This window comes from Ranitomeya imitator, chromosome 9, assembly GCF_032444005.1.
Source record: "Ranitomeya imitator isolate aRanImi1 chromosome 9, aRanImi1.pri, whole genome shotgun sequence".
Lineage (NCBI taxonomy): Eukaryota > Metazoa > Chordata > Amphibia > Anura > Dendrobatidae > Ranitomeya > Ranitomeya imitator.
In genome coordinates, this window is record NC_091290.1 from 35204063 (window position 1) to 35338964 (window position 134902).

The 134902-nt window shown below is 44.2% G+C and overlaps 1 protein-coding gene and 1 long non-coding RNA gene across 2 annotated transcripts; both read left to right on the top strand.

Moving 5' to 3' along the window:
• Positions 1-34766: 34766 nt before the first annotated feature.
• Positions 34767-99755, top strand: AHNAK (AHNAK nucleoprotein). Its single transcript, XM_069738876.1, has 5 exons — positions 34767-34855; positions 67380-67457; positions 72909-73059; positions 80738-80925; positions 81598-99755. The coding sequence occupies exons 3-5, from the start codon at positions 72909-72911 to the stop codon at positions 98860-98862; spliced, it is 17604 nt and encodes a 5867-aa protein (XP_069594977.1). The 5' UTR covers positions 34767-34855; positions 67380-67457; the 3' UTR covers positions 98863-99755.
• Positions 99756-116415: 16660 nt separating this feature from the next.
• Positions 116416-128043, top strand: LOC138649323 (uncharacterized). Its single transcript, XR_011315289.1, has 3 exons — positions 116416-116535; positions 125528-125623; positions 127453-128043. It is a non-coding gene; the product is annotated as an uncharacterized lncRNA (long non-coding RNA).
• Positions 128044-134902: the final 6859 nt, after the last annotated feature.

Consider the following 134902-nt stretch of genomic DNA (forward strand, 5'->3'; position numbering starts at 1 on the left):
AAAATTTAATCCACGTTGCTCATACTATAACATTCATCAGTTTTTATGCCCCAAAAATCCCAGGGTTTAAGTGTGTGCTGACCGACACAAAAAGAGGACTTAGAAATCCTCCAAAAAATTGAAAAAAGTCACAGAGAAAAAAGCAGAGATGTTTATTACCTGCTGAAGCCTCCAACCAAATGCACTGGCAGGGTGACACGAGTGTGAAGAGGAGTGGAGCAGCGCTGGAAACGGGAGAAGACGGCGATCAGCAAGTATACTGTACGAACACACTTACACTATAGTGCACACATTTACACAGGCTTAGCTGATAAAAAGAAGTATTAGACATACTTTTTTCAAGGAGGAGGCTCATTTTTAGTATGCCCATGTGTCCCAAAAGGACATCCATAGAGGGGTTGTCTTCATGGGAAAAAAACGCTTTAGGAACCTTATATAAGATCATAAGTTCTAGATTTTTTTGGAGGAACGCTCTCTGTATATTATCAGCTGTGATAATATTTAAATTATTTCTTTGATATGCTTTTTAATGGTAAAGAGGGAAATCGGAAAAACCATGGGTTCAAAAGATTTCCTAAAGGTTCCAGTTTAGATCCAATGTAAAGAATATATTAGGGAATTACACAAACAGCTGTAGCCTGGGACAAACTATGACATCAAGAGTCTCTGGAATCCTAAAGATGATGTCATTTTTTTCCCGACGCAAAGACGGTAAATTCGATTTGATTAGATTTGACCCTATGGTCAGCAGGATGAAATTGTAGCTGTCGGTAAATGAGAAAACAGTGCACATACTGCTTTATCCCAGTGTTATCCCATCTATAATTATCCGTAACCCAAATTGGCAAAACGTGAAGCAGGTTACTGTGACCCAAAGCTGAAATGATATAACAGTGTTTATTGCAGATACTAGGGAGGGGAGGAAACGCTACACATATTATGCAACTTCTATTTCCCATTTTGGAAAAGTAAAAAACAAAAAATTAGAGGAACTCCATTTTCAACAACTACATTTTTTCCTCCATTAAGGAGAAAAGTATTAAAATGCATTTACAGTGACCATAGGTAATTCTTCACCTTTCTCTGCCTTGCTAATATCAGTGCCTGGATATAAGATCGTCATTGCAATATGCTGAAAAAAAGAAAGGACAGCACCTCCAAAAATCATACAAAGGTCTAATGTCGCCAGCAAAAATATACATAACTGAACATGAGGTTCTTAGTTTAACATTCTGATCAGACAGTATGAAGCCCACTGCCACGTCACGGCGAACCTCGTAGTGGGTCCCTACCGCCGCAACAGAGTGGAGCCGCGTGCCGACCACCGCCACAGCGGCAATGCACAGGCAGGGCAGACGGCCCGGTGTCTTCAGACCGCACCGCGCCACCAGCACAAAACCACAGCAACAATGGCCAACACACAGCACCAGCCCCAAATGAAAGGAGTCCCCATCGCCCCAACGGAGTCTTTTACAGTCTTCTCCAAGGGGACATGGTTCACAGGGTAATAATAGAAAGCAGCCTACAGACGCGCCCCAGAGGATCCTGAGAGCTACGCCCCCTTAGAAAAGACCATTAAAAACTAGCAGTGAGTAAAAAGACTCATATCATTATGAACATTATAGCAGATTTAAAAAAAAAAAAAAAAAACTTTGGAAAACTTATGAGCTAGCAGAAAAATCTGTAATAGGGTCCCCTACTGAACTTTCCGGTTTCCTGCCCTTTCTGCCTTTTCTCCGCCTGCTGCCTGTCTCTAGGTCACTAATGTTTCAGTCACCTGTCAGTCAGAGACATGGAAAAGAGAGAGAAGCAGGAGAGCTGCAAGTGCATTGTCCCGCCCATTGCACTTGCAGCTCATTAGCATACAATTTCAACTATTTCTCTAAAACAGTAAGACAGATTGCTACAAGAATGGTAAGGATGTACTCAGCATTAAAGAGCCTGTATATACGCCATTAGTTTGGGGTATGAAATCCTGACGACAGATTGTCTTTAAGCTTTTGTCAGACCGATAGGACAGATCCTTTGTAAAATTTCCATAGCAGATATTCAGCATCAAAATTTGAGGAGGCAAAATCCAAAACAAATCTTGTGGATTTTGTTGTAGAAAATGCTGCTGATTTATTCCAGATTTCACCCTTGAAATCTGCGGCAAAAATCTGCAGCATAAAGTCCACATAAAGTCTACGAGGCTGGCCAATTTCTGCTGCAAATGTTCTCCTCACCATGTGCATAATATGTTGTAAAATCTCATCCCCAATGCTCTAGGGCTGTCCCTTGTGCACATAACCTAAACATGTCCAGTCCGGTACTGCCAATGCCAGTAGACCGCTCGACTACTATGGGTCCTGTGAGCTGAGGAAGCAGCCCAGAACCAAACTGCCTCTTTGTTTGCCTGGCATCCACCCATCTCTCCCTTCTCCTGTCATTCTCCATATATGTACGACAGATGTGGCGAACGCTGGACTCTGTTCCCTGCCCGGCGGGTCACAGATGATTTCTACGGCAGATAAGCACCGGTAACTGCTGCGACTGGAGCCAGCTCTGATCGCTGCAGTTTAATCCCTTAGCTGCCGTGGTGAACAGCCACCATGGCATCTAAGTGGTTAGATGAGGGAGAGAGTCTTCGGTCACCATCAGGGCCGGACTGGCCATCTGGCAATTCTGGCAAATGCCAGATGGGCTGGTCCAGTCGCGGGTCGCATCGTCTCCTATGCTGTTAACAGTATTAGCGTCCTCAGGGGGCAGTTGAAATGGAGCATCAGGGATTGGAACGACATGGGCCTATGTGCTTTTAATTACCAGGGCTTAATTTCACTCCCAGTCCATTCCTGGTCACCGTCTATAGGTCTCCTTAACAAGATTGTGGGAATTTATTGACAGCTAGAGGCCCATGGAGGGAAGTTCCAATTCAGACCTTCGCTATGGGATCTCCTAAATTTCTATGTATGCCCCCGGCTTGTAGGGTATATCTTCAAAGTAGGCAAACCTTGGCTGTGTATTATTAAAGTGCCTTCTTATCAAAAAATTGCCTCGTCTGTCAATAACTATAGAGCCCCATGACCAACCACATGACATGACTCAACGATGATGACGGACGATAAGGCTGGGCGGTCATCTGACTACTTCGTGTTCTACCGATCACTCCCAAAATAATGTCCTAACTCCATCTTTATTATAGCTACTTAGAGGCACCGCAGCAATGTATTAAGACGCCGGGAATAAATCATTAGGTCACCGTGACCCGGGCTCGCTTCACATCTACGTTCCTGAAGAGGGATTTGCCTGGTGCCATTGGATGACTGGGGATGCCCTCAGAATAGGAGATCCGAAATGTGTCATAACATGTTGTTCCTGCAAAACGTTTGTGACTAGGCACATGACGGAGGTCGAATTAGGAAGAAATTGTTCTGGACGGAGCTAGGCCTGACCGGCGGCCGCAGGGTTGGCGGTGTGCAGAGATCACACGCTGAGGCCTGACTCATGTACACACAGCGTGTTACCGGGTAACATCATAACACCATCCCCCAGCTGTGGGACAAGAGGTTCCCCATCATGATGTATCATAGAGGACTGGGGATTCCTGAGCGCACACACATATACAGACGCACACACCCTCTGTGCAGCTGGTAACCATGGACACCGCTCAAAATACAGCAAAATACTTCCTGGCTAAACAGGGATACAAAAGCAAAAATTAAAAAAAAGGGCTAAAGATGACACTAACAAGCTCAGATACCTGGTAACATAGCAACACTGTCACCAGATCAAAGCGCTTTCTCCGCTTTATAGTGAATGTAAGCAAACAGCTGCAGCGTTCTCTCACCGCTCACAACTGTAGAAAGTTCTTTATCTGGTTCAGCACGCAGGAAGCCGAGGATGGCTTCTGTTTCCTCCCTAGCATTCGTGCGCTCTCTGCTTAGTTCCACGTGAAATATTCTGTGGGTACTGTATCTGATGATTAGATTGTAAAATGTGTCTCATGACAGTGTCACGTTATAGCCAACTCCTCCGGGTAACACAACATTGCTGCTCAGGGTATTGAAACATCCATATTTGTACTGGCACTATAGAGGTATTAAAGGGCTTGTCCAGGACTTTAGCATTGATGGCCTATTCTTAGGATAGGTCATCAATGTCTTATTGGTGCTCTTCCTGCCGATCTGCTGTCCCGGCGTCGGCAGCAGATGGAACTGCACTGGTGTCAACGGAATAGGCAACCAGATAGTGCACATCCACCACCTGTTGATTTGAACAGAGGGGGGGGATATGTAGTACCGGGCAGCTGCCACTATACATTCGACAGAGTTGTGCAGCTTCGCCACTGAGCAGTCCGACTGCCGCCAACATCAGGAACAGCTGGTCGATTGGGATGTTGGGTGTCGCACCTTCACCGATCAGACATTGATGACCTATCCTACTTTCTTAAGGATATGCCATCAATGTTATAGTCTTGGAAAATCACTTTAATACTGGTGGTACTTCATGGGGGCATGGTAGGGAGGTATCAGTGAGTATTATTACTGGTTTAGAGCGTGTAATATCTGCTCTGCCCCAAGAGCTGGCAACCTAAACTACACCACTGCTTGGATCAGTGGGACAATGTTGCATCAATCGTACATTCACATTTTAAACTGAAGCCATGATGCAGATATGACCAAATCCTAGGCGGTCGGGCTGGACTGAGCGGTGGGTGACAAATAATTTGGGCAATCTGTTCAATTGCACAGGGGCACAGAAGGTAAGGGGGCCACTTCTATCTCCAAAGAAGGTGGAATTGTGCATTTTAGACGCTATTAGGCTGCAATTCCCCCTAATCGTTCTGTGTCCAGCACTGGGGTGATCGGTGTGGAAGCAGAGAGCACAGGAAACATTCTTCCATTTGTATAATTTATAGACCCTAATAATAGACCCTAAAATAAATATTAAAATCCCCCAAAACAAAAACAGACCCCAGATAAGAACCCAAAATCAAATATGGACCTCAGACCAGACCTCTCCGTAAACAAACCCCATATAGGACCCACACTTATTAGGACCCCCAATTCTTACTATCCCTTTATAAAGACCCCACACTAGACCCTTGATAATGCAATACACAACATGTTCCTTATTACCCATCCTCTACTTCCACAGAGGCCCAACCACAGCAATGTAGAGTGTGTGGTGCACTATAACCTAAACTATTGTAGAAAAGTATAAACTTTATATTTCGGTAAACAAAAGCACACATATATTACAGAAAATATTATAATAAAGAATATATCTACAAGGAGGGGAAAATCACGGCTACGATGGACCAAGCCTTTTGTATTTTTAGGATTGTCCATTGTAGACATGTTTGTTCCTTCTTGTAGATATAATTTGGATCCTAATTTAATCTTTATTATATATGTATTATAATTCAGTTCCACTTGCATAAAACAGTTTGGACAAATAAACCTGGAACCCCATTTCTGGGTCCCCCAAAATCATCGATACCATAAATATTGTTGTATATTGTTCTCTTTGTCGCAGTGGAAATTTTCCCATTTGACCATTTTTTAATGTAGAGAAGTAGGAAAATGTTCAAAGCAGCAGAGTAGTGTTTATTCATGACCTCTTTGGATTCGTCCCACTAAAAAAGGGTCCTGATGACAGTATACGTAGGGGGGTAACACAGAGCAATATACTGACTGCCCAAAATAAGGAAAGACCACCACTTGAAGAAGTGTTAGGTGTATTGGAGGACATAAAAAAAACACAAAAATTGAGCTTGACTTAAGTTGGTACACATGCAGCATATAAACGCATGTTCACATTGGCCACAAAACATATAAAACCTACAAGAGAAAAAGGAGCAAAAACCCTGCTGTAAATAAGTAAAAAGCAAAAAGTGCATTTAAATAACATAGAGTTTTTAGCAATACTGTTTTTGATCAATAATATCATAAAAGCTATCCCACCGCGTCAAGGTAACTCTGATCGGGACAGTCCTACACTGTCTAATATTAAAACCTTACCATGTGTCAATATTGACCTCAGTGTGAATAAGGGCAGACAACAGGACTGGGCCCAACCAGTAGAACACCATGCCTGGGGGAGCTTTATATACAATCTCCAGCTCAGGAAAGGGAGGCCACACCCCGGCTTGCACAGAATGCAATAATACAAAGAAAAAACACAAAAATTGAGCTTCATTTGAGTTGGTACACATGTAGCAAATAAACGCATGTTCACATTGGCCATAAAACATTATGCATTCTGTGCAAGCTGGGGTGTGGCCTCCCTTTCCTGAGCAGGAGATTGTATATAAAGCTCCCCCAGGCTGGTGTTCTACTGGTTGGGCCCAGTCCTGTTGTCTGCCCTAATTCACACTGAGGTCAACATTGACACATGGTAAGGTTTTAATATTAGACAGTGGAGGACCGTCTCGATCAGACTTACCTTGTCGTGGTGGGATGGCTTTTATGCTATTTTTGATCTAAATCAGTTTTACTAAAAACTGTTATTTAAATGCACTTTTTGCTTTTTACTTATTTGCAGCTGGGTTTTTGCTCATTTTTTGCTCTTTGTAGGTTCTATTGGAGGACATGTACAATCTCAGCCAGTAAGTCAACCTAGTGTTAGAATAGTATTAATGGAGAATGTGATGAAACTATTTGCTCCGAATTACTATATTATCCAATAACGAAGAGCAGCTATAGTACGTATAGATATTTCTGGACAAAGGTGCACAGAAACCTCGGGATGCGCTTATGTCATTGCTTACTGTGTAATTGCACTATCATACCTGTCTATAATAGAATCACCCAGTTATGTAATATAATCATAAGTAATGCTGTAGGCTGTAATGTAATGATGCGAATGTTGGTCATATAATGGGCTACTGTTTCAGCTAAAGCTCATACTGTAATTGCCATAATTTGTCCCGGTCATGAGAAAATCTATGTCATTAGCCATGTTAGGTAACCTCAACAACTCAAGGATGCAACATCACATGTCTGACATAGGAGAATAAGCAAACGGCTATTTGTAAGGGGGACCAAGAGACTGTATATATATACTGTATATATATATATATATATATATATATATATATATTAGCTATTGAACTGTTCTAGCATTTTTATTGGTGCATTTTTGTGCTGTGTTAAAGGGAACCTGTCACCAGGAATAACGCTGTTAACCTGCAGATATGGGGTTAATCTGCAGGTTAACGGCGCTACGATGCTGTCCGGCACCTCCCTCCATCATGAGCTGCACAGCTCCACCAATGGACTAGTGGCCGTGGCAGGGTACTGCACACGTGCTATTGAATTGAATAGGTGGTGGATGTGCAGCACCTGGCCGCCGTCACTATACAATCGACAGAGCTGTGGATAAGGATAAGCTCCGTAACAGAAGTTCCAGCCTCCACGGGGAATGGCTGATCGGCGGGAGTGCGGGGTTTTGTACCCCACTGATCACACATTGATGACCTATCCTAAGGATATGAATATCAATGACTAACAAGATATTCATACAGCACCAATAATATTTCCAGGCTAGGAACATACTAGTCCTATCAATCAAGTAATTTTTATAAGGGGTGGAGTACTCCGAAAACTTTATATACCAAAGAACAACTAATGGAGTGACCGAAAACCAACAAAATAAAATGAATTCGTTTTGAGAAAATATTAAAAACATCAAATATACGATTAAAAATGGTTTAAAAAATGAAGAACAGGATGAACTCCAAGAACCCATAGTACATCAGGGAAAAAGCGATTCATATCAAATTCATGGTAATAGCTATATGGACCCAACCTCCGAAAAGTCCATAAAGAATAAATGATGCACAAATCAGTATCTAATACATAGCTTACCTATGGTTTCCCTTCTGAGACTATTTCTGATTGTATACTGTATATAGTGTTTTTTTGTGAACCTTTCCGATACTCGTCCTGTGTAAACAGGTTGCTGATCACCCAATGAATGAGAAAATGCTTGTTCGTTGGGTGAAATTATAGCTTGTGCTGCTCAAAAAAATCGTTGTTCTCGGCAGCGCATCACCGATGTGAACAGGATGAGCAATGACAGTCTGTGCGCACTGAACAGTATATTACAGATGGTTCAGCACACATGGTTGACCTGTGTAAACAGCTATTAGATGACCACCCATCAGCAACAAGTAGCAGATCGGTGGTGGCTTAGTGCTCCGGTCAGTTCATGTATTCATGCTCTTACTCAGTGGTCCCCAACTCCAGGCCTCGAGGGCCGCCAACAGTGCAGGTTTTCAGGATTTCCTTAGTATTGCACAGGGGTTGGAATCATCACCTGTGCAGGTGATCACATTACCACCGATGCAATACTAAAGGTACCTTCACACTCAGCGACGCTGCAGCGATACCGACAACGATGTCGATTGCTGCAGCGTCGCTGTTTGGTCGCTGGAGAGCTGTCACACAGACAGCTCTCCAGCGACCAACGATGCCGGTAACCAGGGTAAACATCGGGTTACTAAGCGCAGGGCCGCGCTTAGTAACCCAATGTTTACCCTGGTTACCATCGTAAAAGTAAAAAAAACAAACACTACATACTTACCTACCGCTGTCTGTCCCCCGCTGTGCTTCTCTGCACTGACTGTGAGCACAGCGGCCGGAAAGCAGAGCGGTGACGTCACCGCTCTGCTTTCCGGCTGGCCGGCGCTCACAGCCAGTGCAGAGAAGCACAGCGGGGGACAGACAGCAGAAGGTAAGTATGTAGTGTTTGTTTTTTTAAACTTTTACGCTGGTAACCAGGGTAAATATCGGGTTACTAAGCGCGGCCCTGCGCTTAGTAACCCGATGTTTACCCTGGTTACCAGTGAAGACATCGCTGAATCGGCGTCACACACGCCGATTCAGCGATGTCTGCGGGAGAGCCAGCGACCAAATAAAGTTCTGGACTTTCTGCAGCGACCAACGACATCACAGCAGGATCCTGATCGCTGCTGCCTGTCAAACTGAACGATATCGCTAGCCAGGACGCTGCAACGTCACGGATCGCTAGCGATATCGTTCAGTGTGACGGTACCTTAAAGAAATCCTGAAAACCTGCCCTCGAGGCCTGGAGTTGGGGACCCCTGCGTCTTACTCATCCTCAATCTTACCATTATTGTTACAGTCTATAACTACTGGATTTTTTCCTTGTCTTTAGGTGTTTATTACCTTTAATGCGATGTCTCAAATATTTACTTTAATTGTATCATTGTTTGGTTTAAGTCTATATGACCCTTTAAGCTTCCTGTAAACAATCACCAGCCACACAACCTTGAAATAAATCGTTGTATCTTTCTGCTAAATCCTCTCATTTATCTCTAGGAGAGGAACAGCTGAGGGGTCGGTGGTGTCTGAGACCTTGGTAGGGCACATCAGGTGTCCGTAATGCCGCCACACTCAGAACCGATCCCAGGTCTAATAAGGCTGCCGTCACACCGTCAGTATTTGGTCAGTATTTTACATCAGTATTTGTAGCCAAAACCAGGAGTGGGTGATAAATACAGAAGTGGTGCATGTGTTTCTATTATACTTTTCCTCTAATTGTTCCACTCCTGGTTTTGGCTACAAATACTGATGTAAAATACTGACCGAATGCTGATAGTGTGACGGCAGCCTAACCCGAAATAACTGCTTCATAAGGATCTGTGATAGTGTAAGCTTCAAGAATCAGATCCACTGTCCAGCAGGGATTTGTGACAGTAATTCAGATACTATAATGAGGCCTCTTTATGGCTGCCTGACTGAGACCTTGAAGTATACCTGGTTCTTCCCTTGCCCCCCCCCCCTCCCCCCCTTAACAAGTCCAAACTACTTTTAGGGCATATACCAGTCTACAGTAATAAGTCAATGAACTGCCCGGATTCTCTTGCTCTGTACCTTGCCATCCTCTCACTTTGAGTGGGTTGCACCTCCTTGATCATATTCTGCCAGCACTATAGGTGCTGGAACTTTTTTTTATCTCATTACCAAGCATGTATGGGGCAGCACCGTGGCTCAGTGGTTATCACTGCAGTCTTGCAGCGCTGGAGTCCTGGGTTCAAATCCCACCAAGGACAACACCTGCAAGGAGATTGTATGTTCTCCCCGTGTTTGCGTGGGTTTCCTCCGGGTTCTCTGGTTTCCTCCCACATTCCAAAGACATACTGGTAGGGAATTTAGATTGTGAGCCCCATTGGGGACAGCGATGATAATGTGTGCGGAATATGTTGCCGCTATATAAAAATAAAGATTATTTATGTATGGGACCTGACATTAGCTGAAGGATTTCTCACCCTGGCACCTGAACAGAACTTTGCTCCTCCATCATCATATTCTGCCAGCACTATAAGAGCTGGAACTTCTTTTTTTTTTTTTTTTTAATCTCATTTCCAAGCATGCATAGGGGCCTGACATTATCTGAAGGATTTCTCACTCTAGTACCCGAACCAAACTTTGTACCAAAGTTCGCTCGAACCAGACGAACCGGGACATCCACGGGTCTGCTCATTCCTAGTCTCTACATTCACTCTCACAGAGCCGTATACATATCCATAGACTTACTAAGGAACCCGTACACTGCTCTGTGCATGCAGCTTATGTATGGGGGTCTCAGGACCTGGACCCCTACCAATGATCAAACTATGCAACCCTGTAATACAGTATATAGGAACTTTTTTTTTTTAAAGTTTACCAATAACCAGTGCAACAGTTTCAAAGAAAGAAATTGCCAAGTGGTTGGCACTTTGAAGTGGGGCAAAAAAACATACATTTTTAGTAAAGTGATTTTCAGATTGTCTCTTTGTCACATTACCTACATGGCTTAAGAAAAATGTTTACTACGCCAAGCTTCATTTCCACTTCCCATCTTTTTACAATGCCTTTTTGAAAACTACACAAACAATAGTGACCAAACCAGCACATAAAAAAACCATATGAAAATGCAGCCGAGAATATGCAAAGCGAAGAAGCCATTTCCCCCCTCGTAACCACTAGGCGCAGTTTCAAAACACTTTAAAAGTAAAAGCCGCCGCACGTGGTTCTCTGTACACATAGGAAATACAGGCACTTGTGGTGTTTGTAAACACACGACGTACAGATAAATCACAACTTCATGGTGACGGGGGCCAATATTATAGTCCTTTTTAATGGAGACATGTCTCTTGAAATAAATATGTCATTTTCTTTTCCTTGATGTAATTGCCACTGTTCTCTTGAATTTTCCACTGTTATTCTTTTGTTCCTACTCCTCTCCATACCCGAGATGTGGTCCCTTCTTTCCTACTTTTTTAGCCAACTGGGTGTGGCCCTCAACAATATGCCCACAGAGAAGGACTTTTATGGTTACGCCCACTTGTTAAAAAAAAAAACAGCAACAACAACTAGGTTTACATATAAGAAAGAGGGGGCTGTATCCCGTGAGAGGTGAGGGAACAAAAGAAAAACATCACTGGATTCAGGAGAACAGCGGGATTTATGACAGGTAGAAATGTACGTATTATGGCAAGTGATGGGTCTTCTTTAAGCTTCCAGTCCGACTACGCATGGAAAAGCCCCAAAAGTGTATTACTCATTTTAATCCAAAGTATCATATCTCCTCAATTTTTTTTAATCCAGTTTTCAAACCAATCTCGTAATAATTGCTGTTAAGCACATGGATCATGGACCCACTGGCCATGGACGGTGGAGAGCCTGGAGGGGCGTAACTAGTCAACCACCTGGGTTTTCACTAGAGCCCCAGATGGTGTGGTTAGACTTGGACCACAGGTGGACGCCAGGTGCTAGATCCCGGTACTGCGGTATCTGACCCAAAGGATCAGGACTAGTGATGAGCGAATATACTCGTTACTTTAGATTTCCCGAGCACGCTCGGGGGTCCTCCGAGTATTTTTTAGTGCTTGGAAATTTAGTTTTTATTGCCGCAGCTGAATGATTTACATGTGTTAGCCAGCATAAGTACATGTGGGGATTCCCTAGAAACCAGGCAACCCCCACATGTACTTATGCTGTACTTATGCTGGCTCAAAAAGCCCTCTCTTGACCCATCCTCTGTATCTAGCTATTGCCCTATATCACTTCTCCCCTATGCCTCAAAACTACTGGAACAACACGTCTACCTTGAACTGTCCTCCCATCTATCTTCCTGCTCCCTTTTCGACCGCTTACAATCAGGCTTCTGGTCACACCACTCCACTGAAACTGCCCTAAGGTCACCAATTACCTATTAACCGCCAAGAACAAACGACACTTCTCTATCCTCCTCCTCCTGGACCTGTCCTCTGCCTTTGACACAGTGGACCATTCCCTATTACTACAGACCCTCTCATCCCTTGGCATCACAGACTTGGCCCTATCCTGGATCTCGTCATACCTAACTGACCGGACATTCAGCATCTCCCACTCACACACCACCTCCTCTCCTCGCCCCCTATCTGTCGGAGTCCCGCAAGGTTCAGTCCTTGGGCCCCTGCTCTTCTCCATTTACACCTTTGGCCTGGGACAGCTCATAGAATCTCACGGTTTTCAGTATCACCTCTATGCTGATGACACACAGATCTACATCTCTGGACCAGATATCACCTCCCTACTAACCAGAATCCCTCAATGTCTGTCCACTATTTCATCCTTCTTCTCCACTAGATTTCTAAAACGTAATATGGACAAAACAGAATTCATCATCTTTCCCCCATTTCACGTGACCCCCCCAACGAACCTATCCATTACAGTAAATGGCTGCCCACTCTCCCCAGTCCCACAAGCTTGCTGTATCGGGGTAATCCTTGACACTGATCTCTCCTTCAAATCACATATCCAAGCCCTTTCCACTTCCTGCCGCCTTCAACTCAAAAATATTTCACGGATCCGTACATTCCTAAACCAAGAATCTGCAAAAACCCTAGTCCATGCCCTCATCATCTCCCGCCTTGACTACTGTAACCTCCTGCTCTGTGGCCTCCCCTCTAACACTCTCGCACCCCTCCAATCTATTCTAAACTCTGCTGCCCGACTAATCCACCTGTCCCCCCGCTATTCCCCGGCCTCTCCCCTCTGTCAATCCCTTCACTGGCTCCCCATTACCCAGAGACTCCAGTACAAAACCCACAATCCACAACCTGTGTCCTCCATACATCTGTGACCTTGTCTCCTGGTACTTTCCTGCACGCAAACTCCGATCCTCACAAGATCTCCTTCTCTACTCCCTTCTTATCTCCTCTTCCCACAATCGTATACAAGATTTCTCTCGCGTATCACCCCTACTCTGGAACCCTCTACCAAAACATATCAGACTCTCGCCTACCATCGAAACCTTCAAAAAGAACCTGAAGACCCACCTCTTCCGACAAGCCTACAACCTGCAGTAACCACCGATCGACCAAACCACTGCACGACCAGCTTTATCCTCACCTACTGTATCCTCACCCATCCCTTGTAGATTGTGAGCCCTCGCGGGCAGGGTCCTCTCTCCTCCTGTACCAGTTATGACTTGTATTGTTCAAGATTATTATACTTGTTTTTATTATGTATACCCCTCCTCACATGTAAAGCGCCATGGAATAAATGGCGCTATAATAAATAATAATAATCGCTCATCACTAATCAGGACAGTAGACACAGACTCAGAGTTCAAGGTGGGACCGGACATTGGTAGAACAGATATAGGGCTAGTTCAGACAGGACTGGGTAGTAAGCACAGGTGCTAGTTCAGGTACCGCTGGAATGGATTCAGGTTCAGGTACCACCAGAGCGATTTCAGGCAAAGGAACAACCGATGCGGTTTCAGGTACAGGTACCGCTGGTGTGGTTTCAGGTACAGGTACCGCTGGTGTGGTTTCAGGTACAGGTACCGCTGGTGCTGTTTCAGACACAGGTATTGCAAGTGCGGTTTCAGGTTTAGGTACAGCCAGAGCGATTTCAGGCAAAGGTTTAGATAGTGATCAGACCTGACAACGGGCTTGCAGCTAACAGACTGCCAAAACTCAGGCACCTGCCTATAGGTGGAGGTGCCTTAAGTGATAAATGGCTCAAAACTCTCGGCTAAGTACACATTAGGATAGTGTGCACTGTCTCTTTAAGGTGCCGATGGCACAGTTCCAACTTTTTGCATTCCTGATTTTATGGAGTCACATGATGTGACTGATAGTGTTAATTTAATTACCTCGCTATTATAGCGCCATTAATGTCTGCTGTAAGGCTCATCTGGTGAGCTGGATCCTCTAAGCCTCAGGTCCAGGTGGGCACAAGGCGTTCATGCAGCAAGCAGGAAGGCTCTTGGACAGTGAGGACTTGGCACCCTCAGAAATCTCAGGAGCAGCAGGATGGATAAAGTGTAACCCAGCAGGGATTAAAGTTAAAGTACAGTTTGTACAGAAGATGATGCACACCCAGCGTAGAAGTCTAGAGATTCAATGCCAAGATACAGGTGTGTGTATTAATGGGCCTTAAATAGGTCTAGGGAGAGGATCTATGCCGGGCAATTTGCAAAACCCGACGTGGAGCACAACAGAGGGCATCGGACCCAGGGGAAGGAAGTGGAGCCTGGTGTAATCGAGACAGGTGTGTAACATCTGCAGCGCTTTACAGACGTTATCCCCATTGTCCTCGTTAGGGTTCACAATCTAAATTCCCTATCTGTATGTCATGGGAATAGAAGAAAACTCACGAAAACACGGGGAGACCATACAAACTCCTTGCAGATATTGTCCTTGAACCTAGGACCCCAACACTGCAAGGCAACAGTGCTAACCACTGGGCCTTATAATATTAAAGGGAACCTGTTATCAAATGTACCATTACTAAAACAGAGTCATAATGTGCACGGTGGCTCAGTGGTTAGCAGCACTGCTGCTCCGCAGCTCTGGGGTCCTGTGTATGTGGGTACATGTATGCAGTGGCGTAGGAAGGGGGGTGCGGGGGGGGGGCGGTCCGCCCCGGGCGGCACAATGCGGGGGGCGGCCGGCGTTGCAGGAGGAGAAAGAAAAAAAAAAAAAGACGCCCCTTTAAATCTTCGGGCGGCGCCGTCCGCCTCCTCGACCAGGCTCCCTCCACCCCCGGGCCCCCGCCCCCCGCTCTAATACTGACCTCTCCTGGTTCCTGCGGCAGCTACAGCGTCCTCTGACTCTGCGACGTCTCAGAGCAGAGGGCGCGATGACGTCATCACTGTGCGCGCCGCTCAGCCTCTCTGTCCTGAGCGTCGCAGAGCCGGAGAAACGCTGACTGCACCGGACCTGCGCTAGGAACGGGAGAGGTGAGGATTTTACTTTTTTTTTTTTTTTCTTTATGTCTGACTCTGGGGGCAATGCTGGACACACGGGGGCAATGCTGGACACACTGGGGCAATACTGGAGACCATGGGGCAGATTGCTGGACACACCGGGGCAATACTGGAGACCATGGGGCAGATTGCTGGACACACCGGGGCAATACTGGAGACCATGGGGCAGATTGCTGGACACACCGGGGCAATACTGGAGACCATGGGGCAGATTGCTGGACACACCGGGGCAATACTGGAGACCATGGGGCAGATTGCTGGACACACTGGGGCAATACTGAAGACCATGGGGCAGAATGCTGGACACACTGGGGCAATACTGGAGACCATGGGGCAGAATGCTGGACACACCGGGGCGATACTGGAGACCATGGGGCAGATTGCTGGACACACTGGGGCAATACTGGAGGCCATGGGGCAGATTGCTGGACACACTGGGGCAATACTGAAGACCATGGGGCAGAATGCTGGACACACTGGGGCAATATTGGAGACCATGGGGCAGAATGCTGGACACACTGGGGCAATACAGGAGACTCTGGGGCAGATTTCTGGACACATTGAGGCAATGCTGGAGACCCTGGGGCAGACTTCTGGACACACTGGGGCAGATTTCTGGACATACTGGGGCAATACTGGAGACCATGGGGCAGAATGCTGGACACACTGGGGCAATACTGGAGACCATGAGGCAGAATGCTGGACACACCGGGGCGATACTGGAGACCATGGGGCAGATTGCTGGACACACTGGGGCAATACTGGAGACCATGGGGCAGATTGCTGGACACACTGGGGCAATACTGGAGGCCATGGGGCAGATTGCTGGACACACTGGGGCAATACTGAAGACCATGGGGCAGAATGCTGGACACACTGGGGCAATACTGGAGACCATGGGGCAGAATGCTGGACACACTGGGGCAATACAGGAGACCATGGGGCAGATTGCTGGACACACTGGGGCAATATTGGAGACCCTGGGGCAGATTTCTGGACACATTGAGGCAATGCTGGAGACCCTGGGGCAGACTTCTGGACACACTGGGGCAGATTTCTGGACATACTGGGGCAATGCTGGAGACCCTGGGGCAGATTTCTGGACACACTGGGGCAATGCTGGACACTGGGGTAATATGCTGGACACACTGGGGGTAATATGCTGGACACACTGGGGCAATTCTGGACACTGGGGGTAATATGCTGGACACACTGGGGGTAATATGCTGGACACACTGGGGCAATGCTGGACACTGGGGCAGATTGCTGGACACACTGGGGGCAGTGCTGGACATACTGGGGCAGATTTCTGGACACACTGGGGGTAATATGCTGGACACACTGGGGCAGATTGCTGGACACACTGGGGGCAGGACTTGAGGCATGGGCAGAATGTAGATATGGGGCATGATTGGAGACACGGGGCAGGATTGGATCATGGGGCAGGACGGATACGATGGAGGCTGGTGAGGCAGGATGGGGAGATCATATGGGGTAGAATGGATACTCATGAGGGCAGGATGCGAGAACATATGGCTGGAGCCAGGAATGAGGTAAACGGGGCCAGGATGGGGAATATTATTACCATAGGGGATAATTAAGGGATATTATTACTGCAGTGATGTATTTATTTTATTTTTCGAGTATACTGTTTTAAATGGGGGTCGGTCCTGTTACTGTGCAGAGTGACACTATATCACCTTTTTTTCTTCATGTGATGTAATGTAGAAGTTGTGAAAAATTAAGTAATGTGTTCTACAAGCGGAGCTCGAGATAACTGTGTTATTTCATGCAGAAACGAGTCCTGGCTGGAAGGAATGATGGCGGTCTGTGCTGGATGATAGATGAAAGACTTCACCTAGAGACGTCACTGGTGAGTCAGTGTTACCTATACACTGACACTATACACTGTATGCTATATACAGAGGTCCTGTGTACAATGTCACCAGTGATCACTGTATTATCTATACATTATATACAGAGTTCCTGTGTATAATACCACCAGTGATCTCTGTATTACCTCTACACAGACACTGCATACTAATTACAGATCTCCTGTGAATACTGGCACTTATGGTGATAGTATTGTGTTTTGTTTTTTTTATTACTGATCAGTATTGTAGTATTCAGTCACTATGTGGTGGTAATATGTGGTCTGGAAATGGTGTTGTGGTATTTGTCCCTTGTATGTAGTATTATTCGGTCACTATGTGGTCTGGTCATGGTGTGGTGGTATTAAGTCACAGGTTTGGCATGTGGGGGTGACACCATTAGGCCCAGTTTAAGTTCTACAAAACAGGAAAACCATTTTTGGTAACCTTTGTGTGTATTGAGCCGGGGGAGGGGGGGGGGGGGGGGAAGCGCCAAACTCGGGAACAGCCCCGGGCGGAAAAAGCTCTAGCTACGCCTCTGGGTCCTGGGTTAAAATCCCCCAAAGGACAACATCTGCAAGGAGTTTGTATGTTCTTCCCGTGTTTCTGTGGATTTCCTCCGGGTTCTCCAGTTTCCTCCCACATTCCAAAGACATACTGATAGGGAATTTACAGGGAGCACCAATGGGGACAGCGATGATAATGTGTGTAAAGCGCTGTGGAATTAATGGCGCTATATAAGTGAGTAAAATAAATAAAAAACAATAGTAATAACACTTTAAAAATATCCTTCTCTGAAATGGGTCATACATTACAAAGGCAGGGATAAAGTTATAAAATTGTATGAAGTCAAGCGGGCGGTGAAGAAGAGGTGTATGAATAAATGCCACTGAAGCTGCTATGTGGTGCCTGGACTACAGAGACAAGGACCGCCCACTTGACTCTTTACAGGTAGCACAAGCCACTCTATAACTCGATTTTTTCCCTTGTATTACAAAGTTACTACAGGTGTTTTTAGCATTGTCGTAGCAGTTTAGGGGCAGTATATCTGATGGGATTCCTCTGTTACTTACACCTGAAATAAACTTTAGACCCCAAAACTGAGTATAAGGTAAAGAATCACAGAAGCCATTTCTATCCGGCATTTCACAATTCTACGAGTGAACATCAGAAGCTGGGCGTGCGTTGGATTCGGAATCAGCGGACACGTGGCTCGTCGGCCCGCGCTTCTACACGTTCTGCCTTTGTTATTCCACACTTTGAATATTAAAATTAAAAACGGTCGGACTGGGTGTCGCTCTCCTCATACTATATATATATTTTTTTTAATTCTTTATTCTCCCATAATTCCTTGCCGCACAAGGAGCAGCTTCAGTTGGGGGCAGGATTGACTTGTGAATCTGTGTGTGAGGAGCCCGGGGGGCTTTACAGACCTGTAATTGTCATTGCGCAGAGAGAGCAAATATGAGCTCACTGCTCGGGATCTGACAATGCCGCTTTTGTGCACGTAGAAGAGGTTTTACAATCCTGAAGTGTAATGACATGACTACCCAGGTGTCTACAAACATTCGGGGATTCCCTTAAACCCTTTACATACAGACATATTGCTAATCTAGACTATACAGCTCCATGACCTATTTTATTCCCCAGCGTCCGAAAATGGGAGAATAGTGACAGGTCTAGTGAAAATGAATATTAACATTATTAACCAAGAAACAATTCCGTTCTATGGTTTCACACCTTTTTTTCCTGACCCCAGGGGCCACACACAAAAATACAGAGCAGTATAGCGCTGCCAAGGCTGTCCATAGTACTGAGACCCCCGATTAGAATTGGGCGGATCGATTCGCGGGACTCCAGGTCAATAGTCGCTGGCTTGTGATCTCTACCCCGGCGCGGCTTTTGATTAAAAAACCACCAAAAATATATACTCTAGAACCCTTTAAAGCTCAAAAAACCAAAGAAAAACAGGATTCATAAAAAATAACCTTTATTAATATATACTACTAAAAAACTCTAATCATTAAAACACAATAGCAGAAATGTGCCTATATGATCCTAGAACGACACTACGCTTTGTCCTACCTGGCAGCGGGGGTTGGCACCCTAAATTACGCTTGGCGCCCCCACTCCACGACGGCTCGCCCTCAGAATCCCTAGAGATCCCTACGATACAGGAAACCTGGAGCGACCTAATATATGCCTAACGGACAAACCCTACCTGACAGTGGAGGTTGGCACCCTACTTTGAAACGGTTGGCGCCCCCACTCAGCGTCGACTTACCCTAGGATCCCTCAAAAATCCCTACAATGAAGATAAAGATCAGAAAAAATGTCCCAATACACCCTGATAACCACGAAGAAAAATAAAAAATAAAAAATGTGAAACAAAAACATAAGGAAAATAACCCAACAAGATAATGTGATGTAATAGAGAGATCAGTATATCACAGATTGGGCTTCAATCTACAAAATCGGATATGCCCAGCTGATAAAGGGTATATCAGGATGCAGTAAATAAATCTCACATCATCAAAATAAGAAAAGATGATGAAAACTTATATGTATGCCGGGTATATTTATACATTAATTTATTATTCATCATTATTTATGATGTGTTATATCTTATTATTTATTTTTTTCTCTTTTCATTTTTTTATGTTCTGTCTCATGTCATCTTTTTTGTGTTAGTTTTTTGCTGTTATGGTACTTTTTTGTATCATCTATGTCTGTACCTTGTTCTCCTTTAGCCTTAATTTATACATCATTCTAGCCATAAAATTACATGTGACTTGGGTTTCTATTTATTATGTGCGTTACTGTGTACGTATGGTCTATTCCATGTTGAGGATTTTGTAGCGCACTAGCGCTCCACTTTTTAAGTGACTATTATGTCATGACCGAGGGACCTATGTCTTGGCATCTTGTTATTATGTCCGTGCGTCCTCTCTTTTTTCCTCCCTAACCACCATTATGCTATTGGGATAAGACCTTAGTCTGCTAGCGCGTGTCACATGATTTCCACTTTGGCGCATGCGTGTCTTATCTTTCTGGTGTGGAACGCATCTGTGCGCTCCATTGTTCCAGCGACCGCTACGTCATTTCTATGTGACCGCGCCTTGACGCATGCGCGATTCATTCTTCTGGTATGGAGTGCATTATTGCGTTCCAAGTCTCTAGCGACTGTCACGTCATCGCTATGTGACTACGGCTAGTAGGCGCGTCTGACACGCTGCTTTCATTTCCGGGAAGCCGGGTTTTTTAAATGGGCTTTGGGTGAGCCTTATCACAGCTTGGATTACACGTGCTGCTGACCCCTGATGAACCCCCTTGCAACAATGGGGGGGGAAACGCGTCGGGCATTGTTTTGGGGATAAGATTTTGATCGAGTGCTGCTTTTTTCATCTCCTTATCATCATCTCCTACGGCGTTACCCGGATTTCGGGATCTCGTGCCGCAGCTCACAGATGAGTATCTTTGATCTTACTGTGCTAATCATTGAATTACCATGCTGCTGTGACTATTGCTTCTGTACCCTTTATTTATTATGTATTGGGACATTTTTTCTGATCTTTATCTTCATTGTAGGGATTTTTGAGGGATCCTAGGGTAAGTCGACGCTGAGTGGGGGCGCCAACCGTTTCAAAGTAGGGTGCCAACCTCCACTGTCAGGTAGGGTTTGTCCGTTAGGCATATATTAGGTCGCTCCAGGTTTCCTGTATCGTAGGGATCTCTAGGGATTCTGAGGGCGAGCCGTCGTGGAGTGGGGGCGCCAAGCGTAATTTAGGGTGCCAACCCCCGCTGCCAGGTAGGACAAAGCGTAGTGTCGTTCTAGGATCATATAGGCACATTTCTGCTATTGTGTTTTAATGATTAGAGTTTTTTAGTAGTATATATTAATAAAGGTTATTTTTTATGAATCCTGTTTTTCTTTGTTTTTTTGCGGCTTTTGATTAGCCTGGTTGGCGCAGCATTTCCATTATGGCGTGATGCCCTAATGATGTCAATCAAAAGTTGCTCCGGGGCTACCAGAAGGTAAAAGATTCACGAGCCGCCAGCCCTGCGGCTACAGACTACTGACTGGAGTCCCACATCAATCTGCCCGATTCTACCCCCAATACATACTCGCCAATAACTTCATTGGGTAAATAATGACATTTAAAGAGGATCTGTCACTTGCCATAAATATGCCATTTCTTTACCCGGTGTAAATGCCGCTGTTCTCCTGAATCCGGCGTAGTTTTCCTTTCGTTTCTGCGCCTCTCCTGTCCTGAGATATGGCCTCCGCTTCCCTGCATATAAATCTATTCTTTTCAGCTAAGTGGGCGTAATCATCAACGCTTCTCTGAGCGTTTTCCTGTGGAGCACGCCCACTTGGCAAATAAGAGTAGATTTACCGTACTTAAAAAGAAGAAAAGGCCATATCTCAGCAACAAAGAGGAGCAGGAACAAAAGAAAAACAATGCCGGAATCAGGAATGACATATTTATGGCAAGTGACCGTATTTTACCAACCAAGATGTTGGTATGTACTGGAAACTTTTATACTGTAGACAGCACTGGCAGCATTCTGTCAGCGATGACAGCGGGTGACCAGCGACCAAAAAAAGGTCCTGATCATTCCCGCGACCAACGATCTCCCAGCAGGGGCCTGATCTTTGGTCGCTGTCACGCTTAACGATTTCGTTAACGATATCGTTGCTACGTCACAAAACGCAACGATATCGTTAACAATATCGTTATGTGTGACGGTACCTTAAGGCTGGACCAACCTTTGAGGCTCCCATGCACTATAGATAGCTGACAACAAAATTAACATATTGGCTACACTATCACAAGCGACTCCCCAGTACATAGAATCAGCCGGCTCCAGGCTTATCTCCGCACCAAACAAAATAATCAGACATTAGGACTCCAATGGCCAGATATCGCTCGCTCCCAAGGGCCAGGCTGCATATACAACCCCTGGCAAAAATTATCGTGGAATCACCGGCCTTGGAGGATGTTCATTCAGTTGTTTAATTTTGTAGACAAAAAGCAGATCACAGACATGGCACAAAACTAAAGTCTTTTCAAATGGCAACTTTCTGGCTTTAAGAAACACTAAAAGAAATCAAGAATAAAAAATGTGGTAGTCAGTAATGGTTACTTTTTTTAACCAAGCATAGGGGAAAAATTATGGAATCACTCAATTCTGAGGAAAAAATTATGGAATCACCCTGTAAATTTTCATACCCAAAAATAACCCCTGCATCAAATTAGATCTGCTCGTTAGTCTGCATCTGAAAAGGAGTGATCACACCTTGGAGAGCTGCTGCACCAAGTGGACTGACATGAATCATGGCTCCAACATGAGAGATGTCAATTGAAACAAAGGAGAGGATTATCAAACTCTTAAAAGAGGGTAAATCATCACACAATGTTGCAAAAGATGTTGGTTGTTCACAGTCAGCTGTGTGTAAAATCTGGACCAAATACACACAATATGGGAAGGTTGTTAAAGGCAAACATACTGGTAGACCAAGGAAGACACCAAAGCGTCAAGACCAGAAACTTAAAGCAATGTGTCTCCAAAACAGGAAATGCACAACAAAACAAATGAGGAACGAATGGGTGGAAACTGGAGTCAACGTCTGTGACCGAACTGTAAGAAACCGCATAAAGGAAATAGGATTTACGTACAGAAAAGCTAAACGAAAGCCATCATTAACACCTAAACAGAAAAACAAGGTTACAATGGGCTAAGGAAAAGCAATCGTGGACCGTGGATGACTGGATGAAAGTCATAATCAGTGATAAATCGCGAATCTGCATTGGACAAGGTGATGATGCTGGAACTTTTGTTTGGTACCGTTCCAATGAGATTTATAAAGATGACTGCCTGAAGAGAACATGCAAATTTCCTCAGTCATTGATGATATGAGGCTGCATGTCAGGTAAAGGCACTGGGGAGATGGCTGTCATTACATCTTCAACAAATGCACAAGTTTATGTTGATATTTTGGACACTTTTCTTATCCCATCACTTGAAAGGATGTTTGGGGATGATGAAATCATTTTTCAAGATGATAATGCATCCTGCCATAGAGCAAAAACTGTGAAAACATTCCCTGAAAAAAAGACACATAAGGTCAATGTCATGGCCTGCAAATAGTCCGGATCTCAATCCAACTGAAAATCTTTGGTGGAAGTTGAAGAAAATGGTCCCTGACAAGGCTCCAACCTGCAAAGCTGATCTGGCAACAGCAATCCGAGAAAGATTGATGAAGAGTCCTGTGTGACATTCATTAAGTCCAGGCCTCAGAGACTGCAAGCTGTTATAAAAGCCAGAGGTGGTGCAACAAAATACTAGTGATGTGTTGGAGTGTTTTTTTTGTTTGTTTGTTTTTTTCATGATTCCATAATTTTTTCCTCAGAATTAAGTAATTCCATAATTTTTTTCCCTATGCTTGTTTAAAAAAGTAACCATTACTGGCTACCACATTTTTTGTTCTTGATTTCTTTTAGTGTTTCTTAAAGCCAGAAAGTTGCCATTTGAAATGACTTTCGTTTTGTGCCATGTCTGTGATCTGCTTTTTTCTACAAAATTAAACAACTGAATGAACATCCTCCAAGGCCGGTGATTCCATAATTTTTTCCAGGGGTTGTATATGTTAGACTGATCCCGCAGATATCAAAGGGTTTGGCCGACTTTAGTCTCGTGTGTATGGGGGCACGGAGAGGCTCTCCCAACTTTCTGCAGCAGTTTCGTTCTCTGTGCCCTGCTGTCACGGAGATGGAATCCATGAATGCTGCAGCGCTGCTTACATACATTCCTGGCACAGCACATGCTGTTCTAAGGACACATTAAACAGCATTTGTATTTGTACTTTCCCCCTGATTTTTTTCCTGCAGCATGGACAGTGAAATAATAGACCGATTGTTGCGGGACAGAGAGTGGAGAGAGCCTTGTGAGTAGAGGTGGAGCAAGTCAGGAGGAGGCAATTTCACAGATCATGGAAATACCAAAAACAGATTTGTTTTATTAGTATCTTGTGCAAAAATTAAAAAAAAAGTGCCTAACCCCTTCCAAAAGGCTAAGCCAAACCCACATGGAAATCTATGGATCCAGAACCCACCCAGTCCCTTAAGTAATGTTTATCAAATGATACGTTCCTCTCCGAGACAGTGTTCTACAAGGTGTCGCGGCAGCCAGATTACTGTATCTTTTGGCTTTCTGATCTAGTTTGGTGTTTGGAGCAGCTGCTGTGTGATATTTTTGTATTTTTTTTTTTGACAAGGGGACTTTACTTTCCAGTGTGAACCCATCCAGATATAAAAGGAGGATCCTTCTGTGTGAGGAGCGACTAATGTCATGCGTCGTCCTGCTGAATGTACTAGTATGATCATATCTATGACACATTTTCATCAATTCATGCGTAAGATGAAAAAAAACAAAAAACATTTTTTATAAACTGCTTTTAATGGTGTTAAATAACAAAATAAATCTTACTCACCTTACCAATTGTTTGCTGCTCCGTTGCAAATGTTTTCTTGGTCCCTGACAATCTCTGTTCACCGGGCTTTAATGATGGCGTTTCGATCCTCGAAGCCTTCGGAACGGATGAGCAGCTCTTATTTGATGCGGAAATGTGGCGTTGGTGCAGCAGAGCAATCCTGCTGGAACAATGGAGGCAGATGTCGCAGAACTGAAGCAATGGCAATTAGAGGAGCCGAACTAGAATCAGAGCAATCCTGTTGGAACAATGGAGGCAGATGTGGCAGAACTGAAGCAATGGCAATTAGAGGAGCCAAACTAGAATCAGAGCAATCCTGTTGGAAGAATGGAGGCAGATGTGGCAGAACTGAAGCAATGGCAATTAGAGGAGCCAAACTAGAATCAGAGCAATCCTGTTGGAACAATGGAGGCAGATGTTGCAGAACTGAAGCAATGGCAACTAGAGGAGCCGAACTAGAATCAGAGCAATCCTGTTGGAACAATGGAGGCAGATGTGGAAGAACTGAAGCAATGGCAACTAGAGGAGCCGAACTAGAATCAGAGCAATCCTGTTGGAACAATGGAGGCAGATGTGGCAGAACTGAAGCAATGGCAACTAGAGGAGCCGAACTAGAATCAGAGCAATCCTGTTGGAACAATGGAGGCAGATGTGGCAGAACTGAAGCAATGGCAACTAGAAGAGCCGAACTAGAATCAGCAGAGTTGAAATGTGACCACTATATCCAATCATTGGCTGCAGCGGTGACCTCAGTGGTGTTGATACATCGATTTTCAGCCGTGCTATCTTTGGAGCCAAGTGAACAGAGAACATTAGGGCCCAAAAGAGGTGTTGTCACTGGAGCCGTAAGGGATAGGTAAGGTGATTGTATCTCCATTTTTTAAAAATCACAGGGTTGGACAGCCCCTTTAACATGACAATAATCAACACACTCAGCAATAAAAGGAACGGATGACCATTTCTTAATCAGCACGGAAAGGTGGCATTGGTGCAGCAGAGCAATCCTGTTGGAACAACGGAGGCAGATGTAGCAGAACCTAAGCAAAAGTAACTGGAAGAGCAAAACAGGAACCAGCAGAGTTATAATGTGACCACCATATCCAATCATTGGCCGCTGCAGTGACCTCAGTGGTGTTGATACATCGATTGCCAGTCGTGTTATCTTTGGAGCCTGGTGAACAGAGAACATTATGGGACAAAAAAGGTGGTGTCACAGGAGCGGTAAGGGATCTGTAAAGTAATTCTTATGTCATTTGTTAAAAAATTCACAGGATTGGACATCCCCTTTAACGTGAAAATAATCAATTCATTGACCATTAAAAGGGATGGCCTTGCACAAGAATATAATGCGGAGAACCCTTATTAGTGATGACACATAACTTCTCAGTGGCCTGACCAGTTCAGTCCAGACATTTGCAAATATAATGTCCTGATCTGTCCAAATATAGTTTGTAGAAGGAACACCCATTTCATTGTGGGATATACCCATTCACGCTGTTCAGAAATGATATTGTTATCACGTATGTTTACACAGGACTTTTCTACCATGGCATTCCAAAAGGCAAACATTGCAAACCAGAACTCCTATAACCAAGCAGCAGCTTACTTAATAAAGACTGAAATGAGTATGAAACAAGTATGTAGTGTCTTCTTTCATACATTATTATGTCAACTGGCATCTTATGAAGCACCCGGGTTAAAACATAATTTTAGGATCTAGAGTTATTTCCACAGAATGAATCCTTAGAGAGTCATCCTAGGGCTTCCATAAAGGTGAAGGCGAGCTCTTTGGTATATCTATATGTCTTCCATTTTATGCAAGGATATAGAGGTATACAAAGGTGTCATGCTCTTTATATTCTCCATAGGTAGGTCTGTATTCACCTCTATAAGTATCTCATCTCACCTCCTGCTGCCTCCCAAGTCCCTCTTCACATCAGGTTGTCGCTTTTGTGACCTCACTTTCTTGGGCCAGGCTCAGGCAGCATAATGCCACCTGAGTATTCAGGTAATTGGTGTCCACACCACCTTACCTAACTCCTGCCCCTACTATGATGACACTTCTAAGGTCCCCTGATGGTCTCTGTTCAGCTAGCTCCAGAGATGAAGCAGCTGGCAATCACTTATTGTAGCACTGGTGTCCACACCACGGAGGTCACTGCTGCAGTCAATGACTGGATAAAGTGGTCAAATCTCAGCTCTCCAAAAGAAGAAAATGTCCAGCTTCACCGAATCCGTGAAAAAAAGTTTTCTTTATTCACAAACTTAAACATGGAGGATACAAACTTCAGCACAAACCATATGGGTAAGAATCTCAACGCGTTTCTGGAGACTAAGCTCCCTTAATCATGACCATGACCATGATTAAGGGAGCTTAGTCTCCAGAAACACGTTGAGGTTCTTACCCATATGGTTTGTGCTGAAGTTTGTATCCTCCATGTTTAAGTTTGTGAATAAAGAAAACTTTTTTTCACTGATTCGGTGAAGCTAGACATTTTCTTCTTTTGGATTCTACACACCTGGACACAGTGGGTCCGTGCTCCCGAAACTCAGCTTATGCATCACGGGTGAGCTGGTTTATATTCCTTCTCTTCAAAATCTCAGCTCTGCCTCATTGGCTCCCATGGTTCCAGGTACACTACTACGGCCACATCTACCTCTGTTGTTCCAACTGGATTGCCCTGCTGCACCAAAACCATTTGTCTGTGCTGCAATAGAACTAGTTATGAAGAGGAGGTCTCCAGATGGTGATGGTTTGTAAGCAGCCCTGTACAGAAGGGCGGATCTGCATATACTGGCAGGTGACATAGGGAAAATAAATAACTATTGTAAGCTGGAGATATGATGATTCCAATAGTAAGACCAGGTACTTGAGGCTAGACAGCAGTAGTGTGGTAAGTGTGCACAATCGGGGTAAAATGGGAGCACTTGGATGTAAGTGTACTGTCTACATATGAGTAGGGCCAAGGTCTCAGTTTGCTTTCTGCGGGGAAGCTTACATCATTACATCGGTCATGGTGGGTTCTTAGTGTCACCACTGTTGGTGGGTTTGGTTGGAGGTGGAAACTGGATGTGGCTTGAGACCATCTCCTAGAGCAGAATGTGGCTCTCAAGGTAAAAAAAAAAGGTTGGTCTAATAGATAATCTGTGAAACATCTTCATAGCTCCAAAACAACTTCGAAAGAGGTTGTCTTCTTCTGGATCTATGGGTTCTACTGTTATACCAGAACAGTAGTGTTTTTTGTTCTATAATTGTTCTCTTGTTTCAACAAGACTGGGGAGTCCACTACTCCTCTGTGGGTCATTTGCATTGTAGCTGTTCCATCCTGCATGTCCACATGGATATTCCCTCTCTGAACCCTGCATATACAGGTACTATACAGATGATCAGGTTTTTAAATACACCAGATAGGGATTATGTACATTAGATAGGACTGCTCTATTATGGGTATACCTTGGCGATTGGTGGAGCAGCTTAACATACATTTTTTTGCAAAAAAACGTATTAACTAAATACCCTGTATTTTTTTTCATTTTTTGACTAGCACTTGCTTATTTGCTGTAACTTTTTTTTTAACAACAGAGTATTTTTGACCTCTCTGTGCGTTTTTGTGTCCTCTGCACATTTATGTAGAGATTTCTAGTAGTTGATGCTTTGGCTTTGTTGTTTTATCTGTTAAATCCCCTCCCCCATTGAATTTTGCTAAGACTAAGAAGATAGCAATGTGCAAGAAAGGTATGAAGCAAACGTTTAGAATGCCCAGAGGACAACAGTCAGAAAAAACCATCAAAACGTACAATTGTAACTGTATATGTTCCGTCAAATATCCCATTCTGGGATGATAGCCAAGTTTCTGAAAAGGTAGCTTGTAAAACAGCACAAACAAGTAGTGGTGTAGCAACTCTGTATTAGAAGAAGGCTCTATATTAGCCATTGAGAAAGTGGCCACTGAAAGTATGCTCATCTTAAAGGGGACCTGTCATGTTAAACATGCACTCCGATCAGTGGCCATGATGTAATGGAGCATGAGGAGCTGAGCCGAAATATACCGTATATAATTTTCTGCAAAAAGATTCAGCATAAACTGTATGTTAGTCATATAAACTAGTGCTTTTTGTATACTTAGGAGTCAAGTGGGCGGTCCTACTCAGTGATTGATAACCTTCTTTGAATCAGTGTGTATACAGAAATAGCTGTCATTCCAGGATAAGAATCACCCTCTTGAATTCTTGTCTTTTCCCCACAAAAAAAACCTAAATATTAGTCTGCAGAGATATTGTCAAAATTAATTCACAGTTGTTAGTTTAATGAATGCATTAAATCATGGTGGCATCAAGCTTGGTAACAGGCATTTTTTAAATGCTATAGTATTAGATCAGAGCTGAATGAGTGTGAAGAGGAGAAGAGAACTGCCTGAGGGCTTGAAAACCAAAATTTCTGAAAAATATCAATAATCTCAAGGTTACAAGTCCATCTCCAGAGATCTTGATGTTTCTTTGTCCACGGTGAGCAACATAATCAAGAAGTTTACAACCCATGGCACTGTAGCTAATCTCCCTGGACGTGGGCGGCAGACAAAAATTGATGAAAGGTTGCAACGCAGGATAGTCCGGATGGTGGATAAACAGTCCCAATCAAGTTCCAAAGAAACTCAAGCTGTCCTGCAGGCTAAGACAAAGATAGAGCTTTTTGGTAAAGCACATCATTCTCCTGTTACCGAAAGAAAAGAACACAGCACCTACAATCAAATATGGTGGAGGTTAAAAGATCTTTTGGGGTTGTTTTGCTGCCTCTGGCACTGGGTGCCTTGACTGCGTGCAAGGCATCAAGAAATCTGAAGATTATGAAAGGATTTTTGGTCACAATGTAGTGGCTAGTGTAAGAAAGCAGAGTTGGCGTCCTAGGTCATGGGTCTTCCAGCAGGACAATGACCCCAAACAGACTTCAAGAAGCACCAGAAATGAATGGAAATAAAGCGCTGGAGCGTTCTGAAGTGGCAGCAATGAGTTTACATATAAATCCCATTGGACACCTGTGGAGCAATGATAGAATTGCTGTTGTGAGAAGGCGCCTTCAAATATGAGAGACCTGGAGCAGTTTACAAAGAATAGTGCTCCAAAATTCCAGGTGAGAGGTGTAAGAAGATTGTTATAGGAAACGATTGATTGCAGTTATTTATGCCAAAGGGTGTGCAGCCAAATATTAAGTTGAGGGTGCCAACAGTTTTGTCCGGCCCATTTTGGGGGTTTTGTGTGAAATTCTGTCCAATTCGCTTTTTTTCTTTGCTTTTTTATGTTGATCAAATACACATAAAGGAAATAAACGTGTGTGTAACAAAATATGTGTAATTGGAATAATTTCAAGGGTGCCAACACTTTTGGCTATGACTGCATTTCTTCTGATTAGCTATGTCGCTTACCCCACGGTTACGACCACTAACACCTAACTAACTGTCACTATATGAGAGTTCATAACCATGCATACCTTAGCTACTGCAATGCCCTGCACATGGGGTAAGCGACAAAGCTAATCAGAAGAACTATACTACATTCCTAATTAGAGGTATTTGCTAATATTATTACATTATCTTGCAGATTGGGAATACCCCTTTAAAGTCTCAATTTTATCTTTAGCCCTGTATCAAGATACAATAAGCAAGACAGAGTGTCTTGTCCTTCACCCATCCCCAACCCTGACACCCAGCACAATGCCCCATCTAGTCTCTGCCTGGATCTGTTTTGATTAAATAGATCTTGTAGTCTTGATGATACTGGTGTACTTACCATGTAAATCCATGTCAGAATGGCTCAGTGCATTGTTAAATGCCATGGACACTACTCTAATACCTAAATAACAGTTTGCCTCTGCATTAAAGTATGTGTGATCTAATTTCGTGCCCCTTGTACAGACATTGCAGAGCTGGTTTCACAACTATTAACATCCCTTTATGTTTTCCTCCTCCATTATAAAAGTAGCAATGGTATCCAATGTGCCACCCACAGGATCCTTTTATTTGGCCAGGTCAGGCTTTAAGTAGATGCAGATTGGGCTGTGGGTCAAAGTCACCTAGTATGCTAATTTTTCAGTAAAGTGCAAATCTTATGTAAGTAAAAATAAAAACCCTGATTACTCTCGTTGGCGTTTTGTGGTACCCCCATTTAGTGAAACTTATCTTCTGCCCACCATAAATAATTATAGAGATGACCCCATTAAGAAAGGAACTGCTACATGAACCTGTTTTATTTTCCTGATAAAATGACAGACTCCATGATAGAAACCCAACGGATCCCATGATTTGGAATTTTTTAGCAATGAAGCTAAAATTAGGAAAATAGACTGGGGAAATTCCTCCTTGCACAAAGGCTGAGGTAGCGGTCCTGCTGCTGGGTTGTTGCCCTCCTATGGCCCCCTCCATGTCTCCTGGTGTACTGGCCTGTCTCCTGGTAGCACCTCCAGCCTCTGGACACTTCGCTGACAGACACAACAAGCCTTCTTGCCACAGCTCGCATTGATGTGCCATCCTGGATGAGCTGCACTACCTGAGCCACTTGTGTGGGTTGTAGAGTCCGTCTCATGCTACCACGAGTGTGAAAGCACAACCAACATTCAAAAGTGACCAAAACATCAGCCAGAAAGCATTGGTACTGAGATGCGGTCTGTGGTCCCCACCTGCAGAACCACTCCTCTATTAAGGGGGTCTTGATAATTGCCAATAATTTCCATCTGTTGTCTATTCCATTTGCACAACAGCATGTGAAATTGATTGTCAATCAGTGTTGCTTCCTAAGTGGACAGCTTGATTTCATAGCAGTTTGATTTACTTGGAGTTATATTCTGCTGTTTAAGTGTTCTCTTTATTTTTTTGAGCAGTATATAAAAGTGTGCATAGTCAGGGATAACAGCAGGACACAGAGGACATTAGTGTACCCATTGGCAATGCCCTGCCGTCTTTTCATTATAGGTACACGGTGCTGTGAATGCTCTGATTGCCTCAAACAGTCCAATCCATATGAAAACACCAGCATGTTTCCGAACCTTGAAACAGGTAAAAGCGGTGAGTGACCGGAGATGAAACGCGCACAGCAATATCATTTTGACATTGCTGTGCATTATGTTCATTTTATGGGGCGCTTTTCCTGTGCTTTTTCAGGAGTATTCCCAGCCGAATCGGCCTGAAAAAGACATATTGCACACATAGCGTTTCCTGAGACAGTTTCCACTGGAAAAACTTGTGGTTTTTGAATGTCCCAGAAAATTCTGTCTCCTCGAAAACTGATCCACAGTTGTGAAGAAGGCCGAATACAGATTGCTATGTAATTATTGCAGTAGATCCATAAAAAACAGCTGCCATGTGGATAGTGCCTGTAGTATGACATCCGTTTGTGATATGCACTCATTGAGTTTTATGAGCGTATGATCTAAAAAATAGATTAGAATAGTGTATGATTTTTACGCATGCGCCATCTGTCTGTGTTAGAGCATGTTAGCCCATTCACTTGCATTTATCCCTGTGCTGTCCGTTTTTACAGCATAAAGACTGAAAATAAGTTCATCTGAACAAGCATTAAAGGGGTTGTCCATGCTTGGGCTCCAAGTCTGGAGTTATTCTCTGTGACTGAAGGCTTGCGAATCCTCGACGCGCAGTTTGCTGTCAGGATTATTTGGTGGCAGCGTAGAGAGCTGCCGGGCGTGTGATTGCAAAAATACGATTTACAGACATGCGGTCACATACCGACTAGACTTGCACGACAAGTGAATTAAATAAAGCCAGATACGTCAAATCAGAATCATGTGACCCCATTCTCAGTGTCGGCATCACATAATCCTGACAGTGCGCACTGTGTGCACTATGGGGATTCACAAGTCTGCAGTCACACAGGGTGACTGCAGACTTGAGCCCCAAGCATGGACAACCCCTTTAAAGGCTACAATACACAATAAAGGTGGCCAAATTCCTAATGTGAATGGCTCCCCATGACAGATAATGATAGGGGCAAAAAAGCATCAGGCAGTGTGAATTCAGATACCGGATGCTTTCGTTCTCCTGCAACTTTTTCCTACTCAAAACGCATGAAAGCTCGGCCGAGCCAAACGTTCATGAGTATTGCGGAATCGGAAGAGTAAGTTGTCAGCAAAATAGCCACGGCCGGGTTCATATCACATTTTAGCCACATGTCAGTGCTATGTTGGAGCCTCCATCTGAAGACCTAAAACTTCAGGATTATGCACCGACAGTCATTGGCTTTCATGGGAATCTGTCAGTAGGACCAACCCTCTTAAGTTGTCTATATGGACATGTAGGTCATAGGAAGCTGAATAAAATGATACCTTCATATCGGCAATCCGATGTCTTAGTCCAGAGAAATGCAACTTTTTCTTAATATGTAAATGAGCTGTTAAGATCTCTGGGCCGGACATAGATCTCCCTGAAAATCTGCTCCAGAGATTATTTTAAATGAAAGGGAGGGCGTTTCCAGTGTGAGACATGTAGATCAGGAGAGCATACGGTAAAGGTACCGTCACATTAAGCGACGCTGCAGCGATAAAGACAACGATGCCGATCGCTGCAGCGTCGCTGTGTGGTCGCTGGAGAGCTGTCACACAGACAGCTCTCCAGCGACCAACGATGCCGAGGTCCCCAGGTAACCAGGGTAAACATCGGGTTACTAAGCGCAGGGCCGCGCTTAGTAACCCGATGTTTACCCTGGTTACCTAAAAAAAAAAAACACTACATACTTACATTCCGGTGTCTGTCGCGTCCCTTGCAGTCAGCTTCCTGCACTGTCTGTGAGCGCCGGCCGGCCGGAAAGCACAGCACAGCGGTGACGTCGCCGCTGTGCTTTACGGCCGGCGCTCACAGTCAGTGCGGGAAGCTGACTGCGAGGGACGCGACAGACACCGGAATGTAAGTATGTAGTGTTTGTTTTTTTTAGGTAACCAGGGTAAACATCGGGTTACTAAGCGCGGCCCTGCGCTTAGTAACCCGATGTTTACCCTGGTTACAAGTGAAGACATCGCTGGATCGGCGTCACACACGCCGGATTCAGCGATGTCAGCGGGTGATCCAGCGACGAAATAAAGTTCTGGCCTTCTAGCTCTGACCAGCGATGTCACAGCAGGGGCCTGATCGCTGCTGCCTGTCAAACACAACGATATCGTTATCCAGGACGCTGCAACGTCATGGATCGCTATCGTTCTCATTCTAAAGTCGCTCAGTGTGAAGGTACCTTTAGTCGTTACATGTCTCACACTGGTAATGCCTCCTTTTATTTAAAATAAGGAGACAAATTCTCAGGGAGATCTATGTCCGGCCCATAGATCATAACAACTAGTTTGCATATTAAGAAAGCCATGGATTTCTCTGGAATTAAACATCATATCACAGATATCAAGGTATCGTTTTATTCAGCTTCCTGTGACCTACATGTCCATATAGACGACTCGGGAGGGTTGATTCTACTGACAGATCCCCTTGAATTAAGTATTTTGTGCATCATCTGAATTCATTGTTGTCAGTGTCTGCCTTTTTTGGAGCGGGCCCAAAAACGTGTAAGAGGTGGAAAACTTTGCAAACCAAAAGATTACACATGGCACGATAAATTTGTCAGAAGCGCCGGTTGGGCACATTGATCTTCCTTGCAACCACCTTTGGGTTGGCATACATTTCTACGCACCAGAATGTCAAACTGGAGCAGCTTTTTATTAAATTATTTGGCACCTTTTTTTTTTTTAACAGCTCTTCACGGCCACATCCTGTTTCCTAGACGACTTTGAAAATGGTTTAGATAGATGCAAAAAAAAAAACCTCTAATATACAATAGATTATGTAGGAGTTGTGGCAAGTTGCTTCCAAAAGTAGCTAGTGCCATATTTTTTTTTTCCATGTCTGATATATTAAAAGTTGTTACAACTGTTTTAGAAAACATTTTCTAGAGTAGAAAGCTCTTGAAAAAAAAAAAAAAAACTAGAAGTCCTTGAGACGGTGGATAGTTGTGCTCCATAGGTGCTGCAGCACCCCAGTGAGAGGCTCAGTGTGTGCTCTCCCAGGCAGGCAGCAGGCTTGTAGCCCTGGGCAGGGCAGGCTCAGCCTACTCTCCAGGATTGGACACAGACACACCCAGCCTGTGCAGTATAGCAGCCCTGCCCTGCCTGCACTCATCACTTAGCTCTGCTTACCCAAGGCAGACCAGAGCCGCTGGCTCCCTGCACGTCTTGTGCCAGCCAAGGACCACACAGGTAACCAGGCTGCATGCCCTCCTCTGGGCATACAGTCCCTTACAACTCAGGAACTCTCTGCTTTTGCTTTCCTCCTTCTAAAGTTTTGCAGGACTTTTTTTTTTCCTTTTGTAATCTTGTGCTTTTACTTTGTGTGTTGCCTCTGCTTTTCTAGAGGATGGTATATGCGATGCTCCTGTATATAGAGGATCTGAACAAGTGTTTGTTTATTTATTGTAAAAGTATCAGTTTTCCCCAGAAGTGTAAACAACTATCTGTAAACAACTCCAGTGCGCAGGGAATATTAGGGGCAAAGTGGAGATGTCTTTACTTACTTACTTTCCTTACTTACCTGTATATTTCACCCCCTGCATCTTCTATTGTCTTCAGCTAGTCTCTGCCTTTGCATTATTGGCCATGTTTGCTTTGGACTGGATTCTGTGGCTATTACAACACAAAAGTTGGAGGCACCACACCCTCCCATGGTGGAGATTTTGGAATGGAGAAGGGGGGAGAGTTAGTGAAATATCCTTATAAAATACACACTATGTATATCTCGTTTTCTGTACCAACATTTTGATATCATTTCTGGAGAATGTGACTTGTTTACTAAGCTTTAGAATAAATTTCTGCCTCCTTTTTTTTGTATACTTTCTCCTGCACTTTACTTTTTAAATGCCCTCTATAGACCTACAGTATGTTAACAGCGTAATTAATAATTCATTAAATGGCAGTTACAATAATAATAATAATAATAATGCTGATGTGCACCTAAAGTGCCCAGCATGTTCCCCTTTTGGAAGGGAGGGGTTCACCCTCTGGATTCTGATTGGCAGAAACCGATCCCTCCAAAATTTGGGGTGTGAATGCCATGAGAACTGTAATCAGAGGAGAAAAAAAAAAAGGTGTGGTGCCTACTGAGAAAGTGCCTAAGGAAGTTTTACTTTTTCTTCTTCCACCTTGGTCAAAAGAAGAGATCTAGGAAGTTTTCTGATGGTAGATGAATTCTGTGCAGGCTGGTGAAGTTTAGATTTGGAGTTCAGAGCTTCTATGTTTAACACATGCATTAAAGAGTTAATGTTTTGTGCCAAAGCAAGCATTTATATAACTATGGGGGCCTGTTCTATATATAAAAAAAAAGTTTTTAATGAGTTGCTGTAACTATGGGGGCTCCAATTTGTAAAAAAAAAAAAAGTTTTAAACTTTAGAGAGCTAATGTTTTGTGGAAAACAAAGAGTTTCTATAAGTTTGTATCAAGTAAATGTTTTGTGGAAAAGCAAAAGTTCCTATAACTGTGGGGGCTCCAATGTGTTATTAAAACTTTTTTTTTTTTTTAAGTTATTTGGATCCTTTTTGGGCTCCAAAAATTGGGTCTGTTGAGGGTTGCAGTTGATGATAAGCTTTGAGAAGGGATGTATTAACACTGAAAACATTCCTTCACCCTCATAAAACTTCTTGGCAACTGGTTCTCTGGTGGAAAATAGGGGTGTGCTAAAAGGAGGAGGGAGGTTCAGGCTAAAATAAATTTTTAGTCTGTATATTTCTGTAGTCATGATGTGACTAAAAGCTCAGCGTGAGTATTGGTTTCCTCACTGCCCTGTATATTATGGCTCTCCTCGGTATATTGCAGGGCTCTGGGTGTGTCTGGAAGTCCTGGCCCCTGGCCAGAATCCTTCAGGAATGTTGGTTTGGGAGCAGAGTGACTCACAGCAGTTCTGTAGTCTGAGAAGAGGAGGAGGGGCGGCAGGAATTCACATGGGGAACCCACTCTGGGGCTGCACACGTGTATGTCACTATAGGCGTAAATATATAGCTGCTTCTATTTTCTACCCTGACCATAAGTCAATGGGTAAGAACTTGAAGAAGCTGTTATCTTGCCTTATCTTTCCCTGTAGAAGAATTTAATTTTATCTTAAAAAAAAAAACCATACAGGTGTGGTGTGTCTGTGTGTATAGTGTATGTTCAGTATATATACTCAATTCATACAGGTATCCCATAGTGTAAAAAAAAAAAAAAAGCGCCACCACTTTGGCTCCTGAAAACATACAAATTAATTCTTTAACTTTATTGTATAATATACATTACATGTGGTCACTACTCCACACACCAAAACTGTTCCTGTAATTTAATTTTTTTTTAAAGAATATTTATTTAGCATTGCTTATATAGCGCCATCCTATACTGCGGCGCTTTACAGACATTATCATCGCTGTCTCCATTGGGGCTCACAATCTACATTCACTATTGGTATGTATTTGGGGTGTAGGAGGAAACCCATACAAACTCCTCGCAGATGTTGTCCTTGGTGGGATTTGAATCCAGGACCCCCCAGAGCTGCAAATCAACGGTGCTAACCACTGAGCCACGGTACAGTGCTAACCACTGAGCCACGGTACAGTGCTAACCACTGAGCCACGGTACAGTGCTAACCACTGAGCCACGGTACAGTGCTAACCACTGAGCCACGGTACAGTGCTAACCACTGAGCCACGGTACAGTGCTAACCACTGAGCCACGGTACAGTGCTAACCACTGAGCCACGGTACAGTGCTAACCACTGAGCCACGGTACAGTGCTAGCCACTGAGCCACGGTACAGTGCTAGCCACTGAGCCACGGTACAGTGCTAGCCACTGAGCCACGGTACAGTGCTAGCCACTGAGCCACGGTACAGTGCTAGCCACTGAGCCACGGTACAGTGCTAGCCACTGAGCCACGGTACAGTGCTAGCCACTGAGCCACGGTACAGTGCTAGCCACTGAGCCACGGTACAGTGCTAGCCACTGAGCCACGGTACAGTGCTAGCCACTGAGCCACGGTACAGTGCTAGCCACTGAGCCACGGTACAGTGCTAGCCACTGAGCCACGGTACAGTGCTAGCCACTGAGCCACGGTACAGTGCTAGCCACTGAGCCACGGTACAGTGCTAGCCACTGAGCCACGGTACAGTGCTAGCCACTGAGCCACGGTACAGTGCTAGCCACTGAGCCACGGTACAGTGCTAGCCACTGAGCCACGGTACAGTGCTAGCCACTGAGCCACGGTACAGTGCTAGCCACTGAGCCACGGTACAGTGCTAGCCACTGAGCCACGGTACAGTGCTAGCCACTGAGCCACGGTACAGTGCTAGCCACTGAGCCACGGTACAGTGCTAGCCACTGAGCCACGGTACAGTGCTAGCCACTGAGCCACGGTACAGTGCTAGCCACTGAGCCACGGTACAGTGCTAGCCACTGAGCCACGGTACAGTGCTAGCCACTGAGCCACGGTACAGTGCTAGCCACTGAGCCACGGTACAGTGCTAGCCACTGAGCCACGGTACAGTGCTAGCCACTGAGCCACGGTACAGTGCTAGCCACTGAGCCACGGTACAGTGCTAGCCACTGAGCCACGGTACAGTGCTAGCCACTGAGCCACGGTACAGTGCTAGCCACTGAGCCACGGTACAGTGCTAGCCACTGAGCCACGGTACAGTGCTAGCCACTGAGCCACGGTACAGTGCTAGCCACTGAGCCACGGTACAGTGCTAGCCACTGAGCCACGGTACAGTGCTAGCCACTGAGCCACGGTACAGTGCTAGCCACTGAGCCACGGTACAGTGCTAGCCACTGAGCCACGGTACAGTGCTAGCCACTGAGCCACGGTACAGTGCTAGCCACTGAGCCACGGTACAGTGCTAGCCACTGAGCCACGGTACAGTGCTAGCCACTGAGCCACGGTACAGTGCTAGCCACTGAGCCACGGTACAGTGCTAGCCACTGAGCCACGGTACAGTGCTAGCCACTGAGCCACGGTACAGTGCTAGCCACTGAGCCACGGTACAGTGCTAGCCACTGAGCCACGGTACAGTGCTAGCCACTGAGCCACGGTACAGTGCTAGCCACTGAGCCACGGTACAGTGCTAGCCACTGAGCCACGGTACAGTGCTAGCCACTGAGCCACGGTACAGTGCTAGCCACTGAGCCACGGTACAGTGCTAGCCACTGAGCCACGGTACAGTGCTAGCCACTGAGCCACGGTACAGTGCTAGCCACTGAGCCACGGTACAGTGCTAGCCACTGAGCCACGGTACAGTGCTAGCCACTGAGCCACGGTACAGTGCTAGCCACTGAGCCACGGTACAGTGCTAGCCACTGAGCCACGGTACAGTGCTAGCCACTGAGCCACGGTACAGTGCTAGCCACTGAGCCACGGTACAGTGCTAGCCACTGAGCCACGGTACAGTGCTAGCCACTGAGCCACGGTACAGTGCTAGCCACTGAGCCACGGTACAGTGCTAGCCACTGAGCCACGGTACAGTGCTAGCCACTGAGCCACGGTACAGTGCTAGCCACTGAGCCACGGTACAGTGCTAGCCACTGAGCCACGGTACAGTGCTAGCCACTGAGCCACGGTACAGTGCTAGCCACTGAGCCACGGTACAGTGCTAGCCACTGAGCCACGGTACAGTGCTAGCCACTGAGCCACGGTACAGTGCTAGCCACTGAGCCACGGTACAGTGCTAGCCACTGAGCCACGGTACAGTGCTAGCCACTGAGCCACGGTACAGTGCTAGCCACTGAGCCACGGTACAGTGCTAGCCACTGAGCCACGGTACAGTGCTAGCCACTGAGCCACGGTACAGTGCTAGCCACTGAGCCACGGTACAGTGCTAGCCACTGAGCCACGGTACAGTGCTAGCCACTGAGCCACGGTACAGTGCTAGCCACTGAGCCACGGTACAGTGCTAGCCACTGAGCCACGGTACAGTGCTAGCCACTGAGCCACGGTACAGTGCTAGCCACTGAGCCACGGTACAGTGCTAGCCACTGAGCCACGGTACAGTGCTAGCCACTGAGCCACGGTACAGTGCTAGCCACTGAGCCACGGTACAGTGCTAGCCACTGAGCCACGGTACAGTGCTAGCCACTGAGCCACGGTACAGTGCTAGCCACTGAGCCACGGTACAGTGCTAGCCACTGAGCCACGGTACAGTGCTAGCCACTGAGCCACGGTACAGTGCTAGCCACTGAGCCACGGTACAGTGCTAGCCACTGAGCCACGGTACAGTGCTAGCCACTGAGCCACGGTACAGTGCTAGCCACTGAGCCACGGTACAGTGCTAGCCACGGAGCAGTGCTAACCACGGTGCAGTGCTAACCACGGTACAGTGCTAGCCACGGTACAGTGCTAACCACTGAGCCACGGTACAGTGCTAGCCACGGTACAGTGCTAACCACTGAGCCACGGTACAGTGCTAGCCACGGTACAGTGCTAACCACTGAGCCACGGTACAGTGCTAGCCACGGTACAGTGCTAACCACTGTACAGTGCTAACCACTGAGCCACGGTACAGTGCTAACCACGGTACAGTGCTAACCACTGTACAGTGCTAACCACTGAGCCACGGTACAGTGCTAACCACTGTACAGTGCTAACCACTGAGCCACGGTACAGTGCTAACCACGGTACAGTGCTAACCACTGAGCCACGGTACAGTGCTAACCACTGTACAGTGCTAACCACTGAGCCACGGTACAGTGCTAACCACGGTACAGTGCTAACCACTGTACAGTGCTAACCACTGAGCCACGGTACAGTGCTAACCACTGAGCCACGGTTGCCAGCGTGCTGCCCCCAAAAAAGAACATGACTGGCACCCGCACGCTAATTCGGGTCAAATGTAAGATGTTGGCACTAAAAACTTTTGCAGAAGTGTGTACTTTCAAAAAAGAAGCATCCAGCGACACATAACTTCTCCGCACTAATCTGATAATCCTGAAGAAGGAGGGAAAGGAAAGATTCAGGGTGTGGTTCTGCCAATAGCTGAACTGGAGATGAGTAACATCGTGAGTTAAAACTCTCACGTTACAAGTACATGTCTAATGGGATATTCCATTTGGCCGAGTGACTGGAGTCATGAAGTCGTCATCCTGCTGGACGTTACTCAGACTCTGAATCCATCCAGTATATGATATAATGAGGTCCCGTGTAATATCTGCTCCCGCATCACCAAACTTTTATAAGCGCCCGTGAAGTTAATGGAGCAAACTTCTGCTGTAGCATCAGCGTGTAGCTGGATACAGTGCGCTGTGTTGTTTTGTTTTTCTTTAATTGATATCTAAGAAACTACTGTTCATGAATTGGATATATCACAGGGCTATAAACTATTACTGATGTATAAAACTGCAATGTTTCAATGTAAAACCTTGTATGACGCTCTATAGCAATGAGTCACTCCGCAAGGGTGAATGGAGCCTTAATTTGAGCATTGTTCTACCTCGCCCTCGGTAAATGCAATAACTGGAATATCTTTTTCTTAATTCCTCCAGTGCTTGTTTGCAGGATTGTTCTTGTAGGAGCCTCTTATCTGATAAACCATAAGACAACAGCTCTTATGTGGAATCCACACTTGAGATTTGGGAAAATGCCTCATTGTTTCTCCTCTTCAAACCGGTTACTTATCGTTGCTGGTCGCACCTTGACCCTAAATTGAGGAATCTACGAAAGCTTTGTGTGTTGAGAAGCAACAATGCGTACAACTGGATATTCAAAACTTTTTCCAATACAATGCATTCACGAACAGATCATAAAACTCTTCTATGAGCCCCCGATAGATGTGCGGAGTGGACATCCACTTCCATTAAATGGAAATTACGCTGCTATTTCTTAAGTAACTTCTGCATGTTTTGTTGCGGCTGTTGAAAAGCTCAAACACGTTTTTCGAGCACACCGAATTCACTCGGTTAGCACTAGAGCATGCTCAGATAACACCTTATCCCAGCACGTTCACTTGTGCATCTCATATTCTATGGTGCTGTGTACATGACGGATTGGTCACGTGTCTAATTTTTTTTTTTTTTTCCATCCAAGGGGTTGGATCAAAATCTGCGACGCAAGTCTATGGGTCTGTGAAACAAATCTGAACCCACTCGGGTGACATTCGAGTGCAATCTGTGATAAAGGAAAAGGTGGAGATATTTTCTCTTTTTTTTTTTTTTTCTTTCCCCGTATGAGAATAACTGATGCCATTCAGATCAAACTCTGATCAGAATGATTGGTCTGTTCTTCATGTATGACCCACCCTAGTAACGGCTGACTGGCAAAAGTCACTTCGAAAGACGTTTGGTCACATGGTGAAAAACAAAAATGAGTCAGTGGCGAATGCCTCTTGCTAAACACTTAAGATCTCCTGATTTCTGGATGAAAAGTTGCACAACTCTGCAATCATAATGGCTCATTGTCTTTAGCCTCAAGCTACCTGATTTATTTTTAATTTATTTATTTTTTATTTTTTTGCATATATTCCAGAATTACAATGAAATGCTGTTATGCATATGGCGAGTGAGGTCAGGTTGCACAGATATAATTTTCTCGATTCCCTACAAAGACTATGATGCAGGTATATGTAACATTCATTCTAGAAAGTCCTTGAAAAAAGTTAATTTCCATAACTATTAACTTGGGATAAAAAGCAGTTTCCCAATCTATAGGATAAGGCCTCTTTCACATTTCCGTCGGTATGGGGCCGTCGCAAACCGTCGGCCCGACGGACATCGTGCAAATAGTGCACGACGTGGGCAGCAGATGCAGTTTTCAGACGCATCCGCTGCCCATTATGAGTTCCGAGGAGGAGGCGGAGTTCCGTCCGCGCATGCGCGGTCAGAAATGGCTGTTTTCGTCCGTCGGAACCATGTTACATTGAACTTTTTTTCGTCACGATGGGCCGCAAAATCATGACGCATCCGTTGCACGACGGATGCAACGTGTGGCCATACGTCGCTAATGCAAGTCTATGGAGAAAAAACGCATCTTGCGGGCAACTTTGCAGGATGCATTTTTTTCTCCAAAACTACGCATTGCGACGTTGGCCTAACGACGGAAGTGTCAGAGGCCTAAGGGATAATTTGCTGATTGCTGGGAGCTGTCACTGGCTTTGTTGAGTTGTCCCATAGACAAGGAGTTGACTGGAGGTTGAACATGCGCACATCTGCTCCAATCAAGATGGTGCCCCAGTACCCGTTCTCTAGATTGCTGGGTGGTCAAACTCCCAGCTATCGGCAATACATCGATGACTTGCCATTTTGAGAACTCCTTTAGGCAACGTTCCTCTGTGTGTTTGATTTTTTTTTTTTTTTTTATAAAATAAAAAAAAAATGCCAGTAACATATTTTACTTAATGGGTGCAGAAAGTCTGCCACATCAAAAACTCCCCAAATCGGCTCACCGTGGGAACGTAGCCTTGAAGAGACTTAACCTTGCCATACAGTTCAATGTGAGCTTTTATTGAAGGAAAAAAATGTACGTTTCAATGTGATTACACACAGGAAGCCCGCAAGATCCATGAATGGTGTCTTTCCAGAATGTCATGTCTTTTGGGCTTCCAGGATTCTATGTTCTTGTTACCCGCCTTCCGGATTTCTGTACGCTTCAATTTTTATTTTCCAATGAATTGGGCAGAACACATCAAAATAGTTTCAAAGAAGAAAAAGTGCCTTTTGTGCCCAAAGCAGTGAAATCTAGTTCCGCTGTGTGCTCTGTATTATACATGGGATACTATTGTTCAAGATTTTTTTTTTTTTTTATGAATAATTCTATGAAGAATGTACTATAAATACTAATGGCCGCTCAGGAAAACTTCTGCAGCCTTTGGTTTCAGGCTATTCTTTCTTCTATCATAAACCCCTTTTTTTTTATTTTTTTATTTTTTTATTCTCTTTCCCTCTGATCCGTTAACTATTTTTAACTACCGCCTTGTGTTTTATTGTTCCTTTTTTATGTTTATATTTATGGTGAACATTCTTTTTTCTCATTTCCATAGTAACATACAGGTCCTTCTCAAAAAATTAGCATATAGTGTTAAATTTCATTATTTACCATAATGTAATGATTACAATTAAACTTTCATATATTATAGATTCATTATCCACCAACTGAAATTTGTCAGGTCTTTTATTGTTTTAATACTGATGATTTTGGCATACAACTCCTGATAACCCAAAAAACCTGTCTCAATAAATTAGCATATCAAGAAAAGGTTCTCTAAACGACCTATTACCCTAATCTTCTGAATCAACTAATTAACTCTAAACACATGCAAAAGATACCTGAGGCTTTTATAAACTCCCTGCCTGGTTCATTACTCAAAACCCCCATCATGGGTAAGACTAGCGACCTGACAGATGTCAAGAAGGCCATCATTGCCACCCTCAAGCAAGAGGGTAAGACCCAGAAAGAAATTTCTCAACAAATAGGCTGTTCCCAGAGTGCTGTATCAAGGCACCTCAATGGTAAGTCTGTTGGAAGGAAACAATGTGGCAGAAAACGCTGTACAACGAGAAGAGGAGACCGGACCCTGAGGAAGATTGTGGAGAAGGACCGATTCCAGACCTTGGGGAACCTGAGGAAGCAGTGGACTGAGTCTGGTGTGGAAACATCCAGAGCCACCGTGCACAGGCGTGTGCAGGAAATGGGCTACAGGTGCCGCATTCCCCAGGTAAAGCCACTTTTGAGCTACAGAGAAGCAGCACTGGACTGTTGCTAAGTGGTCCCAAGTACTTTTTTCTGATGAAAGCAAATTTTGCATGTCATTCGGAAATCAAGGTGCCAGAGTCTGGAGGAAGACTGGGGAGAAGGAAATGCCAAAATGCCTGAAGTCCAGTGTCAAGTACCCACAGTCAGTGATGGTGTGGGGTGCCATGTCAGCTGCTGGTGTTGGTCCACTGTGTTTCATCAAGGGCAGGGTCAATGCAGCTAGCTATCAGGAGATTTTGGAGCACTTCATGCTTCCATCGGCTGAAATGCTTTATGGAGATGAAGATTTCATTTTTCAGCACGACCTGGCACCTGCTCACAGTGCCAAAACCACTGGTAAATGGTTTACTGACCATGGTATTACTGTGCTCAATTGGCCTGCCAACTCTCCTGACCTGAACCCCATAGAGAATCTGTGGGATATTGTGAAGAGAAAGTTGAGAGACGCAAGACCCAACACTCTGGATGAGCTTAAGGCCGCTATTGAAGCATCCTGGCCTCCATAACATCTCAGCAGTGTCACAGGCTGATTGCCTCCATGCCACGCCGCATTGAAGCAGTCATTTCTGCCAAAGGATTCCCGACCAAGTATTGAGTGCATAACTGAACATTATTATTTGATGGTTTTTTTGTTTGTTATTAAAAAACACTTTTATTTGATTGGATGGGTGAAATATGCTAATTTATTGAGACAGGTTTTTTGGGTTATCAGGAGTTGTATGCCAAAATCATCAGTATTAAAACAATAAAAGACCTGACAAATTTCAGTTGGTGGATAATGAATCTATAATATATGAAAGTTTAATTGTAATCATTACATTATGGTAAATAATGAAATTTAACACTATATGCTAATTTTTTGAGAAGGACCTGTATTTACAACATTGCGCATCACAAAGACTTTCTGTTTGACCTGTTTATTAAGATGTAGCTGTTTACTGTTTTTTAATTTTCTGGTACTTCGGCTTCATTTCTGGTCATTCTTCCCAAATCAGAGGCTCTAGACAAGTCACGTCCTAAACTTGTGTCGAATATCTTTCATTGGCTTTTGCATAGTTTCTCAAGTCGATGAACACTTTCTAATGTTTTCTTTGACGGATATAATCTTAGGACTTGTAACGTTTAAATATACAAGAACGAGATATCAATGTGCTCCGGGATCTGGAGCGACTTGATGGGGCTTTCTCACATTTAGGTGGGGCTGAATTTTGGCGCAGGATATGTTTCTTGGAAAAGAGAATGTTAGAAAGTCAGTATGTTGTAGTGAATTCCACGGACTGGGTGCAGCTCGGCCATACTTTGAGGCCCCTCAAGGGTCTCTGGTGTTTGAGAAATGCTTTTGTAAGTTGAGAAACACTTTAAAAGTTGTTACAAATCTTTAAATTCTGAAATCTTTTCCAGTACAATTTCTATACTGCCCCTTATTCTATACTGCCCCTTATTCTATATGTGCTCACGTTTGGGTTACGGTAAATCAGACTTTTTCATCTTTCCGATGCAACTAATTACTAACATGTGTTTAGTCTTTTTGACGGCCGCATAAATCGGGCCGACATTGGACCGCAGCGCTCGGACTGGCCGCAACTCTCCCAACCCGAGTGTGACAGCTGCATGGGAATACATGACGTTGGCACACTCGAGTCGGGGGACCCGCCAGCCAGTCTGTGCATTGCGGTCCGACTTATTCAACCGTCTGACTGCGCCATTGTGGTGGGATTGATCACTCCCCAGTCGTAACTTGATACTCAACAAATTGTGATTTATATGATTAGAAATTATATTTTGTCCCGTACGACGGACATTGGAACGGTTTCCCATACATTGCCTTAAGGCCGCTATACAAAGTCATCTGAACCTGCCGATATTGTCAGGAGTGGTTGGCGATCTTATATGTATAGCGACCTTCTGACTCTTCCCGGTAAATGTTGGGGAAAAAAGGAGGATTGGTTTCCTGCATTTCCAATGACTAGTCCTGGAGAATTTAATTTGCAAATTGCCTCTTCTGAGAAAAAGAGGACTTAAACTCTATAGCGCCACCTGTTGGAAGTAGCAATCCTACAAGTCACAATCGACCCTTTATCAAGTCTTGCAATATGACTTAGGATAAAAGCCAAATCAGTATCTCAATTCGCAGACACAGTGTTTCGGGCTGTTGGCCCTCGTCAGTGCGAAGCATGAGAACTGATTTGGCTATGTGAGAGGCTCTGGACTGGGGTCTAAGGGGTATCGTTTCTCCTTATGGAGAGTGACATACCAGCTCTGGCTTGTCAAGGTAAAGAGGCTTAAGGTACCGTCACACTAAGCGACGCTGCAGCGATCTAGACAACGATGCCGATCGCTGCAGCGTCGCTGTGTGGTCGCTGGAGAGCTGTCACACAGACAGCTCTCCAGCGACCAACGATGCCGAAGTCCCCGGTAACCAGAGTAAACATCGGGTTACTAAGCGCAGGGCTGTGCTTAGTAATCCGATGTTTACCCTGGTTACCAGTGTAAATGTAAAAAAAAAAAAACACTACATGCTTACATTCCGGTGTCTGTCCCCCGGCGTTCTGATTCCCTCCACTGTGTAAGCGCCGGCCGTAAAGCAGAGCGGTGACGTCACCGCTGTGCTCTGCTTTATGGCTGGCCGGCGCTGACACAGTGCAGGGAAGCACAGCACCGGGGGACGCGACAGACACTGGAATGTGAGTATGTAGTGTTTTTTTTTTTTTTTTTTTTTTTTTTTTTTAACATTTACACTGGTAACCAGGGTAAACATCAGGTTACTAAGTGCGGCCCTGCGCTTAGTAACCCGATGTTTACCCTGGTTACCAGTGAAGACGTCGCTGAATCGGCGTCACACACGCCGATTCAGCTATGTCTGCGGGAGTCCAGCGATGAAATAAAATTTTGGCCTTTCTGCTCCGACCAACGATGTCACAGCAGGATCCTGATCACTGCTGCGTGTCAAACACAACGATATCACTATCCAGGACGCTGCAACGTCACGGATCGCTAGCGATATCGTTGTTAAGTGTGAAGGTACCTTTAGTCCTGGAGAGGATGCCATCAGGAGTTTGGCAAAGGCATTCCCTTAAAGAATACAGCAGCACTCATCCGAACCAAGCCCTCCAATGTATGGAGAGGATAGATGGCAGCCAGCTGACTGCTGACGTATATGGGGGTCCTTAAGCTGAAGAGGTCACTGGAGTAGAGAAACTAAACTATTAAAGGGGTTGTCTGCTACTCTGACATCCCCTTCTAATTCCAGATGTTTGCCTTTTAAAATAACACCTCCGGTGCTGGCGCCATTCCAGCAGTGATGGCACAGCCTCTCCCGGTGATTGGCTGCAGGGTTCGCGTGACGTTACACAATCAGCACCAGCTTCCTTTCTCCTGCTTTCATACAAATTGCTTATATCTGGAGGAAGTGAGCGCTGCTGCTGATCTCTCTCTTCCTTCAAATTTATGTGGGGAAAGTGAAGTTGGCGCTGATTGGCTGCAGGGTTCGCATGACGTCAAAGTGTTAAGCAATCCCTGGGAGAGACTGTGCCGAACCACAGGAATAGTGCCTGCAGTGGAGGTGAGGAAGTGTTATTTTTAAAGGGGGAAATATACCAGTTGAGAAGGGGCTGTCCAAATAGTGGACTACCCCTCTAACAGGTGAATGATCCTTAGGAGCAGTAGCTACTATGTCTAGGTTACAAAGAAACAGAGGCTTGAAAATGGGCCAATGTTATCACTGGAGAATAACCATAAATCAATGTGGGAGCTATAGGGCCAAGGGTTATGGAAAGGACATGATTGGGAAAACAAACAGACCTTCCATCCCATAATATATATATATTCCCACTTTTTTGATGACTGTTATCATATTTGTCACTTGGGTTGGATTGGTTGCTCGACTTGGCAGAATATTCAGAGGTATTTTGCAACGTGCTTTTAGTGTTTTTTTTTTTTTTTTTTTTAACAAATCCATAACGGTATGAATATGGAGTAATGTAACAATATAATTAGTTTGCCAAATACTTTGACATCTTTCCTATGTTATTGATAACCGTAAACTTTTTTTTTTTTTTTTTTTTTAAATGTTGCTTTTGGACAAAAAAAAAACCGGCATCTTAGCTGCAAGTCTTGTATTCTGCAACTCATAAAGAATTTATACACGGGGAAAACTTCTTTGTGGTTCATCAGATCCTCCATTCATATAGTTGGGAGGGATCTGATTCAAAGATGGTCACGGAACCTTTTTCTGGATGACACGATTCAATACGGTTATCATGTAAGAAAGTGGCGAGCCATGGAAGTGCGTTGTCTGTATGAACCTATAGGAACCTACGTGATCGATGTGACCGTGAGAACTACTTCTACCTCTGGATCCGGTGGGCGCCCATTTACATTTTTTTTTTTTTTTTTTTTCTTCTGCCACTTCGGATCATTGAAATCAAATCCACTTCTTAAAATCACCCCCGTAACTGTTGGCCGAGCCATCATGTGGGCGACGGCTATCTCTTCCAACTCTTTTACACATAGGACTGCTTGATCCAGCCAAGTGTTCCTTTGTTCTCTGAGAGGGCCACTGCCAGATTCTTCTGGCAGCAGCTATCTCTGAGAGCGCAAAAGTCGCCGGATCCTTCTTTTCCCTCAACATAATCTGTTGGGAGATTTGAGAGACCCCCATACACAGAAGACCGCTCTGCCGATGTTAATCTGTGCGTGGGCCATAGTGTGAACGGAACCTATATGCAGCATTGATTGAGCTTGATGGACTGGGATAATAATTAGTAATCATTTATTATTATTATTATTATTATTATTATTATTATTAAATCTCCATTAAGATGGCTTGATATCTAGTGCTATTTTAAAACATGGTTGGCTGGATAATAGAGACATTCCCTATAAATCAGCACTTGTACCCACAAATTTTGCATGTTTATTGCTATGGACATAGAGGGGGTAAGTACAGTGTTTCCCCAAAAATTACACCTACCCCAAAAACAAGCCCTGGTATGATTTTTCTAGGATATTTGGCGTATTCTTGAACTATAAGCCTTAGTTCCAATCAGGGCCGGTGTTAGTGGGAAGGACATTGGGCGCTCGCCATTGTTTCTATTCCGAGGTTAAGACTGTTTAAGGACCTTGCAGGATGTGACTGTGATGTCACCAAAGGTCCTTAAACCGTGGGAGGCTTGGTATGTACCCTGTGTGTGATGACGTGATTTATATTTAAATACTTTTTTTTTTTAAATTTATTTTTGTCGAGAATTAATGTGGATTGTTGTTCGTGGCAAAAAAAAAAAAAAAATCCCCTGAAAATAAGCCCTAACCCATCTTTCGGAGCCAAAAAAATAAGACCTTGTCTTTATTTTCAGGGAAACATGGTAGCTACCAGGTATCCTAAAATTAATCCCCCCGATGGCAGATTATTGGGGACACTTTGGTTGCAGCCATTCACTTTAGGTACAAACCACAATCTAATGTGTATTACCCGGCGTTACAAAGGTGCAGCGTTATGTATTCGTTGCGATAGATACTTATAAAGTGGTGTTCAAATGTTTGGCTGAGAAGAAAGTTGTTAGAAGTGTGAAAGATCATGGGATAGAGCTGTGTGTACAGCGGGAGTGCTGATAAACGTGCTCGATAGCCTATCTCTCCGATAGTGTGTGTTATGACTTGTGCAAATAAACGCACGCCCTCTTGACACCCGGCTAACTCGTACCCTTCCTGTCTGCGTGCATGTCACTGTAAAAAAAAAAAAAAAAAATATATATATATATATATATATATATATATATATATATATATATATATTTTTTTTATTTTTTATTTTTTTATTTTTTTCAAATCATTGCAGGTCTGTCTCTCTCTCATATTTTTATTATAAATATTATCATGTTTTGTACCGACCTTAAAAAGTCCCCCCCCCCAAAAAAAAAAAAAAATTTGTAAGTGCGTTATTTTTTTTAACAGTTGCATTGACAAAATCTAATTAGTACCCAGTACATTACAATCACATGTTGTTTTTTTTTCTTCTCCCTCTGACCCCATGTTGGGACCCGATACATAATATTATTATTATTATTATTATTATTATTATTATTATTAAATCTTTATTGTTATATAGCGCTAACCTATTCTGCAGCGCTTTACAGGTTGCACACATTATCATCGCTGTCCCCGTTGGGGCTCACCATCTAAATCTAGATTGTCTGCCATCATCTCGTCTTCCCCATTCTGATATATCCGTATTTACCAGTCTACGGCTGTATACTCGTAGGAGGAAAATAAACACCAGACATGGAGGCTGTAATGTGTGCGCTCGGGAACTCCTCGCTCATGTTTGTGTTTATACTGGAAACCCCTCGCTCCCTTGCTTAAAGTCACCCTCCGGTCCAGGATAAAGATTTCACGTAACACAGGAAATGAAGAGTTAAAGTACCTGGTGTCCTTGTTTTGCTGCTTTCCTTTGCTGGGCCACTGATTCCAGGTCTCCTTGGCATTTATCTGCAATGGCGGCCAGTGACTTTCTTCAGTGCAGTTTTCTTTGGTATCTGGAGACCCTTTCCTTACTTCTCTCAGATTGACAATCAATGCTAGTGACAAGTGCTGGCCAATCTGAAAAGAAAAGGTGTTATCTGAGCATGCTCGGGTGCTAAACAAGTGTCTCCGGTGTGCTCGAATAATATGTTCAAGTCTTCACGGCTGTTAGCCACAACACATGCAGGAATGGTCTGTTTGTTAGGCAGTGTCTCACAGCCGCAGGGACTCAGTCACAGTATTCGAGCACGCCGAAGACACTCGGTTAGCCCCCGAGCATGCTCAGATAACACCTTATCCCAGCACGTTCGCTCATCACTAATAGGGTTGTCCGAGACTGGTGGCCATTGTAGATGGATGCAGAATGAACCAGGAATCGGCACATCCAAAGAGGAAGGAAGCAAAGCGAAGGCACCTGCTACTTTAACCGTGCACAATGTCATGTGAGAAGTTTATCCAGAACTGGAGGGTCATTTTAAATACACCCTTAAACACTGGTTGCTTAAAGGGGTTGTCTGGCTTTTATGTGACTGCAGACTTGTGAATCATTACAGCGCACTGTGAGGATTCTCTGAGAGTGAGCGGCCATGTGACCGCAAGTATGTGATTTGCAAACTTCCCGGCACATTCCGACTAGACTTATCCAGCTTCGTGCAGTACACTTGCATTGAGTGGGGCCGTGCACGTCTAGTTGGCATGTGACCGCATGTATGCTCATAGTCACGCGCCTGATTCCTGCAGCGGAGAATCCTCGCAGTGCACACAATGTGAGTATTCACAAGTCTGCAGTCACTCTTAAGACCAGAGACAGCCCCTTTAAAGTCTAGCCGACATATTGAGTGAAATAATGGCCGATTGACCACGTAGAAGCTGATGGGCAGCCGGTTATCATCCTGCTTAGACATGTCGACAAGTTCCTCCATGTGCACAGAGCGATCGTTAACAGGATATTTTATCGTTTTTCTCGGTTGCGCACCTTGTTTACCTATGACAATGCTGGCGAGGACTATGTTGCTGTTGTTTGATTGATTTATTTATTTTTATAGAAAGCTTACGGCTATGTGCACACGTTCAGGATTTCTTGCAGAAATTTCCTGAGCAAAACTGGACATTTTCTGCAAGAAATCCGCATGCGTTTTTCTCGCTCTTTTTGTCCGCGTTTTTACCGTGTTTTTGGTGCTCTTTTTTGCAGATTTTTTTCCGGAGGTTCCCAATGCAATAATATAGTGGGAAATCCGCAAAATGAATGAACATGCTGCGTTTTTTACCGCGATGGGTTTTTTCGCGGAAAAAAAAACGCATCATGTGCACAAAAATTGCGGAATGCATTCTAAATGATGGGATGCGTAATGTATGTTTTTTCGTGTTTTTATAGCGGGGAAAAAAAAAACGCAAAAAATCTGCAACGTGTGCACACAGCCTTAAAATAATTTGCTCAGATTAACGAGTGAATTACTTGTTCATCGTGATTGGCGGATTGTTTAGACAGATCAGTAACTGGGAAATGAGCGTTCGTATTGATGCCAAAACCCGACTATCGGCGAGTGTAATAAGAGCCGTATAATGGAGCATTTACAATCGTTTTATTGACTGTAGATTACATTGTAGGAATAATTATTCTCCAAGCAGAAATGATAAACATCCAGTGTTCAAAGCGAAACATCGTCCACGGACCTAGGTAATCATGGCCGACCCCCTGCGCTCTGTTCTGTGGTCCACACCCTCCGCTGCAATTCCAACAATCTGCGCTGCCATCACTCAGGACGGTGAGCTGTGTGGCAGGGAGGGGACGGAGGCATTGGGTGTTTTTCTTTTCTTTTCTTTTTTTTTTTTTTTTTTTTTTACCCTTCTCTTTCAAAAGTCAATATAATCCTGCTGATTTCAGAAGTTTAGGAATTCTGATTTTTGCCTAGCCCCATCCACTCCCATATTACCAGCAGGAGAGTCCGGCTTTAATGCAATATTTTAATAGATTTGTCCAGCTTTAATGCAATATTTTAATAGATTTTATCCTAAAATGTAATTATTATGTGACGTGAAGCATATATAGAGCAGCCACGCCGGGTTCTTCTTTCCCTTGAAATACGTTTCGCTTTTCTAGGGATAAGCGATATTGGGGATTTCTGGCACCCTCTTGTCATAAGGCCTTCATTTTTGTGTTCCAATTTTTTTTTTTCTATGCAAAAAAAAAAAGTTCCAAGCTTCTCTTACCCATTAAATGGTTAAAAACAGATTTGACATTTTGGATAAAACATGGATGGCATCCGAGTGCTATCCGCTCCTTTTTGCTTTTTCGTTACGGACCCATTGTTTTTCCGTACTCGTTCCACAAAAAAAAAACAAAAACCCTTTTATGAACACTATGACTCGTGTAGACGACTTCATTTTTGGTCTGTGTGTGATCTGTCAAAACCTAGTACCAAATATTGAATGGGCCGTGCACATGTCCACTTTTTTTTTTTTTTTTTTTCCCTAAGAATAAAAAAACGCTGTATTCCAAAGTTACATCTGATTATTGTATCACACGCGGCAATTCATGTCTATAGGTGCAAGAAAAAAAAAAAAAGACTGCACTCTGATGACATCCGAATGCAGTCCAATTTTCACAGACTCAATGCTGAAGGTAGAATTTTTTTTTTCCCCTCATCCAAGAAAATTAGGGTCTGATAAGTGGGTGATTAGCATAATCGGCCTGTGTTCTATCCTTAGAAACCATAAAGGTCGGCCATGAAAAATGGCATAATGGAGGGATTTGGCGTGATAACTTCATCACTTCTGTTTGATTAGATTTCTATGCGTATGGTAATGACTTAGAGACTGCAGTTTAAGTACAATTTGGCCTTTTGATAACAAGGTCGACAGTAAATCAATTTAATCGACGCAGTCGCTGACCGTGTGATCAACAACATCAGCAGCGGTGCGGTTACCAAAACTATTTTTTTGTTGACTTGAAGACAGACAGTAATTTGTTGTAGGAGCTGCGGTGCGTCTCTCTGGGGTTCCCTGAAATGGAATCGATGATAATTCTCTGTGGTCTCCTATAAATGAGCTGGCGGAGACATCGCACCACGTGTGGCCATGCTGTGCCGTCATGCCTCGTGCATGGGTGCGGTCTCGGGAAGAAGTAGTTTATTGAGTGTGTCTGTTTTTTTACAATGTTGGGCGCCGATGATCCGTCAGATGGTGTATGATCGTATCGCGATTTCTTGCTGATACAATGGATCTCTGGGTGCATAGATCTTTTTTTTTCTTTTCTAGGCTGGGTATTGTGCACGCGGCTTTTGTGCTTGTATCTGTTATCAGGAAATTGTGCTTTCTTCTGATGACATCTGGAAATGATTCTGGTCCGGGTCACAAACAAGCCCCTTCCCCAATCCAGGAAACCCCCCCCTTGCTCGGAGCTGCTATGATGCATGTGCCCATGTTGTGCACACAGAACAGTTCTGCGCTTTCGCCTTTTTGGGTGCGCCCGGCTTTGGAAATCTGTGGGTGTATCTCCTTCTGTATTTGTAGAATTGTACGTGTCTTATTTCCTAGCTGTGTATTAGTGAACCTATCTTTCTTTGTGTGTCTCCAGGCGTGTCCCCTGTAGGCTATACACCTTTTGTTGTCACCATGTGTAACCTTGCCACATGCGGAAGTGACAGTAAATCTATTCTAAACAGACTGTGTATGTAATGAAGGAGCTTGCTCGGTGAGAAAATGTATAGATTCTGGCCAGACCCTTTAGATGGCTCTCACTCAGGCTTGGACTGGCCCTCTGGAGAGCAGGAGAATTCTCCGGTGGGCCCACCCTCTTATATGAGCAGTACATGGCACTTCCAATTAAATCACTATGGACAGACAAAGGCGGCATCTAATTCATTTAATAATCTACCCAGTTTTTTGTTGTATAAATTTGTGATTCAGGATAATGTCACATTTGCATGTAGCTGAAAAGTGGGGCCCTGGAGATGGTTACTGGTGGGGCCTTGGTCCGACACTACAAGTGCACATCACTTTTTAGGCGTCTCCAGGTAAAAGCATTGTAGCTAAAGACCAAAACGGTTTCCAGGATGAACAACTTTTGTAGAGGTTTTTATTAGTATCCTACTGTTTTTCTGTGTACAAATGCCATGCAAAACTATGTTTCTCCATAGTTACAGTATACAAACAAGCTCTGTTTTGCTGGGCTGTGCGGTCATGCTTCCCTCCATCTATACCATACAATCTATGGCCACTAAAAAAATTAAACAATTGGAGTTTTTACTGGCTGGTGAGCCAGCTGCCCAAACACATGATGGAGCGTTTTGGTTTCGCCGGATATTTTATATATTCAATAGAGAAAAAAAACATCCTTAAGAGCGTCTTCTCTTCCGTAAGAACACCAGAATCGGGAATTTAAAGAGCGACAGAACTTTGGGGAAGTTTTCATATTTGGCAGGCACATGAGTTGCTTGCAGATCGGTAGTGGTCTGTATCTTAAGACTCCCACCGATCGCTCAATAGACCTTCAAACCATACGCCAGGGGTGTCAAACTGCACTCCTCAAGGGCCGCAAACGGGTCATGTTTTCAAGATTTCCTTAGCATTGAACAAGGTGCTGGAATCATTCTGTGCAGGTGATTAAATTATCACCTGTGCAATACCAGGAAATCCTGAAAACATGACCTGTTTGCGGCCCTTGAGGAATGCAGTTTGACACCCCTGGCATACGCAACCCTTATACAAGAGCGTAGACGCAGAGTGGGGCGCAGATTCAGTAGAAAGCATGGGCTTCGTCTCAGGAGGTCAAATATAAAGAAAAATAAAAGTTCCTTGAAAGTTTAATCTTCAAATCCAACCTGCGAGATTCTTCTCTTCCCGTACTTATCAGTCCTGCAGATATAGGCCATCTCGGCAGCTTTTTGTCAGGTGTGCGTGGATGCCGCTACATTAGCTGTAAACTCAATGATGCATTATACCTTAATACATAATACTTAGTACATAAGCCAAAATAAATGTTTAGGTGCAGTTGACGGCAGACTCAGATTTGCTCCTGTTGCGGGTTTGCCGAACCCACAAGATATTTCTTACCTCTACAACTAAAATGTGCACAATCTCTCCGCGGACTCAGCGACTCCAATGCCCTTGTAGCCTGTTACGTAATATTTAGCATTAATTACAGGTATAATTTCGACTTCTGTGTTCTCGTGTGTATTTATCTTTTGTTTGAGGGAGCTACGTGCCCCAGCTTGCCCCTTTTTAGTATGCCATGGTAAAGGGGTGGGGTCCGGACCTTGCTCTCCTTTTCTGTCCTAGAGTTGGTCGTTGACTAGCACAAGTTCAAGAATGTGGTTTACCTGGCGTAGAAGAGAAGTTTCCTCCAGGGCTAAATACTCCGCTACCATGCCTTATGAGGGTCATTTTGGGCATGCACCGATCACGTCTTCAGATTAGTTTGCATTTCTCTTTTTTGAGTTCCAAACAACTTGCCTATTAATCGTATGAGCATAGTCACCTAGGTATGGCTTGTAATGTAGGGAAAAAACTTGCCCTACTGCTCATCACCTCTGTGGGTCAGCTCAAGTGGACTATTATATGAATGCTGTAAAGTTTAAGAAAGTCATTTATCCAGGCAGGTAGGGTGTCGGACACTCGCGAGTACACTCCCTAGTAGTTAAACAGCAGCTGCAAGAGAAATGTAACCCTGCGGAGAGGCCGAGGGTGGATCCCACCCAGGCATGTATACTATATACTTGTTACGGTGCCATCTCAGGAACATTAGTGGCCATTGAGTTCACTTTGTACCATGGTTGCATCATGGACCATTAGTGTCCTATTTCTTATGATGACGACCTCTACTAAAACTAGGTCTTTTCGACACTGAGTACAACCAGACCTTTTAAAAGTAATGTTGACCGTTCACACAGATTTCTAGCATGTGATCGTAGGCAGATATATGGTCTTCAAAATACCCTGAAAGGTTACCTAGCTGCTCCTCAATCTCTAGAATACCAATCCTAACCCCTTTAGGGTATGTTCACACAGTATTTGGGCTACACATCAGTGGTTATTTCAGGGGCTAAAGTCCTGCATAGTGGGATTCTGGCTTAAACCCACTTTACTAAGGCAGTCACTTTGTGCATTGGCTGGCCTCCGTTTCAGCAGTGTCCACTTTGAGGCCATCACAATAGCATAGTTGACCACGAAAATCTGGTCTACGAACAATTGTTGATCGTGTAATGTCTGTTTAGGAATGAGATCCTATTTTTTATTTTATTATTTTCATTCAAGCTTGCGATACATTAGGGATTTCAGATGAGTGCTCTCCAAAATGGTCACCCGTATTTCATCTTTGGACGATTATTCCATCAGTTAAGATGACAGATCTTAGATTTGTGGCCTTGTTTTGGATTCCAATAATGGGATATGGACCTGTTTCTGGGCATAGATGGATTTTCAATAATTGGTACAAAAAATAATCCAAATTGTTAGATCAACTGTTCGGCAAATATTAGGTGACATTGGTGATGCCCATTCATGTCACCAAAATAAGTCAGAAGAAAACTGTGTAAGACTTGGTTCCCGCATGTGCATTGTTTATTGGGGATATCCACCAAAAACCCAACTAGAGCGCTTCACTCTTATGAGGCCGACTGGATCACTTTGAATGCTTTCTGGCCTCTGTTCTGGTAATGTACCTCTATTTCAGACTTGCACTAAAGTGTGGAAGACTTATGTTTTGTGGATGTAAAAAAAAAAACACAAAAAACAAACATTGCCAAAGTGTCCAAAGTGACTCCATATGCCGCTTAATAGCTAATGGCTCCATCAGGGTTTCTGTTGGAATTCTGTTTTTCAGCGACTACGAAGGAAACCCTCAAGCTTAGAACATTACATATGTGTGGACTTAGCTAAAATCTGTCCTTTTTTTTTCTTCTCTCATCCCAAATGTCAAGTGTATGGCCATCTTCACTAAGAACATAGACCATGTTTCACTCTAGAAGTCCCAGGATGACCATACATCACCCAGTGACTTCGGTGTTTGCCTTTTTTTTTCTTGAAAGATAGTCTTGCATGGCGTATAGTCCAACCGGTACAACTTTAAAACCTCTTCACTCTTACATTTTCCGAAAACCTGATTCATATTAAGAGCGATATAGAAAAGAAATCCCAGCATTGGCCAATATGTTTCAGACAAATACTAACCCAATACTACATTTCTCGAAGAGGAGTGATATGAAGCACTTATGACTTTTCCCCAGGACTCCAGGTCATTAAAGAGGTTGGCCACTATTTTATTTATTTAATTTTTTTTGAGGGCCATGGACATCTGATCATGGGGTTTCGACATCCGGAGCTCCTGCCCATCAGCTGTTGCTGGCTTCTGACGGGGGTTTCCAGATGATGCTGAAACATAGAAGCTGTGTCATCTCCATAGTGGCCACCGCCAGGTACTGTAGATCCACTCCCATTCACATGAATAGGGGTTGGATCTGTAGGACTCTGTCGCAACCGCTATAGTTTTGATGGAGATGAGAACTTCTGGCTGGTATGATCATCTGGGAGGTGGGCCAGATGTTGCATCTCCATGACCAGATATTCAATTAAAAAAAAAGTAGTGGTCAACCTTTTTGATACTGCTGTAAGAAAGAAGCTAGTTCTCGGTGTACAACACCTTCCGTCAGCTGTTTAAAAACAAAAATGAAATAAATTAGAAAATACTCATATTAGTATTTAATACCTTCAACCGGAAACGATAATCAGATAATAATAATTGCTGGACTTGGCTTCCTCGGCAGGCAGCAGACTGTTCTGTTTTCTCCCAGGTGGATGTGGACATACAGTAAGTACTCAGGAAGCTCGGCAATTTCAAGATAATGATGTAGCTACGAGGAAATGAGTGGATCGTAGTCAGAGCCTTTATTTGCCGATGACTTACACGCCGCATGCTGTGATCAGGAAGAGCGCTCAGATTAGATGCATTTTCCTGGGAATTAATAAAGTGCAGGTAACAGTTCATTTAGTGACTGATTTCAGGGAAATGGCGTCTTGCAGACCTTGGATCTAGTGATGCTAAAGCCCCTTTCTAGTAACTGCGATGCTGACTGCCCGAGAGAGACATCTTGTGTGTGACACCTGACGTCCCTTGAATGTCTCGTGGTCATACAATCCCGGTGCCCCCTGTGCCCTAAAACATGTGACTAAGATGAAAATAGCGTCAAAACATTCCGCGGAGCATTCCGCCTCTCACGTTACCTGGAATCCAGCAACGATGGAGCGCGGCTCTTACACAATCCCCCTCCACTTAAACAACCCCTTTCATCTCGCCCCCCAAGCTCATGGTCATAAAACTCTTCTAATCACACTTTAAGGGGACATCTTTCTGGAGAGTGTGGACTTGCTTGGACCTAGAGTGGTCAGTATGGCTGCTAGATTGGAAAGTATGCAAATTAGTTCTCCCCCCCAAGAAGGAACAAAACGTTTTCTAGTGGAGGTCGATCTGCAACCCGTGAAGGAGCCAGAGCCATTAGATTAAAGTCAACTGATGAGCCAACAGTCTTGTGTATGGGGGCCTCCTAGCTCCACCCCAAAAAAGATGGTGGGTGGAAAGGGTGCCTTTTGCTTAATTTTAGTGGCTGATCCTTCTGGTTTTCCTGGAGATAAGTTGCGACCAGAAGAGTCTGACCACAACTCTCTCATAGAGAACACAGGAGCGCCAAACAGAGAATGGTGGTCAGTAGAAATGACTATAGGGGAGCTTAAAACTCAATATACTATCTGGAGATCCCCCTTTTCGAACCTTTTAAAGGCCTCTCATCCTACTGGTGCCCTACCCTGAAGAACTCCAAGAAAGGTCTCTAAAGATGTTTTTGTTTCTCAAATCTCCCGAGTCATGTTCAAGGGATTTTTATGGATGGATTCGACATTGATTACAAGTAGCACTAAAGAAAATGTATTTCCTTCTGGGGGAGACCTAACTGTCATACTAACAAGTCCACGTCTAAGTCAACCATACTTGTTAGGTGGCTATTGGCAGCATGATGCTTTGGCTGATCATTCGGCCCGCAGCCGTCTCAACCAACTCTCCCATATACAAGAATGCTCGCTCGGCTGGTGATTTTTCTCTGAGAGAACAATGCGGTCGGCAGTCCGAAATCGGACATACGCCATAGACTTCTTCCCCGACCATTAGTTTACTGCTGCCACCATACACATTAGTCTGTCACGCGGACCCGTCAATATCAACGAGTTCATCCTACATTGGTCTCTGTATGGGGGTTCTTGGGTCCATATCCATACATGACATTAGACCGTTTTCTTACTTCTGTTGTTAATTAAATTTTATTTGCTTTTTTTTTTTTATTTTAAATCAGTGGAGCATTGTTGGATTTCCGTTTTCTAATCTGTCCTCTAGGTCAGGGGTCCCCAACTCCAGTCCTCAAGGCCCACCAACAGGTCATGTTTTCAGGATTTCCTTTGCATTGCACAGGTGATGCAATTATTACCTGGGCAAGACTAAGGAAATCCTGAAAACATGACATGTTGGTGGGCCTTGAGGACTGGAGTTGGGGACCCCTGCTCTAGGTCACTGGTTCTCTTTACTACGTTCCTGTTGGGTCCACGTATTATGTCACAAACCTACTATGACTATAGATGTGTTCTAGCGACGACTCATTGTAAGGTTGAACTTTTCTTAAAGGGAGTCTGTCGACACAAAATGACTGTTCAGACCAAGAACAGGTGCTCAGTGCCTCCTTGGCGTGGTTGAGCGGCTCATTGCATCTTCCCATCTACCTGGTTTCCAACTATCTCCCCTTCATCTTGATTGCCAGCTTTAGCTTTAAAAGACGTGGGAAGATGGGGAAAACAAGTAGGTGAGAAGATGCACTGAACTGCTCAGCCACAAAGAAGGTGCTGGGAGTGCCTGTGCTTGGTTTGACTAGTCATTTTATGCTGACAAACCCTTAGAAGAGTGTTTTTTTCCGTTCTCTCTTCTACCATTGAAACGTGATACACAAGTACCCATGACTGAGAAGCACATGGCGGTAGGAACTGTGTGCCAAGTACTGAATACTTGGGCTCCCTTTTGGAATGGTGTGTAGTGGAAAGATGGCTGGAAATTATGACTATTTTTTTTTTTAGTTGGAGACCATGTGTTGCTATTCTTTTCTTTAAAATCTAAAAATCCTAAAATGAATAGTAAGTTAATTTATTATGTCTTCTGCAGGTGCCACATAAGTGACTTCTTCAGGCCACAATATGAAAAGGGGGTATCAGTATATAGCTGCATTTCGCGAGGTTGAGGATGGCAGCACTTGTTCATGTGAATGAACTCACGGCGCTGTGTTTCTACAGTAAACTTGATGCGCTAGCCTCGGGGCATCTGGCGTGATAGGATGTGCCTCATCGGTGTCGCTTAGGACGCGCCTTTATTTTGGAACAGCTTGGTCTTTTGTGGTTGTCTAATTGTGCCAACCATTTCAGCTCGGCACTTCTCCCTGAAAATTGCAGAGTCATAACTACGGCTTTTTAATAACCGTGTAGAATTCTATAAACCTTTTGTCAACTTGATATTTCCTAAAACAATCAGAGAGATTGACCAAACCTCTCAAACCTTATAACATATATATTTTTTTTTTTATTGCATTCATCATGAACAGTTCCTCTGTTATTCCTCCTTGAAGAGTTTGTATAAGTTGCCAAATGGGCGTTGAGGATGTTTCCATGCAGAGTCTGATAGTCTCCAATCATGAGGCTATGTGCACACGTTCAGGATTTCTTGCAGAAATTTCCTGATTAAAACAGGATATTTTCTTCAAGAAATCCGCATGCGTTTTTCTCGCGTTTTTGGTGCGTTTTTTTGCGGATTTTTCCCAATGCAATAATATAGTGGGAAATCCAAAAAAAATCCGCTAAATTAGTGGACGTGCTGCATTTTTTTCGCGGAAAAAAATGCATCATGTGCACAAATTGTGGAATGCATTCTAAATGATGGGATGCATAATGTATGCATTTTTTTTCGCGTTTTTATAGCGAAAAAAAATGCGAAAAATCTGCTACGTGTGCACACAGCCTTATAGTCAGTGTTAGCATATGCAAGGATGTAAAGAAGGCTGGAGAAACAATAAAGGCGTAATAGGGTCTTATCCGGTGATGGAGGACAATGGGGTGTGACACGGTGCTCACCCGATGACTTTGTAGCTCAGAGTGTCGGCTGCCTGTGGTGTAACTAGAGTCTGATGGGCCCCGATGCAATATTTGGACCTACCCCTCTATCCTCCCAATTACATGAAATGTACGCGCCCCTATAGTGTGTTAGATCCAAAAAAGACATAAATATCCCTCATAGCCCATTTATATAGCGATGTCCCCCATCCTTGGCCCGTTGTGGCATAGATGTCTCCCATCCTGCGCCTATCCTAGTATATATGTCCACTGTTCTTTAACACATAAAAAAATGAAGCATTATACTCGCCTTCCCTCCGCTCCCCCATGGCATGGCATCCTCTTCTGTAGCCAGCAGCTGACTTGGGCAGCACATGACGTCCCTACCATTGCACCCCCAGCCTCGGGCATGCCGGCGTCAGCTGCCAGCCTCTGATTAGCTGGCGGCTTGTATAGCGGTGCAGGAACCTGGCAGGTCAGACCCCCTTACATCACGGACCTGGTCGCAGTCATACTCAAGCCCCTGTCATCTTCTGAAGGACCCACAGGTAAAAAGCAGATAAACAATTGAAAAAGGATAAAAACGGGTTAACTGCACTTCTGCTGGAAAAACCAAATGAAGATTCCAGGAGACAGGATAAATTGCGGTAAAAAGTACTTGTGGTTTGTCCTGATGAAGAAGTTGGACGACTTCGAAACGCGTTGATAATAAACCGCACAGCAATTTCTCCTGGAATCTTCATCTGGTTTTTCATCAGCAGCGCAGTTAACCCATTTTTATCCTTTTCAAAAGAATTTTGCAAGGACACGCGTCCTTGACAAGAGGAATGGTAACTCCATGTTGTTAGTTTGTTCCTAGAGGAGTAACAGAGATGACACAATGCACCAGAATAGCATTATGGAATAATAATTTTTTTTCTTCAAGGGAATCCAATTTTTTTTTTTTCACTTAGCAAATTGGTGAAATTGCAGAAACCGATAGCTCCTACAATTTGGCTCTTTACTGAAAATCCTCTCCTTCTCAGAGGTGGACGGTTTCCTAGTCAAGGAGCGAGCACTTACTTGCAAGTGCTGCTTTGAAAGTGTCCGGGATTGTTGGATCTGACCAGCTTCAGTGTTCTTGTGCTAATCCATGGCATCCTTCTGCCGGCAGTATGGAAAGTGCACAGTTTGGATCAGCAGTGCGACTGTGCTTCCAGCTCAAACAATCAGGTTGCTGACAGGCAGAAGAGCAGTGTGCTCCTGAAGATTTAAAGTGAGACAACCCATTTAATTAAAACAGAGAATTGCTCTTCTGCAGGAGGAAAAGAAAAATCATGTTTTCGTGAAAGATGATCTATTCCTGCTGCTTAGAATATTAGCATAATCTCAATGGAAAATGTGACTATTGCATTACTGTCGATAAATAATACCATGGTAACGATCCTACAGAAAATATCTCGCGACGTTTGTAAAATCATTGGCCAATAATAATTCTAAGAATGTGGGATATAAAGGGGATTTCTAATCTGAGAAATAGTTTCCTTCCATTAGAGACTATGGGGGGAGGGAGTTTATCAGCTGCAGATGTTGTAGACATGTACTGAGGGCAGATTCCCTCCTCTCCCTCTCTGTAATTGGAGAGGTATATGTGGCATTATACATGGATAAACCAGCTCTGCTAGATCCTACAGCCTCCCCTGCATGTCTCTGCATGGCCTCCCTGCATTCCTGTACCTCAAAGCCTCTCTGTTCTCAGAACACAACAATCTTGCTTTGTTTCTAAACCGTCATCTCCTTTTTTTTTTTTTTTAAATAACCCCATATATATATATTTTTTTTTTAAAGTTGAATTTCTGCCAACCAACAACTTTTTCCCTTGCCCCCTCTCACACCCCGTGCTCTGTCTCTGCACGTCTCCGCACATGACGGCCCCTCCTCGGTCATGTCTGATCATAAATCAGATGACCCGATTGTTCTTTTGAAAACAACACATTTTGTTTATCTGGATAAATAAACTGGGAAAGGCAGAAATGTCAGCAAAAAAAAAAAAAAGGTTTGGCATATAGTGGAATTGCTATATCTTGGCACAATGGGCGTCGAATTATCACCAGGACATAAGTGCTCAATTTGTGTTCCTATTTTATTCCCGCTGCTCCCCTGAGTGTCCCTTTTTTTGTTTCTTTAAAATCCACCGTACTGTTCCAGAGATATGGGTCTGTTTATTTAGTGTTATTTTTTTTTATTTGTACAAAGGAGGTGTGGCTAACAGGGTAATTATGCAGAGCAGTTTAGAGACACGCCCCAGAGGAGCCTGTGAGCCACGCCCACTTTGTCAAGATTAAACCTTAGATCTAAATGAAAAGGCCCGATATCTCTAGAATCCTAAAGCAGATAAAAAAAAAAACAACTCAATACTCAGTGGACCAGCTGCAATAAAATATAAAAAATTGCCATTTTTGACATTGTAGCAGGAGGACTTACACTTGTTATAGATAAGTAATTTTTATATATTTTTAACAGTGTAAATGCCCTATTGTAAACAATAGCTTGTTTTGTTCCTCATTGCTTTTGAGATAAACCACCCACTTGTTCTTCATAATCGTGACGGGAAGGATCCATTAGGGTGGCAGGAGCCCCCTTTTCTAATCAGCGTCACTATTGAAAGCTAGCTACAACTACAGCAGATACAGGTGGTTGTTTGCTGTTTAAAACAGCTGGCACCTCTTATGATTTGGCACTGGCTCGGTGAGACCGTACACCCCATACAGATTATCATGACCTCTGGTGTGTGCCTCTCTCTACCACGACTGTCTTTAGATTCCAGTGAAGAAATTTGGCAATGACCAGAGTTCTTGGCTCTTCTCACAATCTCAGATATTTCAAAATGGATATACCTTTGGTTTTGATTGTCCAATCGCTAATAAAATAAAATTATTTTGCATAGTGATTTGGGGGTGGCGTTGGCCTTTGGTACTCTTTGAGAAGAGTGAAGGATGTTGTATGTCGTCCAGTTGATAAGGGATCGAAATCTCATAATGTAGACTCACAAGTATACAATGACCATATCGTACTAGAAAAAAAAAATGGCTGCAAACAGAAATCTGATCTGGTTCATCTGGTCTAACAGAATCTTGCAGGTGCTGAGCACTTTTGGAGCCTCCAGCACTTGCAATGGTCTGTGCTGGTTCCCGAAGCCTCCAGCCAGTTTACATCATTGAGTTCTGATAGGGATTCTGGCAGGCTGTCTAGGTGAGGTGCAGTTGAAGGCCTGTCTGACCAGTCTGGTAGTATTTGTTGACAACAAGCCTTAAGGCCAACTGAACACATTTAGGTGAAAGGCGGACAAGCCCGAAAACCATCTGATGTGTATGAGGACCTCCTGTCTCTCCCCCTCATCAGATATCTGATACCTTTTTGTTTTCAGGCAAAGTAATTGTTGACATAGCGTTCTCTCTGTGCCTAATGAAAGCACGTGAACGCTCAGCCGTGTTTCTGCTGGAGTCAGGAGATACTTGGTCAAACATCTATATCTCACGTTTGGCCGTCTTCAAAGTCCTGAGGTCCCATACAACAAAGTCTCAATGTTGGCTAGGAGCGGCCAACCCTCCTTTATGTATTGGGGCCTCCTGACTCTCCCTTAACAGATGTTGGGAAAAGAAGGATCGGGCAAATTGAATTTCAACTACACATCCTTTCCTTCTCATGAGAAATAAGCCACCTCCAGAGGTGTATGCCAGCAGCTTCCTCCCTTCTCCCCAATAAAACTTGTCCAAACCTTATGTATGGGGTTTCTCCAAACAAGCATTCGTCCGACAGCTGTTAAAGATTTTATAGGCACCTATAAGGTGTGAGTTTTTTTGCTGAGTTCTGAGCAAAACCTCTCCAATCACTACTAGTGTTTTTTTGGAGAACTTCTGCTCCAAAAACTCTGTGTGAACACATTCTGCCAGTATTGTGCACCACATTTTTGAGGCGGTCGCAAACTTTAGACTTTTCTAATGGAAAATGCTTTAGGACTCGTTCCTTCTTCGGAAAGTTTTTGGAGGCCTTCCCTTTTTTTTGTTTAGTGTGTTTTTGTTTTTTTTTCTCGTTGCCTTTTTGCAGCCTAGTTTTCAAACATGTTGTATCAGGAGCTACTTCAAAAGAGTGATGTGCAATTTCTCCTACCGTAGTAAACATGGATATTCCGCGCTGCTGTTAGGTAGAAATTCAGACCCAGGATGCCCAGAAGTAAATCTGCTGTTTTTATTAGTCAACGCGTTTCGAAGTTTTCATTCTTTTTCCTCTGGAAGTAACCACGTTATGAAAACTTCAAAACACATCTACTAATACACAGAAGTAAATTTGCGTTTTTTATTAGTTGATGCGTTTCAAAGTTTTCAAACTTCCTCCCTTGGACATAACATATTCCGAAAACTTAGAAACGCGTCGACTAATAAAGAACACAAATTTACTTCTGTGTGTCCTGGATCTGTGTTATCTATCAGCAGCGCCAAATATCCACATTCATTCCCATTATATATTACTAGTCATATGACCCGTGGACATGCAGCAGCTGTAATTCTATCTATGCCGTTACATAGTTGTGTGGACACAATTTTACCAGGTCGGCAAAACCTTTTTAACTTTTCAATCTTAAACCGGATAAGACCCTATTTTTTTTTTTTTTGCTCTTCGGCTCCTTTCTTCCACTGGGCATTCTTCTTTAATCAAAACCTAAAGTGGAAGAAAAACCCTTTTAAATGACTGAACAAATAAGCAGCAAAGTGAGTTTAACAATAGAAAAGAATATTCTTCTTTCAAGTGCTTTTTTGTGCTAATTTTGGAGAAAACAAGCTTCAAAAGAACCCCCCCCCCCTCCAAAAATGTGTGTGCACCTACCCTTTAGTGATACCTAGACAGTAACATGTACTTGTCTATTAGTATCGGTATCACTCCATCACAAAAAAGCCGGTGTCCAGCGGTGATGCCTTTGATTGCAATGGTGAGAGTGAGATACATTGTTTCCTAAAGGAACTGTAAACATTTTCCTCTTTACTTGTTGAACTGGTGACAGCCTTGTGCACATCAGGCATTTTAATCCATTCGTGCTGGAGGTAGAAGCGGGTGACCCAGCCGGGCTTTATACAGAGTCCCAGTGTCTAGTTAATTTGGGAGGTATGATCTATTGATATGTGGTGAGAATCGTGGGAGAGGGGACTATCGTGGACTCTTTGTGTAATATTTACACAGGGAGGTTTGTTTAGTGTCACATGGCTTTTATGGATACCCACGTTTTCTATTAAAGTCCTCGCCCTGCCTTGTCTGTATCTAATATACACATGCATATTTAAAAAAAAAAAAACTATGGTTTTATAATGGGCAAGAATGTTTTTAATACTTTTTTTTTCTGTCCCAACAGCCTGAAGTCCTCATGCAAACAACCGTGCAGACAGAGCCAGCAAGGTCTTGTAGAAGGTAACCGACTCACAATATCAAGGTAAATCCTCCTTCCTCCCTCCCTTCCTTCCTTCCTTCCTTCCTTCCTTCCTTCCTTCCTTCCTTCCTTCCTCCCTTCCTCCCTTCCTCCCTTCCTCCCTTCCTCCCTTCCTCCCTTCCTCCCTTCCTCCCTTCCTCCCTTCCTCCCTTCCTCCCTTCCTCCCTTCCTCCCTTCCTTCCTCCCTTCCTTCCTCCCTTCCTTCCTCCCTTCCTCCCTCCCTTCCTCCCTCCCTCCCTCCCTTCCTTCCTTCCTTCCTTCCTTCCTTCCTTCCTTCCTCCCTCCCTTCCTTCCTTCCTTCCTTCCTCCCTCCCTCCCTCCCTCCCTCCCTCCCTCCCTCCCTTCCTCCCTCCCTCCCCCCTCCCTTCCTTCCTCCCTCCCTCCCTCCCTCCCTTCCTCCCTTCCTCCCTCCCTTCCTCCCTTCCTCCCTTCCTCCCTTACTTCCTTCCTTCCTTCCTCCCTCCCTTTCTTCCTCCCTCCCTCCCTCCCTCCCTCCCTTTCTTCCTTCCTCCCTCCCTCCCTCCCTCCCTCCCTTCCTTCCTTCCTTCCTTCCTTCCTTCCTTCCTCCCTTCCTTCCTTTTTCTTCTCTATTTCAGCTCTGTAATGGGAAATGTTTTTAACGATGGAGCCAACCCATCTGATTACTGGGTACCATTTCCAAAAGTGTCCAGTTTAAAACTACAAGTCTGTGACTGTAGACTTGTGACTCCTCACATTGTACACTGCACACTGTCAGGATTCTCCAGTGCTGGCAATCATGTGATATGCATATCCCTGGCCACAGTCCTACTAGACTGTTTCCTGCCTCGCTCACTATACTTGAATTGAGCGATGTCGCGCCCGTCTACTCAGAATGTGGCCAGAGGGTATGCAGTGTGCGCAAAGTGAGGATTCGCAAGTATGCAGTCATAGACTTGTAGTTTTAGACCGGATCATCCCTTTAAGGGAATCTGGCTAATTTATAGGTAACGTCTCCTCTGTTCCCAGTTTTAATGAGTTGTCGTTAAAAAAAGGCACAAAAGCTAAATCTGGAAGAATTCAATCCATGGCAAATCTGCATTTTCAGATGCCGTTTTTGTGTTTCTTTTTAACTAGGGCATCAGGGCGCGCCCTATGTCTCCTGGGACATCAAATTCACAAGAAAATACAGACTAAAATAAGGGTAATTTGTAAATGATAGTAGCTTATTGCAAGCTGCTTCCTGTATAAAAGGGAAAATTGCTGTTTATCAGAAATCCTCTCTTCATTATTTAAAAGCAGTCTGCCGGCAAAGAACGACTGTCTACTGGTGATGAACGAGTGTACCCTGATAAGGTGTTATCTGAGCATGCTCGGGTGCTAACCAAGTGTCTTCGGCGTGCTCGAAAAATGTTAGTCCCTGCAGTTGTATGTCTCGCTGCTGTTCGACAGCCGCAAAACATGCAGGGATTGTCTCTTGGTTAGGACAGCCGCGAGACATCCAGGTGCGGGGACTCAAAAATATTATTCAAGCACGCCGAAGGCACTCGTTAGCACCCTCGAGTAACAACTTTATCAGGGCACGTTCGCTCATCGCTACTGTTCACACCAAGCTCTGTGCACCCTTGGCTCGGCTCAGTAACTCTGTGTAATTTCCCACTTGTTAGTTTCCAATTGATCTTCGCATTCTTTCTTGATTGACAGCTCTGACTTTACAGGAGCCAAAGGATGGCAGAGATAAAAATCCAAGTAGGTGATAAAGAGGAGGACTGAACTGTTAGGCCACACCAAGGGTACACTGGACGACTGTGCTTGGTTTGAACAGTCATTTTGTGCTGATAGACTCACTCGTTAAACATTGTTATGTTTCTTGCAATGGATATTCCTATTGAAAACGGAGGATAGGTAAAAGGGTCCCAGGGAAAATAAATAATAATAAACATAATAATAATTTGTATTATTATTATATTTTACATATAATCTTACCAATGCACAAGTCAAAATCTGCCTCCAGAGCTCATTATAAAGAGGTTGCCTTATCTTAAAAAGCAAGTCTGCATTCGCAGTGTGACTGGAGACTTGTGAATCCTCGCGTCGTGTACACTGCGCACTGTCAGGATTCTCTGACAGGATTCTTCTGTGACCATAGGTGTGCAATATGCATGCTCACGACCACATTCTGACTAGACGTGCGTAGCCTCTCTCAATTCAAGTGTATTGAGCGAGACCGGAAACAGTCTAGTAGGATTCTGGCAGGGAGTATGCATATCGGATACTTGTAGTCATATGACCGTCCGTTCCCAGCGCCAGCATCAGAGAATCCTCATAGCGAGCAGTGTGCGCGACGTGAGGATTTCCAAGTCTGCAACAACGGTGTGACTGCAGACTTGTACAGCAGACTATCCCTTTAAATAAAAGGGTGTGTGCGACAGAGATGAGGAGAGCAGACTGTCTTCAGTGAATACAGATTTTATTTTTCCCATTACTAAGATGGGAGATGACCGTTGGTGCTCATAAAATTCTATGGAGGGAGGAAATGCTAGGGTCAGACGTACATTCTGCTGTAAGTTTTCCTGAAGCAACAGTTACTTTAAAGTAAAATCGAATTAGCTAAAGACAGATTTTACCTATGAATTTAGGATGAGAAATCGTGCTCAGGAGAGAAAGAAGCCGATCTCTCTGATTAGATAAATTACAAAGTTTCTTATTGTCATGTGTACGATCGATTTTATAAAAATAAAAATTAAAACTTGTGACGAACGGAACATTCGCTTGTTATGCAAGGGAAAGCTTCTTGCTTGACAGTGGCATACATTTTAAGAAGTTTTTATAAAACTTTACCAGTAGTCCTAGCTTCATATTCGTATGATGAGTCAGACGCCGAACCTCCATTTTAGATCTTCAGTAGTTTTGTATACGAGCCGCGAAATGTGCTCATCACCAGGGTGTGCGGTATATACACTCAGAGCACCCCCCCTGCTGGTAGAATAGAATACTGCTGCTTTTTTCTTTTCTAAAGGTACAGTAATTGTTTTTCTATTGGACCTCTCCGACAAATGGAAACTGCTGCAAAAATATTCTTCTTTGCACCCAGTTTAGAGATGGAGAGAGAATCTAATTTTATACTCTTTTGGGGGGTTTAGAAACCTAGATAGTGGTTATTATAGTTGTACAGTAGTAAGTTTTTGAAGTTTTTAGACTTTTTTTTTTTTTTGAGTGTTAACTTATATTTACTGAATTATTGTGAGTTCTATTTGATGAAAAAATTGAGACCAATGTTTTTGTGAACAAATTGTAACTTTAAAGGGAAGCCATCATTGGAAAATCAGCATTTGTTAGGGTTTTTTTTTACATGCATTTATTAAAAAAGGCAATGGGTATTTTTCACATGTCACAATTTTGTGCAAAAAATTTTGCAGTCTTCACACTGGCCACTGGGGACTTTTTAGGATCTTGCTGCCTGTTTCATGAAATGCACATTAGCAGCAATAGCCTGACTCAGACCCAAACGTTTGTATTGAAGCATCTAATGAGCGTGTGCAAAGGTCATCATGAAGGGAGAAGAGGAGGGTCATCTGTGACCTCGTCTATTGTGATTGGTGGATCCTGTGTTATCATCTGTGTCATTATAATCCTGCCTCTGACGATAATGAGACTACTGAAATTTTTTCCTGAAAGAACAGGAAGAGTCTAAAAAAAAAAAGTCCCAGTTGCTATTGTAAAAATTGCCAGGTTACCCATTGTTTTATAATAAAGATCAACGCGTTTAATAAATCTACGTAAAACGAAAACTCAATTTAAAGAATTCATTTTCTGATAATCTGTTCCCTTTAACCCCTTAATGACCACCAATATGTCTTTTAACTGACCTGAGATATAAGAGAATAGCCTCCCCATACAGGTGACAATCTCACAGCTGTCAGCTGTACACTATAGCTGACAACTTGCTGTATCAGCCACGATCAGTGTTTGCACCATCCAAATCTGTTTAACCCCTTAGGTGCTGCTGTCAATAGTGACTACATCATTATAAATGCTTAACAGAGTGTGGGGGCTTCCTCTTTATCCCAATTGGTGCCCTCAGATCATAATTGTGTGGCCCTGATGTTTGCGATGGCAATTCACGACCAAATAGCGGCCTTAGAGTCTGACGTCTGTAGTAATCTGTTCAGAAGTTAGAGGCATTTAGCTGGAAAAAATACACATTTTCATTTCTGTCATACCACTTTGCATTAATTCCTGTAAAGCACCTGAAGGGTTAATAAACTACCTGACAGCAGTTTTTAATATGTCAGGTCGTGCTGTTTTTAAAATGGTATCACGTTTGTGGGTTTCCCAATATATGAGACCCCTAAAGTCACTTCAATCATGGATAGGTCCCTAAAAAAATAAATTTTGTACATTTCCTTGAAAAAATGAAAAATTACTGCTACATTTTTAAACCTCCTAATATGCTAACAAAATAAAATAACATTTTACAAATGGTGTTGATATAAAGCCGACATGTGGGAAATGTTATTTATTAATGTTTTGCAATGGTATGACTATCTGGATTAAAGGGATAATCTTTCAAATTTTGAAAATTGCTTATTTTTTAACTTTTTTCTCAAATTTTTGATATTTTTTATAAATAAACACAAAACATATTGACCTAAATTTACCATTATCACAAATTATAATGTGTCACGAAAAAACAATCTCAAAATCACTGGGATTTGTTGAAGCATTGCAGAGATATTACCACATAAAGTGACACTGGTCAGATTTCAAAAATTTGGCTCCGTCACTAAGGGGTTAAACATCAACAAGTTGCTCCAGATGTTAAAACAATACTGGGAATATTGTTCCTGATTTTTCTCAATTTAGTTCAATAGGAAAGTCAAAATCGGCAACAAACCCAATTGTTGTGGATTTTGCCATGGAGAACCCCAATTAATCCAACATTTCTTTAACATAGCAATTTTTCCCCCTCCCTGGCTACAATTTTTCCCCACTTTGGATCTGTTTTGGAGTTTTTTGTTTTTTTTTTATATATACAGGCATTTCGTTTATGTCCACAGTTTTTCTTAGGCCATGTTGACACGTTCAGGACTTTACATCAGTATTTGATTTTGGCTTGCACGTGTGAACATGGCCAGATTCTGCTCCAAAATCCAAGTGTAGTGTTTTTTTTTTTTTTTAAATCTGCAGCTTGTCACTTTTTAGCGCTTTTACAGCTTTTTTTTTTAAAGCTTTTTTTTTTTTAACCCATTGAAAGCAATGTTCTGTAGACAGAAAAGTTGCAAAAAAATGCAGCAAACCCTACATTTTAAACATAGCATTTTTGGCTGCAGAAATAACCGCTGTGTGAGAACAACCTTGTGTCTAATATATGAAAAACGAGTCAAGTTCTAAATAAACTCTAGTTCATGGGGCAAATGTTTTTTTTTAAATCTTTTAACTGGAAAAAAGATGACTTATTTCAAGAGTGACGTATATATATATTTTTTTTTCTAGATGGAGGAGGAGGATACCAGGGAACTTTTGTTACCCAACTGGCAAGGAAGTGGGACTATGGGTCTCACCCTTGACCAAAATGAAGGAGGAGTTTTCGTCAAACAGCTAGTACAGAACTCGCCAGCTGCCAAGACAGGAGTTGTTCGAGAAGGTGAGTGTCTCCTAGGCTTTTGTGATGTTTCATTGCCATATATTATGGATATTACTCCTCCTCATCTCACAAACACTGCACTGATGGTGATGTTTCAACCTCATAGTATTACTTCACTAAAAAGCCAATAGACAATATCAAACAAAAAGGTCCTTTGACCAAAAACGTCTAAGACCTGCTAAGAAGACATGCCATAAATATCAGGTTTGAGGGTCCAGCACCTAGTTTTCCATTTTTTAGGCTATGTTCTTATAATGAGTTTTTGGTGGGTTTTTTTTTTTGTTTTCTTTTTTAAAGCTGCATACTTTTGAAAAAAATGCAAGTAATGCATTATACTTCCTGTATATACTCAAGTATAAGCCAAGTTTCTATTTGAGTGAGGGTCCCACAAGATGGAGAGGGAGCGGCAGCAGCGGGAGGCAGGAGTCAGCTGTGGCTGGGCAATCATGGGTGTGTGCTATTTAAGGGAATGAATATTCACTGCCTTCCACACTGCTACTAAATAGTAATGAATACTCATTGCTCTCCATGCACATAGTGGAGAGAAGGGAGTATTTCGGCAGCTGTCCTCTGCTTATAAGCAGCACATGACGTCATTGCTTCGCTGTTTACAAGCATGAATCAGCCACTGGCATCGGAACAAGACGCTGTGAGGGGAAGCACAGGGAAGGTAAGTAGGATATTTTTTTCTGATGGGGAGGGCTATTCATACTGGGATGGGGGATGCCATGCTTACCAGGATGGGGGGATGAAACGATCGATTGATTGATCCATCCACGTGTACTGGGGATGGAGGATGAAGGGATTCCACGCTTACCAGGGGATGGGATGGAGGGGGAGTAACATGTTCCCGGGATGGTGGGGAGTCATGTGTACTGAGATGCCATGTGTACCAGGATCGGGCTGGAGGGAAGGTACACGTACTAGGATGGAGGGGAGCCACGTATACCAGGATGGAGGATGAATGGATGCCAGACATACTGGGATATGGGAGGGATGGAGGGGGAGCCGTGCATACTGGGATGGGGAGATGAGGGGAGCTGCATGCGTGGGGGGGAGTTTGGGTAAGGAAGAGATGAGGGGAGCCGTGTGCGTGGGGGGGTTGGGTGAGGGAGGGATGCCGCGTGCGCACAGAGGTGAGATGAGGGACAGAGGGGAGCCGTGTGGGTGGGGGGGAGGGACGGAGGGGAGCTGTGTGTGTGTGTGACGGGGAGCCGCGTGCGTGGGTAGGGAGAGATGAGGGACAGAGGGGAGCAGTGTGCGTGGGGGGTGTCAGATGAGGGATGGAGGGAGCTGTGTGTGGTGTCAGGTGAGGGAGAGATTCTGCGCAGGTGGTGGTGTCATGGAGAGATGACGAGAGCTGTATGTTGGGGGGGGGGTCAGGGAGAGATGAGGGGAGTCGTGCGGGTGGGGGGGAGGGACGGAGGGGAGCTGTGTGTGTGTGTGACGGGGAGCCGCGTGCGTGGGTAGGGAGAGATGAGGGACAGAGGGGAGCAGTGTGCGTGGGGGGTGTCAGATGAGGGATGGAGGGAGCTGTGTGTGGTGTCAGGTGAGGGAGAGATTCCGCGCAGGTGGTGGTGTCAGGGAGAGATGAGGGACGGAGGGGAGCTGTGCGCATGGGGGGTGGTGAGGGAGAGATGAGAGACGGAGGGGAGCTGTGCGTGGGGGGGTTGGTCAGGGAGAGATGAGGGGAGCTGTGGGGGGGGTGGTCAGGGAGAGATGAGGGACGGAGGGGAGCCGTGGGGGGTCAGGGAGAGATGAGGGACGGAGGGGAGCCGCGTGCGTGGGGGGGGTCAGGGAGAGATGAGGGACGGAGGGGAGCCGCGTGCGTGGGGGGGGTCAGGGAGAGATGAGGGACGGAGGGGAGCCGCGTGCGTGGGGGGTGGTGAGGGAGAGATGAGGGACGGAGGGGAGCCGCGCGCGCGTGGGGGGTGGTGGTGAGGGACGGAGGGGAGCCGCGCGCGCGTGGGGGGTGGTGGTGAGGGACGGAGGGGAGCCGCGCGCGTGGGGGGTGGTGGTGAGGGACGGAGGGGAGCCGCGCGCGTGGGGGGTGGTGGTGAGGGACGGAGGGGAGCCGCGCGCGCGTGGGGGGTTGTGGTGAGGGACGGAGGGGAGCCGCGCGCGCGTGGGGGGTTGTGGTGAGGGACGGAGGGGAGCCGCGCGCGTGGGGGGTGGTGAGGGACGGAGGGGAGCCGCGCGGGGGGTGTTGAGGGAGAGAAGAGGGACTGAGGGGAGCCGCGTGTGGGGGGGTGGTGAGGGAGAGATGAGGGGAGCCACGCGTGCGGGGTGGTGAGGGAGAGATGAGGGACGGAGGGGAGCCGCTCGTGCGTGGGGGGTGGTGAGGGAGAGATGAGGGACGGAGGGGAGCCGCTCGTGCGTGGGGGGTGGTGAGGGAGAGATGAGGGACGGAGGGGAGCCGCTCGTGCGTGGGGGGTGGTGAGGGAGAGATGAGGGACGGAGGGGAGCCGCTCGTGCGTGGGGGGTGGTGAGGGAGAGATGAGGGACGGAGGGGAGCCGCTCGTGCGTGGGGGGTGGTGAGGGAGAGATGAGGGACGGAGGGGAGCCGCTCGTGCGGGGTGGTGAGGGAGAGATGAGGGACGGAGGGGAGCCGCTCGTGCGTGGGGGGTGGTGAGGGACGGAGGGGAGCCGCTCGTGCGTGGGGGGTGGTGAGGGACGGAGGGGAGCCGTGCGCGGGGGGTGTTGAGGGAGAGATGAGGGACGGAGGGGAGCCGCGCGCGTGGGGGGTGGTGAGGGAGAGATGATGGACGGAGGGGAGCCGCGCGCGTGGGGGGGGGGGGGGTGGTGAGGGACGGAGGGGAGCCGCGCGCGGGGGGTGTTGAGGGAGAGAAGAGGGACGGAGGGGAGCCACGCGTGCGGGGTGGTGAGGGAGAGATGAGGGACGGAGGGGAGCCGCTCGTGCGTGGGGGGTGGTGAGGGAGAGATGAGGGACGGAGGGGAGCCGCTCGTGCGTGGGGGGTGGTGAGGGACGGAGGGGAGCCGCTCGTGCGTGGGGGGGTGGTGAGGGAGAGATGAGGGACGGAGGGGAGCCGCGCGGGGGGTGGTGAGGGACGGAGGGGAGCCGCGCGGGGTGGTGAGGGAGAGATGAGGGGAGCCGCTCGTGCGTGGGGGTGGTGAGGGAGAGATGAGGGACGGAGGGGAACCGCGTGTAGGGGGGGTGGTGAGGGATGGAGGGGAGCCGCTCGTGCGTGGGGGGTGGTGAGGGAGAGATGAGGGACAGAGGGGAACCGCGTGTAGGGGGGGGTGGTGAGGGACGGGGGGGAGTTGGGTGAGGGAGAGATGAGGGACAGAGGGGAGCGGCGTGCGTTGGGGGGTTGGGTGAGGGAGAGATGAGGGACAGAGGGGAGCTGCGTGCGTTGGGGGGTTGGGTGAGGGAGAGATGAGGGACAGAGGGGAGCTGCGTGCGTTGGGGGGTTGGGTGAGGGAGAGATGAGGGACAGAGGGGAGCTGCGTGCGTTGGGGGGTTGGGTGAGGGAGAGATGAGGGACAGAGGGGAGCTGCGTGCGTTGGGGGGTTGGGTGAGGGAGAGATGAGGGACAGAGGGGAGCTGCGTGCGTGGGGGGGTTGGGTGAGGGAGAGATGAGGGACGGAGGGAAGCTGTGTGTGTGTGGGGGGGTGTTGGGTGAGGGAGAGATGAGGGACGCCGCGTGTGTGGTTGGGTGAGGGAGTGATAAGTGACGGAGGGGAGCCGGGTGAGGGAGAGATGGGAGGCTGGGTGAGTGACGGAGTGGAGCCGTGCGGGGGTGGGGTGAGGAAGAGATGAGGGAAGGAGGGGAGCTGCGGGGGAGGGAGAGATGAGGGATGGAGGGTTGCCGCGTGTAGGGGGGTGGTGGTGAGGGAGAGAGGAGGGACGGAGGGGAGCTGGAGGGAGAGAGATGAGGGACGGAGGGATGGTGGTGGGGATGAGGGACGGGGGAGCCGCGCGTAGGAGGGGGATTGGGTGAGGGATGGAGGGGAGCCGTGTGTGTGTGGGGGGGTGAGGGATGGAGGGGAGCCACGCACGTGGGGGGTGGTGGTGGTGAGGGAGAGATGAGGGATGGAGGGGAGCCGTGTGTGGGGGGGTTGGGTGAGGGACGGAGGGGAGCCGTGTTGGGGGGGTTGGGTGAGGGAGAGATGAGGGACGGAGGGGAGCCGTGTGGGGGGGTTGGGTGAGGGACGGAGGGGAGCCGCATGTGCGTGGGGGGGTTGGGTGAGGGAGAGATGAGGGACGGAAGGGAGCCGTGCGTGTGGGGGAGAGATGAGGGATGGAGTGGAGCCGCACGCATGTGGGGGGTGTGTGTGAGGAAGAGATGAGGTGGAGCCGTGTGGGAGGGGGGGTGTATGAGGGACGGAGGGGAGCCGTGTGGGGGGGTTGGGTGAGAGAGAGATGAGGGATGGAGGGGAGCTGCGTGCATGGGGGGTTGGGTGAGGGAAAGATGAGGGACGGAGGGGAGCTGCGTGCATGGGGGGTTGTGTGAGGGAGAGATGAGGACTGGAGGGAAGCTGCGTGCGGGGGTTGGGTGAGGGAGAGATGAGGGGCGGAGGGGAGCCGCGTGTGTGGGGAGGGGGTTGGGTGAGGGAGAGATGAGGGACGCCGCGTGTGTGGTTGGGTGAGGGAGAGATAAGAGACGGAGGGGAGCCGGGTGAGGGAGAGATGGGGGACGGAGGGGAGCCGCGCGTCTGGGGGAGGCTGGGTGAGGGACGGAGTGGAGCCGCGCGGGGGTGGGGTGGGGAAGAGATGAGGGACGGAGGGGAGCCGTGTGCATGGGGGGGTGGTGGGGGAGAGATGAGGGAAGGAGGGGAGCTGCGAGGGGGGGGGAGGGAGGGAGAGGGAGGAATGCCAAGCGTAGCGGGGGAGAGATGGAAGGGAGCCCATGTGTACCAGGGTGGAGGATGAGGGATGCTGCGTGGGGGAAATGAGGGACAAGGGGAGCTGTGTGAGGGAGAAATGAGGGATGGAGGGGAGCCACGCGCATGGGGGGTGAGGGAGAGATGAGGGATGGAGGGGAACACACGTACTGAGATATGGAGGAGGTGAGGAGATGGAGGGAACCATGTGTACTGGGATGGAGGATGAGGGCTGGATTGGAGCCATGTGTAGAGGGATGGAGGGGGGAGAGAGGGAGAGGAGCCCACATGTAGTGGGGATGAGAGATGGAGGGGAGCCATGCATACTTAGATTTGGGGGAGTGGGGAAGAGATGGAGGGGAGTCTACACATACTGGGATGAGGGATGGAGGGAGTCACGTGTACTGGGATATGGAGGGAGCCACGCGTACCGGGGGAGATGGAGGGAGCCACGCGCATCGGGATATGAGGGGAGATGGAGGGAGTCATGCGTACCGGGATGTTAGGGGGGATGTAAGGAGCCACGCGTACTGGGATATTAGGGGGGAATGGAGGGAGCCACGGATACAAGGATATTAGGGGGGACATGGAGGGAGCAACGCGTAATGGGAATACTGGGGGGGACGGTGGGAGCCACGCGTAGCGGGATATTGGGGGGGGGGATGGAGGGAGCCATGCGTGCCGGGATATTGGGGGATGAAGGGGGGCTACAGAGACACATACCAGGCTTATACTCGAGTCAATACGTTTTCCCAGGTTTTTGTGGTAAAATGAGGTGCCCTCAGCTTATACTTGAGTATATACGGTAATTGGTGCAGAAAATCTACAAAATTAAAAACTCGCCAAATGCTCATTATGCAAACATGGTCTAATGTGCAGGATAAGCATCACCTGGCTACACATTTGCCTTAAAGAATTGTGGGCTGTTGGTCAATATGTTGAGGCTGATCTAACGAAACAAGTAATTGTTTTGCAGAGATCATCTCGAAAAACTAAAAAATGTATGTAAAAAAAAAGCAAATAATCTAATATCTAATGGATGCTACATTGACGCCATGATTGATGCCAAAGAAAGCTGCTCTGCCTTCCCATTAGATTGGAATGATGAGCAAATAAAGGTGGACCCTATAAAAAGTCTTAAGACCACCAACCTGGAGTTGTTCAGACCTGACCCATGTGCATGAGACATTTAAAGGGTTATTAAAGTTAGCATAAGTGATCACCTATCCACAGGATATGTGTAAACTAGTAGATCGGTTGCAGACCGACCACTGAGATCCACTCCAATCACCAAATCAGGGATCATGTGTCCCCTATTTAAGTGGAGCCAAGGGTGAGGAGAAGGTTGAAAGGTGCACATAAATGTCTGGCCACACCAATGGTACCCTGATTACCTTGTACTTTGTCTGAACAGTCTTTCTGTGCTCACAGACTCTCTTTTAATTGCACCACAACCCTTCCATTGAAACGGTAGACAGACACAAGTCTACCCTGTTGGGTTCTCAAAAATTTGTTCTTGACCAATGTTGTAGTTATCACAAGTCATCTCTTGTTTTAACATGAATACCTCTTTAAACAAATGAAAATTCAGTTTTAATCATGGCATAGGCATCTGTGTGGTGCACTTTGTTTACTGAGAGCATAGTGATGACTTTAGCATGAAGCCAATATTCTGCCATTTGTTAGCGGTTGTGAAGGCCTAATAATCTGGAATCTTTTAGCCCTGATTGCACGAAAATTGGGCTCCGTACACCGTTTTTGGCACTGTCTTTCTTTTTTCAAATCTGGGACTGGATTCAAAACCGAGGGGGAAAATAAGTTATTCCTTTTATTCTTTTTCATTTTATGATTTTAATTATTGTATAGGTTGAGGGAAACAAATCAGAAATGTGATACTTTGAGAAAAAGGAGCTTTAAACACTGTCTCATACTCAAATAGTAAGGCTATGTGCACATTACGTCTTTTACATACCTACTTGCCTGCAAAATTTTTCCAGAAATGTCATCTTTGATGTCCTTTGGGTCGTTTTTGTCGTGGCTTTGCAAAAATAAAAAAAGATGGCACATATGCACAGCAATTCCTTTTGGCAGTGCGGTGCAGATGTCTTTTTTTTTTCTGGTATTTTGTAGCACTTTTTAAGGTGGGTTCCAGGAGGAATCTGCCTGAAAAAGATGTAGTGTGAAAATGCTCTTAAAAGTGTGTTCACACTGAGCTTTTTTTTGTTAAGGATCGGAAACTCTCCAAATCCTCCTCTTAAATTCAGAACTCCTTAAAAACATAGTTTTTGCTCCAAAAACTCTGCAAAAAGACTTTATTTTTTACTTTTTAATTTCTGCCAAATTGATTAAGTTTTCTAATAGAAACTGCTTCAGGAAACACTCCATTCTTTGAGCAGTTTTTGGAAGTTTCTTTTTGTTTCCTGAAGCTGTTTCCACTAGAAAATTGTAGTTCTTTTAACTCCTCAAAATAAACTTTTTTTTTATTGGACAGTGCCTAGCTTGGAGCATTTTCCATTAAAAGACATTTAAAAATATTTTTTTCCCTCCACCCTTTTTTTATTTTTAAACCTTGAAGCAGGAAAACAATGCTCAAAAGACTGGATATATGGCCATCAAAATGACTTTATGGCTTTACAATAGAGATGACTAGGAAGATTATTTCAAGCATTTCTTAAGTGATCCTTCAGATATTTTTCTGGGGCAGAACCACTTTAGGAAGCAAATTGCTCAAAAACCACCCTGTGCATATACCCTTTCCCTAAAAACTTTAAAAAAAAGACCACTTGGAAAAAAATGTTGGTCTCTGTAATTAATATATTGCATTTATGTTTAGGTGATCAGATTGTAGGTGCGACTGTCTACTTTGACAACATGTCATCTGAAGATATTGAAAAGCTTCTGTCGAACGTAGGGCAACACACTGTGGGCCTCAAGCTACAGAGAAAAGGGGATCGATCCCCTCTGCCTGGTGTGACCTACTCACATGATGTCTTCAGCCTAAAAAGTCCTGATGTTGTTCTGGTAAGTGATCTCTGAATTTTGGCAAGAAAAAAAATTATGGTTTTTGTTGTGCGTTTTTTTTTTTTTTTATTAATAAAAGCACAGTTCCTTGCAAAATAATGAATATATATAAAGGCAAAGTTTAAGGTTCCTTATTTTAAAGACTAAAATCCAAAATAAATATAAGCAATATCGTAAATATGCAGTACCTATAACTACAGTGTCAGCCTAGAGTGGTAATGTACCTCAATGTGAATGGTGGGCCATTGTTTAGCTACTTGCAAAATTAACCTGACCCTAGTACAGAAATTTATTTATGCTTTTATATATTAAAATGGGTGATTTGCCCTTCTATAAATCATGCCTTTATCTATACATATTGAATAAAGTAATTTAGAACTGATGCTCATAAACAGTTCTTCACAGGGTCCCACCGTGAGATTCACCTGCTCCCATGTTGGCCAGTCCGAGCCTGTGTGGCTAGTTCTAGTTTTGCCTAAAGAAAGTTTGGTGGCACAGTTCAGCCACCCACATCTCCCATGAGTTTGTCTTCATATAGATATATTTGGTATATCACATTTTTCATCAGAAATTGTCTATATGGTTGGAGAACCCACCTAAACTGTTTTGCACGCATGTGACAATTTTTTTTTCTTTTCAGTTAGCTCATTAAATAACTGTATTTTTTTCCAGAGTGGAGATGATGAAGAGTACAGACGAATTTACACAAAAAAAATTAAGCCGCGTCTGAAGTCTGATGAGAGTCTAGAACCAGAGACCCAGACAAGGACCATCACTGTTACCAGGAAAGTCACTGCTTATACTGTGGATGTGACAGGAGCAAAAGACTCAAAAGAGATTGATATAAGTAGCCCTGAATATAAAATCAAGATTCCACGTCATGAAATAACGGAGATTTCAAAATCCAGTGTGGAGACAGAAGAAGGTAAAACCATGATTAGAATTCCTGGAATGGATGTGTCTGGGAAAAGCTTGCAGACAAGTGGAGAATACAGTGTCTCCATGCCAGGAGATTCTTCAGTCGTTCACACCAGCACTGTGAGATATAAAGGACAGGGCGGTGCGCAATTTGAATTTCCAGAAGGTGAAAATGTTGCAGGTTTTCAATTTAGTAGACAAGCATCTGCTGGTATGCATGTGCCTGATATAAGTGTTTCTGGACCAAAGTTCCAGAGTTATGAAAAGAAAATTGATGTCAAAATGTCCAGATTTGGTGCAGAACACGAAATTGGTTTTAAAGGACCTGATGGTCTAAAAAGTGGAAGCTCAACCACAAGTGTTCGAATACCTGAAACAGACATAAACATTTCTTCGACACAGTCCCAGTTTATCAATATCACTGGAGATGAAAGTAGTAGATCAAGAGAAATAGTGCTACCAGGTGCAGACATTAAGATGCCAAAATTTGGATATGTGGGACCAAAACTAGACAGTGAATTCAAGCTCATTCAGTCTAGTCATGGTGGATTTGGTACTGCTGGTGCTCATGTGGACATCACCCCAGGGTTTGAAGGAAAATCAAAAACTTCAAAAGTTACCTTAACAGGACAGAATGTGGATATAGAAAGAAATGATATAGAGGTTGAAAATTCTGCGGGGAAGATCAACATACCCTCGTTTAAAGTACCAAAATTTGGTTTCTCAGAAACTAATGAAGGGATTGCTCAATCTGACTTAAAACTTAAAGGATCAACTTTATTGGAGGGTAAAAGTGAAACATGGGGTGTTGATGTACCAAAAATGTCTATGCCTAATGTAAGTATAGATACGGAAAGGTCTAGTAGGAGGGTGGAGACTGGGATTTCAGGTATTGAACTTGAACATGATTTAAAGCTTGGTGGTAAATTTCCGGAGGTTGTGTCTAAAGATGTGGGAATTAAAGGTTCAAAAGTTTCTATTGAGGGTCAGAAGAGAAATGTAGAATTCACTGATGTGGAAGGCATAGGAGGAGGGCTGAAAATGCAAAAATTTAATTTGTCTAAATTTGGGGTGTCAGAATCCAAATTGGGAGGAATTAATCTATCAGGCCCTCAAGCCAATTTTGAAGGGGAAGGTGCCATCAATGTGAAAGGCCCCAATGTTGAAGGAGGTCATCTTTCAAAGCAATCTATTAGTGTTTCTTTGCCAAAAATTTCTGAAGGAATAGATATTTCAAAGCCAAAAGTAAATATTCAAGGTCCCACAGTTCACATGGAGCCTACAGATATAAATGTTGGTGGACAAGTTGAGGGTGACAAATTTAAAGTGCCATCAGTGCAACTCCCAAAGTCTGAAACTAATTTTAAAGGCCCTACAGTAGAAGGGAATTTGGAAGGTCTCAATTACGGTATTCAAATGCCAAAAGTTGACTTTGTAGCACCAAGCATTGATTTAGATGCATCAGAAGGTAAACTAAGTATGCCGAAATTCAAAATGCCTAAATTTGGAATTTCTGAGTCAAACTTGGAAAGTCCACATGTTGATGTAAACCTACCCAAAGGTAATGTAAGTACTATTGATACAAATATGGCTGTTGGTGGGACTAAATTTAATACACAGTCTGTAAATGTCAGCTTATCAAAAGTGCCTGTGCCTGAGGTTGATCTCAGCCTTAAGGGTCCTAAGGTGGATGGAGAGTTGAAAGCTCCTTCATTTGATATAAAAGGTCCAAAAGTTGACCTAAATGCTGCCGATATTGATTTTGATCTGAAAGGACCTAAGATTTCAGGTGATCTTAAAGGAGTTGATCTAAGAGGTCCACAACTGGCAGTAGAGGCTCCAGAGGCCAACTTGGATGCGCCCGATATTAGTCTTAAAGGTTTGGAGGGAAAATATCAAATGCCCAAATTCAAAATGCCTAAATTTGGAATTTCTAAGACAAAGGTGGAAGTGCCAGATGTAGATGCAAGTCTCTCCACAGGAAAAATTGATATACCAGGACCAAATCTAGATTTTGCTGGTCCTGTGATGAACATTGATCAGCAATCAACAAATATAAAATTACCAAAAGTATCTGCACCTGAAGTTGACCTTGATATTAAAGGTCCTAAATTTGAAGGAGATGTGAAAGGTCTTAAAGTTGATATTAAAGCCCCAGACGTTGACATTCAGACTCCAGATGTAAATCTGGATGGAAAAGTGAAAGGTCCAAAATTCAAGATGCCTTCCGTAAATCTTCCAAAAATGTCCATGCCCGATTTTGACATTAATTTAAAAGGTCCTAAAGTTGGAGGGGATCTAAAAGGCCCCAAAGTCGACATTCGTGCACCAGAGTTAGACCTTGAAGCACCAGATGTAGACCTTGAGGGGAAAGTGAAAGGTCCAAAATTCAAGATGCCGTCTGTAAATCTTCCAAAAATGTCTATGCCCGATTTTGACGTTAATTTAAAAGGTCCTCAAGTTGGAGGAGATCTAAAAGGCCCTAAAGTTGACATTAGTGCACCAGAGTTAGACCTTGAAGCACCAGATGTAGACCTTGAGGGGAAAGTGAAAGGTCCAAAATTCAAGATGCCTTCTGTAAATCTTCCAAAAATGTCTATGCCCGATTTTGATGTTAATTTAAAAGGTCCTAAAGTTGGAGATCTAAAAGGCCCTAAAGTTGACATTAGTGCACCAGAGTTAGACCTTGAAGCACCAGATGTAGACCTTGAGGGGAAAGTGAAAGGTCCAAAATTCAAGATGCCGTCTGTAAACCTTCCAAAAATGTCTATGCCCGATTTTGACGTTAATTTAAAAGGTCCTAAAGTTGGAGGAGATCTAAAAGGCCCTAAAGTTGACATTAGTGCACCAGAGTTAGACCTTGAAGCACCAGATGTAGACCTAGAGGGGAAAGTGAAAGGTCCAAAATTCAAGATGCCGTCTGTAAATCTTCCAAAAATGTCTATGCCCGATTTTGATGTTAATTTAAAAGGTCCTAAAGTTGGAGGAGATCTAAAAGGCCCTAAAGTTGACATTAGTGCACCAGAGTTAGACCTTGAAGCACCAGATGTAGACCTTGAGGGGAAAGTGAAAGGTCCAAAATTCAAGATGCCGTCTGTAAATCTTCCAAAAATGTCTATGCCGGATTTTGACGTTAATTTAAAAGGTCCTAAAGTTGGAGGCGACCTAAAAGGCCCTATAGTTGACATTAGTGCACCAGAGTTAGACCTTGGAGCACCAGATGTAGACCTAGAGGGGAAAGTAAAGGGCCCAAAATTCAAGATGCCGTCTGTAAATCTTCCAAAAATGTCTATGCCCGATTTTGATGTTAATTTAAAAGGTCCTAAAGTTGGAGGAGATCTAAAAGGCCCTAAAGTTGACATTAGTGCACCAGAGTTAGACCTTGGAGCACCAGATGTAGACCTAGAGGGGAAAGTAAAGGGCCCAAAATTCAAGATGCCGTCTGTAAATCTTCCAAAAATGTCTATGCCCGATTTTGATGTTAATTTAAAAGGTCCTAAAGTTGGAGGAGATCTAAAAGGCCCTAAAGTTGACATTAGTGCACCAGAATTAGACCTTGAAGCACCAGATGTAGACCTTGAGGGGAAAGTGAAAGGTCCAAAATTCAAGATGCCTTCTGTAAATCTTCCAAAAATGTCTATGCCGGATTTTGACGTTAATTTAAAAGGTCCTAAAGTTGGAGGCGACCTAAAAGGCCCTAAAATTGACATTAGTGCACCAGAGTTAGACCTTGAAGCACCAGATGTAGATCTTGATGGCAAAGTAAAGGGCCCAAAATTCAAGATGCCTTCTGTAAATCTTCCAAAAATGTCTATGCCTGATTTTGACGTTAATTTAAAAGGTCCTAAAATTGGAGGAGATCTAAAGGGCCCTAAAGTTGACATTAGTGCACCAGAATTAGACCTTGAAGCACCAGATGTAGATCTTGATGGCAAAGTAAAAGGTTCAAAATTCAAGATGCCTTCCGTAAATCTTCCAAAAATGTCTATGCCTGATTTTGACATTAATCTAAAAGGTCCTAGAGTTGGAGGAGATCTAAAAGGCCCTAAAGTTGATATTGGTACACCAGAGTTAGACCTTGAAGCACCAGATGTAGATCTTGATGGCAAAGTAAAGGGCCCAAAATTCAAGATGCCTTCAGTAAATCTTCCAAAAATGTCTATGCCTGATTTTGACGTTAATCTAAAAGGTCCTAAAGTTGGAGGAGATGTAAAAGGTCCCAAAGTTGACATTGAAGGACCAGAAGTAAATCTTGAAGCACCAGATATAGATCTTGATGGCAAAGTAAAAGGTCCAAAATTCAAGATGCCTTCAGTAAATCTTCCAAAAATGTCTATGCCTGATTTTGACATTAATCTAAAAGGTCCCAAAGTTGAAGGAGATCTGAAAGGACCTAAGGTTGACCTAAAGGCACCAGAGGTAGACCTGGAAGTGCCAGATGTAGATCTTGATGGCAAAGTAAAAGGTCCAAAATTCAAGATGCCTTCAGTAAATCTTCCAAAAATGTCCATGCCTGATTTTGATTTAAATTTGAAAGGTCCCAAGATAGGAGGAGGTGTAAAAGGTCCCAAAGTTGAAGGACCAGAAGTAGATCTTGAAGCTCCAGATGTAGACCTTGATGGCAAAGTAAAGGGCCCAAAATTCAAGATGCCTTCAGTAAATCTTCCAAAAATGTCCATGCCTGATATTGACATTAATCTAAAAGGCACAAAGGTTGAAGGAGATCTACAAGGCCCTAAGGTTGACCTTGAAGCACCAGATGTAGATCTTGATGGCAAAGTAAAAGGTCCAAAATTCAAGATGCCTTCTGTAAATCTTCCAAAAATGTCTATGCCTGATTTTGATGTTAATTTAAAAGGTCCTAAAGTTGGAGGAGATCTAAAGGGCCCTAAAGTAGACATTAGTGCTACAGAATTAGACCTTGAAGCACCAGATATAGATCTTGATGGCAAAATAAAAGGCCCAAAATTCAATATGCCTTCAGTAAATCTTCCAAAAATGTCCATGCCTCATGTTGACTTAAATTTGAGAGGCCCCAAATTAGAAGGTGATGTTAAAGGTCCCAAAGTTGATATTGAAGGACCAGAAGTAGATCTTGGAGCACCAGACCTAGAGCTTGATGGCAAAGTAAAGGGTCCAAAATTCAAGATGCCTTCAGTAAATCTTCCAAAAATGTCCATGCCTGATTTTGATTTAAATTTGAAAGGTCCCAAGATAGGAGGAGATGTAAAAGGTCCTAAAGTTGACATAGAAGGACCAGAAGTAGATCTTGAAGCTCCAGATGTAGATCTTGATGGCAAAGTAAAAGGTCCAAAATTCAATATGCCTTCAGTAAATCTTCCAAAAATGTCCATGCCTGATGTTGATCTAAACCTGAAAGGCCCAAAACTTCAAGGCGATTTGAAAGGGGAAATTAAGTGTCCAGATTTAGATGTTATGGCTTCAGAAGTTGAGTTAGAAGCACCGGATGTTAATCTAAAAGGTGCAGAAGGAAAGCTTAAGATGCCAAAGTTTAAAATGCCCAAGTTTGGATTGTCTGGTTCCAAAGGTGAAGGGCGTTTAAAAGGTCCTGAAATTGACATGAACTTACCTGAAGTTGAAATTGATCCTCAAAATGTTGATTTTGAGGCAAAGACTAAAATTAAAGGACCCAAATTTCATATGCCAAAATTTGGCTTTTCTGGTTTTAAAACAGAAGGTCCAAGGGTTAAACTACCTAAAGGTGAGATTGAATTAAGTGGTCCCCATGTAGACGCTGATATTTCGGTACCAAAAATTGAAGGAGAAGTAAGTGTGGATGCTAATGTTGAGGCACCAGAAGTAGACATACATGGACCCGAGGGTAAAATAAAAGGTCCAAAATTTAAGATGCCCTCAGTAAATCTTCCAAAGATGTCTTTGCCAGATGTTGATTTGAATCTTAAAGGTCCTAAGCTGGAAGGAGATGTGAAAGGACCTAAAGTTGACATTAAGGCACCTGAGGTAGATATAGAAGCCCCACATCTAGACATTGAAGGGAAGGTTAAAGGTTCTAAATTTAAGTTGCCATCAATGAATCTTCCAGATGTCTCTATGCCTCATATTGATTTGAATTTGAAAGGCCCAAATTGGAAAGGAAGTGTTGAAGGGTCTTTGCCTAAAGTAGAAGGAGATTTAGAGGGACATAATGTGGACCTAAAGTTACCAGAGGTTGACATTGGAGCTCCAGGTATGGAGATTGAAGGTCCAGAAGGAAAACTGAAAATGCCTAAATTTAAAATGCCAAAATTTGGTTTTTCAGGGCCAAATGTTCAAGGTCCAGAATGTGATATTAGTCTTCCAAAAGCTGACCTTGACCTGTCTGGACCAGAAGTAGATGTTGAAACTCCTGAAGTTAACGTGAAGGGTTCTAAATTTAAGATGCCTTCTATGAATTTTAATCTACCGAAAATGTCTAAGCCTGATATTGATCTGAGCATAAAAGGTCCCAAGATTGAAGGAGATTTAAAAGGCCCTAATGTTGACATTAAAGCTCCTGAGGTTGATTTTGAAGCCGGTGATGTAGATATTGATGGTAAAGTAAAGGGGCCAAAATTCAAAATGCCATCAGTATCCCTACCAAAAATGTCTATGCCAGATTTTGACATTAATTTAAAGGGCTCTAAGCTGGAAGGAGATATCCAAGGTCCTAAAGTTGACCTAAAGGGACCCGAGGTTGATCTTCATGCTCCTGAAGCAGACATGGATGGAAAAATAAAAGGCCCCAAATTTAAGATGCCTTCAGTTAATTTTCCAAAAGTGTCTATGCCTGATGTTGACTTAAATATGAGAGGCCCAAATTGGAAAGGAGGGACAGATATTTCCTTACCCAAAGTTGAAGGTGAGCTAGAAGGACCTAATGTTAACTTAAAGGGACCAGAGTTTGATGTAGAAGGTTCAGAGGGAAAAGTGAAAATTCCCAAATTTAAAATGCCAAAGTTTGGATTCTCAGGACCCAGTGGAGAATCTACTGAATTAGATGTTAATATTCCTAAAGCTGACCTTGATTTATCTGGACCAGAATTAGATGTTGCTGTGCCTGACATTAAAGTAAAAGGCTCCAAATTTAAAATGCCATCAATGAATTTTAATCTACCCAAAATATCTAAGCCAGACTTTAGTATAAAAAGTCCTAAAATTGAAGGAGATGTCAAGGTCCAAAAAGTTGACATTAAGACACCAGAAGTGGACATAGATACCCCAGATGTAGATCTTGAAGGCAAAGTAAAGAGCCCAAAATTCAAGATGCCTTCAGTAAATCTTCCAAAAATGTCCATGCCAGATTTTGACATTAATTTAAAAGGTCCTAAAGTTGAAGGAGATCTAAAGGGCCCTAAGGTTGACCTAAAAGCACCAGACGTAGACCTAGAAGCGCCAGATGTAGATCTTGATGGCAAAGTAAAAGGTCCAAAATTCAAGATGCCTTCAGTAAATCTTCCAAAAATGTCCATGCCTGATTTTGATTTAAATTTGAAAGGTCCCAAGATAGGAGGAGATGTAAAAGGTCCCAAAGTTGACATTGAAGGACCAGAAGTAAATCTTGAAGCACCAGATGTAGATCTTGATGGCAAAGTAAAAGGTCCAAAATTCAAGATGCCTTCAGTAAATCTTCCAAAAATGTCCATGCCTGATTTTGATTTAAATTTGAAAGGTCCCAAGATAGGAGGAAATGTAAAAGGTCCCAAAGTTGACATTGAAGGACCAGAAGTAAATCTTGAAGCACCAGATGTAGATCTTGATGGCAAAGTAAAAGGTCCAAAATTCAAGATGCCTTCCATCAATCTTCCAAAAATGTCACTACCTGATGTTGACTTAAATTTGAGAGGCCCCAAGTTAGAAGGTGATGTTAAAGGTCCCAAAGTTGATATTAAGGCACCAGATGTAGATCTTGAAGGACCAGATATAGATCTTGATGGCAAAGTAAAAGGCCCAAAATTCAAGATGCCTTCTGTAAATCTTCCAAAAATGTCCATGCCTGATTTTGATTTAAATTTGAAAGGTCCCAAGATAGGAGGAGATGTAAAAGGTCCCAAAGTTGACATTGAAGGACCAGATGTAGATCTTGAAGCACCAGATGTAGATCTTGATGGCAAAGTAAAAGGTCCAAAATTCAAGATGCCTTCAGTAAATCTTCCAAAAATGTCCATGCCTGATTTTGATTTAAATTTGAAAGGTCCCAAGATAGGAGGAGATGTAAAAGGTCCCAAAGTTGACATTGAAGGACCAGATGTAGATCTTGAAGCACCAGATGTAGATCTTGATGGCAAAGTAAAAGGTCCAAAATTCAAGATGCCTTCAGTAAATCTTCCAAAAATGTCCATGCCAGATTTTGACATTAATCTAAAAGGTCCTAAAGTTGAAGGAGATCTAAAGGGCCCTAAGGTTGGCCTAAAAGCACCAGAAGTAGAACTAGAAGCGCCAGATGTAGATCTTGATGGCAAAGTAAAAGGTCCAAAATTCAAGATGCCTTCCATCAATCTTCCAAAAATGTCACTACCTGATGTTGACTTAAATTTGAGAGGCCCCAAGTTAGAAGGTGATGTTAAAGGTCCCAAAGTTGATATTAAGGCACCAGATGTAGATCTTGAAGGACCAGATATAGATCTTGATGGCAAAGTAAAAGGCCCAAAATTCAAGATGCCTTCTGTAAATCTTCCAAAAATGTCCATGCCTGATTTTGATTTAAATTTGAAAGGTCCCAAGATAGGAGGAGATGTAAAAGGTCCCAAAGTTGACATTGAAGGACCAAATGTAGATCTTGAAGCACCAGATGTAGATCTTGATGGCAAAGTAAAAGGTCCAAAATTCAAGATGCCTTCAGTAAATCTTCCAAAAATGTCCATGCCTGATTTTGATTTAAATTTGAAAGGTCCCAAGATAGGAGGAGATGTAAAAGGTCCCAAAGTTGACATTGAAGGACCAGAAGTAAATCTTGAAGCACCAGATGTAGATCTTGATGGCAAAGTAAAAGGTCCAAAATTCAAGATGCCTTCAGTAAATCTTCCAAAAATGTCCATGCCTGATTTTGATTTAAATTTGAAAGGTCCCAAGATAGGAGGAGATGTAAAAGGTCCCAAAGTTGACATTGAAGGACCAGAAGTAAATCTTGAAGCACCAGATGTAGATCTTGATGGCAAAGTAAAAGGTCCAAAATTCAAGATGCCTTCAGTAAATCTTCCAAAAATGTCCATGCCTGATTTTGATTTAAATTTGAAAGGTCCCAAGATAGGAGGAGATGTAAAAGGTCCCAAAGTTGACATTGAAGGACCAGAAGTAAATCTTGAAGCACCAGATGTAGATCTTGATGGCAAAGTAAAAGGTCCAAAATTCAAGATGCCTTCAGTAAATCTTCCAAAAATGTCCATGCCTGATTTTGATTTAAATTTGAAAGGTCCCAAGATAGGAGGAGATGTAAAAGGTCCCAAAGTTGACATTGAAGGACCAGAAGTAGATCTTGAAGCACCAGATGTAGATCTTGATGGCAAAGTAAAAGGTCCAAAATTCAAGATGCCTTCAGTAAATCTTCCAAAAATGTCCATGCCTGATTTTGATTTAAATTTGAAAGGTCCCAAGATAGGAGGAGGTGTAAAAGGTCCCAAAGTTGACATTGAAGGACCAGAAGTAGATCTTGAAGCTCCAGATGTAGACCTTGATGGCAAAGTAAAGGGCCCAAAATTCAAGATGCCTTCAGTAAATCTTCCAAAAATGTCCATGCCTGATTTTGACATTAATCTAAAAGGTCCTAAAGTTGAAGGAGATCTGAAAGGACCTAAAGTTGACCTAAAGGCACCAGAGGTAGACATTGAAACACCAGATGTAGATCTTGATGGCAAAGTAAAAGGTCCGAAATTCAAAATGCCTTCCATCAATATTCCAAAAATGTCATTACCTGATGTTGACTTGAATTTGAGAGGCCCTAAGTTAGAAGGTGATGTTAAAGGTCCCAAGGTTGATATTCATGCACCTGAATTAGACCTAGAAGTACCAGATGTAGATCTTGATGGCAAAGTAAAGGGTCCAAAATTCAAAATGCCTTCCATCAATCTTCCAAAAATGTCCATGCCCGATTTTGATTTAAATTTGAAAGGCCCCAAGATAGAAGGGGATGTTAAAGGTCCTAATGTGGACATTAAAACACCAGAAATCGACATTGAACTACCTAGCAGTAATATAGAAGGACCTGAAGGGAAATTAAAAATGCCAAAATTCAAAATGCCAAAATTTGGGTTTTCTGGCCTTTCAGCAGAGGGACCTGATGTTTCTATGCCTGATATAGATTTGAATGTAAAAGGACCCAAATTAAAAGGGGGACTAGATGGACCCGATGCAAAGATTGAAGCAGATCCAAAGATAGAAATTAAAGGCCCCGATTTAGAGGTTTCAAGCCCTTCATTTTCTGCTGAATTACCAGAGGGTAAAGTTAAAGGGTCCAAATTTAAGCTGCCATCATGGGGATTTTCAAAACCAAGTGTATCCATACCTGATGTGGATCTTAATCTAAAAGGGCCAAAAGTTAAAGGCGACCTAGATGTTACAGCTAAGGGAGGAAGTCTCAAAGGTTCAGAATTAGGAGTTGGGTTACCTGAAGTAGACATTGATGTACCTGAGGCAAAAGTAAAAAAATCCAAATTTAGACTTCCAAAATTTAACTTTTCAGGTAGTAAATCAGGAAGTGTTGACATAAAGGTTCCAAAGACTGACATTGATGTTAGAGGACCAGAAGTGGAAATTCCTAATTTGGAAGCAAAGGGAAAATCTCCAAAATTTAAAATGCCATCATTAAATATAACAAGCCCTAAAGTGTCAGTACCGGATGTAGAATTAAATTTGAAAGGACCTAAATTTGAAGGAGATTTGAAAGGGCCTAAAGTTGACATACACAGCCCTGATGTGGAGGCACCAGATCTGGATATTGATGGAAAGGTTAAAGGTCCCAAATTTAAGATGCCATCAATGCAGCTTCCAAAAATGTCCATGCCTGATGTTGATCTAAATCTGAAAGGTCCTAAACTTGAAGGAGATTTAAAAGGTCCCAATATTGATGTTAAAGGTCCAAAGTTGGATCTGGAAGGACCAGACATTGAATTAGAAACGCCAGATGTGCATTTGAAAGGCTCAGAAGGAAAGTTCAAAATGCCCAAGTTTAAAATGCCCAAATTTGGTATTTCAGGTTCAGGTCCTAAAATGGAAGGACTAGATGTAGATGCTGATATTTCTGGTCCTAATGTAGATCTAAAAGCACCCGACATTGATATTGAGGGCCCAGAAGGAAAGCTGAAAGGTCCAAATTTTAAGATGCCATCAATGAATATCAATTTGCCAAAAGTATCCATGCCAGATTTTGACTTAAATCTGAAAGGCCCAAAAGTTGAGGGGGATTTGAAAGGACCCAAAGTTGACATCAAGGGTCCAGATGTTGATCTTGATGCCCCAGAAATAGATCTTGATGGAAAAGTCAAAGGTCCAAAATTCAAGTTGCCATCAATGCAGCTTCCAAAAATGTCCATGCCAGATTTTGACTTAAATCTGAAAGGTCCAAAAGTTGAGGGTGATTTAAAAGGTCCCAAAGTTGATATTAAAGGCCCAGAATTTGACCTTGATGCCCCAGAGATAGATGTTGATGGCAAAGTCAAAGGTCCAAAGTTCAAGATGCCATCGATGCAGCTTCCAAAGATGTCCATGCCTGATGTTGATCTAAATCTGAAAGGTCCTAAACTTGAAGGAGGTTTGAAAGGTCCTAATATCGATATTAAAGGTCCTGAGTTTGATATGGAAGGTCCAAACTTTGAAGTAGACACACCAGATGTTAATTTGAAAGGACCGGATGGAAAGTTTAAAATGCCCAAGTTTAAAATGCCCAAATTTGGTATTTCAGGTTCAGGTCCTAAAATGGAAGGACTAGATATAGATGCTGATATTTCTGGTCCTAATATAGATCTAAAGGCACCTGAGGTTGATATTGAGGGCCCAGAAGGAAAGCTGAAAGGTCCAAATTTTAAGATGCCATCAATGAATATCAATTTGCCTAAAGTATCCATGCCAGATTTTGATTTAAATCTGAAAGGCCCAAAAGTTGAGGGGGATTTGAAAGGACCCAAAGTTGACATCAAGGGTCCAGAAGTTGATATTGATGCCCCAGAAATAGATCTTGATGGAAAAGTCAAAGGTCCAAAATTCAAGTTGCCATCAATGCAGCTTCCAAAAATGTCCATGCCAGATTTTGACTTAAATCTGAAAGGTCCAAAAGTTGAGGGTGATTTAAAAGGACCCAAAGTTGATATTAAAGGCCCAGAATTTGACCTTGATGCCCCAGAGATAGATGTTGATGGCAAAGTCAAAGGTCCAAAGTTCAAGATGCCATCGATGCAGCTTCCAAAGATGTCCATGCCTGATGTTGATCTAAATCTGAAAGGTCCTAAACTTGAAGGAGGTTTGAAAGGTCCTAATATTGATATTAAAGGTCCTGAGTTTGATATGGAAGGTCCAAACTTTGAAGTAGACACACCAGATGTTAATTTGAAAGGACCGGATGGAAAGTTTAAAATGCCCAAGTTTAAAATGCCCAAATTTGGTATTTCAGGTTCAGGTCCTAAAATGGAAGGACTAGATGTAGATGCTGATATTTCTGGTCCTAATATAGATCTAAAGGCACCTGAGGTTGATATTGAGGGCCCAGAAGGAAAGCTGAAAGGTCCAAATTTTAAGATGCCATCAATGAATATCAATTTGCCAAAAGTATCCATGCCAGATTTTGATTTAAATCTGAAAGGCCCAAAAGTTGAGGGGGATTTTAAAGGACCCAAAGTTGACATCAAGGGTCCAGATGTTGATATTGATGCCCCAGAAATAGATCTTGATGGAAAAGTCAAAGGTTCAAAATTCAAGTTGCCATCAATGCAGCTTCCAAAAATGTCCATGCCAGATTTTGACTTAAATCTGAAAGGTCCAAAAGTTGAGAGTGATTTAAAAGGACCGAAAGTTGATATTAAAGGCCCGGAATTTGACCTTGATGCCCCAGAGATAGATGTTGATGGTAAAGTCAAAGGTCCAAAGTTCAAGATGCCATCGATGCAGCTTCCAAAGATGTCCATGCCTGATGTTGATCTAAATCTGAAAGGTCCTAAACTTGAAGGAGGTTTAAAAGGTCCTAATATTGATATTAAAGGTCCTGAGTTGGATGTGGAAGGTCCAAACTTTGAAATAGACACACCAGATGTTAATTTGAAAGGACCAGATGGAAAGTTTAAAATGCCCAAGTTTAAAATGCCCAAATTTGGTATTTCAGGTTCAGGTCCTAAAATGGAAGGATTAGATGTAGATGCTGATATTTCTGGTCCTAATATAGATCTAAAGGCACCTGAGGTTGATATTGAGGGCCCAGAAGGAAAGCTGAAAGGTCCAAATTTTAAGATGCCATCAATGAATATCAATTTGCCAAAAGTATCCATGCCAGATTTTGATTTAAATCTGAAAGGCCCAACAGTTGAGGGGGATTTTACAGGACCCAAAGTTGGCATCAAGGGTCCAGAAGTTGATATTGATGCCCCAGAAATAGATCTTGATGGAAAAGTCAAAGGTTCGAAATTCAAGTTGCCATCAATGCAGCTTCCAAAAATGTCCATGCCAGATTTTGACTTAAATCTGAAAGGTCCAAAAGTTGAGGGTGATTTAAAAGGACCCAAAGTTGATATTAAAGGCCCAGAATTTGACCTTGATGCCCCAGAGATAGATGTTGATGGTAAAGTCAAAGGTCCAAAGTTCAAGTTGCCATCAATGCAGCTTCCAAAGATGTCCATGCCTGATGTTGATCTAAATCTGAAAGGCCCTAAACTTGAAGGAGGGTTGAAAGGTCCTAATATTGATATCAAAGGTCCTGAGTTGGATGTGGAAGGCCCAAACTTTGAAGTAGACACACCAGATGTTAATTTGAAAGGACTGGATGGAAAGTTTAAAATGCCCAAGTTTAAAATGCCCAAATTTGGTATTTCAGGTTCAGGTCCTAAAATGGAAGGACTAGATGTAGATGCGGATATTTCTGGTCCTGATGTAGATCTAAAAGCACCTGAGATTGATATTGAGGGTCCAGAAGGAAAGCTGAAAGGTCCAAATTTTAAGATGCCGTCTATGAATATCAACTTGCCAAAAGTATCCATGCCAGATTTTGACTTAAATCTGAAAGGCCCAAAAGTTGAGGGGGATTTCAAAGGACCCAAAGTTGACATAAAGGGTCCAGATGTTGATCTTGATGCCCCAGAAATAGATTTTGATGGAAAAGTTAAAGGTTCCAAATTTAAACTGCCTTCAGTACAGCTTCCAAAAATGTCTATGCCGGACGTTGATCTCAATCTGAAAGGTCCTAAACTTGAAGGAGACGTAAAAGGTCCCAGTATTAACATTAAGGGTCCAGAATTGGATGCCGAGGCTTTAGATGTTGACTTGCAGGTACCAGATGTGCATTTGAAAGGTTCAGAAGGAAAGCTTAAAATGCCTAAATTTAAGCTGCCCAAATTTGATGTGTCTGGTCCAAAAGGAGGAGTGGATGTAGATATTGGACCGCCTAAAGGGCATGTGTCAGGAGATCTAGCCCTATCTAGTCCTAAGATAGAAGCATCAGTATCAGAAATGGAACTTGAAGGTCCTGATGGTAAAATCAAAGGATCTAAATTTAAGATGCCTTCACTGAACCTACAAGATGTATCCATGCCAGAAATAAGTTTGAAAGGAGCCAAAATAAAAGGGGATGGAGATTTTTCTGGTCCAAAACTAGGAGGAGATCTAAATCTTAAGGCTCCAAATCTGAAAGGAGATATCGATGTCACTGGACCAAATTTAGAAGGTGAAATAAAGAGCCCTGGACTTAATATAGATGTTGACATCCCTGAAGGTAATTTGAAAGCACCAAAGCTTAAGAAGCCAAAGTTTGGTTTTGGCATTAAGTCACCTAAAGCGGAAATCAAAGCCCCTACTGTAGAGGTTGCTGGTCCTGAGGTAGACTTTGATCCAGAAGGGCCTGAAGTAAGTGTCAGCGGTAAGGGGAAAAAGGGGAAATTTAAAATGCCAAAAATTCACATGAGTGGTCCAAAAATAAAAGGCAAAAAGGGTGGATTTGATGTAAGTGCACCTGATATAGATAATGACCTAAATCTTAATGCCCCTGATGTTGATTTAAATGTTTCAGGTGGAGATGTTGGAATGAAGGGAGAGATTGGATTAAAAGCACCTAAAACCCGAAAACCATTATTTGGAAAAATTCATTTTCCTGACGTTGAATTTGACATAAAGTCTCCAAAATTAAAGGGTGATGGTTCTCTTCAAAGCCCTAAAGCAGATATAAGGACTCCAGATTTAGATATTGGTGGTGGAGTAAAGATGCCAGAAGCTGATTTAACAGCATCAGGAGTTAGTGTTGAAGGTCCAGATCCAAAGATGAAGAAAACTAAATTTAAGCTTCCAGGTTTCAGTATGTCAGGCCCAAAAGTAGAAGTACCAGATACAGATCTGTCGGGCCCAAAAATTGATATGAAAGCCCCTAAACTAGATGTCAAACCTGGTGCAATGAATATTGAAAGTGAGTTACCCAATCTTTCTGTCAGCACCTCCGCACCAAAAATTTCTGTTCCAGATATTGATGTGAATTTGAAAGGACCAAAAGTTAAAACCATGGGCTCTGTAAATGTTGACGTAAATCCTCCGAACATTGACATTTCTGGGTCAAGTGGCAAAATTAAAATGCCAGAATTTGGTATTTCGGGCTTCTCTACAGGTGCTTCTGATGGTAATTTTGATGCAAAATTCAAAACCCCAAAGCTGGATGCCAACCTCCAAGGGCCTGCAGCTGACATTTCTTTGCCAAAAGTATCTGGGCCAGGCTTTGATATGAGTTTAAAAGGACCAAAGATTGAAGGAGATTTTGGAAGTTCCGCTGGATTTGATTTACCAGGTATGAATGTGAAAGGTACTGGCACTCAGGTAGGATTGTCTGGTCCCCAATTTAAGTTACCCAGTGGAGAATTTTCTGTAGCTAAACCAGAAGTTGAGATTTCTGGTAAAGCTGGCGTTTCAGACTTTAATATCAAAGGACCTTCCTTTCAAACATCATCTGGAAGTAAATTTTCTGTTCCAGGAACTAATGTTGGTGGGCAAAGTATAGACTTGAAAGGAGATTTGTCAGGATCTTTAAAAGGACCTGATGGTCTAAGAATAGGAGGAACAAAAATAGAGGGTGATCTATCTGGTCCTACAGTTGAAGGAGGCTGGAATGTGAAAAAATCAGATTTTAATCTAGAAAGTTCTGCTGGTAAAATTACCTTTCCCAGACTTATGATGCCAAAATTTGCAGCTTCTGGACCTGAGCTGTCTGGAAGAGAGATGGGGGTTGATGTGGACTTTCCTTCTGCGGATGTCCAGTTTGCTAAGTCTGGTCAGGCACATGTGGAGTTAGACGAAAGCGACATAAAAATTAAAAAGTCCAAAATAAAAATGCCCAAGTTGAACTTTAAATCTAAATCAAAAAGTGATGCTAATCTACCAGAGGTTTCAGTGTCTGGGTCAAAGGGTGAGCTTCAAAGTTCAAAGGCCAGTTTAGGCTCTGCTGAAGGAGGTTTGGGGTCTGCTACAGTTGAGGTGGAGAAGGGTGCAAAGTATGAGTTTTCCTTGTTTACTAGCAAAAAGACGAGACACAGATCTTCCTCTTTAAGTGAGGAGAAGGATGAATCGGCACACTCGTCACCCAGTGGCACATTAGAAGCAGAAGGATCCTTAGCGGTAGAGGGTGGGAAAAAGAAGGGAAAGCATTCTAAAATCAAATTTGGCACATTTGGTGGCTTGGGATCGAAATCAAAGGGTTCTTATGAGGTCACATTAAGTGATGATGAAAACGTCCAGGAAAGTGGAGCCTCTCGTAAATCCAGGGTGTCTTCATCCTCAAGCAACGATAGTGCAACAAAAGCAGGTGTCCGTCTTCCTAAAGTGGAACTCACCGTTGCTAAAAAGAAAGAATGAAACTTCTCTTTATAAACTGAGCATGTATATAAATATATATATCTGTGTGTTTGTACATAAATTTTGCAGCCTTTATATAATGATTCTTTAAGTGAAAAAGTAGAGATACACCAAAAAAAGTGTTAAACTAAAAACGGACAAAAAAAAAGTCTCAGTCGTCTATTAAATTAAACACTCGCATTAACCCTTTCACTACCTAACCAATTTTTACATGCATACATGACTGGCAGTGAATGGTTTAATGGGCCTGTTTGGAGTATAAGAACTGTACATGGAAATATATTTTTCCATATTATTTTTTTAACTCGCTTTTTACAGTCTGTTTTCTTTTGTGGGGGCTTTACAGATAGATGCAAACAGATTTATTGAGAAAAGAAACACTGTAAATTGCATTGAACCAAAGGGTCAGCTAAATTTCAGGGAATGCGAAGTGATAATAGAAACGCCATAGCAATAACAATTTTTATAATTTTTTTTCTTTAAATTTTTTTTTTTAATTATGCAAAATAAAAAAAAGATGTCTAAACGTCCTGTTTTATAAATTTGATAAAGCATTTTGTCCAAATTGTGAATATAATTTGATAAAAATCGGTCAATATTTAAAGATTACATTGAACTTCATCTTGTCATCTTTGTTTTTTAGCAGCCAGTGGTTCAATGCTTTATTTTATTTTTTTTTCATCTGTATTATATGATTTTCTTCTTTTTATTGTCATACCTAAACTGCCGCTTGGATTTTGTTGGACATAAATAAGATTTGCTTTTATTTCTAGCAAATATATGATTCAAATAAACCGTTTAACTTCAGAAATCTGTAAGCACTTCATTAAGAAATGTGTTTTATGGTGGATTGTTCAAGTCAAAAATAAAGCTTCTAACCTTTATAAAAATAACCTGTGTCCATGCTTTCTCAGTCTGCTGCTTTTTCTTACCGTTGTCTGTAACATAGTAACCTAGTTTACTGTGATGGTTCTAGAATGTATGTGATTAAAGGGGTATTCCCATCTCCAAGATCCTATCCCAATACGTAGTAGGTGTAATAATAGCAAATACCTCCAATTAGAAATGTAGTATAGTACTTCTGATTCTCTGTCTCTTTTCTCGTGTGCAGGACCTTAGGTATCCAAGGTTACGTCCACTGATGAAGTGACTGTTAGCTAGTTGCTAGTGGTCATAACCATGGATACCTAAGGTTCTGCAATGCCTGCACATTTAAGAGACCTAGTGAATCAGAAAAACTATACTACATTTCTAATTGAAGGTATTTGCTAATATTTATTATTCTTATTATTATTATTACACCTGCTACATATTTTTATAGGATCTTGAAGATGGGAATGCCCCTTTAAGTCTTTGCTTCCAACATTTCTCGTTCCAGCTTAATAAAATTACTATTTTTATTTAGAAAAATGAATAAAAAATGTTTTTATTCATATCACAGAGGCAGCAATGCGTTTGAGCACACACATAAAATGGCTGCAGAACATTTATAAAGCCAGGCGCCAATGATTGCACATGAAACAGTCACATGACTAAAGGATGGAAAATCAAAATTTGCAAAAGAGACCATTATATATGCAAGAAATATATATGAACAGCAAACCAGACATGTTAGTAATAAAACATTAATTCTCTGCGCATATTTAATCCATTCAGATTAACACAATCCTACATGCGGCCAGCCACCTCCCAAAACTCAATATCGAGGCAACCCCGGTTGAGGAGTTGACCGGAATCAAAACGCAACTGTGGCGATATAAATAAGCTCGATGATGAAAACGCTTTGACGCCTGGCTATATAAATGTTCTTCAGTCATTTTACATGTAACTCTGACAAAGAACGCAATGTACGTTCGAAACGCATCGCTGAATCTGTAATATCCTGACATTTTTTTTTGTTTTTTATAAATAAAAATTGTAATTTTATGAAGCTGGAATTTTCTTTGCATGCACAGTTTGCCTCCTGTCTATGGGTCTGTGGAAAACATTGGACCACACTCAGATGAAATCAGAGTGCGGTATGATTTTCAAGGACAGGCTGGATGGAGAAGATGGGGAAACTTTCTTTTTTCTCGACCTCTGATCACACTCTGACCCAACTCTGATCACACTCTGACCCCACTCTGACCCCACTCTGATCACACTCTGATTATACTGTGACCCCACTCTGACCCCACTCTGACCCCACTCTGACCCCACTCTGACCCCACTCTGACCCCACTCTGACCACACTCTGACCACACTCTGACCACACTCTGACCACACTCTGACCCCACTCTGATCACACTCTGACCCCACTCTGATTATACTGTGACCCCACTCTGACCCCACTCTGATCACACTCTGAACCCACTCTGACCACACTCTGATTAAACTGTGACCCCACTCTGATCACACTCTGAGCAAAGTGTGATTCGCATAATCAGACCGATTTTTTTTGTGGATGGAGAATATACGGTCATCTGTACCTGCCCTAAAACAGACAGAACACAGTGGGATTATTGCAAAGTCCCCTCTTCTCCCACACACATTGGAAAGCTGTTGGCCATATGACTGTTCATCCGACAGCTATCTCTACTGACTACCCATGGATAAAAATGCTCAGCGAGCACTCTTTTATTCTCCATGAGAGAGCCTCTGCCAGACTTATCTGGCAGCAGCTCATCACCAGGGAGAATTAAAGGATCGTCCGTTGGAATTCATCATCAACTGTTGACATTGGACTGTAGCTGATCAGAACAGTATAGGTGGGCTTGGCCAACTTTAGTCCAATGTGCTTGGAGGACCCAATATGGCACAGGTCAACAATTCCTAAAGGGCAAATGTTAGGGGATAGAAGAATCCGGTATGCTTGATTTCAATGTGCTCAATCCTTTATTCAATGAGCGATAATCAGCTGATGAATGTCTGCATATTAAGGAACAACAGAATATTTGCTAGCTATCTTGGTAACTAAAGTGTCGACACTAACGAGGACTGTACATAATCTGCAATGTGAGCAGTGTACATACATTCATGCCAACAAAAGTTGCCTTTAATGCCATACTATCCTAATAAGTGGTAGTATCTGCTGATGTAGATGGCACAAGCCACCACGCTTGGTGATTGGCTGCAGTGGTAATGTGAGCTGTCAACATGACCTCACCAATGCGGATAATACTACAGAAGACAATGTGCCAGCCCTGGCTAATGAAAAGCTGAGCCAAACATACCGAAAGGTAAGAGATTCGCGAGCCTCCCGTCCACCGACCAGTTACCACTGACGTGGATGCTGGACCGGAGTCATGTGAATCAATCCGCTCATCTCAAGTCCCAAGCGTCCCGGACAGGGCGGGATAGTCCTGGATTTGGGTCTACACCCTGCAGTCTTGGGCGTCTGTTTAATGTCCCTCACTCCCAGCTCCTGCCAGTGTAGAAATAAATGGTAAATTGGTATGGCTAGGAGCGTGGTTAAAGCTTGCCATGACACGCTCCACATAGTTTGTCCTTCTTTCTGTTCCGTAAAAGTTTGGATGCATGTTTCTACCGCTTCAAGTGGATCCAAGAATCTTCGCTCTTAGACCTCCCAAACTTGGCGCTCCTGATAACTGATCAGCCTGGCATCACGTACTATAACCCTTTAAAAGGACTGGTTTCCGGGAGGATTCGGAGGCACCATGGAAGTCTGGGAAGTTTCCACATTTCCTAGAAGTCTCCCAAATATTTCAGCAACGTTAAAACGTTTGATATTGGATCCAAAACCAATTTTGAATTATTTACAAAGATCCTAACTTGCAGTTAAGTTTTGCACACATTAATGACGTAACAGCCACAAAACCCACCAGAGTGCCAAACATACACCACATTTGTGTAGGACGCCACATCTGAGTCATTCTGAAGGCTTTTGGCAAAAACAGGGAATAATTCATCAGTAGAAGAACACATGCAGATTAATGCCTCAATCATCTTCTGCCAAAGCCTCCACTGCTGGCCCAGAAATGTCTACAGATGGGAAACACATGTGAAACCTTTTGTGCATATTTCAGAGCATAGAAAATGGTGCACAAAGATCTAGACCGATTCTTTCTTGCGTGCATGTGAATTCCATAAAACAATCAGAAAATTAACTTGAATCGGAAAAATGCAGAGGTCGCTGTGCAGGATGAGGAGAGGACCTTTAGATAAACACTAAAAGCCCCATATATTTCAGACTAAAGTCAGCAAAACATGGGCTAATGTGTATGGGGGCCTCCTGACAATGAAGTCTGGGAAAGAAGGCGGCACTTTTATGGAGAACACCAGAGTGCTTGGCACCATAAAGGGAATCTGTCACTAGGTCTTTTCCACCTAATCCGAGAGCAGCATGATGTAGGGGCAGAGGTCCTGATTCCAGCAATGTCACTTACAGGACTGCTTGCTTCACTTTGACCAACAGTTCTGTTAAATTGAAATGCGACGGCCGCAACCGATTGGCAAGGCAATTGATTAGCTGCAGTGGTCTCGTGAAATAACCGCACTGGAATGGCTGTAACACAACCGGTCTGGAAGCTGAATGCGTTTTTTTGTTTATCTGGGGAGCACTGTACCATGTAAGAAAGGGAGGACCAGGAGTTGGAAAAAACAACAACTTTGAAGATCGTAACTGTATTGGGGGCAGTTAAAAGCTTAGGGACAAATATGTCCCTTTGTACTCCAAAGGGTTAAAATGGACAAACCAGGCAAAATTCATAGTGTTATGCCAGGCTTATTTTATCTGAGGCACTTTAGCATTTTTAATAAAAAAAAAAAAAAGTTCAGTGGTAGAGAAACCCGTTAAATTGTTTAAAATAATATTTACAGAAAGTCAAAGAACTCCATCAGGAGCGTCACGTGCACCCCTGCTCGTTAATCCCTGCTCTGACAAAAAATAATAGTTATCAGCCACCTGAAGGCGCTCACTGCTATCTGCTAAGCTTTCCTTATATCTTCAGTATAATCAGCGCATAGAAAAGTGCATCAGAAGTAGTAAGTACATTGCTCCCTTAACAGCCATGTCTTTCTCAATCAGAATACATTCAAGCCTGCATTGTCATGACAACATTACTCGGACACAATGAACACTATTCATTGCAAAATTCTCCATTACTTGAACCAAGGTAGACAATTGATATGGCCAATGCTGTGTTAAAACTGGTCTTCTGCTGACACATCAGTCAGCATTCACTTCAGCAGCACCTCCTTTACTGCTGGCATTCACTTCAGCAGCACCTCCTTTACTGCTGGCATTCACTTCAGCAGCACCTCCTTTACTGCTGGCATTCACTTCAGCAGCACCTCCTTTACTGCTGGCATTCACTTCAGCAGCACCTCCTTTACTGCTGGCATTCACTTCAGCAGCGTAACTAGACACGTTGCATATACTTGCAGCCTCATTTTATAGCAGCACACAGGCACCAATTTCCTAGCCATCTCCGGGTGTGACACTCTTCTCCAAACTCTGACATCACTTTACCTACTTGTCTGGTGCGGACATTTCTTGTGCTTCTTGGATGGCTGATACATTGCCTATCCCACCACTCTTTTGAAGAGTACGGTAATTAAATTTTCATTTTTTAATTTATCCAATTTTCTTCCTTCTCTTTCACACACTATGCTGCAGTGCTGCTTCAATTCCCAGTTTTTGCTCGTCATCATCATATTTAAGGAAACCGTAACTATAGGCTGGGCTTCAGTATTGCAATATATAGTCCAAGCAAATTATAGCAAGTACAAGTTTCGTAGAGGGATTGAAAAATAAAGTGAAAAGTAATTAAAAAATAAACACAAATTAATATACGGTAAATATTTATATTTATTAAATTAGAAAGAAAAAAAGTATATACTTCTGTAAAATTTCAATTAATTAAAGTATAAAATAATTAAGTCTATAAAATAAATGCCATTAACAGATAGAAAAATAAATAAAATAAGCCAGATGTGTCATATCTCCATAACCTCCCCCAAAAAAACTGCAATACAGAGCTACCAAAAAGTCATACGAATGACAAAATAAATAAAAACTACAGCAAGCTACACCAAAATAAAGCTACTCGGGCAGCTCTAGCAACAAAATAAAAGTTCTAGTTTTTGGAAAATGGGGATGCAAATTAATTTATTTTTTCCATGAGTTTCAGAATTACCAAAATATAAAAATTTAGTATAGGTATAGTTATACAGACCTGTAGGATAATTTTGCTAAATCTTTTTTTTTTTTTTTTTACATTGCTATTTGTGCAGAAAAAAAATTAAATGTGGAGGAATAAAACTTTTTTCACTTTTTCACCCCACTTGGAATCTTTTTTTCTAATACGGTAAAGTGAATAGTGTAATTCCAAATTACAACTCACCCCTTAAAAAAACGAATCCTGGTATGGCTATGTCTATGGAAAAAAAAGTTATGGCTCTTGGAAGAAGAGGAGAAAAAAGAAACCAAAGGGCAAAAACGAAACTTGGCTGCTAATATATTCGAGAGTTGCTTTAATCATCGTTCCATCGTATGTGCTTGTACTTTTGAGCTTGCAGAGATTTCGGATTCCCAGCTGTTGCTCAACACTAAGATACGTGCTGTTTACCAGAGCCTGTATTCTATCTATGGAACATCAGGCACAGACTTATCTGCTGACAGGGGAACACGTAGAGAAAACAAATTGCTACTTCATTATTCAAACACATTAAACGTTTGCTTGTTGCTCATGCTACATTTATAAACCTCATCTTCCCTCCAAGTGCTCTGACACGCCCCAGAGCACTTCCAGACTGATTTCCATATTTCCACAAGATTGTCTAAGGCGAGATTACATCTTTAAAGTATATTTAAATATGCTCTAAAATATGATTTCTCATGTTTTATTATAAGGAATCTCTCATCAGGAACCTAATCTGAAAGCAGCATAATGTAGAGACAGAGGCACTGATTCCAGCGATGTGTCACTTTCTGGGCTGCTTTGTGTAGTTTTGAGTTTCATCAACAGGAGGTTATCATTAGAGAGCTGCTGCCAGGTAGCCCAACCATGCCCACACCACTGGTTGGCAGCTTTCTGCAAAATGCACAGTGTACGCAGACAGCTGCTAATCGGTGGTGCGGGGCAGGGCTACACAGAGCTCAGCATTCAGAGAACTGCTAGATCTGCAACAGATAAAACAGCGATTTTATCAAAATGACAATAAGCAGCCCAGTACGTGACGCCGCTGGAATCAGGTTCTCTGCCCCTACATCATGCAGCTCTCAGCCGGGGCATAAGAAACTTGGTAACAGATTGCCTTTAAAGGTATGTTTTCATTTGAATTACTATATGCGAATAAAACTTGAGAGTACAAACTTATTGTCTCGGAGATACCTGCAACAGAGAGGGGTCAGAAGACAGGAGTTTTTGGTTTCCTGAACTCCTACACTGGTCAGAAGTACTTCACCATCCTATTAAACAGTGCAGTTTTTTCCTTGCTGGAAGTGCAAGGGTTAATCTGTTCAGTTGAAGCTCCTGGAGCTTTCCTACTTGGCTTGTCTCCTCAGCTGTTCAGTGTTGGAAACTCCCCTCTATTATATATGCTCCCCTCAGGCACTTCGGGATTTCCAGTGTTAGTTCTTACAGCCTGGTTCTGGAGTTGGAGGTATTGTTCGTGGTTGGAGTTGGTGTTTGGAGTTTGTTCAGGAGATTGTTGCTTGGAGTCTTGTCTGTGTGCACATCCCCATTCTTTCTTATTTGGTTTCTCTTTTAACTCCACTGTGTCCCACTCTGTTTCGTGTGTATTTTGTATGGTTGGTAATTTTCATTTATCCCTGCCCATCTTCCCTTCTTTGTCTGGTTAGTGTGTTCCTATACATTTCAGCTTCTCCTTACTCTGGTTGGGGGGAGGGGACAAATTAGGGTTGATATAGGAGCGTAGCAAGGCATGAGAACCTGGCGTCTCCACCTTCAGGACTAATGCAGGGGACAGGGATAGACTAGGATGCCCATTTTTCTATGGACCTGGTTAGTTCCCATATTCCCATCACCATCGTTATATTAACACTGGCCCATACCTTTTTTGATCCATTATGGATTTGGTAACTGCTCTGGCATGGCAACTGCAGCAACTCAGCCTGGAGGTGGAAGACTGACGCACTGTTGTTTTGCAGCACCTAAACACCTCAGGTTTAGGGCCCGTAGTTTTCTGGCAACACCTGGTGGAGCCCAAGATCGCTCTACTGGATAGGTTTTATGGGGGTCGGGAAAAATTTGCTGTTTTCAGGGAGGCCTGCAAACTCTGTTAAATTACTCCTCGGGTACCGAGGAGCAACAAGTGGGGATCATAATTTTGATCCTCCAGGGTTGCCAACAAGGCTGGGCTTTTTCTCTCCTGCCGGATGGTTGAGGATTTTTTTCTGGCTCTAGGTCATATATATGATGATTCCGACCGCGTCTCTCTGGCCGAGTCTATACTTTGTCAACTTCAGCAGGGAGACAGGCCAGAGGAGGAACATTGTTCTGAGTTCCGTATGTGGTCCACGGATACTAACTAGAATGATCCTGTGCTCTGTAATCAGTTCTGTCAGGGTTTTTTTTTGTGAGAGTAAGGCTATGTGCACACTTTGTGGAATCGCCGCGGAAATTTCTGTGGCAATTCCGCAACTCCCTGCTGTGGGAAATAAATACGCATGCGGAATTGGCATGCGTATTCCCGCTAAACACTAGCATTTTGCAACCGTAATTGGCTTGCAGAATGCTAGCGTTCCCAAGTGATCTGTAGCATCGCTTGGAAAAATGATTGACATGTTGGTCACCAACTTTTTACTATTGATGCTGCCTGTGCAGCATCAATAGTAAAAAGATATAATGTTAAAAATAATAGTAATAAAAAAAAATCGTGATATTCTCACCTTCCGGCGGCCCCCACAGCATTCCCGATCCTCGGAATGCTCCCGGCAACTCTCGTTCGCAGCCATGCCTTGCGACAATGACCCCAGATAATGTAGCATCACGCGAGACCGCTACGTCATCACAGATCATTGTCGCAAGGCATTACTGGGAGCGGGAGATGCCGGGAGCATCGCTAAGGCCTGGGCTGGATCCGGGGGCCGCCAGAAGGTGAGTTTATAACGATTTTTTATTTTAATTCTTTTTTTTACGGGCCTGGAAGAGAGTCTCCTCTCCTCCACCCTGGGTACCATCCGCACATGATCTGCTTACTTTGCACATGGTGGGCATAGCCCCATGCGGAAAGTAAGCGGATCAATGCATTCCTGTTGTGAATTCTGTGGCTGAGTTCACTTCTGTGGTCACAAGTGGTATTGCAGTCTCTGGGCTTCCTCCCTCAGGTGTTTTGGTGAGCTCGTTGGCTGCCTTGCTATTTAGCTCCACCTGAGTCTGTCTTCCTTGCTCCTTGTCAATGTTCCAGTGTTGGATCTGAGCTACTGCATCTTTCCTTGGGCCTGCTGCTCTGCTAGATAAGTGCTTCTAGTTTGTTTTCTGTTTTTTTTCTGTCCAGCTTGCTATTGTCTTTTGCTGGAAGCTCTGAGAAGCAGAGGGGTGCACCGCCGTGCTGTTAGTTCGGCACGGTGGGTCTTTTTGCCCCTTTGCGTGGTTTTCGTTTTAGGGTTTTTTGTAGACTGCATAGTTCTCTTTGCTATCCTCGCTCTGTCTAGAATATCGGGCCTCACTTTGCTGAATCTATTTCATTCCTACGTTTGTCTTTTCATCTTGCTAACAGTCATTATATGTGGGGGGCTGCCTATTCCTTTGGGGTATTTCTCTGAGGTAAGTCAGGCTTGTATTTCTATCTTCAGGCTAGTCAGCTCCTCAGGCAGTGCCGAGTTGCATAGGTAGTTGTTAGGCGCAATCCACTGCTGCTTATAGTTGTGTGAGGATAGATCAGGTACTGCAGTCTACAGAGATTCCACGTCTCAGAGCTCGTCCTATTGTTTTTGGTTATTGCCAGATCTCTGTATGTGCGCTGATTACTGCACGCTGTGTTGCCTGATTGCCAGCCATAACAGTACAAGGAGCCACACCAATGATTCCCAATAGAGGGAAAAAAGAAATCCTGACATCATTTTTTTTTCTTAGCTCTGTCTTCAGTCTTTTTTTTCCCCTAGACATTAGAGTGCTTCAGGACACAGCTGTGGACATGGATATTCAGGCTCTGTGCTCCTCAATGGATAATCTCGTTGTAAATGTACAAAAGATTCAAGATACTATTGATCAGAAATCGATGCTAGAACCAAGAATTCCGATTCCTGATTTGTTTTTTGGTGACAGAACTAAGTTCCTGAGCTTCAGAAATAATTGTAAGCTATTTTTGGCCTTGAAACCTCATTCTTCTGGTAATCCTATTCAACAGGTTTTGATTATTATTTCTTTTTTGCGCGGCGACCCACAGGACTGGGCGTTTTCTCTTGCACCAGGAGATTCTGCATTGAGTAATGTTGATGCATTTTTCCTGGCGCTCGGATTGCTTTACGATGAGCCTAATTCAGTGGATCAGGCTGAGAAAAATCTGCTGGCTTTATGCCAGGGTCAGGATGATGTAGAAGTATATTGTCAGAAATTTAGGAAATGGTCAGTACTCACTCTGTGGAATGAACCTGCACTAGCGGCTTTGTTCAGAAAGGGTCTCTCTGAAGCTCTTAAGGATGTAATGGTGGGATTTCCTATGCCTGCTGGTTTGAATGAGTCTATGTCCTTGGCCATTCAGATCGGTCGTCGCTTGCGCGAGCGTAAATCTGTGCACCATCTGGCGGTACTGCCTGAGAGTAAACCTGAGCCTATGCAGTGCGACAGGACTATGACTAAAGTAGAACGGCAAGAACACAGACGTCTGAACAGACTGTGTTTCTATTGTGGTGATTCTACTCATGCTATTTCTAATTGTCCTAAACGCACTAGGCGGTTCGATAGCTCTGCCGTTATTGGTACTGTACAGTCCAAATTCCTTTTGTCCATTACCTTAATGTGCTCTTTGTCATCGTATTCTGTCATGGCGTTTGTGGATTCAGGCGCTGCCCTGAATCTGATGGATTTGGATTATGCTAAACGTTGTGGATTTTTCTTGGAGCCTTTGCGGTGTCCTATTCCGTTGAGAGGAATTGATGCTACACCTTTGGCCAAGAATAAGCCTCAGTACTGGGCCCAGCTGACCATGTGCATGGCTCCTGCACATCAGGAAGTTATTCGCTTTCTGGTACTGCATAATTTGCATGATGTGGTCGTGTTGGGGTTGCCATGGCTACAAACCCATAATCCAGTATTGGATTGGAACTCTATGTCGGTAACCAGCTGGGGTTGTCAGGGAGTACATGGTGATGTTCCATTTTTGTCTATTTCGTCATCCATTCCTTCTGACATCCCAGAGTTCTTGTCGGACTTTCAGGATGTATTTGAAGAGTCCAAGTCTGATGCCCTACCTCCGCATAGGAATTGTGATTGTGCTATCGATTTGATTCCTGGTAGTAAATTCCCTAAGGGTCGTTTATTTAATTTGTCCGTACCTGAACACACCGCTATGCGCAGTTATGTGAAGGAGTCCCTGGAGAAGGGACATATTCGCCCATCGTCGTCACCATTGGGAGCAGGGTTCTTTTTTGTAGCCAAGAAGGATGGTTCGCTAAGACCGTGTATTGATTACCGCCTTCTTAATAAGATCACTGTTAAGTTTCAGTATCCCTTGCCATTGATTTCTGACTTGTTTGCTCGGATTAAGGGGGCTAGTTGGTTTACTAAGATTGATCTTCGTGGTGCGTATAATCTGGTGAGAATCAGGCAGGGAGATGAATGGAAAACGGCATTTAATACGCCCGAGGGTCATTTTGAGTATCTGGTGATGCCGTTCGGACTTGCCAATGCTCCATCTGTTTTTCAGTCTTTTATGCATGACATTTTCCGTGAGTATCTGGATAAATTCTTGATTGTTTACTTGGATGACATTTTGATCTTCTCAGATGATTGGGAGTCTCATGTGAAGCAAGTCAGAATGGTTTTCCAGGTACTGCGTGCTAATTCCTTGTTCGTGAAGGGATCAAAGTGTCTCTTCGGTGTGCAGAAAGTTTCATTTTTGGGGTTCATCTTTTCCCCTTCTACTATCGAGATGGATCCGGTTAAGGTTCAGGCCATCCAGGATTGGACTCAGCCGACATCTCTAAAAAGTCTGCAGAAATTCCTGGGCTTTGCTAATTTTTATCGTCGCTTCATCTGTAATTTTTCTAGCATTGCCAGACCATTGACCGATTTGACCAAGAAGGGTGCTGATTTGGTTAATTGGTCTTCTGCTGCCGTGGAAGCTTTTCAGGAGTTGAAGCGTCGTTTTTGCTGTGCCCCTGTGTTGTGTCAACCTGATGTTTCTCTTCCGTTCCAGGTCGAGGTTGATGCTTCTGAGATTGGTGCAGGGGCGGTTTTGTCACAGAGAGGTTCTGGTTGCTCAGTGTTCAAACCATGTGCTTTCTTTTCCAGGAAATTTTCTGCTGCTGAGCGTAATTATGATGTGGGCAACCGAGAGTTGCTGGCCATGAAGTGGGCATTCGAGGAGTGGCGTCATTGGCTTGAGGGTGCTAAGCATCGCGTGGTGGTATTGACTGATCATAAGAACTTGACTTATCTCGAGTCTGCCAAGCGCTTGAATCCTAGACAGGCCCGTTGGTCGTTATTTTTTGCTCGTTTTGATTTTGTGATTTCATACCTTCCGGGCTCTAAAAATGTGAAGGCGGATGCTCTGTCTAGGAGTTTTGTGCCCGACTCTCCGGGGTTATCTGAGCCGGCGAGTATCCTCAAGGAAGGAGTCATTGTGTCTGCCATCTCCCCTGATTTGCGGAGAGTGTTGCAGAAATTTCAGGCTAATAAACCTGATCGTTGTCCGGCCGAGAAACTGTTCGTCCCTGATAGGTGGACTAGTAAAGTTATCTCTGAACTTCATTGTTCGGTGCTGGCCGGTCATCCAGGAATCTTTGGTACCAGGGAGTTGGTTGCTAGATCCTTCTGGTGGCCATCTCTGTCACGGGATGTGCGTGCTTTTGTGCAGTCCTGTGGAATTTGTGCTAGGGCTAAGCCCTGCTGTTCACGTGCCAGTGGGTTGCTTTTGCCCTTGCCGGTCCCGAAGAGGCCTTGGACACATATTTCGATGGATTTCATTTCTGACCTTCCCGTTTCTCAAAAAATGTCGGTCATTTGGGTGGTCTGTGATCGCTTTTCTAAAATGGTCCATCTGGTGCCCTTGGTTAAATTGCCTTCCTCCTCTGATTTGGTGCCTTTGTTCTTCCAGCATGTGGTTCGTTTACATGGCATTCCTGAGAATATTGTTTCTGACAGAGGTTCCCAGTTTGTCTCGAGGTTCTGGCGAGCCTTTTGTGGTAGGATGGGCATTGACCTATCTTTCTCCTCGGCCTTCCATCCTCAGACTAATGGCCAGACCGAACGAACCAATCAGACCTTGGAAACATATCTGAGATGTTTTGTTTCCGCTGACCAGGATGATTGGGTGTCATTTTTGCCGTTGGCTGAGTTCGCCCTTAATAATCGGGCCAGCTCGGCTACCTTGGTCTCTCCATTTTTCTGCAATTCTGGGTTCCATCCTCGTTTCTCTTCAGGACAGGTTGAGTCTTCGGACTGTCCTGGTGTGGATTCTGTGGTGGACAGGTTGCAGCAGATCTGGACTCAGGTAGTGGACAATTTGACCTTGTCCCAGGAGAAGGCTCAGCTTTTTGCTAATCGCAGACGCCGTGTGGGACCCCGACTTCGTGTTGGGGATTTGGTTTGGTTATCTTCTCGTCATATTCCTATGAAGGTTTCCTCTCCTAAATTTAAACCTCGTTTTATTGGTCCGTATAGGATTTCTGAGATTCTCAATCCGGTGTCTTTTCGTCTGACCCTCCCAGACTCCTTTTCCATACATAATGTATTCCATAGGTCGTTGTTGAGGAGATACGTGGCACCTATGGTTCCATCTGTGGAGCCTCCTGCCCCTGTTTTGGTGGAGGGGGAATTGGAGTATATTGTGGAGAAGATTTTGGATTCTCGTGTCTCTAGACGGAAACTCCAGTATCTGGTCAAATGGAAGGGTTATGCTCAGGAAGATAATTCCTGGGTTTTTGCCTCTGATGTCCATGCCCCAGATCTTGTTCGTGCCTTTCATGTGGCTCATCCTGGTCGGCCTGGGGGTTCTGGTGAGGGTTCGGTGACCCCTCCTCAAGGGGGGGGTACTGTTGTGAATTCTGTGGCTGAGTTCACTTCTGTGGTCACAAGTGGTATTGCAGTCTCTGGGCTTCCTCCCTCAGGTGTTTTGGTGAGCTCGTTGGCTGCCTTGCTATTTAGCTCCACCTGAGTCTGTCTTCCTTGCTCCTTGTCAATGTTCCAGTGTTGGATCTGAGCTACTGCATCTTTCCTTGGGCCTGCTGCTCTGCTAGATAAGTGCTTCTAGTTTGTTTTCTGTTTTTTTCTGTCCAGCTTGCTATTGTCTTTTGCTGGAAGCTCTGAGAAGCAGAGGGGTGCACCGCCGTGCTGTTAGTTCGGCACGGTGGGTCTTTTTGCCCCTTTGCGTGGTTTTCGTTTTAGGGTTTTTTGTAGACTGCATAGTTCTCTTTGCTATCCTCGCTCTGTCTAGAATATCGGGCCTCACTTTGCTGGATCTATTTCATTCCTACGTTTGTCTTTTCATCTTGCTAACAGTCATTATATGTGGGGGGCTGCCTATTCCTTTGGGGTATTTCTCTGAGGTAAGTCAGGCTTGTATTTCTATCTTCAGGCTAGTCAGCTCCTCAGGCAGTGCCGAGTTGCATAGGTAGTTGTTAGGCGCAATCCACTGCTGCTTATAGTTGTGTGAGGATAGATCAGGTACTGCAGTCTACAGAGATTCCACGTCTCAGAGCTCGTCCTATTGTTTTTGGTTATTGCCAGATCTCTGTATGTGCGCTGATTACTGCACGCTGTGTTGCCTGATTGCCAGCCATAACACATTCCTATGTGTGCAGAATCGCCACGATTCTGCACAAAGAATGAGCATGCTGCATATTTTTCCGCGATGCAATTCCACCACGGAAAAATAAGCAGCATTAGCACAGCATTGCGGAATCCCATTGAATTCAATGGGCTGTGTTGTGCATGAGCTTTCGCAGCGTTTTCAGTGAGAAAAAAAAACGCGTCAAAAACGCATACAATCCGCAATGTGTGCACATAGCCTCAAGGATGCCTTTGCATCTGTATGAGATCCCGGTATCTCTGAGAGAAGGCTATGTCTCTGGCCATCCGTGTGGACCACTGCCTTTATCAGAGACCTACAGAGACACTCCATCTTTAGGTGTGCCTTGGGTCAAGGTAACCTAGGGCTGAGTTAACTGAGGAACCCGTGAAGTTGGGGGGTACGATTTGTTTTACTGGTTCTCCTGTAGTTCGGCGTAAAGAGGGAGTGTGTTTTTTTTATGGTGGGAAGGGTCATTTTGTGGGTACTTGTCTTTCCATACCTAACCGCAAACAGTCACCGGAAAACATAGGAGCCTGATTTGTGTAGCAACCTGGGTGAACATATTTCCTCAGTAGGTAGGTCATAATTTTTTTTTACCTGCCAAGATCCATTTTTGCAAACGTAAGGTGGCTTTTTCAGCCTTTCCGGACAGTGAGGTGAGGTTTAATCTGAATGACACCAGGTTAGTTGAGGACCAGCCACATAAACTGTTCCTATCTATAACTATAATAGCCATTGACTCAACACTAGTCATGAACGAATGTGCTCAGATAAAGTGTTATCCAAGCATGCTTGTGTGCTAGCAAGAGTGTCTTCGGTGTGCTCAAAAAATGTTTGGTCCCCGTGATTGCTTGTCTCGCAGTTGTTCGACAGGCTTCTGGAGCTTTCCTACTTGGATTTTCTAAGCTGTTCAGTGTTTGCCACTCCCCTTAGCTATATATGATCACCTCTAGCACTTGGAGATTGCTAGTGTTGGTTCTTACTGCCTGGTTCTGGAGTTGGAGGTGTAGTTCGTGGTTGGAGTTGGTGTTTGGAATTTGTTCAGGAAATTGTTGATTGGAGTTTTTTCTGTGTGCACATCTTCTCCTGTTTGTTTTCTCCTTCCTTTAACTTCATTGTGTCCAACTCTGTTGTATGGTGTGTGTATTTTGTATGGTTGGTATTTTCATTTCTATCTGTCCATCTTCCGTGTTAGGCTTGTTTGTGTGATCCTATACATTGCAGTGTCCCACTACCCTGGGTGGGGGAGGGGCCAATTAGGTTTGATATAGGAGCATAGCAAGGCACGAGAAACCGGCATCTCCACCTTCAGGAGTATTCCGGGGACAGGAAACAGGAATAGACTAGGGTGCCTCTAGTTCTAGGGACCTGGTTATCAACCATAATCCCAACACTATCGTGACATTTGTGCCACATGGATTAATGTCTTTCTATATCAACTAAGGAATGTGCTCCTCAGTGTATTTGGGGGCATCACAACCATGGACCAGACCTCTATCACAGGACAAAAAAAGTTTCACACTCCTTATCTTTGAACTGTTCTAATATTTATGGCCACAACTGTTTCTCCCCTTCCCATACTGATAGTTCTGCTTCACATCACTTGTCTTATCTATTGCATTGTTCCTGTGTGCTGTTGTACATAAATGTGACTCTTCAGATTTTGGGTTATTCTACACCTGATGAAGAGACCTGAGTAGTCTCGAAAACTTGCAATTTATTACCATCTTTTCAGTTAGCCATTAAAAGGATCAACCACTGAGGACTCTCAAATCAAGGGGCGCCAATAGCTGTCATCACAGCTGAGGGGTCTGCTGATGACCCCGTGCCTGTCATTATGATCCTCCAGTGAACGCCGACCCATGGCCAGCGTTCATAGGAGATTGTCATTTCTGCTATACAAAGCAGGACTGAAGCGCTGCTATATGTAGCATAGGCGATCAGATGATTTCCGCTTTAAGTCTCCATACGGGACTATTAAATACAGAGAAAAGTTAAAAAAAAAGGTTTATAAAAATATGAAAAATAAAAAAACACAAAAGTTCAAATCGCCCCCTTTTTGCTCCATTGAAAATAAAACAATGAAAAAAAATGAAAAATACACATATTTGGTATCGCTGTGTTCATAATTGTCCAATCTATCAAAATCTAAAATAAATTAATCCAATTAGTAAACGGCGTAATGAGAAAAAAATCAAAATGCAAGAATTGCGTGTTTTTGGCTGCTGACACATTGCTATAAAATGCAACAAGAGGCGATCAAAACATTGTATCTACCCCAAAATGGCATCAGTAGAAACATCAGCTCAGGGCACTAGAAATAAGCCCTCACTCAGCCCCAGATCCCGAAAAGTGAAAACGTTACGGGTCTAAGAAAATGGTGACAAAAGTGAAAACAAAATTTCTTACAAATGTTCCAATTTTTTCACTCTACTTAAATAAAAAAATTCTTGAATTTTTGAAGGATTTTTAGTCTTCTTTGTGATTTTTTTTCTATGAAGCTTAGCATAAGGACTCACAAGCATGAGCATCGTTGACGTGGGTTGCGAGTTTACATTTCTTGGCCAAAATATTGACCACTACCTCATATATTATTTATATATATGTTTTTTGCACTTCATTTTTCAGGGTGCAGCCAGGCCTAGTATTTTTTGAAAGAAGAAAATGTCCAGCTTCACCGAATCCGTGAAAAAAAGTTTTCTTTATTCAAATACTTAAATATGGAGGATACAAACTTTGGCATAAACCATATGGGTAAGAATCTCAACGCGTTTCTGGAGACTAAGCTCCCTTAATCATGACAAGCATTGACATTGTGAAGGATTACCCCTTCCTCCCACGTCACCAATCCGTGACGTCACTACACAGGTCCAGCTCTCCGGCGCCCCCTTTGTCTCTCAGGTCAGTAAAGGGACTGCACCTAGAGCAAATGGCCGCCGGGGAGACTGCCCTGTTACCCACCCTGGGTATTCTAAGATTCGCAATCAGAGTAAAAGGATCAGCCCAAAATTAATTTATGATTTAATTGCCTTAAGGGCGCACTAGATAATTACAAGAAATATACAATCACAATATATCAAGAGTTACAGTCAGAGTACAATATAACAACAATAATACAAGGCTTAAAGGTATAAAGCTGGAGGTCAATTTACCAGGTCGAAGGTCGCTTGTGGAAGCCGGGGGGCATAGCATTCCGCAGGTCCAAAAACTTAGTTGCCGGGCAGCCCCCAGAAAGCATGTGCTTGCTCCCCTCTGGCTGGCATACCCTGTTCCTTAAGATGTCATCATCATCATCTTCTTCTGTGGAGTGAGTGCCTCCCAGTGACCTCAGCTTCTTCTTATACCTGGCTGAGCCCCCCTGCCTGCAGCTGGGGGGCTTAGCAATCTCCACCCCCTCTGTCTCCCTGCAAGATTTATTCCAATATCTAATAAATGGGATAACTTCTCTCAGGATGATCGGATCAGCACACGGGCAGTACCAGCGCCTGTGGTTTGTTCTGCCGGTCGTACTGGGATCAAACCTGGACCCATTCGGTCCCTGTGGGAGGCTGATCCCTATATCTCGGGTTTCAGACCTTCCACCGTCACGGGAGTCACACTGTTGGATGTACAATTTCTTTAGGGTAATGAGAATATTTTTTATGAGCCTGTACCTCGGACGATGCGTCCATAATTCACAATTCCATGTTGGAGACGGTTTGGCTGGGCTGCCATAATAGATGTGTATCCAGTGGCCACTTGGCATGCGTGTTTTAATTAAGCCCCCAAGCATTTCCAAGCCCCCTGGTGGCGTGGTTTCCTCATGGGGCTTTGAACTACCGTCTACAGTTTACACTGAGCTCAGTCCGTTAGCATACTAATAGGAACTCTATTCATTAGCAAAGGTGGGGGCCAGGAGCACTCCTGTGTCCAGGAGACAAAATGGAGTCACGCCAATCTGATAGCATGCCTGTTCCAAGATGGCGGCTGTTCCCTCATCACACCTCCCTGCTTTAGAGGGCGCTAGGGGGCATCACATTCCTGTGTTCCCCCATGCGCCCTTCCACACCTTCTCCTTGCCGGGACAACCCATCAGCATTACCATGGTCTCTGCCACTTTCTCCCTGAGCCTGTCCCTGCCTCCTCCTCTCTGAGGCTGACTCTGTCCCTCCTCTCTCTCTCTCTGAGGCTGTCTCTGCCTCTCCCCTCTTTCTGAGGCTGTCTCTGCCTCCTTCCCTGTCTCTCTCTGAGGCTGTCTCTGCCCCCTCCTCTCTCTGAGGCTGACTCTGTCTCCCCCCCTGTCTCTCTCCGAGGCTGTCTCCGCCCCCTCCTCTCTCTCTCTGAGGCTGTCTCTGCCCCCTCCTCCTTCTTTCTCTGAGGCTGTCTCTGCCCCCTCCTCTCTCTCTCTGAGGCTGTCTCTGCCCCCTCCTCCTTCTCTCTCTGAGGCTGTCCCTGCCTCCTCCTTTCTCTCTCTGAGGCTGTCTCCTCCCCTGTCTCTCTCTGTGGCTGGCTCTGCCTCCTCCCCTCTCTTCCTGAGGCTGTCTCCGCCTCCTCCTCTGTCTCTCTCTGAGGCTGTCTCTGCCTCATCCTTTCTCTCTCTGAGGCTGTCTCTGCCCCCTCCTCCTTCTCTCTCTGAGGCTGTCCCTGCCTCCTCCTTTCTCTCTCTGAGGCTGTCTCCTCCCCTGTCTCTCTCTGAGGCTGTCTCTGCCTCATCCTTTCTCTCTCTGAGGCTGTCTCTGCCCCCTCCTCCTCTCTCTGAGGCTGTCTCTGCCTCCTCCTCTCTCTCTCTGAGGCTGTCTCTGCCCCCTCCTCCTCTTCCTGAGGCTGTCTCTGCCTCCTCCCCTCTCTTCCTGAGGCTGTCTCCGCCTCCTCCTCTGTCTCTCTCTGAGGCTGTCTCCGCCCCCTCCTCTCTCTCTCTGAGGCTGTCTCTGCCCCCTCCTCCTTCTTTCTCTGAGGCTGTTTCTGCCCCCTCCTCTCTCTCTCTCTGAGGCTGTCTCTGCCTCCTCCTCCCTCTCTCTCTGAGGCTGTCTCTGCCCCCTCCCCTCTCTCTCTGAGGCTGCCTCTGCCCCCTCCTCCTTCTCTCTCTCTCTCAGAGGCTGCCTCTAACTGTCGGTCCCTGGGCCACGCCTCCGGTGAACCCTGCTGGACCGTTACCCGGTACAGCCGTCCCTGGTCCCAGACCACCTGCTCGTGGTCTGACTCCCCGGGAGGCTGTGCCGCCTGCTCCTTAAGAGCTTTCAGGCTAGCGTCGGCTTCCAACGCTGCCTGAAATCCCTGACTCGATGTGGCGAGAATGGACGACACCGCCACATCCGCTGTCAGCTCCCCGGGATCTGTCTCCTGGCCGCTGTCTGACTCGGCAGCCACTTGGTCAGAGAGGGGGAAGCCGTCGGACCTCTGCAAGGCTCCTTGGGCTCCGGCGCTCCCACTCCGGGTGACAGCGGCCACGACCGCTGTGCCCATGGGTAGCACCTGCTTCCCCCCGGCCCCTGACCAAGTCGCCGGGTCAGGCAGACTTTCCTGCCCTCCTGACATCCCGGGGGTGGGGAACTCCTGCCCTGGGGTCTTACCTGGTGGCTCCTCTCCCGGGACGCCTCCTCCCCCCATGGCCTGTTCCTCTTCCTGCAGGGGTCCTAGACTCAGCAGGCGGGATTCACTTAGGGGCCCTACACTGCCCATAGCAGCCCCTCCCTCCGCCTCTGAGCTCTCCCCTACAGTCTCCTCACCTGTCCTCACTGTGAGCCCTGTGTGTGTGGTGTCAGTGTATGGAGTATCCTCAGGTTTCACTCCCTCCCCCACTATTGGAGGCACATTCAACACATCAACATTCACAGTGGAGTCATGACATTCTTGGGGAGCCGAACTTGGGGGTTCAGTGGCCACATACTGAGACACTAGCCGCCCCAAATCGGTCCCAAGTAATACATTAGCAGGAATATTTGACGTTACTCCCACCTCCCGCATTCCCCTCCCGGCGCCCCAGTCCAAAAACACCTTTGCGACAGGCAGCGCCGGTTCCACGCCTCCAATTCCGGAGACGGAAAGGGTTTTCCCCGGTACCAAGTCTTGAGGGGACACCACCTCAGGACGTACTAGGGTTCGTTCAGCGCCTGTGTCCCGCAGTCCCATGACCGCTGAGCGGCCGATAGTGACGGGTTGGTAATTGTCCAGGGACCTCCCACCACCCCCTCCCACACATAAAACAGTGGACGGTTTCGGGGACATGGATGGGGCCTTAAGACGCTGGGGACATGCTGTCTTGAAGTGCCCCAGCTGGTTGCAGTGATGACAACGTCTGGGTTCTGCGCCTGGCCTGGAGAGGGCAGCAGGGGGGTACACCCCTTGCACTCTGGGGGCTGGGGAAACAGGGGCAGGATTGGGCTTACCCCCTCTCCAGGTGCTGCTGGCAGGCTTCTTCGGCTCAGGCGCCCTGTTATTGGCATACTCATCTGCCAGGGCGGCTGTAGCAGAAGCCCCTTCGGTTTCCGGTCACGGAGGAACTGCTGGAGGTCCTCTGGGCAGTTCCACAAGAACTGCTCCATGACGAACAGTTCCTGGACCTCCTGGCGGGTGGTGAGCGCTAGACCCGAGGTCCAGTGCTCTGCAGCTCTCAGCAACGCCCGCATGTGGTCGGTCCAGGTGTCCTTTGGGCCCCGCTGCAGGCTCCGGAACTTCTTGCGGTAAGACTCTGGGGTGAGGTTGTAGTGCTGGATCAGGGCCCGCTTGATGCTGCTGTAGTCCTGCTCCGCCCCGGCAGGTAAGTCCCCCAAAACTTCCAGGGACTTACCCCTCAAACGGGGGGTCAGGTATCTTGCCCACTGATCCGGGGCCAGATGGTGTTGAAGGCAGGTCCTTTCAAAGGCCAGCAAGAAGGAATCCAGGTCTCCATCCTTCTCAAGCAGAGGGAAGTCCTCGGCCCGGACTTTGGAAACCCTGGACTCTGGCGGTGCTGGGGCGTCCAGCGGGAGCCCGCGTTGAGCCATCTCCAGTCGGTGCTGGCGCTCCGCTGCTCTCTCTGCCGCTGCTTGCTCCGCTGCCCGCTCAGCAGCTCTCTCTTCTCAACAGCCACCTTATTAATTGCTTAACTTAGTGCAGACACCCAATTGACATAGCCCAGTGCAGCCAGCCTCGAACTCCTGGACCCACCGCTGCCACCACTGTGAAGGATTACCCCTTCCTCCCACGTCACCAATCCGTGACGTCACTACACAGGTCCAGCTCTCCGGCGCCCCCTTTGTCTCTCAGGTCAGTAAAGGGACTGCACCTAGAGCAAATGGCCGCCGGGGAGACTGCCCTGTTACCCACCCTGGGTATTCTAAGATTCGCAATCAGAGTAAAAGGATCAGCCCAAAATTAATTTATGATTTAATTGCCTTAAGGGCGCACTAGATAATTACAAGAAATATACAATCACAATATATCAAGAGTTACAGTCAGAGTACAATATAACAACAATAATACAAGGCTTAAAGGTATAAAGCTGGAGGTCAATTTACCAGGTCGAAGGTCGCTTGTGGAAGCCGGGGGGCATAGCATTCCGCAGGTCCAAAAACTTAGTTGCCGGGCAGCCCCCAGAAAGCATGTGCTTGCTCCCCTCTGGCTGGCATACCCTGTTCCTTAAGATGTCATCATCATCATCTTCTTCTGTGGAGTGAGTGCCTCCCAGTGACCTCAGCTTCTTCTTATACCTGGCTGAGCCCCCCTGCCTGCAGCTGGGGGGCTTAGCAATCTCCACCCCCTCTGTCTCCCTGCAAGATTTATTCCAATATCTAATAAATGGGATAACTTCTCTCAGGATGATTGGATCAGCACACGGGCAGTACCAGCGCCTGTGGTTTGTTCTGCCGGTCGTACTGGGATCAAACCTGGACCCATTCGGTCCCTGTGGGAGGCTGATCCCTATATCTCGGGTTTCAGACCTTCCACCGTCACGGGAGTCACACTGTTGGATGTACAATTTCTTTAGGGTAATGAGAATATTTTTTATGAGCCTGTACCTCGGACGATGCGTCCATAATTCACAATTCCATGTTGGAGACGGTTTGGCTGGGCTGCCATAATAGATGTGTATCCAGTGGCCACTTGGCATGCGTGTTTTAATTAAGCCCCCAAGCATTTCCAAGCCCCCTGGTGGCGTGGTTTCCTCATGGGGCTTTGAACTACCGTCTACAGTTTACACTGAGCTCAGCCCGTTAGCATACTAATAGGAACTCTATTCATTAGCAAAGGTGGGGGCCAGGAGCACTCCTGTGTCCAGGAGACAAAATGGAGTCACGCCAATCTGATAGCATGCCTGTTCCAAGATGGCGGCTGTTCCCTCATCACAGACATGTTATAGGTATTCACGTATTCACGTATTCAGGTATTCACGCTGTGTTTACTGTGACGGATATCTCTGGTCACATACAGTTAGGTCCATATATATTTGGACAGAAACAACATTTTTCTAATTTTGGTTATAGACATTACCACAATGAATTTTAAACAACAATTAAGATGCAGTTGAAGTTCAGACTTTCAGCTTTCATTTGAGGGTATCCACATTAAAATTGGATGAAGGGTTTAGGAGTTTCAGCTCCTCAACATGTGCCACCCTGTTTTTAAAGAGACCAAAAGTAATTGCACAGATTAAATAATTTTAAATAAAATGTTCATTTTTAGTACTTGGTTGAAAACTTTTTGTTGGCAATGACTGCCTGAAGTCTTGAACTCATGGACATCACCAGATGCTGTGTTTACTCCTTTTTGATGCTCTGCCAGGCCTTCACTGCGGTGGTTTTCAGTTGCTGCTTGTTTGTGGCCTTTCTGTCTGAAGTTTAGTCTTTAACAAGTGAAATGCTGCTCAGTTGGGTTGAGATCAGGTGACTGACTTGGCCATTCCGGAATATTCCACTTCTTTGCTTTAATAAACTCCTGGGTTGCTTTGGCTTTATGATTTGGGTCATTGTCCATCTGCAGTATGAAACGATGACCAATCAGTTTGGCTGCATTTGGCTGGATCTGAGCACACAGTATGGCGGCTCTGAATACCTCAGAATTCATTTGGCTGCTTCTGTCCTGTGTCACATCATCAATAAACACTAGTGACCCAGTGCCACTGGCAGCCATGCATGCCCAAGCCATCACACTGCCTCCGCCGGGTGTTACAGATGATGTGGTATGTTTTGGATCATGAGCTGTACCACGCCTTCGCCATACTTTTCTCTTTCCATCATTCTGGTAGAGGTTGATCTTGGTTTCATCTGTCGTAAGAATGTTCTTCCAGAACTATGCTGGCTTTTTTAGATGTTTTTAGCAAAGTCCAGTCTAGCCTTTTTATTCTTGATGCTTATGAGTGGTTTGCACCGTGCAGTGAACCCTCTGTATTTCCTTTCATGCAGTCTTCTCTTTATGGTAGATTTGGATATTGATACGCCGACCTCCTGGAGAGTGTTGGTCACTTGGTTGGCTGTTGTGAAGGGGTTTCTCTTCACTATGGAGATTATTCTGCGATTATCCACCACTGTTGTCTTCCGTGGGCGCCCAGGTCTTTTTGCATTGGTGAGTTCTCCAGTGCTTTCTTTCTTTCTCAGGATGTACCAAACTGTAGATTTTGCCACTCCTAATATTGTAGCAATTTCTCGGATGGGTTTTTTTCTGTTTTCGCAGCTTAAGGATGGCTTGTTTCACCTGCATGGAAAGCTCCTTTGACCGCATGTTTACTTCACAGCAAAACCTTCCAAATGCAAGCACCACACCTCAAATCAACTCCAGGCCTTTTATCTGCTTAATTGAGAATGACATAACGAAGGGATTGCCCACACCTGTCCATCAAATAGCCTTGGAGTCAATTGTCCAATTACTTTTGGTCCCTTTAAAAACAGGGTGGCACATGTTAAGGAGCTGAAACTCCTAAACCCTTCATCCAATTTTAATGTGGATACCTTCACATAAAAGCTGAAAGTCTGAACTTCAACTGCATCTGAATTGTTTTGCTTAAAATTCATTGTGGTATTGTCTATAACCAAAATTAGAAAAATGTTGTCTCTGTCCAAATATATATGGACCTAACTGTATATCTTTATTAATGTTGCTGCCTAGGTTTAAGCCACTGTGCTGAGTATTTTAATTGTTATACGATACGATACGATACACTTTATTGATCCCGTGGGAAATTATGGTATCACAGCAGCACGACTTAAAACATAAAAATCATAAAGGAATTACATAGTTGACATGACAGTTTGTTGACAGAAGAAGATTATACATTAGAATAGGACATACACAACGAGTGAACTGAAATGTAGAGAAATAAGTAGACATTCACCTTGGTGGTTTAACCCTAGTGTTATTGTTGTACATTCCCATAGCAGTTGGCACAAACTATTTCCTATATTTTTCCTTCTTACACCTCAGAAGTATTAGCCGGTTACTGAAGGTGCTCTTCTGTCTCATGAATAGCTCATATAATGGATGTGCATTATTGTTCATAATCGCCATACACTTTCTCAGAGTTCTTTTCTCCACTACCTTCCCAAGAGAGTCCAGATTGCAGCCCACAGCAGAACTTGCCTTCTTGATAATCTTATTCAGCTTATTAGCATCAGAGGCCCGCACACTACTACCCCAGCACGTGATTGCAAAAAAGATGGCACTTGCCACCACAGATTGGTAGAACATTTCTAACATTTTGCTGCACACATTAAAAGACCTCAGTTTCCTTAGGAAATACAATCTGCTCATCCCCTTCTTGTAGACAAACTCTGAGTGGCATCTCCAGTCCAGTTCGCTATCCAAATGGACCCCCAAATATTTGTAACTCTCCACCTGCTCTACCTCCTGACCAGCAATAGTGATCGGTAAGCATTCCAACTTAATCCTGCTATAGTTGGCCACCAACTTCTTAGTTTTCTTAACATTTAGTTGCAGATAGTTACCATTGCACCAATCCACGAAATTCGACACCACCCTTCTATATTCCTCATCCCCCTGATCTCCCCTAATGCATCCCACAACCACAGAGTCATCCGAAAATTTTTGAAGGTGGCAAAGTTCAGATTTATACTGAAAGTCTGAAATATACAGTGTGAATAGAAAGGGCGCAAGCACCGTTCCCTGGGGGGCACCTACACTGCTCAATAATCTGCTTGACACCACTGCTCCCATCTGTACAAACTGTGGCCGATCTGATAGGTAGTCAGTTATCCAATTTCTCATCCCCTCCTCAACCTTCATATCAGTCATCTTTTTGTGTAGTAAAAGTGGCTGCAGGGAGTTAAATGCACTCGAGAAATCGAAGAACATCGCTCGCACCGTGGTTCCGTCAATCTCCAGAAATGAATGTACCCTATGTAACAGAGAAAGAATAGCATCATCCACCCCCAATCTATTTCGGTAAGCAAACTGAAGGGGATCAATAAAAGCATTGACCCTCGGTCTTAAGTGAGCAAGCACTAATCTTTCCAAGGCCTAGGTTATATAGGCAGCGAATATATTATAACTTCATGCTTCGGCTTTTTGCTGTGATATTGCTAATTGTTGGTATATGTTGCAACATTCCTCCATTGTATCAGTCTAGATATTTACTCATGTTGTTTGGCGACTATTCAGTATTCATCATTATAGTTACAGCCTTGTAATATGGTGTCCCCTACGATATATTTTGCTTTATTATTGTGTTATTTTTAAAATAATTATTTAATAAATATTAGTTTTAATTTTATGGGATCGCTTCTTCTTCCCACGTGTAATGATGTGGGATTAGTGATATATGTGTTATTTTATGCAGAGACGAGCTCTGGCAGGAAGAAGTGAAAGGATGGCGGTCTTGCGCTGCATGAAAAAGAAAAGCAAAGATGATGGACTTCAGCTAGATACATTACCGGTGAGTCAGTGTATTACTTGTACACTGACACTATACACTTTATACAGAGCTCCTCTGTTCCCATCATGCATCCACCATTTTGTTTAAAAAAAAAAAAATCACTCACCGCTCAAGATGATGCTTTGCACCGCCGCTTTCTTTCTCTTCTGGCCAGGTACTTTCTAAATTATGCTGGCCTCATTATGACGTCATTGCACTGTCTGAATAACAGAGAAAGCACTGGGCATGAAGTTGAGGATGGTTTCCACCAGCTTCGCTGATATTTTCTACTGTAGACAGCACAGATGCTGGGACGCTCTCTGCCCATGGGTTCCCCGGAGTGTCATGCCCCGAACTGTAGGCCAGATTGCTCTTATTTGCTGCCGCTACACAGTTGGCATAGGCTCTATTCCACCTCCGGGCTCAGGTGCGGCTACATCGGCTGCATACATGGAAACAGGAACACAAGGGCTACTTGCACAGTGAACAAGTCTGTAGGAACATGCTCCGCCAAACGTCAAGGTATACTCATATAGAGCAGTCCTAACTGATGTATGCAATCCCTATCTGATGTATTTAAAAACCTGATCATCTGTATATTACCTGTGTGAACAGGGTTCAGAGAGGAAATGTCCATGTGGACATGCTGAGTGGAACAGCTTTTGTGCAGATAGCCCACAAGGAGTGGTGGGTAACTCCCTAGTCTTGTAGACACGGCTGCATACAGCAGTATTTTGGACCCTGCCCCTCATAACCTTGATTTTGCTGACCACGTCTTATCTTTTACATAGTTAACATTTTGCCTGGGCATTTTTTGTGCTTATAACATGCTCAATCATTTTACCAGTTCCTAAACAATTTATACGAAAATCTCTGCTTTGTGTCCTTGTGTGAACCCAGACAAATGTGACAACTAATGGTTCCATAATGTAAGTTCATGCCTGTAATTAGTGAAGCCACAGACCGTTATCTGACAATGCTGGTAGACAGCTAAATTGTGTAGCTATAACAATCCTACATGTATACTTTCACATTATCGGCAACACTGCCGCAAAGAGGCTTCTTCCTAATTACCGTCACTGTCATAAGCACTGTAGAAATTATGCGCGACAAGTGTTTTTATTTTTTTTTTACTGTTTCAACAGCAAAAGAGTGTATCTGAGAGGCCTCCCCAGCTGTACGTCATACCACCATATTCACATGTGATGGTGCAGGGATTTTGTTATGGCATAAGCAGCGGGAGCTGGACGTATTATGCAAAATTTAGTGTTGAATTTTGCAGAAATTGTTACTTTTGAAACCTATTTAAAATTGAAGAGTTATTCCATTTTCATTTTTTTATGCTTGTTAGCTTGCTCTAGAGAAAAAATAATAAAATCAGAGTTATTTTCCCTTTGCAAATCCATCAATGCCTCTCACCTGCTGCCCCTGGACCTTCTTGACAGGCTTCATTGGCGATGTGATGATTACATTGCATGTGACCGATACAGCCAATAGCTGCCTTTGTCAAGTCTCTGAGCCCAGTGATTGGCTACTGCGGTCATGTGCGCCCAATAAAATTGGGGAGCAGCGGCATGACAGGAGCACGGGAGGGTGAATGACTAACTGCTGAGTTTATTATTTGGAAGCATATGAAAATAATAACTAGAAATCCCCTTTAATGCCGTTTGGGGAGGGTTTTAGCAGGTCATCATGCAAGGCTAATGCCTTATCAACCAAATATGTCTTTTTTTTTTATCTTGGTTGTTGGAATTCTTTTTTTTTTTTTTTTGCAGTAACAGACCACTTCTCCAGTGTAGACCAAAATTGAAGGAACAAAAATAATTTATTTTCTTGTTTTTTTCATACAGGTTAGCAATGATTCTATACAATCACACAAATTATTGAGAAGTTGTACGTTTCTCAAGAAATGCACTGACGGGGTCCAAAAACAGAAAGCAAAAATCTCAAAAGGGAACAGAGAGAGTAAAGTTTAAGCAAAGGCTCTTACATATCGAACAAGGAGGAAGATGAATGGGACTGGCCTGGAAAAACTATTTCCTGTAAATTCTGAAAAAGTGCAAAGATGTACAGACATTTCAACTGATGTGGTGTGGAAAAAGATTTCAAGGAAACTGCCTCCTGATTGGCTATTTTACACAATTGCTACTACTAGACCAATTTATCTGATACCTTTCCTGGTGACATTGGCGCATCTGCTTCTGACTCACCCTGTCACATCCATGGTACATCCACCTCTGTCCATGGCACATCCCTCTCTGTCCATCACACATCCCTCTCTGTCCATCACACATCCCTCTCTCCATCGCACATCCACCTCTGTCCATGACACATCCCTCTCTGTCCATGACACATCCACCTCTGTCCATGGCACATCCACCTCTGTCCATGGCACATCCACCTCTGTCCATGGTACATCCACCTCTGTCCATGGCACATCCACCTCTGTCAATCGCACATCCACCTCTGTCCATAGCACATCCACCCCTGTCCATGGCACATCCACCTCTGTCCATGACACATCCCTCTCTGTCCATGACACATCCACCTCTGTCCATGGCACATCCACCTCTGTCCATGGCACATCCACCTCTGTCCATGGTACATCCACCTCTGTCCATGGCACATCCACCTCTGTCCATCGCACATCCACCTCTGTCCATAGCACATCCATCTCTGTCCATGGCACATCCATCTCTGTCCTTGGCACATCCACCTCTGTGCATGGCACATCCACCTCTGTCCATGGCACATCCACCTCTGTCCATGGCACATCCACCTCTGTCCATGGCACATACACCTCTGTCCATAGCACATCCACCTCTGTCCATAGCACATCCACCTCTGTCCATGGCACATCCACCTCTGTCCATAGCACATCCACCTCTGTCCATGGCACATCCACCTCTGTCCTTGGCACATCCACCTCTGTCCATGGCACATCCATCTCTGTCCATCGCACATCCCTCTCTGTCCATCGCACATCCCTCTCTGTCCATCGCACATCCACCTTTGTCCATCGCACATCCACCTTTGTCCATCGCACATCTGTCTCTGTCCATCACACATCCACCTCTGTCCATCACACATCCACCTCTGTCCATCGCACATCTACCTGTGTCCATCGCACATCCACCTTTGTCCATCGCACATCCGTCTCTGTCCATCACACATCCACCTCTGTCCATGGCACATCCACATCTATCCATGGCACATCCACATCTATCCATGACACATCCACCTCTGTTCATGGCACATCCACCTCTGTCCATGGCACAACCACCTCTGTCCATGGCACATCCACATCTATCCATGGCACATCCACATCTATCCATGACACATCCACCTCTGTTCATGGCACATCCACCTCTGTCCATCACACATCCACCTTTTTCCATCGCACATCCGTCTCTGTCCATCACACATCCACCTCTGTCCATGGCACATCCATCTCTGTCCATGGCACAACCACCTTTGTCCATGGCACATCCACCTCTGTCCATGGCACATCCATCTCTGTCCTTCACACATCCACCTGTGTCCATGGCACACCCATCTCTGCCCATTGCACATCCACCTCTGTCCATGGTACATCCATCTCTGTCCATGACACATCCACCTCTGTCCATGGCACATCTATCTCTGTCCATGGCACAACCACCTTTGTCCATGGCACATCCACCTCTGTCCATGGCACATCCATCTCACATCCACCTCTGTCTGTGGAGACATGGGGGTCGGCAGGCGCCCAGGTCTGCTAGCCGAAACTGCATGGACCAGGGATTGTACCGCTCTCCCTTTAACGTGGGCGTAACACTACTCAGACAACACAGGGTGAGTGTAAAACAGTGTGGCAATGCTTTATTGTACCACAAAACAGGAAGAGAACACACAGAATAGTCTCAGCTAAATTCCCCAAGATGGTGCACATTACAGAGTCTCACCCTTCCGCTGACCCGTCGGGATAATGGCAGATGTTACGTCACAGCTCCTCCACCGGATATCACCCGAGTGCAGTGCGATTCCCGACAACAGAGGAAGTCCGTCTCCTCCGCAGCACTGTAAATAGTGGCAGTGTATAAATAATACAGTGATCACCAGTGACATTATACACAGCGGCTCTGTATGTAGTGTGTGTACAGGTAATACAGTGATCACCAGTGACTTTATACACAGTAGCTCTGTATATAGTGTCAGTGTACAGATAATACAGTGATCACCAGTGACATTATACACAGGAGCTCTGTATATAGTGTCAGTGTACAGATAATACAGTGATCACCAGTGACATTATGCACAGGAGCTCTGTATATAGTGTATAATATACAGGTAAAACAGTGATCACCAGTGACATTATGCACAGAAGCTCTGTATATAGTGTTAGTGTACAGATAATACAATGATCACTGGTGACATTTTACACAGGAGCTCTGTATAGAGTGTCAATGTACAGGTAATACAGTGATCACCAGTGACATTAGACACAGGAGCTCTGAATATACAACTGGACCCGTGGAAGCGTGTTATACGCAAAACCGCCGTAGTCCTGTTCTTTTGCCTGCTTACCTGCATTCGTCCTGCCCTCAAAAACCTTGTCCATGAAAAGCTTTCATAAATAAAAGGACTTAGGTTTTTATGACACGGTAAACGGAGTGTTGCTGCTTTTTTCTCTATTTTGGATAGCTCTGTATATAGTGTCAGCATACAGGTAATACAGTGATCACTGGTGACATTATACACAGGAGCTCTGTATAAAGTGTCAGTGTACAGATAATGCCGTGATCACCAGATACATCATACACAGGAGCTCTGTAAATAGTGTCAGTGTACAGGTAATACGGTGATCATCAGTGACATTATACACAGAAGCTCTGTAAATAGTGTCAGTGTATAGGTATTACAGTGATCACCGGTGACATTATACACAGGAGCTCTGTACATAGTGTCAGTGTACAGGTAATATGGTGATCACCAGTGACAATATAAACAGAAGCTCTGTAAATAGTGTCAGTGTATAGGTATTACAGCGATCACCGGTGACATTATACGCAGGAGCTCTGTATATAGTGTCAGTGTGCAGGTAATACAGTGATCACCGGTGACATTATACACAGGAAATCTGTATATAGTGTCTGTGTACAGGTAATATAGTGATCATCAGGGACATTATACACAGAAGCTCTGTATATAGTATACAGTGTACAAGTAATACAGTGATCATCAGTGACATTATACACAGGAGCTCGGCATATACTATATAGTGTACTTGTAACACACTGACTCACAAGTAATGTCTGTAGTTGAAGTCCTTCATCTTCGCCTTTCTTCTTCATCTGGCACAGACCACCATCACTTCTTCCAGCCGGGACTCATCAATAGTTGATCACTTCTAGAGCACATTCCCCACTTTTTTCTCGATTTTTTCACTATGTCAGATGAAGAAAAAAAAGCTACATAATGCCGCCCTGCACTTTAACACAACCCCCCTTTTTGTTCCCCCATGAAAGATAGTTTCCTCAAAAATAAATTATATTACAGCAGTAATGTCCCCAAATTGGCCCGTACAGTAATTATGTCCCCACTTGCAACCATAAACTAATAATACCTAATTCTGGCCCCATACTGTAATTGTCACCCATCCTTGACCTCTTTATTTAATAATATTTCCCATCCTAGGCCCCCATGTATTCCCTCCCCTCCATCTTGTGCTATGTATCCCTCCCATCCTGGGCCTTTATGTAGACCCACCCTAGCAACATGTGCCTCTATGTATCCCCATCCCCAATCCTGGGCCTCTGTATTGCACACGCACCCATCATGGGCCCTTATGTATCATCACGCCCCCCATCATGAGCCCTTATGCATCATCACCCACCATCGTGAGCCTTTATGTATCATCACATACCCCCCATCATGCCCCTATGCTGCCCCATCATAGGTCCCTATGTCCATACAATACCCTGCCAGTTTATATAGGGAAAAAAATATTCTCACCTTCCAGCTCTCCCCCAGTGGCGTCCTCTTGCGGTTCCATATAAAGTAACATGGCCACTGATTCATCAGAGGCCGCGCGCTGACGTTGGTGTGTGACGCACAGCTGTGACATTTAAAGGCAGCCGACATCACTGCATTGCGCCGCGCACTGATATCAGCGCCCGGCATATAGCAGTGACGTTCAATGTCGCTGGCCTATCAGAGACCACACGCTCTGCGCAGCTGAGCTAAGAGGAAAATAACAATCAATCATCAATTTACAAATCTTGACCAACCGAAAAATGAAGCATATAAATCCAAAAGTCAACATATAGAAAACAGTCTATTCCTCCTGGGTTACTGAAACTAGAAAGCTGGATAACTAAGATAAAATGCTGTGTCGTCACATTTGCCTCAACTCGACCAGAAAGAGAAACAAAAGAGCTTTTACTATTCTTACCTGTGGAGCAGTCCTGTCCAATGGTGTCGCTGGTCTTGGTCCGGCGTCTCCCTTATTCTTGCAATGCCGTCCTCCTTCATGCTTTGTGTGGATGACATGTCCCAATAATTATCACTGACCACTGGCTCCAGAGTGTCTGAGACAATCCTTTGAACAGAGGAAGCTGTTGCCTCGGAAGTGTACTTTTCAGCCTTTGAGTACATGAATCCTAGCCTTGGTGGCTGGTTCTCAGAGCACATCTCTGCTGTAATTACCTGTTCACGGCAGGAGGTCCTACTTCAATGGTGATTGACGTGTCAGCTCGTTTCCACTTCCTCAGTTAGAATTAATCCCATATGTTCAATATGGGGGTGATATGTCCCCTCTCTGGAGAGGCCAGTATGGATTTTATCACTTTTTACTCTGACAACACCTACTGAGCAGAAAGCAGTCATTTCCCATGACTGCCCAGTTATGTACATGTAAGTTTTTGACCCTTATTCATAAAGAGCCTGGTTTACAGTAAAGCTACCTCCAAGATACAAACTGTGTCACGCGGATCATGTCTGCTGGTTCTGATCTGAAGAGCTGGTGTAGTGTTCGGCCTCATCAAATTTAGAAAACTCCATAATACTGCAGTAAAAAACAAGTTTGGATTTGAGGGGACGCTGTGGATTTTACATATTGCTATTCCAGCAGTGTAAATGGAGGGCAGGTGCTGGGTGATTGGGGCGTCCACTAACCACCAGGATGAGGGTGTATACAGGTCCTTCTCAAAAAATTAGCATATAGTGTTAAATTTCATTATTTACCATAATGTAATGATTACAATTAAACTTTCATATATTATAGATTCATTATCCACCAACTGAAATTTGTCAGGTCCTTTATTGTTTTAATACTGATGATTTTGGCATACAACTCCTGATAACCCAAAAAACCTGTCTCAATAAATTAGCATATCAAGAAAAGGTTCTCTAAACGACCTATTACCCTAATCTTCTGAATCAACTAATTAACTCTAAACACATGCAAAAGATACCTGAGGCTTTTATAAACTCCCTGCCTGGTTCATTACTCAAAACCCCCATCATGGGTAAGACTAGCGACCTGACAGATGTCAAGAAGGCCATCATTGACACCCTCAAGCAAGAGGGTAAGACCCAGAAAGAAATTTCTCAACAAATAGGCTGTTCCCAGAGTGCTGTATCAAGGCACCTCAATGGTAAGTCTGTTGGAAGGAAACAATGTGGCAGAAAACGCTGTACAACGAGAAGAGGAGACCGGACCCTGAGGAAGATTGTGGAGAAGGACCGATTCCAGACCTTGGGGAACCTGAGGAAGCAGTGGACTGAGTCTGGTGTGGAAACATCCAGAGCCACCGTGCACAGGCGTGTGCAGGAAATGGGCTACAGGTGCCGCATTCCCCAGGTAAAGCCACTTTTGAACCATAAACAGCGGCAGAGGCGCCTGACCTGGGCTACAGAGAAGCAGCACTGGACTGTTGCTAAGTGGTCCCAAGTACTTTTTTCTGATGAAAGCAAATTTTGCATGTCATTCGGAAATCAAGGTGCCAGAGTCTGGAGGAAGACTGGGGAGAAGGAAATGCCAAAATGCCTGAAGTCCAGTGTCAAGTACCCACAGTCAGTGATGGTGTGGGGTGCCATGTCAGCTGCTGGTGTTGGTCCACTGTGTTTCATCAAGGGCAGGGTCAATGCAGCTAGCTATCAGGAGATTTTGGAGCACTTCATGCTTCCATCGGCTGAAATGCTTTATGGAGATGAAGATTTCATTTTTCAGCACGACCTGGCACCTGCTCACAGTGCCAAAACCACTGGTAAATGGTTTACTGACCATGGTATTACTGTGCTCAATTGGCCTGCCAACTCTCCTGACCTGAACCCCATAGAGAATCTGTGGGATATTGTGAAGAGAAAGTTGAGAGACGCAAGACCCAACACTCTGGATGAGCTTAAGGCCGCTATTGAAGCATCCTGGGCCTCCATAACATCTCAGCAGTGTCACAGGCTGATTGCCTCCATGCCACGCCGCATTGAAGCAGTCATTTCTGCCAAAGGATTCCCGACCAAGTATTGAGTGCATAACTGAACATTATTATTTGTTGGTTTTTTTGTTTGTTATTAAAAAACACTTTTATTTGATTGGATGGGTGAAATATGCTAATTTATTGAGACAGGTTTTTTGGGTTATCAGGAGTTGTATGCCAAAATCATCAGTATTAAAACAATAAAAGACCTGACAAATTTCAGTTGGTGGATAATGAATCTATAATATATGAAAGTTTAATTGTAATCATTACATTATGGTAAATAATGAAATTTAACACTATATGCTAATTTTTTGAGAAGGACCTGTAGATATAGGACTAGTGTAACAAAATGTATATTTGTCCTAAGTGAAAGAAAATGGCTGACAAGACACAAAGCAGATGGGGAGTATAACTGTAATCACAGGGGGACACAGCCAGGAGAGGGCCCCTGTGCAAGAACAATACACGGGCTGTACACAGTCCAATGGCTCATTGTAATGCACACGTCCACCTGCTGCGGAGGTGCTAGTGGCCCCCTCACCTCATGGACCCCTGAGCGGCTGCACAGGTTGCACCGATAGTATGTCCACCCTGCTGTACCTACGCGTGACTCTCCGTGGACCACCTATAGGAATATGACTATACAGCTATACACTGTGCGTAATAGCTGGGTGTCTGTGAGCAGCTGTAGTACAGCAGGACGCTGTACACACACCATTGCTGCAGCCTGTGCAGCCGGACACGGGCCCGGGGGATAAGGGGGCAACTATCACTCCCACATCAATGAACAGCTCCTGTCAAAGACACATTATTGGACTGGAAAGGGCCCTTATAATGT

Bases quoted from the DNA above. Each gene is read 5' to 3' on its own strand.
- AHNAK (XM_069738876.1), top strand. From the start codon at position 72,909: ATGGAGGAGGAGGATACCAGGGAACTTTTGTTACCCAACTGGCAAGGA. The intron at 73,060-80,737 runs GTGAGTGTCTCC...ATTTATGTTTAG, and splicing joins GACAGGAGTTGTTCGAGAAG to GTGATCAGATTGTAGGTGCG. The intron at 80,926-81,597 runs GTAAGTGATCTC...ATTTTTTTCCAG, and splicing joins AAAGTCCTGATGTTGTTCTG to AGTGGAGATGATGAAGAGTA.